General features: G+C 34.5%; 9 protein-coding genes and 1 long non-coding RNA gene across 23 annotated transcripts; 6 read left to right on the top strand and 4 right to left on the bottom strand.

Annotated features, from left to right (window-relative positions):
* Positions 1-16,096: 16,096 nt before the first annotated feature.
* Positions 16,097-25,986, top strand: LOC132623016 (PH, RCC1 and FYVE domains-containing protein 1). 4 transcript variants are annotated; one of them, XM_060337714.1, is made up of 9 exons: positions 16,119-16,587; positions 17,845-17,931; positions 19,134-19,223; positions 19,331-19,405; positions 19,535-19,729; positions 20,490-22,571; positions 24,304-24,450; positions 24,630-25,012; positions 25,677-25,986. In XM_060337714.1, exons 1-9 carry the CDS (start codon positions 16,537-16,539, stop codon positions 25,795-25,797), a joined length of 3,231 nt encoding a protein of 1,076 aa, XP_060193697.1. In that variant the 5' UTR covers positions 16,119-16,536; the 3' UTR covers positions 25,798-25,986. The 4 variants fall into 4 exon arrangements, with proteins under 4 accessions (XP_060193700.1, XP_060193697.1, XP_060193698.1 ...); XM_060337717.1 differs by lacking the exon at positions 25,677-25,986 and having other exon boundaries at positions 16,097-16,587; positions 24,304-24,461; positions 24,630-24,980; XM_060337715.1 differs by lacking the exons at positions 16,119-16,587; positions 17,845-17,931 and having other exon boundaries at positions 19,134-19,230.
* A 1,989-nt stretch (positions 25,987-27,975) lies between these two features.
* LOC132621374 (pentatricopeptide repeat-containing protein At1g06710, mitochondrial) lies at positions 27,976-34,185 on the top strand. 8 transcript variants are annotated; one of them, XM_060335621.1, is made up of 7 exons: positions 27,976-31,368; positions 31,885-32,119; positions 32,219-32,400; positions 32,485-32,584; positions 32,695-32,793; positions 33,592-33,837; positions 33,986-34,185. In XM_060335621.1, the coding sequence occupies exon 1, from the start codon at positions 28,085-28,087 to the stop codon at positions 31,061-31,063; it is 2,979 nt and encodes a 992-aa protein (XP_060191604.1). In that variant the 5' UTR covers positions 27,976-28,084; the 3' UTR covers positions 31,064-31,368; positions 31,885-32,119; positions 32,219-32,400; positions 32,485-32,584; positions 32,695-32,793; positions 33,592-33,837; positions 33,986-34,185. The 8 variants fall into 8 exon arrangements, with proteins under 8 accessions (XP_060191604.1, XP_060191602.1, XP_060191601.1 ...); XM_060335619.1 differs by having other exon boundaries at positions 33,523-33,837; XM_060335618.1 differs by having other exon boundaries at positions 32,695-33,837.
* A 5,015-nt stretch (positions 34,186-39,200) lies between these two features.
* LOC132621377 (NAC domain-containing protein 54-like) lies at positions 39,201-45,428 on the top strand. Its single transcript, XM_060335625.1, has 6 exons — positions 39,201-39,635; positions 40,831-41,108; positions 41,755-42,105; positions 43,457-43,864; positions 44,018-44,093; positions 44,496-45,428. The coding sequence occupies exons 1-6, from the start codon at positions 39,479-39,481 to the stop codon at positions 45,191-45,193; spliced, it is 1,968 nt and encodes a 655-aa protein (XP_060191608.1). The 5' UTR covers positions 39,201-39,478; the 3' UTR covers positions 45,194-45,428.
* A 6,611-nt stretch (positions 45,429-52,039) lies between these two features.
* LOC132623974 (uncharacterized) lies at positions 52,040-56,612 on the top strand. 2 transcript variants are annotated; one of them, XM_060338785.1, is made up of 11 exons: positions 52,040-52,699; positions 54,228-54,333; positions 54,475-54,488; positions 54,574-54,792; positions 55,025-55,096; positions 55,191-55,277; positions 55,375-55,413; positions 55,499-55,603; positions 55,701-55,866; positions 56,041-56,150; positions 56,386-56,612. In XM_060338785.1, the coding sequence occupies exons 1-11, from the start codon at positions 52,478-52,480 to the stop codon at positions 56,470-56,472; spliced, it is 1,227 nt and encodes a 408-aa protein (XP_060194768.1). In that variant the 5' UTR covers positions 52,040-52,477; the 3' UTR covers positions 56,473-56,612. The 2 variants fall into 2 exon arrangements, with proteins under 2 accessions (XP_060194768.1, XP_060194769.1); XM_060338786.1 differs by lacking the exon at positions 52,040-52,699 and adding an exon at positions 53,219-53,667.
* A 7,566-nt stretch (positions 56,613-64,178) lies between these two features.
* Positions 64,179-66,811, top strand: LOC132623552 (DEAD-box ATP-dependent RNA helicase 21). Its single transcript, XM_060338331.1, has one exon. It carries the CDS (start codon positions 64,194-64,196, stop codon positions 66,405-66,407), a length of 2,214 nt encoding a protein of 737 aa, XP_060194314.1. The 5' UTR covers positions 64,179-64,193; the 3' UTR covers positions 66,408-66,811.
* A 649-nt stretch (positions 66,812-67,460) lies between these two features.
* On the bottom strand, positions 67,461-71,969 carry LOC132623550 (sucrose synthase 7-like). The gene is made up of 15 exons (XM_060338329.1): positions 71,638-71,969; positions 71,376-71,530; positions 71,076-71,268; positions 70,850-70,968; positions 70,554-70,770; positions 70,182-70,277; positions 69,927-70,100; positions 69,735-69,851; positions 69,483-69,649; positions 69,119-69,343; positions 68,464-69,030; positions 68,236-68,374; positions 68,053-68,135; positions 67,751-67,774; positions 67,461-67,646 (listed from the first exon to the last, which is right to left on the bottom strand). The coding sequence occupies exons 1-15, from the start codon at positions 71,869-71,871 to the stop codon at positions 67,631-67,633; spliced, it is 2,526 nt and encodes an 841-aa protein (XP_060194312.1). The 5' UTR covers positions 71,872-71,969; the 3' UTR covers positions 67,461-67,630.
* A 3,517-nt stretch (positions 71,970-75,486) lies between these two features.
* LOC132621811 (uncharacterized) lies at positions 75,487-79,070 on the bottom strand. Of its 3 annotated transcripts, XM_060336254.1 has the most exons (5): positions 78,062-79,070; positions 77,138-77,372; positions 76,748-76,987; positions 76,253-76,595; positions 75,487-75,760 (listed from the first exon to the last, which is right to left on the bottom strand). In XM_060336254.1, the coding sequence occupies exons 2-4, from the start codon at positions 77,333-77,335 to the stop codon at positions 76,353-76,355; spliced, it is 681 nt and encodes a 226-aa protein (XP_060192237.1). In that variant the 5' UTR covers positions 77,336-77,372; positions 78,062-79,070; the 3' UTR covers positions 75,487-75,760; positions 76,253-76,352. The 3 variants fall into 3 exon arrangements, with proteins under 3 accessions (XP_060192237.1, XP_060192238.1, XP_060192236.1); XM_060336255.1 differs by having other exon boundaries at positions 76,744-76,987; positions 77,138-79,070; XM_060336253.1 differs by having other exon boundaries at positions 77,138-79,070.
* Positions 79,071-79,220: 150 nt separating this feature from the next.
* On the bottom strand, positions 79,221-83,822 carry LOC132621810 (uncharacterized). The gene is made up of 4 exons (XM_060336252.1): positions 83,340-83,822; positions 80,809-80,892; positions 80,630-80,719; positions 79,221-79,640 (listed from the first exon to the last, which is right to left on the bottom strand). Exons 1-4 carry the CDS (start codon positions 83,724-83,726, stop codon positions 79,377-79,379), a joined length of 825 nt encoding a protein of 274 aa, XP_060192235.1. The 5' UTR covers positions 83,727-83,822; the 3' UTR covers positions 79,221-79,376.
* A 4,409-nt stretch (positions 83,823-88,231) lies between these two features.
* LOC132623546 (protein SET DOMAIN GROUP 40) lies at positions 88,232-91,431 on the bottom strand. Its single transcript, XM_060338326.1, has 6 exons — positions 91,209-91,431; positions 90,961-91,111; positions 90,028-90,159; positions 89,735-89,875; positions 89,235-89,501; positions 88,232-88,954 (listed from the first exon to the last, which is right to left on the bottom strand). The coding sequence occupies exons 1-6, from the start codon at positions 91,346-91,348 to the stop codon at positions 88,307-88,309; spliced, it is 1,479 nt and encodes a 492-aa protein (XP_060194309.1). The 5' UTR covers positions 91,349-91,431; the 3' UTR covers positions 88,232-88,306.
* Positions 91,432-95,194: 3,763 nt separating this feature from the next.
* LOC132625056 (uncharacterized) lies at positions 95,195-96,222 on the top strand. Its single transcript, XR_009576628.1, has 2 exons — positions 95,195-95,898; positions 95,986-96,222. It is a non-coding gene; the product is annotated as an uncharacterized LOC132625056 (long non-coding RNA).
* The last annotated feature ends 16,709 nt before the right edge of the window (positions 96,223-112,931 follow it).

The following is a 112,931-nucleotide window of genomic DNA, read 5'->3' as shown; positions in this document are numbered from 1 at the left end:
GATCTTGACAAAAACTTCATGTGGATTTGTCCCAAGTGGTCAGCATGTTAGGTAGTTTTGAGATATAAATCTTGACCTTTGTTCTCTCTATTCACAGCCATGCACATGCTCTTGTGTCTTTTCTTGCCGCCTTCTAATTAGACCTTTACACCATCTTATGTTGTATCATATTGACATATTCATCAGTTTTGACATTGATTCTAAGTGTGCTAGGTTTCCTGGCTATCCACTCAAACTATGTATCTAAAATTAAAAATATTAGAAATATGTATTTATATTAAATCAATATCATTATCGCAATGGGATAATAAATGATACTTTTCACCTTTTATATATATATATATATATATATATATATATATTTACACTATATAGAAGAGCGGGTTGGGCTCCCCTTTCGTCGTCCGTTTGTGGGCCCAACCGGACTCATATATATTAAATAAATGGTGGGCCCATATATTATTTATTATTAAAAAAAACAACAACTCATATTAAAAAAAAATTGTGACCATATATATTGAACAACAACTCATATTAAAAAAAAATTGTGGGCCTCATATTAAACACCAACCAATAATAAAAAAAAGAGAAGAAAAAAAGTAGAATCCACCACATTCAAACTCATGGGGAAAAAAAGTAGATCTCATATTAACAAAATCAAGCAATATTAAAAAAAAAAGTGAATCGCATATTAAAAAAACAAACAATGTTAAAAAAAGTGCTTAGAAAATCAAACAATTAAATCAATAATGATGAATTTATTGCCATATGCGTATCAACCTATTAGATAGAGCAAATGAAATTATTGTACAACAACATACAAAAAAAAAAACTCATATTAAAAAAAAAAAAAAAAAAAGGAGAACCCGACACATGCAAACTCATGGGAAAAAAGTAGAACCCACCACATTCAAACTCATGAGGGAAAAAAAAGTGGATCTCATATTAACAAAATCAAGCAATATTAAAAAAAAAAAAGTGAATCCCATATTAAAAAAAAAGTTTTTAGAAAATCAAACAATTAAATCAATAATGATGAATTTATTGTCATATGCGTATCAACTTATTAGCGGGAGCAGATGAAATTATTGTACAATAACATACAAAAAACAAATAACTCATATTTTAAAATAAAAAAAAAAAAAAAAGTAGAACCCGGCACATGCAAACTCATGTGCAAAAAAAGTGGATCCCATATTAACAAAATCAAGCAATATTAAAAAAAAAAGTGAATCCCATATTAAAAAAACAAATAATGTTAAAAAAAAAAAGTGCTTAGAAAATCAAATAATTAAATCAACAATGATGGATTCATTACCACATGCGTATCAACTCATTAGAGGGAGCAAATGAAATTATTGTACAGCAACATACTTAAAGTATAAAAGTGCTTAGAAAATCAAACAATTAAATCAATAATGATGGATTTATTGCCACATGCGTATCAACCCATTAGTGAGAGCAAATGAAATTATTGTACAACAACATACTTAAAATACTTATATATTAAAATAAGATAAAATTTAATTACTTTTTCATTTTTTCCTTACTCTAATAAATGTGAAAAGAGATTAATGTCATAAAAGGAAAAATAATATTAAATGGAGATCAAATAATTAATAAGGTAAATTAGTGAAATTCTAATTCTAATTGACGTTTCCTTAAAAAATTATGTAAAAAATAACGTGACAAGTAAAATATTCCCATGCTTCGTCATCCGTTAAGCATTTAAAAAAAAAGTGTGGTCCCCATATTAAACATCAACCAATATTTTAAAAAAAAAAAAACAACAACCAATTAAGCATTAAAAAAAAGTGTAGTCCTCATATTAAAGACCAACCAATATTAAAAAATAAAAGGAAAAAAACGCCAACCAATATTTTTTAAAAAAAAAGGAAGTAAATTAAGTGGAACCCACCATCTCCAAACTCACGGGGGGGAGGTGGACTCCATATTTACAAAATCAAGCAATATAAAAAAAAGTGAACCCCTTATTAAAAAAAATATAATGTTAAAAAAAAAAGTGCAGGCTTTGTATTTGGAGCAAACACTAATATAATAAAATTTTAGATATGGAGCACAAACTATAATATTATATTAATCGTGTTTTGAACATAGTATATGTATATATATTATATGCATAAAAATAGTACAAACTAATAATGTTAAAAAAAAAGTGCACCCCTTAAAGGGTGGACCCCGTACTAAACGACATCAACCAATATAAAAAAAAAAAAGTAAACTCCATATTAATAAAATCAAGCAATATTAAAAAAAAAAAATGAACCCCATATTAAAAAAAAAAATAATGTCAAAAAAAAGTGCAGACTTTGTATTCGTAGTAAACACTAATATAATAAATTTTTAGATACGGAGTACAAGCTACAATGTTATATTAATCCTGTTTTGAACATAGTGTGTGTGTATATATATATATACACACATATATATGCAAAAGAATAGTGCAAATTAATGTCAAAAAAAAAGTGCACTCCATATTAAAAAATCAAACAATATTCATGTAATTTCCAAAGTATCGCATTAAGTCAAATGAGCTAAACCGAGAATATTTACATTCTTTTAAATAGAAAATCAATTTCTACTTTGTTTCGTTTTAAACATGTAAAATTAATTTAATAATTTGAATTAGAATTATCCAAATCAAAATTTGATAAAAAATAATAAGTATTTTACACTTTTAAATTAATCAAATTAAAATTGAAAGTATCAACTAATGCTTAAATATTGATATTGTTTTATCTCAAAAAGAGAAAAATGATTTCCTTTTAAACAACTCTTCTCTTTTAAAAAATATTAATAAATTTGCCGATTTTGTATTCATCGCAAACATTAATATAATAAAATTTTAGATACGGAGCACAAACTATAATGTTATATTAATCGTGTTTTGAACATAATATATATATATATATATATATATATATAATCACTATTCAAAGATAACTACATACACATAGATACACTATAATCCGAAGTGTTGGGCCCGTGGGCAGCACGGGCATAGGTCATCTAGTATATATATATATATATTTCCCGTCAATCATAATCATAATAACAAATGTTAAGTAATGTTATTCGAAATTACATATTATTTATTATTTCCACGAATGATTCACATAAAAAAGAACACGAAATCATACCAATTTCAAATATTTCAGCATTAATTATTGATCAAAAAAGATTTTCGGAAGAAGAAACATAATTGAAACAAAATCAGTTGTCAAAACAAGAAAATTCGTAATTTTTTAAGCTAGCCGTGAGTCCCCATCCACAGTTGCGAACAAATAGTCTTAGAGTTAGTATATAACAACATAAAGAAAACAACAATATAAACATCTTAAAAACTTGAGGTTTAGGAAAAGTTTACAGTTTAGATTCAAGACTTTTAGGCAGGTGCACTTATTCTCTATTGCTGCGTAATGAATCAATAATTCATTCACTGCTAAATTTGTCATATTAACTTATAGGTTCAGACATTTAAAGAGGACAAATATTAGATTAAAAAAAATTAATTAGAAAAGAAGATCTAGTATCATTGCATATCAATAGTAGATAAATATTTGAAGAAACATAATTGGAAAGTCTTATAAGCTAGTCAAAACTTTTGAATAAACCCAACCCATCTCTAGTGATTCAATTTCAAAGGAGTCTGTATATTTACTAATGGACATCTCGAATACACTTGGCCAGACCATACACATGCTGCGATGCAGTTGTAAAGACCAATACAACTTCTACAAACTTAACCTAAATAGGATTGAACTATTTAAACTTTGTGTGTGTATTGGTAACTGGCTACGTTATGCCCTCATTTAATGACAGTTCTGTCCTTTTCTAATAGAAGTTAAAGTTAATAGTTTAAGGGTATAAAAGTCATTTAATATTTGAAGGATATTTTGATCAACCAACATTTATATTCATGCTTTCAAAATAACTAATTTCTATATACGTGCTTGCACGTATATCCCCTGTCAAATCTTATAAAATTTATATAAAATGATAAATTTTCTACTTGCATGTAGACCTAGTATTTAAATTTAAAATAATTGAACACAGGTTAAATATCCTTTATTATATAACTATTTGGTATTCGTCCCAACTAATCTGTATTCTTGCCACGTAAGGCCCCTTAAAAGGAGAAGCGCTCCTATCGAAATATTGTTCATTCGCAAAAACGAATCCTATGTAGCGTGCAACCCATCATATAAATACTTAACTTAAATTAATTAGATATTTTTTATTTTCACATCATATTCTAAACAATGTTGAAATTATGAGATCTTATGCGACAAAACATTTTTTCTTTTCTTTGGTGATACTTAAGTTTGGAAGCAATTTGAAAAAAATGAGGTCTTTTGATTCAAATCGATGGTTGGCTTATGCTAACTTTCACCTCTTGGGTTTTTATATTTTTTTATAACTCCTCTTCGAGTTAATGTATTTGTCACACATTCAACATCATACTTTTCTAGTTTATTTATAGGCACATATTTTTTCTTCAAATTTTATTTTATTTTCATTCTAAAGTGCATGTAATTAGCTAGGAAAATGCGGTAAACTAATATCTAGCCGCAATATAAATAACTTTCATTAACTAATATCGTTTTTCTTTTGGGTTTCCCACTTGGTGTCCGGTACCCGTATCGGAGTCCAACTATATCCGAATTCGGGCCGCGTAGGGCCCCATTTTGGGGGGAAGCGTTCCCTACCAAGAATTTTTCCATACGCAGGACTCGAACCCGAGACCTCTAGTTGAGGGAGGAGCAGCTTCATCCGCTGCACCACATCCTTTGATGGTAAACTAATATCGTTGATGCACTTAATTGGAAGAAATTTTTTATAACTTTTTAAATCAAAGAATGGGCAACTTGTGCTGCTGATTGCTATTAATAGTACTTTCTCCGTCCTATTTTAACTGTTATATTAACTCAAAAAGATTATTTATCCACAACAACTTTGGCACTAATAATTTTTTTAAAGCAGTCGAGTATAGTCAGACAGAAAACTCATGTAGTCTTCAATTTGAAACCCATGGTATATAGGAGGCAATGGGTGGTTCAATGTGTTCGTATCTATCCAGAAGAGAAATTACTCTTGAACTTCAAAAATAGGTAGGATATAATACGTCATTAGAGGCCTATACGAATTCATGTTAATTAGGCCTAATTTTACAATTTTATGCTATATGAGATTATCTTTTTAAGAAATAATAACTTCACCAAAACAAACTCTTACTCATCTATAACTCTACTTTCTTCCACAATTAAATCCTTATTCCATTACAACTCTTCATCTTAACGTAGAATATTTCCACGTATGCCCTTTTCTTATGACTTCTAGTGAAAATTAATACAAAATAATTAAGGACATAAAAGTCAATCAATATTTAGAGGATATTTTCGTCGTTCAACATTTAGCGAAAATTATTCGTATTTTTAATATATGTAGAAGATATATATATATATATATATATATATATATATATATATATATATATATATATTTTAAATTATTTTTATTACATTGGGGTAGGAGAAGGAGATTATAATGTGAGGATTCGAACCCTCACCAACAAGGTGAAAGTTCAAGTAGCCAACCAACTGAGCTACTAAGTCCATATATATATATATATATATATATATATATATATATATACCCACTTTTTGTTTCACCAAAATACCCTTAATACTATTTTATGTCCACATGAATGAGAAGGGCAGTTTGGTCCTTCTTTATGGGTTTCCAACTGTCCATGAATTAGGAGGATTGTGTATTGGCTGCCTAAAGAGAACATAAATTTGTTGAGTTACTTTAAATAGAACCCACTTTTAAGTTTAGGTTAAACATAATATAAATCAACTAACATCTTGTTAATTTAGCTTTTGATTGTTGTGTTTAAATTTTCAGACTATAACAAATGACATAGGTTAAATTTGTTTAGCTTTTGATTGCTGGGTTTTCATATTTCCCAATTGTGACAATGAAATTGGTCAGATTTGATTTAGCTTTTAATTGTTGGGTTCACATTTTTCTGTATACCAATGAAATTGGCTAAATTTGGTTTAGTTTTTAATTGCTGGGTTATGGGTTTATATTTCAAATTATAACAATGAAATTGATGAGATTTGGTTAAGCTTTTGATTTTTGAATTTATAGGCATAAAGAAATTGAAACTTCATTATGAGACAAAAGTTACCAGAGAGATAGACATAGATGGAGGTGAAGAAAAAAAGTGCAGGGATCTTTAAGCAGAGTGTTCTATCTGGAATGAGAAGAAAGGAGGGAATTTTGGTGGAAGACAAAAATGTCTCTCTATTTAATGTGTTGGCACTAAATAGCAAGGACATTTTAATGAATTAAAATATGAGTACAAAGGTACTATGTTAGCAAAATTCTATATATATAATTCATTGTTGATCAGAGGTCTCAAGTTTAAGTTTGAACATGGAAAATTTTTGGTATAGAGGGCTTCTCCTTTTAATGGGTATTCATGGGGTGAATTCACATTTTTTTTTACGCAGATTGTTCTTCTTTTGGGGTGGTCTTTAATTTTCGTACCTCAAATTGGTGGTCTTTAATATTTGTTCTTTGCTTAACCCCAAAAAGTCTTGGGTTCGAGCCGGGCTCAATAAAATAAAAAAAAAAACGGAAGGCATAGTCCAACTTATGCCTTAAGGCAGAGTTTGAAACTCAACTTATGCTCTGTGAATCCCAATTTATGCTTTTGCGACATTTTTTTTAAAAAAAATTTGACTGAGCAGGGGTTCGAACCCGTAACCAAAGGGCTTTTGGCGAAGGGCAAATTTTTTAAAAAACTACTGATTTGAGGGGCAAAAATTAAAGACCACCCCAGCGAAGGGTAATCCTGCAAATTGTCCAGATTAGCTGAGGCCTCAAAACAAGTATGGGACACGGGTAGACCAACAACAAATTATTTCCTTAGGGTTTATTATTGTTTCAAACTAAAGGGAGCTCTATAATAGCCGATAACAAAATTGTCAAACTGTTATTAAACGGGAAAAAGAGAAGGAAATCAATCGTTTTTTTTTTTTTCCCTTTTCTTTCTATTATGTCGTTGTCTGTTAGGATAATGTCAAAATCGTGTACTCATTGGTACGTAACATGTCGAAATTGCAATATAATCCATTAAAAAGAAATAATGTAGCACAGTATTAATTCTCAGTTAAATTCAAAGTTGCAACTCCCATATTTGTCTCTCTTATTTCTTTATTCCTTTTTATATGTAATGCCAGCAAGAAAATACTTCATTTCTTCAGATTAAAGTCGGTGCATGCGGAAAAAAAGAAAAAAAAAAAACTTATCCGTAGAAAATAGGTGTACATGGGTTCATCATGATTTCAGTTTGGTTTGTTTCATACTGAGATGACTATGAAACAGCTTGGTGGCTGTGTGTCATTTTGATTGATGAAGGTATGAATAAATATGTAGATTAACTCATATCATGGCTATTGTCAGATACCCCATACTAGACTATACTTTTGTTTGATATTCATGAACTATTTTCTACCATATATTTTACCCCCCCCCCCCCCCCCCACATCCTTCATAAAATGTGATTCTCCAACCCCGGGAGAACGTAGAGTTGCGGTGATGGGTTCACCCGGTATTTTCTAATTCGGAGCATAAATTTATATATAAAATAAGTTTAAAATTTTAATGCTAAAAATGAACTCATAGAGTTTAGAACAAATTTTTGTTAGAAATACTTGGAAGAAGTTTAAACTAATTAGGGTATCATGAGCATTGCTTCGGCGTGACAAGTGATTTTTTATTATTTAGAAAAGGGAATCTTAGAACACCCGAATCAAATATTTTCCATGAAAAGGAAAAGGTAAATGTTCACATGTTCAAAACACAACATTAATTTAAACTTTCCATAATTAACTACGTTAACGAGTCGAGTAAAGTTTACTTATTTATTTTAGTTATTAAAAATATCTTTTTTCTTTTCGGGTAAATCTGCTCAGCCAACTGTTGAGAAAGTAACCAATCAACAAGGATCTCAAACATGACATACAAAAATAGAAAATGTTTGAAGGAAGAATATAATTTCAGCAATCTCCCTCTATGTTTACCTTTATAACATTAATCTCCCCCTTTTTGAGCTATTATATATTATTAATCCCTTGTAAGAAAAATTAAAATAAGTAAAGATTAATGAAAGAGAGAAAAATTAAAACCGGAGGGTTGGGAAAAAACAAAATAGGAACTTTCTCTTCTTTTTTCTATAAAGTAGATTAATGGTCCACAGGGGAACAATAAATTCTTTGCTTCCATTTCTTAGAACAAGAAAGTTCAATTAAGCCAAACAAAAAGATCCAACTTTACTCTATTCCTTCAACCAAACACATAATTACTCATCCAGCAGGTATGTCATATTCTATCATCTCTAGAAGGGTGACCAAATCACTCATATTTCTTTCTTTCTATTTTCTATCTTGTGTGATTGAACCCACTTGATGTTGTTTGTTGGCTACTTTAATAAATTATGGGTCATCACTTTCTTACTTTTGGACCAAAATGTACTGAGGTCGTTGTCTTTTTATTGATAAAAAATATTTGGACCAATGTCTTAGTTATTTTCTAACCCCCACCCTCGCAATCCCACTGGAAAGATAGTTTTGTCTTTACTTTTCAAGTCCTAATCACATATTAGTAACAGTGTTACATTCCTTAAAAGGGAAGATCATGTGATTAATGTCTTAATAGGTCCCTTCAAAGACTCATCCTTCAAAAATAACAGTGTTGTGTCCTCAAATGGACCACCATATGTTAATTCAATTTGTCCTATAAGAAATAAAATAATTACTCAATTAATGAGTACTATCATCTAAGTTTTCCACTGTCCCACAAGAAATTAACACTTATCGTATGTCTCTCGCAATAAAATGCATTTTACTCCCTACTATTTTTTTTTTCCAATGATCGATCTTGTTCTTAGTAAATTGTAGATCGCTTCAAATCTTTGTGTTCAGAATATTCAACTCTACACCTCCTTGTCTTAGTTTTAATTCTTAACTGTTGGTACATTTGTCAAAGAAGAAGGACAATTATTGAACCAAAGGAGTTAATTAACAAGAAAGTTTTTCTTTTAATTTTATGGAGGGCAAATCATATTTTTCATTTTTATATGCCTACATAAATAACCGAGATAAAGTATAGTTCCTTTTTATGATATTGGTGTGCACATGCATGCACAACATCTAGCTGCACAAATTCCACTAGGAATATCCAAATAATCATACTCTACTATACCTAAGTTCCAACATGGATGATATCATGATAGACCCCTATTAAGTTATTTGCGTGACCTTCTACTCTATATTTAGGTAGAGCAAAAGCTTATATTATAGCCCACAAAGTCATTAATTTTTAATGCGAGTTCCAAAGGGTTCATCTAGTTCTGCGCCATTGTTAACTTAAAAGATTATTAGAAGTACGATTAGTTTAGAGATTCCATGGATAAAGTATAAGAGTAACATCATTTAGTTAGTAGTATTAATTAAATTAATAAATATAATGGCCGTAAATATTGACAACAAGTACCGAACACAACACACATGGTGTTTGGAATCGATATAAGCTATTTTCAAAGTTTTTACATATTTTTATATTTAGGGATAATTACACTCTCAGTCCTTAAGTTATTTATGAATTCTGGTTGTGATCTTTCAAAATTTGAATAAACACATTTAAGTTTGAATCAATAAGAACGTGTGTTTTTGGTCCATTTATATAAAAAATATGTGATATTTAGATTATTTCTTAGAACTATATTACCCTCAAGTATGGACTATCGATACAAATTTAACGTAATACATCGATAATTGGATGAGTTTAACTCTTAATAATTCGTTAAATTTGTGGAGATTTATGGTTAGATGGATCAAAAGTGCCTATATGAATTAACTGATTGTTAAATGTGCTTAACCAAAAATTAAATCACAAAGACCAAAATCAAAATTTGTCGATATTTGTGAGGACTATAGTGTTAATTTCCCTTATATTTAATTATTCTTGATTATAAAAGTATCTCAATAAAATATCGTTAACGTCTCAATTAACACACCACTAATTGTAGCAGTAAGGTCAGATTTTAAAGAAAAAACAAATGATCGCTTCCTTTTCTTTTATTAAAAGTCGAATAATTTGAAACACATACTCCAATAAGTTATTAAAGCGACTAATATAATATTTGAGAATGGAAGAAGTAATATTCATGTTAGAAGCTAGCAAGAATCATGCAAAAGAAAAGAACCAAATTCGTGTTTGTGATTTCGATGTTAATAACCAACAAATTAGTATGTTGGTTCGAGGTGCAATGCACTTGTATATTAGTTTTTTTTGGCACGGTTAAGCATAGCTAATGAGATATTAGCACATTGAGTAATGTTAATTTTAAATAACTCTACTACACTAGAGTAGAGGTGTCAATAGAATGGTTCGGTCGGTTATTTTAAAAAAATTATACCATCTCAATTTTTTGGTTATTTTATTTTATATAACTAAAATTAGACTTTTCGAGACCGTCTCATCATCTCTGTTTATCTTTGGTATCGGTACGATTCGGTTAATTTTGCGGTTATTGTAGTTTTAAAGTGTCACCTAAAAATACACCACCATTAAAATGTAACGACACAGACCGACACAAACCTATTTGTAATACACTATCAAATAAAGCTTCTATTTGTTTCTTATGAAATATTTAATGTAAAAGCTATTAAAAAAACTACACAATGTAATTAAACTGAAATGTGTTATATCAAGTAGCAAGACAACAACGATGGTATCATCGCAACGTGAATCCTCACTGATTGACCAGGGAGAAGAATAACTTGCCAAAGACAACAATGTTGAATTGAACCAAAACAAACATTAGCTTGTAGGCCACAGAAACCACAACTTGAATTTGATACATATACATCAAGCAACATAGTAGAGGAGACCAAGATAGAGATTAACTTCTGTTAGTGCTAACTATAACCAAAAATGCCTACTTAAATCATTTAAATCTATGACCGTATGACTATGTATATGAGGTATCCTTTTGAAACTAAATCCAATCAACTAAAGACCCAAAATTTAGTGGCCAATTTTTTTTTTATATTTGAAACAGAACTTATAAAATATATTTTATATATTCAATTTAACATATTTGTAATATATAAAATATATTTCATACATGTAAGGCTATTTGGTTCGGTTCGGTCGGGAATTTTTTGATTTTTTGTATAAATTAAAAAGACCACCCTAATTATTCGGAACGGTTATAAGCTTAAATAAAAATCCACGGTTTTATTGAAAAAACACTATAAATCGATTCGGTATGGTTAGGTTCGGTCGGTTTTTCATATTATTTTGACACCCCTACACTAGAGGGAATTGGGAGTCTTATAGAGCCGCTGTTGAGCATGCTAGCTAATGTATTTCGGGAAAAGGTGCAAATATACCCCCTCAACTTTGCGAGTCAGAGCAGATATATTCCTCATTAAAAAAAGTGGTGTATATATACCGCTGCCGTTACAAAATGGTATAAATATACCCTTTTTGCTGACGGAAGTTTTTGTAAAAATCATTTAGCTTATTTTTTAATTAAAAAAAATGTCACGTGGATTTTAGAAAAACTCTACCCATTTTTTTGAGCAGAATTTTTTTTTTTAAAGTCACAGAGATGTTTTTTTAAACGAACCAGAGCCGATACACCAGAAAAAAATTATCATGTGACTTCAGAAAAATATGTCTACTCAAAAAAGGGGTAGATTTTTTTTTTAAAGTCACGTGACATTTTTAATAAAAAAATAAGCTAAATGATTTTTTAAAAAAAAAAAAATCCGTCAGCGAAAAAGGTATATTTACACCACTTTGTAACGGTAGGGGTATATATACACTACTTTTTTAATAAGGGATACATTTGCTCTAAATCGCAAAGTTGAGGAATATATTTATACTTTTGCCCATGTATTTTTAATGAGAGAACAATAACATATTATTAAGGGGGCTAGAGCAGCAAAAATTCGTTATGGTATAAAGTTTGAATTATAAGATCTTGAACTTAAGATCGAATCAACTTAGGAGTATCACTATAAAGTAGGAAGCAAAGAGATCAAATTATGAAAAGAAACTATTGAGAAACAGAGAATTAATCAAGTTGAATAAAGGGTCCCACCCAGAGTGGCAATTAAAATCTGCTACATACTTGAAATCTTCTACTTTTTTTCGTTTTTATTTTATTTTATTTTATTTTAATGAAACTGATTTTGTAAGCATTTGATACATAAAATATGGTAGAAGGATTTGGTTGTTAACTCTGTTCTTCCAGCTGACAAGTATCCGACAATCCAGCAACAAATTCTAGTGCCATTCCGTATGTTTGTTTCAATAGAGATCGAATAAAGGAGAGAGTTGCAATAGATTGACAGTCGATATAAAATATTACTATCATTTTAAAATGGATCCTCATAATCAAGATTTCATTGAATTTTATTCACGCGTTGGATCAATTTTGCAATAGACAATGTCATGAAATTTTGTGTTTTTATTGCCTGAAAGATCAAACATGATGCTAGAAAGTGAGTCATTTCAGCTTTGCTCTTCTTATCTATCAGATATCAAACATAATCAACATCAACATATCCTATTAATTAATTCAAAGGAACCTCCAATTGGATATCAAAGAATCAGGTCATGTGTACCTTTGAGATACCTTAATAGCCTCTTCACAATTTTCATGTGAGGCTCTTTCGGGAAAGATTGAAATCTAGCACAAAAGCCTGCTTGCATCAAGTCTAACAAGGAGCCAATCATTGTTGACTTGTTGTAATTGTTGGTTTTTAAGGCAGTTTTTATTATTTCAACACTTTCATTAGGAGCCCGTTTGGATTGGCTTATATGATGGTCAAACCAGCTTATAAGTCATTTTAAACTTATTTAGGTACAACAACATACCCAGTGAAATCCCACAATGTGGGGTCTGGGGAGGGTAAAGTGTACGCAAACCTTCCCCCTATCTCGGAAGATAGGGAGGCTGTTTCCGAAAGACCCTCGGCTCAAGAGAAAACACAACGAGAAAGGTTAGATAGGCACAAGCAGTTCAAAGCAAAATGCAAATGAAACTAAAGAAAGCGAATAAGTCAAAATAGAGCATTCTGAAAAAAGGGAGCAGTAGGTACCACAGATAAATAAGATAATCGAAGTACAAAAAATAACATATAGTAGCAATAAACAAAGGACAACAGGCTATAGCTCGAAACAACGACTACCTACTAGCCTTCTACCCTAATCTGAGTCCTCCAAAACCTCCTATCTAAGGTCATGTCCTCAGTAAGCTGAACCTGCGCCATGTCCTGTCTTAGCACCTCTCCCCAATACTTTTTCGGCCTACCCTTACCTCTTCTGAAACCATCCATAGCTAACCTCTCACACCTTCGCACTGGGACATATGTGCCTCTCCTTCTCACATACCCAAACCATCTCAGCCTCGCTTCCCTCATCTTGTCCTCCACTGATGTTACTCCAACCTTATCCCGGCTATCTTCATTCCTAATCCTATCTCGCCTGGTGTGCCCACACATCCATCGCAACATTCTCATTTCTCCTATCTTCATTGCCCGTACTCTTCCAAAACTCCCCAGGGATCTCGTCAGGACTAATAGCTCTTCCCCTGTGCATCCTGCGAACAACACCCTTAACCTCCTCCACCTTTATACTCCTACGATACCCAAAATCGCGACGCCTCTCAGAGTACTCTAAATCTCCCAACACAATGTCTCTATCACCTTCCTCGTTCAAGAGTTTATGGAAGTATGACTGCCATCTCCGTCTAATGAGAGCTTCCTCCACTAATATTTTGCCATCCTTGTCCTTGACGCACTTTACTCGATCCAGGTCCCGTGCCTTTCTCTCCCTCACCTTGGCTAGCCTGAACAACTTCTTATCCCCGCTTTTGTCCTCTAATTCTGCAGATAGACGTTCGAAAGCTGTCGTTTTTGCCGTCGAAACTGCCAACTTCGCTTCCTTTATTTTAAACTTATTTAGGTGTTTAGCAAAAATAGAAAATAGCTTAAATCAAGTCAAAAAGTGCTTAAAATAAGCCAAAATAAAGAAGTTGTTCAATCCCAATTTTTTTTTTTTTTGCTTAAAAGCCATTTTGGTTTGACCAATAACTTTATCCTTTTATCCCTTATATTTTCTATTAATTCCAATATTACCCTTACTTCTAAAAATCCTTTAAGCACTTTTATCTAAACACGTAACAGCTTATTTATAAATAACTTTCAGCACTTCAAAAGTACTTTAAACTCTCATGCTTAAAAACCACTTTTTTCCAGCTAATCCAAACGGGCTCTAGGTACATGTATTCTCCTATCAATATAGATATCAAGTATAGCTCATCAATGCATAATTAAGAAGATGAAACAAATATTAAAATTTATTTTCCTTTTACTTTATTATTAACGGTAGAATATTTACTTCTTTTTTTTAGTTTAGGAATATTCTAGAATATTAGTTTCCTTTTAAGTCTTGTATCTACATTAATTATAAAAATAGAGCCCGTTTGGATGTTTTTTGAGTGTTTGACTGGCCAGCTTAAAGCCATTTTGTGCTTAAAATAAGCCCAAAAAATTAATTAGGCCCGTTTGGCTTAGTTTATCTAAAATAGCTTATAAGCTGAAAACAGCTTATAAGCCAAAAAAAAAAAAAGTTGGGCTACCCTAACTTATTTTTTTAGCCGTTTGCAGCTTATAAGTTGCTTTTTTTAAGTCCATCCAAATAGGCAGATAATTAGTTTCCTTTTAATTTAGTATCTACAAAGAAAATAGTTTTTTTTTTTTTTAAATTTTATTCATTCTCTCTTGTTTCTTTGATTCCATAACAACAAACACCTTTTAAAAGATTTAAACCTCCACTATTCCGTGCTCTTCGTTTCTTTGTTTTTTTAAGCTAAAAGTCTATTAGCTTTCATACTTATGCAGAAAAAGATACCCATCCTCTCTGCTATTTTCTTTTTCATCAAAACAGAAGAAAGAAAACATTGTACGTATGAACATCGGAATCTTTCTTTCTCCCCTTTGTAACTTCACTTGCTAGGTTTTCATCAAAACGAATTGCCAACGTGTTAGTCAAATTAAAAATAAGAAAATTGATTTTTTTTTCCTTTCCAAGAAAAGGAGAAAAAAGAAAACTTGAAAGCAATAAAAAAGCTTATGTGAAGAGATATCAACCCCTATTTACAAGCAATAACTAAAATTAGGCCATACTTTACGGTTTTCCAGAAGGAAAAAAACAAATCAACTGAACCTTATTTAGAAATATCCAATCATGGACATATAAATTGCTTTAAGTATTGTCAAAAGTCTAATTTCTTCAACATTCATTAAAGGCATACGTGCTTTCATATTGTTGAAGGAAACCAAATATAGGAACAAAATATTTCCTACGAAACCAAAGAGTTAATTAGGTTCTTTTATTATGTCTTAAAAAAAGGAGGGGAAAAAAAGCAAAATAATGAGAGTGCAGTTTTTGGAGTAATTATAATAAAATTAAAATTTTTGCATGATATGAAAGGTAGACAAATCTTTGATTCATACAAGATACGTATATGTTTTTCTATGTAATTATTATATAGCTATGACCAAATTATCTGTATCTTTAAATTTTTGACGCTATGTATTAAATTATTTAATTTCGTGTAAACATCATCAAGGGTTGATAAATATTTTTGAACTCTATATGCACTTGTTTTTATCAAAAAAAATTATTGTTAATGTCCATTTTTTATTACTGTAGTAAGTATATATCAACTGCTGACATTTGTACCTTCTAAAAAACTTGTTTGGGTCTCTAATCGCAAAATGTCACAGGAAAAGAAGAAAAAGAACTTAATCATGGACTAAAAGTGCATGTATTTATGGAATTTATAAGGTCCGTACTTTACACACGTGCAACTTGTTTAGTTCAGAAACCATTTCTTATTTTTATTTCCCTCTGTGTGTATGCGCGAAGCCCCAAGAGAAGGAAGAGTCATCATGGAAGAATAGAATCACTTAACAGTAAATATAAATAAAAATAAACATAAAGAAACCCCAAAAACAATAAAAAAAGAAGAAGTTGGTTGATGACTTTGAGCCTTCATTGTAGTATCACATCAATGAGTCTAAAGGAAAGTCATTTTCATTCCCCTCTCTCTCTTCTTTAACAACTAGTACTAGTCCTGTTCATTTCATATCAATTTGGCACACACTTGTTTCAAGTACTACTAAAGCCTTTTAACTTCTTTCCACTAGAAATTTACTTAGGATTGTTTGGGTCTTCCCAGAATTCTTAGTCCTAAATACATTTATGTTCTTTAAGGTTTTGTACTGAGGAAACTAAACTAAAGTCCACTTCCGCTGCTTCATCTGTCAGTTGTTTCACATTCTTGTTTTCTTAGTCATTCTTGTGTTTTTTTTTTTTTTTTGCTTTGACCCTTTTACTTACATGTGATTCTTGGGGATAATGGGTGAAGAACACTTGACCATTGTTCCTTTTGATCGAGCTATTGAACAGGTTATTTCAGTTTTGAACCTTTTTCCTTCTGTTCTTGCTTTGATTTCTTCAGTTTTAATTCTTCTGTCAAGTAGTAACTTTTTTTTTTTTTTTGGGGGGCTGGTTCTTGATATTTGCTGTATTCCCTTCTTTTATTCTTTTTGTTGGCCTTAGCAAATGATCATCTGGGCAATTTAGTTTTAGTAATGTTAACTAACAAGGGAAAAAGGTCATATTTTTTATAAGCTCACTTGTGTGATCAAGGTACTCAGAGCTGTTATATTGTTCCATGAGGAAGCAATAATGTGTCTGTGTCATTCTTTTATTTGTATTATCTACTATTTGTTTTATAGTATCTGTTCCTCCTAGAATCTTTTCTGGTCTTTAGTACATCAGGCCTTAAGTTGATTGCCTTAAGACTTCTTTTCACGATTTTATAGCATAATATACCTCACCAAAGGATGTGATCCAGCGGATGGGGCTGCTTAAGCAGAGGGCTTGGGTCCGAATCATGGGTATGGAAAAATCCTTGGTAGGGAGCGTTCTCCTTAAATGGGCCCTACGCAGCGTGAATCCGGATTAAATCAAGTCTCCAATGTGGGTACTAGACACCTGGTGGGAAATTAAAAAAAAAAAAAAAAAAAAAAAGAGAAAGCATAATATAGGTCTAGAGGGCTGATACATACCATAGTATAACAGAACTTGCAGAGAGTTATGGTGAAAACTTTGATGGAAGTATCAAGTATGCATATGTTCTTGTTGGCTTGAGACAAATAGAAAGCTTAATGATCTGATCAAAAGAAAATTCTATGACATTTTGGAAAAGCAGTAGCCATGTCCAAACTCCGGGATTTTGAAGCACAACATGTGCCCTCACTTTACTGTTGGTCAAAAATTTTAATTTTAGTTTCTTGAAAAAAATTTATATCCTCTAATTTGGTCATTCACCTACACCCTTAATCTTCTTCTAGCTTAAGTTAGCTCACCAATATTATCTTCCTTGATGATTGTCTCATATAACTGACCCCAATTTTTTTGGGACTTAGGCATAGTTGTTCTTGTTGTTGTTATTGTCTCATGAGTCTTCTATCAGCATATGATTAAATTGCAGGTTTAACATTTGTTTTTGTTAATCTCTTGGTAATTGTATAGCAAGAAACTATGTTTTTTCTGATGTCACCCCTTCATTTGTTGTCTCTCTAGGGTCACGTTGCTATTGGTACGATTTTTCAAGTAGTAGAAATTTTTATTCTACTAACATCTTTTACCCTTTTTCAGGCAATAGTTTCATTGAAGAAGGGGGCACATCTTTTGAAGTATGGTAGAAGAGGAAAGCCGAAATTCTACCCTCTGAGGTTATCTGCGGTAAATTTTTAACCAAACATATCTCATTGCCTTTTAACCAAGTAAAATTGTCATAACAAATATGGAGTAATATAATGATTGGAATTTTATATTGGCTGACATTACTGAATAAGCTATTATTCTCATTGTCAAAAAAGGAGAAACAATTGATTACTCTAGTTTTCGCTGTAACATATGGCTTTGCATTTACTTGTGCACAGCCCAATTGAGAGTCCTATTCTTGTGATAAGTTTAAGTAAGAGCTGAACCAAATTATACCTTCTGCTGAATCTCCTATTATTTTGATCCTGATTGTGAAGAATTGATGATCTTCCCCAACTAGAGAACTACAAAGACCGTAAACCCTTGCATATTTGAATTCTATATAGACCTCTATTAATTCTTCTTTTTGGCATAAACTATTAATACTCAAATTGTTTTGACATTGAATTAAAAATGAGACTGGCAAAGGTCCTCTTTACTGGAAGTGTTATTATCTGCATGTGAAACTGCCTTTTGGATAGAAATTGTGCACTAAACTATGATTCAAGCTCCTAATTATTAATCAGACATGCAAGATGATATATTCTCTCTCTTGTATCCCAAACTTTCAATCTCTGTCCTTCGCGTGTAGTCGAACAAATTTTACCTCTTTTATTACATATCGTCTTTCTCTTGTCTATGTCTGATCTTCGGATAAAAAAGCAAAGAGTTATTTGGGACATGTGGAGAAACGTGGAACTATTTTGTAGTCAAAAGCCAAAACATATCACTGTGGATGTTTTAGCATAAATAGTGTTGAAATTAATGTTATGGGTTGCATTCTTAGCTTGATATAGGGTTGATGATTGTTGCTTTCCATCAAACAAGTAAGGATTTTATAATTAACAAATGGAGTCAATACCAAGTTCCTCTCTCTTAAACCTCTTCTGATTTGTAGTCTAGGCATCTGCATTTCATGGAGAGGTTGAAAAGCATGAAAATGTAAACCCTTGGTGCTTGATCTTAAATAAAGGTTAATATGTTCTTCCAAAGACTAAGCTGTGTCTCTATGTCCAATTTGAGATGGACCGCCGAGGAAATCAAGTGTGTGTTTGTCCTTCTGAACTCTTATTTTCATCTAAAGCAGGTTAGACCTGTATCACCACACCTCAGGCCGAACCATTTCCATTTGATGTTTCAATTATTGTTGGTATAAGTATATGGTTTTTTCTTTGTTCCAGGATGAAAACTATTTGATTTGGTACTCCGGTGAGAAGGAAAACCAACTGAAGTTAAGTTCAATCACAAATATCATCCGCGGCCAAAGTACTGTAAGCAGTGAGGCTACCTTACATATGAATATACATGACATTGTCTCAAATTTCTTAAATTGTGAAATTTCCTTTTATTTGACATGAATTTTTTGTTTTCTATTAAGGTAATTCTTCAACCTGAAATGGAAAGTCAGTGTATATCACTTATATATGGAAATGGCGAGCGTAGTCTTGATCTGGTAAATTGTCCATTACTGCTAGTTTAATTGAGGGATGTTGTACAACAGTACAAGCATGCGTGATTTGTAGTGCTGTTTATCCTTTTGATAAAATTTGTTGCTTCTTTTCTTTTTATATTTCATTTTCAGATTTGCAAGGACAAAATGCAGGCTGAGACTTGGTTTGTAGGCTTGAGAGCTGTAATATCCAGGACTCACCATCATAGAATGGTGGATCCCCTGAAAAGCAAAAGAGGCGCACACAGTTGCATCAGTAGTCCAGCTGGTTATATGCGGAGGAAACAGAATCTTGGACTTTCATCAAAGACAATCAGACCTTCTCAGGTTCTTGAATCTGTCTTTGTTTTATTAAGTTCTCAATGCTTAACCTGGTGATTAACTGATTAAGTAACCGTTATTTTTTCCTGTGTGCAATTTTCATCAACCTTCAGAATGTCCTACGATTTTGATCTTGTCTGGAAACTAGGATTGATATTGCTTTAGTAGCTTTATCGCTTGGCTTACGTGAATGGATTTCGATTCCATTAGTTCCAGTACACAATCTAGAACATGTTCCTTGAGTGAAATGGTGGACTTTGCGCTGAATTTGTAACAACTAACAAGTCTGTTCGAAAACCTGTGAAGGACAAACAGAAAAATATACATTGCTGGGGATATTAAATGGCTGAAATCATAAGAGAGAGAGAGAATTTTTTATAGACAATGGTCAATCTCGAGAATTGTAGTATGTAATTGATTAAGTAAAATCTTTCATAATCCGTATGAAATCTTTAATCACTACTCATTTGTGCTTCTCCGTAATGTGGTTCGGTGTCATATTCTACATTGTGTTTAAATGTTGCTGTTGTTCCTGTACTTTGATATCAGTTACTTTTCTTTTGCGAGTTCGGCGATCTAAAAAAGAAACTTGCATTTCGATCTTTCATTTCTCTAGAACTGTCTTTCTTATATTTTCTGTCCTTCGGTGACTATGTATTGTAAGAAATGTAATAAATACATTCTTTCCTATCTGGGAGAAAATTATAAAAAAATACATCCTTAATTTTCCATTAATCTAAAAATGTTATATACTTATTTCATCAAGGTTCGCAGCTCAGCGGGGAGTCCCACTCAGTCATTTTCAGAAAGGTGTTTCACTGATGGCTTATCATGTTCTTCTGAAAGCTTCTTCTCAGAATCTAGTCTATCAAGTGTGCACCATGTAATCGATAATGTTACATCATGTTCGTCATATTTTGAACCAGATGACTTAAGCCAGAAGAGAGCATCTTGTGCTGGGACTGAAATCCAAACTGTTCCACTTTTGCCATCCAGTTATGAGTCAAGACCATTTGGAAAAAATGTACTGAGGGATGTTTTTATCTGGGGAGAAGGAGCAGAAGGGGGGTCCTTAGGGGATGGGGAAGTAAAGTTGGATGCTTTGTCACCCAAACTTCTCGAGTCCACTGTGATGCTTGATGTACAAGCAATATCCATTGGTAGGAGTCATGCTTCCTTAGTCACCAAACAGGGCGAAGTTTTTTGCTGGGGTGAAGGAAAGAATGGACGGCTAGGGCATAAACTCGATATGGACACTGCACGACCGAAACTGGTTGACTCCCTTAACGGGGTTCGCGTAAAATCTGTCACTTGTGGGGAATATCAAACATGTGCCCTAACCTTATCTGGTGAATTGTACACATGGGGGGACAACTCTTTTGGTGCTGAGTCAGCAGGCGAAGAAAAGAAGAGAAGCCATTGGCTACCAAACAGAATATGTGGTTCTTTGGATGGTGTAAAAATATCTTATGTTGCTTGTGCAGAATGGCACACAGCGATTGTATCAACATCTGGAAAATTATTTACTTATGGAGATGGAACTTTTGGGGTTCTTGGTCATGGAAATCTCCAAAGTGTTGCTAAGCCCAAAGAAGTTGAGTCGCTTAGAGGTTTGTGGGTCAAATGTGTTGCATGTGGGCCATGGCATACAGCTGCTGTAGTGGAAATCAGTGTTGATCGTCTTAAATTTAACAATCCAGGTGGGAAGCTGTTTACATGGGGTGACGGAGATAAAGGAATGCTTGGTCATCCTGGTGAGGAGAGAACGCTTTTGCCAACCTGTGTGGCAAAACTTGTTGATCATGATTTCGTTCAAGTTTCCTGTGCAAGCACCCTAACCATTGCGCTGTCTAGCACCGGAAAAGTTTATACGATGGGAAGTGCAATGCATGGACAATTAGGCAGTCCAGAAGCCAAAGACAAATCATTAGTGCTTGTGCAAGGCAAACTCAGAGAGGAGTTTATTACAGAGATATCCTCGGGATCGTATCATGTGGCTGTGCTAACATCAAGGGGAACTGTTTACACATGGGGGAAAGGTGCAAATGGACAGTTAGGATTAGGTGATACAAAAGATAGAAATTGGCCAACTTTAGTTGAGGCACTGAGAGACAGGCAGGTGGAACATATTGCTTGCGGGTCAAGTAATACAGCAGCAATATGTTTGCACAAATCTGCATCTAGTACTGATCAATCAGCTTGCAAAGGATGTAGCATGTCTTTTGGAATTACAAAGAAGAAGCAAAACTGTTACAATTGTGGCCTTCTCTTCTGCCGCACATGCTGCAGCAAGAAAATCACCAACGCCTCTCTGGCCCCTGACAAGACTAAAGCTTTTCGGGTATGTGATCCATGTTTTTACCTACTTCAGAGGATTGCTCGGTCAAGCAGGCCATCCAAGATTGAAAATCATAGTCCAAGACCCTTACTGATTACCCAAAAGGCATTTACTCGCGAGAAAGTAGAGCGTGAAGAGGCAAATACTACATCAAGTCGAATGATGTCAACAAAAAAGTATCTAAGTGAGAACAATCAATGCTTTGACAGGAGGGCTGTCAACAGTTTAGGTGGAAGTAGACAGTTCTCTGATCCCGTTACGTCCTTGCTGGATGGTTTTCCAAGATGGGGCCAAGTTCCTTGTCCTGAAATCTTTAGAAGAGACTATGGAGGACATATGAAAACCCAAAATCCTCATGCGAGGAATTCGCTGGCTTCAGCTTCTCCAATTTATTTGCAGCAGATTCCCGTAGAATCAAAAATTGTCCCCACTACGGGTCTAACTAAGGAGGAAGACTCGTTAGAATCAGGCAAGATCCTGCTTGATGAAGTTTGCAAGCTAAGAACTCAGGTAATTTCTAATATCCAGTTTTTTTACATCATGATTCAATTGCTTATAATTACTGTTAAGTGTTGATGCACGTCTCTCTCTCCGTTCATAAATGTTTCTTTGCCAATATGTTTATTTCACATAGTTTGCGAGATTCACGTTTAACAGAGGTTCTTACCCTGCCAATTTTCTCAATTTGCTGGGATATTTTACTTCGTGATTATCTCTTACATTATGCTGTGTGAGAAATCCTGATTTGCAAATGGCTTTTATCAAACATTGTCAGAAAAAAATCAGGTAGTTTTTGCTTAATCATTGATCCCTAAAGTAAGGCCATAAAGACCATACGTGAGCAAAATCTTGGCCAAAAAGTTATATATCCAAATAACCTTGGTGTGTCAGTGTTGGCTAAGTTCGATGCAATAAGCTTTTACTTAACGTGTTAGTTTGTAACACTTGGCTGATAATATTTTGTCTGTGTTTTTCCCCAAAAAAATTTGTTTCTCCACACAATTACAATCTCATAGATACTAGAAAAATAGCTGTTTGTTGGTCAATTAGCTTCCACAGTGTATCATTCTTTATTAGGTATAGATCTTTGAATAGACTAGCTTTTGCCAATTTGTCTACGTTCTTGATTTCCATATACCAGAACACGTCAACAGGAGAGTAAAAAGTGTTCCTTTTTTAATGTTGTTATTCCACTTGAGCACTCGTAAGAAACTCATATAGTGCAATTCTTGTGTTTAGTCAACTGATGCTCCCGCTTGTGTAATAGATGAATACATTGAGTCAATATGTAGCAACGGATATAGGAAGGATGATCTTAGGCTATAGTTTATCAAGAAAATCATTGGTCTCTAAAAGAACCTCATTCTTGATTAATTAGCAAATTGCAGAGCCACACTTTGTAGTCAGCAGTTTGCTAAACTGTATATTCGAGCGGTGCTACAGGTGTTTCAGCTCTATTTTTAGCAAAGAACTATGTTATCTTGTACTAGCATTCATTCCTCGAAGCAAAGTTCTATCTGAGGAAGTATTAATACATTTCGTGTGTGGAGTAGAGTTTTTCTTCTCAAGACCATAACTTCCAAGAAGAAATAGTGCACTAAATTATGGTGCATATGTGCTGCCACAGCATGTTTCTAGTTTTTACATAATTTAAGTCGATGATAAGCTGAAGGGAAATTATGAGAGGGGAAGAAAATTGATGAAAAGGCAAATTCTTTTGTATCTTTTCTCAATATGTATGCTTTTCACATGTACGTTTCTTTTTCCACGGACACTGCATTTATTGTGTCATTAAGTGTGTTAGCATTCTACTATAAGGGGTCGTTTGGTTAAAAAATAAATTACGCTGGTATAAGTTATGCTGGGATTAGTTATTCTGGAGTTATTTTTTATTGACTGTTTGGTATGTTGGACTAAAAGTATTATACATTGGATAATTTCTAAAAAGAAGAGGGTTCTTCCTTATCCCGGGATAACTTATCCTGGGATAACTTATTCCACCTTGTGGCAGGTATAAGTTATCCCAGCACTATTTTTACTCCTGGGATAACTTATCCCATGATTACTAACCAAATAAGGGATAAGGAATTGTTAAATTCTTATCCCAGGAGTATTTATGTTTATCCTTCGTACCAAACGACCCCTAAGAACTTTAGATAAGCAGAAGATTGCTTCTCCTGTCAAGCTAATTAGATGGAAATATGATGTTTCTCTTTTCATATAATGTTTGATTATACTGTAGGTTGAAAGTCTTAAAAGATTATGTGAAACAAGAAAAGAGAAAATTCAAGAGAGTGAACAAAAAGTTGAAGAAGCCTGGGCAGTGGCTAAAGAGGAAGCTTCCAAGAGTAAAGCAGCAAAAGACGTTATAAAAGCTTTGACATCAAGGGTAACTATTCTGTGAGTTAATTCGTTTGGCTGTCTCCTTCTCTTAAACAATCTATTCCATAATATGCATCAGTCTATTATCCAGTGACACAAAATTTTAAAAAGAAGAAGTGATTCTGACAGCAATTCATCGGTGGGATGCCTCATCTTTTTTCTGAAACTTGTTAATGCTAATTGCAGCTTCAGGCAATGTCAGAAAGCTTTTTTGCTGGAACAGAAACTAATGTTCAGGCTTTTGCAAATGTACTGCACTCTACATCAACATATTCAGATAGCCAAAACCACCAAATTGTTGTGCCTACGTGTGCGCCTATTGCAAACGCAGAAGAGAGAAACATGTATAGCCTATGTGGTTCTCCGATTGTATTCTCCAGTACTTTAAGATCCTTCTATAACAAAGAAAACAATGTGCAGTCCAGATCAGCAGAAGAATCTGCTGATCATGGGGAAACTGGGCTCAGAACATCAAAAGTTGAGTGGGTGGAAGTCTATCAGCAAGGTGTCTTCATTACATTGACAGTGCTGCCAAGTGGAAAGAAGGGACTCAAGCGAGTCAGGTTCAGGTATATTTCCTTTCTTAAGTTTTATGATGAAAATTTTCCACCTTTACTGCATTTCTGGTTTGAACAAAGATATTGGCTAACAAATTGGAAGGAAGGGTTCCCTCATGATTTTAAATGTTAGACATGAAAGTTAAGCTAATCATAATGCTGTAAGAATATTACCAGTTATGATCTCCTTTTCCTTCTCATTGTAAATAATACCATAATAATTGAAATTGAGCTCAAAACTCCGAGCATTCGTTTCTCTGGTTTAATTGTGTTTTGCTAGTTGAGGGAACTAACACTTGTGCAAGGGCAAATACAGTATTTTAGCAGCGAGTGCGGATACACCTACTGTCCTAAGCTTGAACTCTATACACACACACACACACACACACAGTGTTACTCTGCATCCACGTTAACTCTTTTCTGCCATTGATCACAAAAGCGCATTCAATCCAATAAAGATGTTTTTGCATTATCCCGACTTTCTTTTCACCCATGCTAGCTCTTACTAAGTCTTCTGGTTAAAACCTCTATCACTTTAAAGTCACCTCTTGACCAAAGGAGATCTATTGACTTAATTCTTGATCCACCTTCCTTGTGTCATAATTATGTCAATGATCAGCATCCTTTGTTAATATGTTAAACTGCTTACCAAATGCATTTTGGTTGAATTTTGCAGTAGGAAAAAGTTCACTGAGAAGGAAGCGAAGAAGTGGTGGGAAGAAAACCAGCTTTCTGTCTACAAGAAGTATGATGTTGAAGGATATGAAAATCTGATCCAAGGTTCGCTGAAGAAGTAGCAGTTTCCTTTTTCTTCCCAATGTAAATTGAACATGATTACAATAGTGGTTCAATGTTAGAGAAGGTGTTTAATCACTTAATGTGCTTAACATGTGAGGGGAAAGTGCAATTTTGTATTGCCAATGGAATATGGAAGGACTATCATAGATAATTACTACATTCATTCCATATAAGGTTGCTATTTATTATGAGATAATTACACCCTATGTCAATTAGGATGGCAATGCTACCAAAATTGACTCATTTTGCTAAATCTTTCAAAAAATGACCCACGACCTCACTGCTCCCAGCGTCACCTCTCTCTCTCTCTCTCTCTCTCTCTCTCTCGATCCTCTCTGTCCGAGCTTGCCGCCGACGCTCGCTGGAGCTCTGGCGACGCTCCAAACCAGCAGCCCCCTCTCTGTTTTTCGTTGTTTGCCACCGCCAGAGTTGATCACGGGACGAAAGCCGCCACCACAAACTACACCTCCAATCAACAACCACACCGCCGCCCTCCGTTCTCACCTCCTTTGCGCTGAAACAACACCACCCCCTTTTGTCCTTTTCGCTGCTCCGGCGAGGAGCTTCTAGCCCCCGTGAATCGGAGCAGCAGCACAAAACCCACGATGAACCACAACCCCCAACACCATAACAACACCACAACGCCACCAGCGACGGTGAAATCACAACCATCAGTGACGCCACACGACCACAACGCCGCTGCTCAGTCCCTCCCCCTTCCTCACCAACGTTTGCTATGTTCTTGTCTTTACCAATTTTTCTTCGACGAACAACAAACTCCGACGACCATCGTTATAGTATTCTTGTTGTATAATAGTGTATAATATTGTATATGGGTGTATATGAGTGTATCTATAATATTGTATGAAATTGTACATGGGTATATGGGTGTATATGGGTTATAATATTGTATATGAGTGTATATGGATATATGAGTTATAATATTATATATGTGTATATATGGGTTAAAGCTTTGCAATGTAAGTGAGCAAATTGTATATTTATGAAATTTTCCCATTTATTATTTGAGAAGTCAAACGGTTCTTTTTATTAAATGATGATTTTTATGCAAACATTTTCTAAAATGTTTTAATTTAAATGCTTGTGACTTAGACTATTTTGTATAATTTCTAAATATGTAAATTTTATTCCAACAATTAAGAAATTGATGGTCAATATAAGAAAATTAAAAGTTTTGATGCTTGTGTTCCGAACTTGATCATTTTATTTTTGGGATTCATGGAGTGATAAGTGTTCCAATAAGTGTTCTAATATTTTTTTTTAGGTCATATTTTCATATGCTAATAAGAAATAATTGATAAATTGACAGATGTTATCATAATGTTATAATGACTTAGGCTATTTTTACTCGTAGGCTTGTAGTTCTGGGTGAAATGCTCAAATTCTTTCATGTGATATCAGAGTCAAATTCTTCTATTTTTTTTTAAAAAAATATTTTACGTTTTTGTTTCTCAATTCACTCTATTGAGACGCAACATCATTGAGCCACTAAACAATTCGCTCCATGCCAGCTTCTTAGGATGCTGAGCATACTCTCTCTATTTAATTACTCAAGACACATTCTTTAGCTTGTTGAGCATATTCTCTATCAATCACTCTCTCTCACATGTACTTGCTCAGGCGTGGAACTATATATAAATGGATTTCATTGAATCCACTTCACCAAAAAATTATACGGTTCATAGGGTAAAAATGCTTTTTGATTATATAAAAATTGTTGGATTAGGGAAGCAGGGGAGCCTCAAGAGGAGGCTAATACAAACCATGCTTAGGTCCCCAAATCAAGACATTTTAAGAGTGATTTTATGATTTATTTTTCCTTAGACAATATTGGAGATCATAGAATGAAAAAAGAAACTACAAAATTATTGTACTGCTTTATATTCCACGCGATTTATTTTACTTATCATGTTTTTCTTTTGCACCCTCCTTAAAAAGACATTAATTAAATAGGTGTGGCAAAATTATTCTTATTTATTCTTTAATGTAAATTTGATACTACTCTCTTTCTCACTATATAAATCGCTCTCCACATTTATTCAGTATGGAAAAAATAAAAACTAAGTAATTAATTATAACAATTATTTTAAACCAATTACTTAGTAAGCATGACAATTAAAATGGACCGGAATAGGAGTATTATATTTGACTTGGGGTATTTTTAGTATTCCCGGGCCTAGTAAAGAAATATGCAATGCCCTTTCACTTGTCATTTGAACCACGGCTGTCGTCCGGCGCCTCCTTAAACCCCTTGGCTGCCGTAGAATGACCATAAAGCTCTTCTTCAAGTATGCTCTTCCTCACTCACTTTCCACTTGTTTTCTTTTTCATCCATTGAAAATATCTTCAAGATTCATATGCAACAAGAATACCCTTGATAAATTGGTAGACCCACAGTTGAAATTCCAAGAAAATGACCAATATTTTCCACAAGAAGAAGAAAAGAAGTTAAAAGAATCATCTTTTTCAGTTCAAGAATTGGGTTTCTTGCAAGATTCAATCTTGGGTTCAGTTAACTCCAAAACTAAGACTGGTAAGTTTCCGGATAATGATGCTTTATTGGTTATAAATGCTGTTAGGAACTGTAATGATGGGTTTGGAGATAGAACTGAGAAAGCACTTAGGCAGTTTAGAGAGAAACTCAACCCTGGTTTAGTAGTTGATGTTTTGAGAAATATACATAACCCTGAATTAGGTGTGAAGTTTTTTAAGTGGGCTGGTAGACAAATTGGTTATGTGCATAATGTATCTGTTTATGATGCTTTATTGGATGCAATAGGATGTGATGCAAACAATGGTCTACCAGAACATTTTGTTCATGATATAGGAAAAGATGATAGGGAAGTGCTTGAAAAGTTGCTTAATGTGTTGATAAGGAAGTGTTGCAAGAATGGGTTGTGGAATTTAGCACTACAGGAGCTAGAGAGTCTCAAGGGTTCCGGTTACAAGCCCTCGGGGGCGACTTATAATGCATTGCTTCAGGTGTTTCTACAAGTAAATAACTTGGAGACTGCATCTTTAATATACAAGGAGATGTCGGCATTGAATTTTAAGATGGATAAGCAAACGATTAATAGCTTTACACGATCGTTGTGCAAAGTGGGTAAATGGAGAGAAGCCCTTGATTTAATTGACAAGGAAGAGTTTGTCCCTGATACAGTTATTTATACTAATATGATTTCAGGATTATGTGAAGGTTCCTTCTTTGAAGAAGCAATGAATTTTCTCAACTTAATGCGGACTAATTCGTGTATTCCTAATCGTGTAACATATCAAGTTTTGCTTTGTGCATTATTAAACGGGAGAAAACTTGGTTGGGTCAAGAGGGTTCTGAATCTTATGATTTCAGAAGGTTGTTATCCAGGTCAGAAAATATTTAATTCTCTTGTACATGCATATTGCATATCAGGAGATTACTGGTATGCCTACAAATTGCTCAAAAAAATGGAAGGCTGTGGCTGTCAGCCAGGATACGTAGTTTACAACATATTGATTGGTGGTATTTGTGGCAATGAGGAGTTACCAACCAAGGATGTACTAGAATTGGCTGAAAATGTGTATAGTGAAATGCTGACTGCAGGACTAGTATTGAATAAAGTCAATGTGGCCAATTTTGCTCGATGCCTCTGTGCGTGTGGAAAATATGAGGACGCTTTTAGTGTTATTAAGGAAATGATGCATAAAGGTTTTGTACCTGATGCCAGTACATACTCGAAAGTGATTGGTTTTCTTTGTAATGCCTCCAAAGTGGACAAGGCATTCCTGTTGTTCCAAGAAATGAAGCAAAATGGAATTGTTCCAGATGTTTACACTTACACAATTTTGATTGATAGCTTTTGTAAATCTGGCCTTATTCAACAGGCTCGTAATTGGTTCAATGAAATGATTGAAAAGGGTTGTACTCCTAATGTAGTGACTTATACAGCTATTATCCATGCTTACCTCAAGCAAAGGAAAATTTCAGATGCAAATGAGCTCTTTGAATCAATGTTAATGCAAGGATGCATCCCAAATATTGTCACTTTCACTGCTTTGATTGATGGATACTGTAAAGCTGGACACATAGAGAAGGCTTGCCAGATCTATGCAAGAATGAAGGGGAGTTTAGATACCCCTGAAGTAGATTTGTACTTCAAGGTTGATCTTGATGATGGTAATAAGGAGCCAAGTGTTGTTACATATGGAGCTATGGTTGATGGTTTGTGCAAAGCACACAAGGTGAAAGAAGCTCGCAATCTTTTGGATGTCATGTTAGCAGAAGGATGCGAGCCAAATCATATTGTTTATGATGCATTAATCGATGGGCTCTGCAAGGTTGGTAAGCTAGATGATGCACAGGAGATATTTGCTAAAATGTCAGAGTGTGGATATAGTCCGAGCGTTTACACCTACAGCTCTCTCATTGATAGGCTATTTAAGGATAAACGTTTGGATCTTGCTGTAAAAGTCTTGTCTAAAATGCTCGAGAGTTCTTGCCCCCCAAATGTTGTTATATACACAGAGATGGTAGATGGCCTTTGTAAAGTTGGTAAAATAGATGAAGCTTATAAACTAATGTTGATGATGGAAGAAAAGGGTTGTCATCCAAATGTTGTGACCTATACTGCAATGATGGATGGATTTGGCAAAGCTGGAAAAGTGGATAAATGTCTTGAACTCATCAAGAGGATGGGTAATAAGGGTTGTGCGCCAAATTACATAACCTATTCAGTTGCAATAAAGCATTGTTGTGCTGCAGGACTTTTGGATGATGCTCTCCAACTCCTAGAGGAAATGAAACAAATAAGTTGGCCGAAACACATGGCCAGCCATCTTAAGGTTATTGAAGGCTTCAGACGAGACTACTTAATCAGTCTGGGTCTATTAGAGGACATGAGCAGTAACAATTTCGTTCCAATTGTTTCAGTTTATAGGCTTCTAATTGATAGCTATCAAAAAGCTGGAAGACTTGAATTTGCCGTTGAGCTACTTAAAGAGATATCATCATCTTCACCATTTCCACATCTTGATAAGAAAATGTACTCTTCTTTGATTGAGTGCCTTTCTGCTTCAAACAAACTTGATCTGGCATTTGAATTATACGTGGACATGATAAAGAAAGGTGCAGTTCCGGAGCTGACGGACTTTGTTAACCTCATTAAGGGTTTAATAAGTGTGAATAAATGGGAGAATGCACTTGAACTCTCTGAGAGTTTGTATTACATGTTACATGCATCGAAATCAACCACCATTCAGCTCCTTTAGAAGTCAAGAAATGATACCTTGAGACTATCTCATTAGCTGATGCTCTCGCAAACTATGGCACATTACCAAAAAAAGGGGGCAAATTGCGAAGGTTCTTTTGAGGAATGTACTGGTAACCTCCGCAAATTGCACGACGTTGCGGGAATCACAGTTGGCTCGGTCATTTCAGGCCACAGCACAACCGACTCATTCATTTCAGGCCACAACATAACCGACTTCTTCCGTTCAGGTTACTTCAAAGGCGGCACCATCCCATAAGCTCCATAGACATGAGTCTATGCATCATTGGAGTGTAGATGCAATAGGTAATGTGTCTTCCTCTCATTTACATTTTCTGCCTTTGTTGTTTTGAATTAGGTAATCTGGCACCATCTCGTGTCGGAGTATAGATCAGAGAATCAATAAGAAATCAGAGCACTATGTCCTTTTTTTTTTTTTTTGGTAGTTGATGGTGTTTGTTTTTGTATCCATACATACAGTAAAAAATCCTTTTCATAGTTGTGTTTTAAAGCTGGTTCGGTATGTGACACTCCTTTTCTTGGAAGATCACTTGCCTTTTCTTGTAGTAGTTCTTGTTGTTGTTGTTGTGGTAATTGAAGTTGTGGCATATGAAATAGCTCTGTTGATTCTGTTCAAGGGCCTGCTGGTCTGAAAATTATTTTCTACTGATAGGGAACTTTTTTTCCTTTCTGATTAAATGATAAGCAAAGTAAAGATACGAGACAAAGAGAGAGGCCAGCTGCTATTTTTCTGCTTATTGAACAATAGATATTATTTCTGCTTCTTTCAACAATTGTTCTAATTCGTTTTTTAAATGGAAGATTCACAAGCACAAAAGGCTCAAACTGAGGACTAGAAGTGTTAAGTTTATCTTGGGGAGAATCTATGGACACTCTATTGGATTACCTAGAGCAACCGATTGGTGAAGCACAAGGCCTTCTCACAGGCTTATGTGGTCTTTAAGCAGCTGATTGTTCCATATATCCAATTAGCTTTGATAAATGGCCTGATCTACCTAAGTCCTACTTCAACCACTGCTTTGATAATATCATAAAGGTATAAGCTTTATGTTTTTAAAATTGTATCTTTATTTTAATGCGTTTGGATTTTTTGTTTGCATGTAAAAGATAAACTAACCAATTTTTAATTTTGAAGCCCCGTTTTTGTTTTATGACAAACTCTATTGGAAAGAAGTAGGCTGCAAGTAGGAAGAAGTTGTGGAACAAGTTCAACGATCCACTTAAAAGCAAAGATAAGATTATGGATAATGTTCCAATAGGTATTGCTCGGGATCAATGGACTTCTTTGTGAACTACTGTGCCAAAGAAGAAACTCAGGTATTTATCTAGACACTTAAATCCAGATGTGTATTTATATGTGTGCTCACTTTTATATCTGACTTTGAGGTATCTTGTTGTTAGAATATGTGTAAAAGAAATGCTGAAAAATCGGAACAAGCAAACAGTTCCACACACCGGTGGCTCCAAAGTCCAAACCTAACTCTTGAGAAGGGCTGAATTGGTGAAAGATGTTACCTTATTTATTTTACTTTACTGATTAAACTTGCTAATCATGTAACTATTTCCTTCTACTTTAGCTAAGTTATTCCTACTTAACTTTTTCATAAATAGATGGCTGACTCGGGGATAAAGCCCTGATAAGCACAACTTTATCTTGCCACGCATAAGAAACAATGGATCATATGTGAGTGAGGAGGCAAGAGAATATGTGTAAGTTGCGCTCTTTGCTCTTTATCCCTTCTAGCAATAGAATCATTATTTGCATCTTGGTATGAGTTCGTAATGTTGGTAACAACATGGATCATAAGTCCATTACTTGAGGAGCTCTTGCTACACTTTGTAGAACTAAATTCTAGTTTGTTCTGTGCCTCTGAACAAACTTTTGTAGTCTGTGATGCTCCACTATATGCTCCAGAAATGCAGGACTTTGTGTTTGAGCCAAAATCAAAGCAAGGAAAAAGAAAAGAAAGAGGCGACTGATGTAGCTGCTTGTTTGATAGTGTCTTGCAACTGTTATGGTTATGTAGATCATAAATAGAAACAATTAAAAGGACTAAATTTCTGTTGTATGGTGTAAGTTTCATTTGGTACTTAAATTTCCAGTCCTATCACTTTTCTCCCAAAACTGAGTCTGGTGGCTAAGTCAAATGTGCTTCTTACAAGCCAAAGTATAGGTATCACTGTCAATGTTTTGACTCACCTCCAATTTTACTTGCAAAACTTGTTTCTTTGATGTTAATATCTTTTTCTTATTTCCTAGTATTCACAACATGGAAAGCTGGCAACCTTCTAAATCTATGTAGTAAATGCTAAATTTGTCTTTCTTCCATTGAAAACTCTTCTCTCTTTTAAGTATATGCTGCCTATTAGTTAATTATTCTCATGTGGGTAAAATGTTGATTCATGATAAAGGCTTTCTGGATTGTTGTATGTGTTTAGGAAAAACTTCAGCACATTGAGTCAAACTACTATCGATGAGTCTGAAATTTCTCCATGTGATGTCATCAGTTAAGTGCTAGGGAAAGAGCATCCTGGAAGAGAAAGATGTTTGGGATTAAGAGCTGCTCCTAGTAATACTTTTAAACAGACAAATCTCCGTGTTGGTGGTACTAGAATCTCTTCAAGTAGTGGTGTTGTATTTTCTTCACAATGCCAAGAGAAGTACAACCAATTGTTGAATACTCTCAAAGCATAAATGATAATGAAGGGACAATACCTGAACAATATGCTGGGATCTTTACTTCTCCTACAAAGGTAAACACTAAAGATTTTTAATTTTTTAGACTATGATGCTTGTTTAGTTTTGTTCTTCACTTGTAAAAGAACTATATCAACAATCTTACAATTTTGTATGCCAACATTTGAAATATGTTTACACCTTTTGTTCGTTCTCTTTTTGCAGCCCAGTGATGCAGCTAGCGGACTGTTTCACCCATGGATGCATGATCATCTAGTGGTAGTAAATTAGTAATCCCAGTGACCACCGTTGAGATGCCTTGTAATTGGAGTTGATGTATTAGGATAAATTCTTGCTTGGATTCTGTACTATTGGAGTTCTAAGTTATTGAATAAAAGGTCTGTCTACATGTTCGGGTACACAAAGCATTTCGAGTTCACATAAAGTTTAAGAAATTGTTCTGGAATGTGCTAATAAGTATCGTGAAGTGAGCACCATTAGGTGCCAAAAACGACAATTCATGTTTGATTTCAATTGCAAACGTTTTTCTAAGATAAATGAATTACTTGACAAGTAATCGATTGTGTTGCATGATTTCTTGTGTGTTGGTAAAGTTTAAGGATAATGCCACTTTTATTATTAACAAATGTTACTTTTCAAACAAATTTCCTCATAAGTAATAGGACGTCCGGTATGAACCCAACAAAACGGTAACTTCCAGCTCTTTGCTCCGCTTTCATTTGTTAAGAAATAACTTTAGAAGACAATACAGATTTGAATTTTCTTCTTTTCAAGGGTCTAAGACAGTTTATTTTCTTTTTCTTCTTTTATGTGTTCAAAGCAAAGTCTGGATATTTATAATTAGTTTTTCCAAATTATGAAGACCAGAAAAAAGAAGAAGAATAAAGCAGAATGCTGAGAACCTGTATTATGATCCGGTTCTAAGGATCAAAATTGATCAAACTGCAATAATACGAGAGTTATCTGGTAACTCCTAATTAGAGAAAAGAAAAAGGCAGATTTGGGAGCATTTCAACTCCGACACAATTGCAGTTCTTGATTTGGAAAACGGCAAAATTAGTTTATTCAACGGTGATACTTTTTATGTAAAATTAATCCTATAAAGGATGTAACTCAAAATTTTCTTTTCCTCTTTTTCATGTTCCAATGCAAATCTAGTCAAACTTCGACGTTTTTTTTTTCTTTTTGAAAAACCTTATCCAATATTGTTATCAAAATTTTGGGGCTTTCACTTTATCAGCATGATTATTATCAGTCAATAAAATTCTGTTGCTAATGATGGAAGATCTTAGAATGAGTTGGATACAGTAATATACAAGCTTTAATGCATGGGAAGATTTGGAAATAAAGCTTCTTAATTCTTAACACGTCTTTGTTATGGAGATTAAATTAGTTAATTAACAATAATACGGCCTATAAAAAGAGCACGAAATACTTTGATAATTAGAAGGAAACAACTGAATGCTTTTGTGCCTTTTGATAATAATAATAATCCCAACATATATTTAATTTATTTTTTCTTTTCCTTCTTTTGGGCTGTCGATTCATGTGACGTCCGTTTTGTGCATTAGGAGACATCCTTTCGGCAAGTGTTTTCTTCTTTGATGTAATTTTATGTAGTTTAATATCGTTGATTAATTTTTTGATTACGTCACTTTGAATACATGTTCAAACTACTTTCCTCATTCCAAGTTAGAACCCTTTTATGTCCCTCTTTTTCTATGGAGTTTCCAATATGACAAAGTTCAATTGCTTCGACATTCCATCCAATGATTATGATTGGATTACATAATTTGGGCAGACAGTATAAAAGTATTAGTGTGAACAGTGAGACGTACGTAAAATAAAATAAAAAAGAAAACTATATGTTTTTTCTCTTTTTTGACATAATAGAATGAGGTTTGAGTGCATGAGCGGGAAAGTTTTAAACAATGTTATATTGCATTCAGACTAATTTACATAAAATATTAATAATATGCTCTATTTCGTTGAATTGATTACTCCATTTTTTGTCGTATGTATGTACAACAAATTGTACTTACATTAATTACTTTTAAAAGTATAGCCAACTTGTTTGATATAAAGAGCTAAACATGCATTTTACCGGGATGGTAAACCGATTAGTGGACATATTTACTGCTCTTATCTCCCGACTATATTATTTGTGATTTAAGGTTATTTCTGCGCACTCCGTGAGAGTTAAGAATGACATGTAATAGATTATAGGTGTAATCACAATGATATTAATCCGTCTAAACTATTTATTTATATCTCTATGAAATTAAACGTCTTTACTTGAAATAAAGAATTGTAATGCAATTTCACTTCACTTAAATGTAGCTTCTATCTCACTAAAAACTCCTTCCTCTTTGCTAATTTGTTCTTCTCCACTATTCATAAGTTAAACCATCCCAAAAATATGAACAAAAGAAAAGAAAATTATTTGATGTATGATATAGTGAATCTGATTATACCATATTGAAGCCTAGGGATCCATGCAAGAACGATATATTCTCGCATTGCTACTGTCAATAACAAGAAAACTAAAGGGAAGAACAGTAGAGAAGGCAGAATTAAATATTTATATATATATAATAATAATGAAGATGAAGAAAGAACATAAAACCTCAAAAAAGGGGAAAAGCACCAAAAGATAGATTGATGAAAAGGAAAAGCAAAGAGATTTATTAATATTATATATGGAAGAGGGAATTTTGGTGACAATGACAATAGACTGCAACAAGTGATCCTTGCCCCCACCCTACCCCTTGCCACGTTGGAACTTTTCATTCACGTGGCAAAAGTAGGCCCCATCACGTCACCCTATGCTACCTTTATTTTTCCTCGCCGATTTAATTTCTAGCACAATCGGCCGTATTCCCCCCATTGTCAAAAGTTAATAAACTACTCTGTTCATTTTTATCCTACAGTTTGGATTTTGCAAATCCTCTAAGAAATAATAGTTGGTATGCCTATTTTACCATTTTAGTCATATTAATTGACGCTTGGTCTTAGATCTTGAGAAATAATTTGGGGAATAAGTAATTAACGTAAAGGATAAAACATGAAAATAATATGTTTTTCTTTTGATATACTAAAATTGACAAGTAAAAATAAAAATGTATTTTTAGTATATAATAGACACGTAAAAGTAAACAGAGGGAGTAAGTGTTTGACTGGACACTTAATTTAAGAAATAAATAAACATTTTTGAAACTTGTGGTATAAAACAATTGATAAAAATTTGTGTGACTAGAAATCATTTCGTAAAAAAGATAAATTTCAATTTGAATTATTACTAAACATAAATGTAGAAAGAAGTCATTCTTTTTGGGATTCACTAAAAAGAAAAAAATCTCATATAAGTTTGGACATGGAAAATATAGTATGGTGACATCTGAAAACTTTAGAAAACTTTCGACATTTTATTCGATTTGGAACATTGAAAATAGAGTAATATATGTTTTAGCCAAATATATAGAGAAGTTATAGGAGTATATATGTTAAGGTGCAACACTAATTAGGAGTGTTTTTAGGCGATGAATTGTCGGTAGATCGGCGAGGAGGGAGTGGGAATACGCATGTGAAAGGAACATTCCTAGCAGATTGACAGTTACGAAAGCCGCCAATACATACAGACAGTTTAGTTTCTCTTTGACAGTCCTTTTTCTTCTTCTAGCAAACAAAAGAAGAATTGTCTTTCTTGCTATTACACAAATACCCCCTAGGCTACTACCCCTAATCCCTATATGTTGGTAAAAAATACTTTTACTTGAAGCATAGAATATCGCTAATTAAGATGTACAAAAATACGCTACTTTGTGGCATACGATGGATTTAGACGACAAGCCAACAACGTCACACCTACACTTAGCAGGTGCTCGACGATGGTTTGGTCGAAACTCAACTAAAAATTTGCAGTTCAAGCGAAAAAAAAGTTTGTATTGTTTTAATTTATACATAGTTTAACGTAGACTATGAGCCTGTTTGGATGGACTTATGCCTATAAATTGCAAATAGTTTATAAGCTAAAACAAATAAGTTGGGGGTGGTCTAACTTATTTTTTTTGGCTTATAAGCTGTTTTCAGTTTATAAGCTGCTTTAGATAAGCTAAGTCAAATGAGCCCAATTATTTTTTTGAGCTTATTTTAAGCACAAAATGACTTTAAGCTAGGCAGTCAAACACTCAAAAAAGCTGAAAACAACTTATAAACAACTTATAAGCCAATCCAAACGGGCTCTATATGTAGATAATATGCATGCATATACCTACAGATTAAATTATATATTCTGAGATTACTGACTCTACATCTTAATTTCGTCTAAGAATATATGTATTCATCTAATGATTTTATGTGCGTTGCCTGTGAGAAAGATTTAGATAGTCTGTGAGAAAGAGTGTTGAGTTTGTTTCACATTAGTTATGGAATGAGGTTTTGTCTCCTTACGTGGTCTTTGATAATCTTCACATCATGAACTAGTTTTTCTAGTTGAATTAGGTCTAATCATTTCTTATCATAACATTAGAGTCAGACTCATTCCAATTCTTAGTGCCGGTTTGGCCATGGATATTTTCACTTTATTCCATAATATTATTCTAGCAAATTGTTTGAACATATAATTGTTACAATTGAAGTTTAATCTTAAGTTTTCCGGAATTTCAAAATCTCCAAAAAGTTATTTTCACAATTTTCGCCCCAAATCACTCACAAAAATTAACATAACGGATGTGTCGGAGGGACAACAAGTGGTTGATATTATCCCTCCCGGACCATAATTTCTTTTTTCCGAGGGAGAATCAAAACAACTCGGGAGAATCAAAACAACTCCAGTTTGTATTCATGTCCAAGCACAACTCAAATTTCCAAATAACATTTTCAACTTGAAAACAAATACATATTATTACTTTTTTTTTCTTTCAAATTTCACAATTTTTATGTCCAAATGCTCACTTAATTTAACCGATATTAGCCCCCTATATTATGTTTTTAACACTCCATTTGGCGGGTATGGATGAGTAGAGGGTGTTTTGAGTTTGCTACATGGTGGGATGAGAATTTAATCTTCTTATAAGGTCTCACGGCTCGTTTGGCTCGTTTGGTTGGGAAACAACTTATCCCGGGATAACTAATCCCGGGATTAATTATTCCACCCTCAAGGTGGGATAACATAAGGCTACAATCCCGGGATAACTAATTCCGGGATTAGTTATTCCGGATTTTTATTCCAATCAAACATGGGATAAGAAGACACTAAAATTTTATCCCGGGACTATTTTTGCTTATCCTTCACACCAAATGACCCCTTAGTGACTTAAACATTATTTAATTTTCAGAGAGAGAAAGGAGAGTTATTGTTGTTTGAGCTTGAGAAGAAAGATTAGTAAAGCTATCATTTGATGTGAAAAAACAAATTTAAAGGGAAAAGTAGCTATAGGTGGGGGTGGCAGCCACCCCTATTTGCTTTTTGGACTTCTTCGACCTCTTTTTGTCTTCTCTTATCATAAAACCCCCCCATCCAATATCCTTCTACTTCCTCAGCATTCTTCTCTAACTGTTGAGTTCCCAATTAGAACCTCCTCTTCTTCTTCTTCTTAATTTGGATCTTCTTCTTCAATATCTTGTTCTATATTGCTAAATTAGGAAAAACGAGAAATTGAAGATAGAATTTCCAAATTAGGAGTACGTACTTTATATATGGCACCTGTTTCATTGCCCCCAGGTTTTAGGTTTCATCCCACTGATGAAGAACTTGTGGTTTATTATTTGAAAAGAAAAATCAATGCCAAGAAAATTGAACTTGAGATCATTCCTGAAGTTGATCTTTACAAATGTGAGCCATGGGATTTACCAGGTACATATATATAATTCTTTTAATTATTTTTCCCACGAAGAAATAAGATGTTGAATAATCTAGTTCACATAATTAATGTATAAATCAAGTACGTACTATATGAAAGGAAGAAACTACGATGTGCAACATGCACGTTCTAGCTTAATTCTAACTTTCTAAGTGTAATATTAGAGTTCTACTATTTGTCAATTATAATGAAGAGGAAACGGCTGTTCAAACTTGAAAGATAAATAAATTAAACTACCATTCATTTTGAAGGTTTTAGAGAAACGAAATGACTCCTTTAATTAGCCAAAAAGATTTATCTCAAAGTGATGTTTAAGAAAGGTATAACAGAGATATTTACCAGCCACTATTTCCTTAACCATGTGTTCATTAATTAATGATTTGCAGTCAGACCATTACTTTAATTTTATAAATTATGTAAATCTAAATAGAAAATGATCGCGTAAAGTGAAGAAAATAAGTTGGAATTCAAGGGATTTTTTTTCTATCAAAACCCTAGTACGTGAAAATAAAACTTAAAATACCCGCAAGATAATTAAATCAGATTTAGTTTAAATCCATATAGTGTTTTCATACGCGTGCTGACTAATATATTCTGATTATGGACACTTTGCATCACACTTTAACAGTCAAAAATCATAATATGCTTTTGTACAAAAATATATACCATCTTATATATTACTCCTATCTCATATTCCTATATATAAAGCTATAAAGGAAGTAATTGGTCCCTACATCTTTTGATCTTCTATTGAATCTTAAAGACTGCACTTGCTACTTCGATGATGATTTATTGAAGTCAAAAAGTAAGTGTGGAAAAAGAAAATGACATGATTGCAATTCCTATTCCATGAGTTGCAACCCCTCCCCCCCCCCCCCCCCCCCTTAATTTTTTTTCCTTTATCAAAAAATTTATTTTAATCCACTTTCTTTTTAGAGCAAGGGTGATCCTTTTGATGATTACCATGTTTCAAGAATCTCTTTCACGTCCTTTTCAGTTTTCATTTGTGTCAAAATTCTTCACATACTCGATAATTCTTCAATTCCCATGAAGATCTCACTTTCATGGCCGCGCTAGGAGCGTAATAGGTTCATTTGAATCTCTTTCTTCCAAAAATTATATCGTATATACAAAGTTAATTTTTTTTTTTCCTTTCATTGATATTTTTTTTCCTTTCATTGAATATAGGGAAGTCCCTATTGCCTAGCAAAGATCTTGAATGGTATTTCTTCAGTCCCCGTGACCGTAAATATCCTAACGGATCGAGGACCAATCGGGCAACAAAAACTGGATATTGGAAGGCCACCGGAAAGGACAGGAAAGTAAATTCACAGATGAGGCCTGTGGGGATGAAGAAAACATTGGTGTATTATGGAGGGAGAGCACCTCATGGAGCTCGAACTGATTGGGTTATGCATGAATATCGATTAGACGAACGAGAATGTGAAGTTGCAAATGGCTTGCAGGTACATATATAGATGGAAAATATTTTATTTTCCAAATTATAATAAGTTATTTTCTGGTCATTAGGGAAAATATATTTCATCAAAAGGGAAAAATGATTTTGCTAACTTTTGGGCTGACTGGCTGAGGTTATTTTCCTTCACAATCATCTGAATGTTTAACTTCACAACGCCGCGCGCTGTGATCAACAGTTAGATATTATTATCGATCTTAATACAAAAAAAAATAAAAAAATTCATACTGTTATGAATAAAAAAGAATTTAAGAAAATATTTTCCACCATCGATCGATCCAACCAGGGCGGATGTAGAGCACACTCGGGTTCAAGTTATGTATGTGTTAAAAAAGTTCACTAAACAAGTATAAATAATAGATTCTAAACTCTGTAAATCAAATGAATTGTGGTAGAATTTAGATTTCGAACCCCTAAAGTTCAAATCCTGAATTCGCCTCTACACCCAACGTAACACTGAAAAATTTCTTCCAAAAAATAAGTCATATTCTGAAAAAACATTTTCTAAAAATGACTTCCGTAATATAAAATGCACTCGTACATTATATGCAAAGGTTACATTATTGGAGTTTAACTTAAACCTTTAATCATCTTTTATTTAATTTATTTTAAATTTTGCATGGCATAATTTGCAGGATGCTTATGCACTTTGCCGTATAATCAAGAAGAGTTTGAACGGTCCGAAAATTGGGGGCCATTATGGTAGCGCAACAAGTGATAGATCCTCTAGCATTGATCATGTTTATTCTGAGGGAAGATATGATCATCATGATATGGAGGGCTCTCATCATGAGTATGGATTAATGCCATCATCATCGCCAGCTACATCCATGGCTGTACATGGCTCTCCTATGAATATGAATACTATTGGTTCTGCTTCAAGTGATGGTAAATGGATGCAATATTTGTCGAATGAAGCTTTTAGTTACAACAACAGTAGTCAGCCCATTCCAAGTTACGGAACTTTGCCATTTCCCCCACCCAAGGTAATGCCAACATGTTGATTCTATTGTACTAGTTTATAATAGTATTATCATGACATATTTTCCCAATACTGTGGTATTACAATAATCTATTGTAGCTGGTAACTTGACATGTTTTCCATATTAATCAGCTATTTGTGGACAGCTATTTGAGTAATCTAATAGTGTAAAATTTCTTTTTAAAAGGTTAGTGTGTAGCAGGTAACATGCCTTATCATTTTATATGTTATTGGCAAAAGTCATAGATAGCCCCCTAAACTTTGTCACATTTTCCTCTGGGGTACCTAAACCGAGGGTTGTACCTAAACCCCTCTAAATTTGTACCCATTGGATACCTTTTTCACAATAATCCGCAAAATTAAGATAGTGTATTACACTCTCCATGACGTGACAACTTTGTCCAATGAAAACGTGACACGTGAGACTTTAGTTGAATAAATCAAAAATTTATTTAAAAACTTTTTTTTAATTAACCCAAACCCCCCCCCCCCCCCCCCAAATGCACTTCTTCTTCCCCACCGAACCCCATTCCCCCCTCCACCCCCCATTTCACCTTCTTCCCAACTAGTAACCATTACGAGGAACAAGAACGGACTTTCACCCCAAAAAAATAATTAATTTGTGTCAATCTTGCCGGAAAAAATGGAGCTTCGCCAGAAATTTTTGAGACCTAAATCTGATACATATTCCTAATGAACAAAATACAAAGAAACTAAAAAAACAAAAAAAAAACAAAAAAGATAGAAGAAGTTGAATCAAGAGAGATGACGGGAATGGAAGGGTGGGAAAATAGTTGGATGGAAGAATTGAGGAGGAAGACCGGTCCAGTTGTCTTCCTCCTTTTTTTTAAGTTAATTTTTATGAACAAAATATAAAGAAACTAAAAAAAAAAAAAAAAAAAAAGAAGAAGAAGAAGAACTGAAGAAGGCAGAAGTGGAGAAGACGAAGAGGGAAGGAGGGGAGGTGACTGAAGAGTGGCTAATGTTTTTTTTTTCTTCTTAAATTTAATTAAAGTCAAAAGGTGAGTTTTTAATAAAAAAGGAAAAGAAAATTAACATTTAAGAGTGAGCCACGCGCCCAAGGAAAGTGTGCTTCACTTTTTTTGGCACATCAGCAAAAAGTATCTAATGGGTACAAATTCAAAAGAGTTTAGGTACCCAATAGGTACAACTCTCGGTTTAGGTGCCCCAGAGGAAAATGTGGCAATGTTTAGGGGGCTATCTATGACTTTTGCCTATGTTATATGTCTCACTATTTAGTTTATGGATCATTACTTAGATGATTTGATAGTGTAAAATTTCTTTTAAACAGTTAGTGTGTAAACATTAAAACTCATTTATATATACTTGTTCAGGTTGATATAGCATTAGAGTGTGCAAGGTTGCAGCATAGGTTCACATTACCTCCATTGGAGATTCAAGACTTCCCTCAAGTTGGCTATGTTGATGCTAAGATTCCTCAATCAAATTTTATCCATCAAACCTCAAACCAAACCCAATTAGCTTCACAAAATCTAATCAATCAAGACTCATGGGGTGGAAATTCAAGTGGTCCCGTTGATGACTTCTCTTTTCTAATTCCTCCTAATAATAACCAAATCCCTCATGACTTGGATTCACTCAATTTCATGGAACAATTGAAGGAAGATCAGAATGTAATTAGGTCCATTGATATTGGAGATTTTGATCACGAGGACTTCAAATCTGATCGAATGGTGGAAAATTTGAGATGGATAGGAATGTCAGACAGGGATCTTGAGAAGGTAATTTATTAATCTAACAAGTAATAATAATACTTTGTTTCCCATTTTTAGACCTTATTCTAGGACTCATAATTAATCCCCAAAATCTAAAACGTTTATATATTTAATATTTTATTTTATTTTATGAATTTACTTTTCTTTGTACTTGGACAGACATTTCTGGAGGGTTATAAAACTGTTCCAATAGAAAATGTTTCAGCCGTCCAGAAAGAAGAATATGAGCTTCAAGGTATTTGAAAACTATTTAATTTTGAACTTCTTATTTTATTTTTAATGGCACGTTATGATAGCCATAAAAATATCATTAGAGACAGAGCTAGAATTTAAAATTTGAAGAGTATGCCCTTAAGGTTTTAGTACTTAATTCAATGCATCTTTAATATTATAGGTCTTTCATCCAAAAATATAAAACTATTGAGTTTGAACGAACATGTATTGCCTCTGAATATCATGGTATGTTTAAAACCAACATAAGTCCTATGAGTAAATCTAGTATGTAAAATAGTCTTTGTTTATTTTTCAAATTTCATGACCAGCCAAATAACGCCATATAAAACGGTCCAAAACATACCTTTTTCTCCTTTTCGCCTTTTTATTGTTAAGTTTCTTTGTTAATCCATTTAAATGGCAGGTGAAAACAGTGGTCACAACAACAGCTTCAATGGATTCAATGAAACTGGAACAAACAACTTCTCTATAGGATTTGACAACAGTGCAAATGACAACTCGTTATATGACGGATACACTGATGGTTTTTCGAATTCCCCAAGCTTTGAAGTGTATGAAAAAATTGAAGTGAATCATGGGTTTTTTATAGCTACCAGGCAAGCAACCAAGACATTCTATCATCACGTGGCACCTTCTAGGACACTTAGGATTCATAGAAACGTAGTAACAGTCCATGACTTTCCTATATATAATATAGAAAAATCAGATTCAAAAAGTACTATTACTAAAGATAAAACATTTCTTGATAATTTTGTCACAAGACCATGGACAACAACTATGAGAACTTTGGTGGGTATGGTTGCAATTTTACAAACTTTTTGGGTCTACATTGGTGAATGCTTGGAATCGGAGGAAAAAGGTATCAAATTAGAAGACAAGAAGGGTGTCTATGAAGAATATTGCTTAGTAGAAAAGGAGGAGAAGAAGAAAGTTCAAGATTTTAAATGGGATTTTCATAAGCAAAATGAATTCCCAATTGGTGACAAAGAAGAAGGGAAATATTGCAATGTGGGTGTGGAAAAGAAATGGCCTAATTATCTCACACTTATAGTAGCTCTTTCTAGCATTTGGTTGCACCATATAATTGTCCCTTCATTTTGACCTTTTTCTTTTCTTTTCCTTCACATTTGAATATTTTGTTGTGTTGTTTCTAACCATTACTGTTGCCAGGGAAGGCCTAATTTAAGAGCCCCCCCCCCCCCCCCCCCCCCTGAATTAGATACCAAACATCTAAACGTATCTTCTTTTTAATTTTCCATATCAAGTATCAAGTTATACGAATGAGTTCTTATTTTGTGATTGAGTCCTGCTTTAGTGTTTTTTAGGTGAAAAATGTTCATCTACTTGTTACATTCCCTGTATTTATCATCAAATAAATGTAAAAGGTTTTGGACATTTGAAACTATACATTGTCTTCCTTCACTTGTCCCAAATAATATTTCACGAGTTTAAATACTACATGCTGACAGTATAAAGTATGTTTTATATCATTATCTTACATAAAAAGTAACTATAGATAATTTGCCCATAACATTTGGAATATAATTAGTAATTTAAAAAATAAAATAGGCAACCAACTAAAATAGAGGTTAAATTGCAATAATAATGAAAAATGTTTTTACACAACATTTCACCAATATTAATGAAGTTAAATTTGACTAATGAAAACACCAAATTATATACAGTACTATTGGTATGGAAGAAAGGAGGAGTGTAGAGAATAAATAAATAGAAGGGTAGTTTAGTCGTTACACTAGTAGAGTTTGCTATGTTTGTTAAAGTCACAAATATAAATAGTAATGCCCTTACTCATTTTAAAGTCAAGCATTGTATTTCTCTCTCTTTAATGTGACCGTTAATACCGACAACTTCCTTTCTATTGTTCATCATCTTCTTCCTCTATTTTCTTATAGTTCTTGCTCATTATTCAATATTCAACATGGTATCAGAGCGGGTTGACCTGGCAAATTAGGGTTAATCAGTATCAATTTCAATCGGACATTGCTGAGTGATCGAAACTCTGAAATTCGAACAAATTCGAGTGAAATTTCAAAATTAGGGCACAAATTCAATGGCAATTGAAGAAATTAACAATGCTAATGATACAACTTCAAGCACGACTACACAGGTATTGGATTACAATCATCCATTATTTTTACAATCCACGGATATATCCAGTTGAGAGGTAATGAAAATTACATAATATGGAATAAATCAATGAAATTAGCGTTATTAGGAAGGAACAAGTTAGGGTTCTTAAATGGAAAATGCAAGAAAGAGAATTATTCTGAAAATTTATGGGATCAGTGAGAGCGTGTCAATGCAATCTTGGATAATGAATGATGTAGATTTAAATTTGATTGGAGGAATTGTATATGCCAATGATGCTCAAGCACTATGGGATGATTTGAAAGAAAGGTTTGAGAAAGTAGATGATTCCAGGTCGTTTAACATACATAAAAAAATCTCTTCGTTTGTGCAAGGAACTCAATCTGTTTCCACATATTATTTAAAACTAAAAGAACTGTGGAATGAGTTTGAGTCTGTGGTTCCTGTACTAGGATGCAACTGTGAAAAATCAAAGGATTTTGTAATGTATGTATAGAGACAAAAACTGTATCAATTCCTAATGGGGCTTAATGAGTCTTACAATTAAGTAAGAAGTCATATCTTACTCTTAAGTCCTTTACCTAGTGTGAACCAAGCTTATTCCATGATTGTAAGTGATGAAAATCAGAGAGCCATTTCAAGTAATACAAGTTCTACTGGCTTACTTGGTTCTGTGTCAGGGAAAGTGTATGGCACAAGTGAAGCTGAGGCTATTGCTATGTATTCTAAAGCTGGTGGTGGAAATCATAGGTTTGATAAGAAAAGGAAATACTATAATCCTAACTACAACCCAAATGCCTTCTGTGATCACTGTAAGTTCAATGGGCACTACAAAGCCGATTGTTATTGACTAGTGGGCTATCCTCCAGATCATCCCAAAGCCAATCAAAACTTTCAAAACTAACACGACAATATATATTACTAGCAGGAAAGGTTTAAGAAAGCTGAAAGAGGTAATACTATCGATAATGCACATAGTGCTGCAGTATGTGATCTACCAAAGCTGGATCAAACAAGCATGCTGATTAGGCCTCAAATGCAGAGTGGTATGCACCAAGGATATGGATCACATGGTTCTAATCAGGGGTACAATCAGGCATCTCATCCCACTTATTCGAATCAGGAACAAATAGCTCAGTTTCAAAGAACAGAGAATGTACAGTTTACACCTTCTCAGTATCGTGAAATATGCAAGTTGATGGAACAAAATTAAGGAACTAGTATTACAAGCTCATATGTTAATCAACAAACAAATGTGCATGCTGCAAATATGTCGGGTATATTTACTGCTCTTAATGTAACTACTAATATACCAGAATGGATCATAGACTCTGGAGCAAGCAATCATATGACCTCAAATCTTGACTTATTGAATAAGAGCTCTATAGTTAAACCTGAAATGGAAAATAAAGTAGTTTTACCTGATGGAGGAGTTACTTATGTATAACATACTGGCACAATATATCTCATAACAGTAAGATGTATTTCATATACCTGTATTTAAATTCAATTTGTTGTCAGTTTCTAAATTGACTAGGCAACTTAATGCTCAGTCAAATTCTTTCCTGAATTTGTGGTGTTTCAGGATCTCTTCATTGGCAAGGTGAAGGAGATTGGTAAAGAAGTTGGTGGTCTATACTATCTGCTAAGGTCTCAAATTGTCCTCACCAAAGAACAAATTACTAGTTTATACACTTCTAATGATGTTATGTCTGATGTTGATCTCAATCTATGGCACAAAAGAATAGGTCATAGTCCTGCTAGCATTTTACTTAGACTATGTCCTACTAAGTCTAGTTCTGTGAATTGCTTAATCAATAATTGCACACTATGTCCATGTGCAAGGCAAACTAGATTACATTTTCCTAGAAGTACTACTATCACTACTAGACCTTTTGAGCTTGTACATATAGATGTTTGGGACCTTATAAAGTTGCTATTGTTGATGGTTTTAAGTCCTTCTTGACTATTGTGGATGATTTTTCCAGATTCACTTGGATATTCATGTTAAGAATGAAATATTATGTATTTGAGCATGTTAAAAATATCTCAACTCTTGTCAAGAATTAGTTTAACTTCAACATAAGAATTGTAAGAACTGACAATGGCACAAAATTTGTGAATTCTTTATTTACTGAACTATTTACTAGTTTTGGTATTGTACATCAAAAATCCTATCCTTATACACCTCAACAGAATAGTGTAGTTGAAAGAAAACATAGACATATACTTGGGATAACTAGAGCTATAAGGTTTTAAGCTCAAATTCTTATTAAATTTTGGGGTCATTGTGTCCAAGCTGCTACATATATTATCAACAGGTTACCTTTGGGAGTACTTCAAAGTTTATCTCCCTATGAAAAGTTAAATGGTAGGAAACCATCTCTGATTCATCTCAGAGTTATAGGATGTTTGTGCTTTGCTAAGATTATTCCTCAGCCTGACAAATTGAAATCCAGAACTAGAGAAGCAATTCTCATGGGATATTCAGAAACTCAGAAATGCTACATATTATATGATCTCATTAGTAGGTGTTTCTTTGTGCATAGAGATGTGATATTTAAGGAGAATGTAGTTCCTTTTATCACTCTTCAAAATGAAACTTCAATTTTGTTTCCCTCTCCAAATAGTATGAATGATAGTTGCATCTCAGATATATATGTATCTACTAACTACTCTGATAGTGCAGGGCAAAGAGTACACACTAATGTAAATATGCAGGAGATTGTCCCTCATTCTATAGCTAGTCATGACAATGTAGAGATTTCATTGAATCCAACAACACAAGGAAACAATGCTGGGGAACAACACCAACAACAACATTCAGTGGAGTCTCAATCACAACAACAGCTTCAGCAATAACAACAACAAGTGGTACATCCATGAAGTCAAGCAAGCAGACAATCTACTAGACAAAAACATCCACCATGTTGGATGAAGGAGTTTGAATCTCTTAATGCTTAAAATAACACTCCTTATACTCTATCTAATTATCTGAGTTATGAGCAACTATCTTGTAAATATCAAGAATTCATATCTGCTATGTCTGCTGTCTTTGAACCTACTACATATGCAGCAGTAATTAAGGATCCTAAGTGGATTGAGGCAATAAAGGCAGAAGTGGATTCACTTGAACAAAATAAGACTTGGCAAGTAGTGGACTTACCAGAAGGAAAAACACCCATTGGATGCAAATGGATATTCAAGATAAAGTACAAAGCAAATAGGGAGATAGAAAGATACAAAGCAAGGTTGATTGCAAAGGGATATAGTCAAGAAGGGATAGATTACCAAGAGACTTTCAGTCCAGTGGTCACTATGATCACTCTCTATACACTAAGAAGGTAGACAAAGGATTCATAACTGTTTTGATCTATGTTGATGATATGCTACTCACAAGTGAAGGTTTGGAATTGATAGCACAAACTAAGACTTCCTTACAAGAAGCATTCAAGATGAAGGATTTGGGAGAACTCAAATATTTCCTTAGGATAGAGTTTGCTAGATCAAAAAAGGGGATTCTAATGCATCAAAGAAAGTATGCATTAGAATTGGTGTCTGAATCAGGCTTAAGTGCTTCTAAACCTGCAATTACTCCTATGGAAGTAAACTGCAAGCTCACTACAATAGAATATGATGAAGTTGTGAAGAAACTAAACAAGGAAAAAGTGATCAAGCATGAGGGAACACAAGACAGGTTACTAGAGGATCGAAGTATCTAGCAAAGACTGATCGGGAAGCTTTTATATCTCACAGTAACACGACCAGACATAGCTTATACAGTTCAAAACTTAAGTCAGTTTTTACAACATCCCAAACAATCACATATGGATGCAGCATTGAGGGTGGTAAGGTATATTAAGAACCAACCAGGATTAGGTGTTCTACTGTCCAACAACAACAAGAATGAAGTGGTAACTTATTGTGATACTGACTGGGCATCCTGTTCATTTTCAAAAAAGTCTATAACAGGCTTCTTAATTAAGCTAGGAGATTTACTAGTTTCTTGGAAATCAAAGAAGCAATCTACTGTGTCTAAGAGTTCAGCAAAAGCTGAATATGGAAGCATTTCCACAACAATGTCTGAGTTAACCTGGTTAACAGGATTGATCAAGGATCTAGGTGTTCAACTTCAATTGCCAGTACTTCTTTACAGTGACAGTAAAACAACATTACAAATTACTGCTAACCCAGTATGCATGAGAGGACCAAGCATATAGAGATTGATTGCCATTTCATAAGGGAACAAATTCAACAAGGTTTGATCAAGACAAAATACACGAGAACAGATGAACAGCCTGCAGATGTCCTAACAAAAGGATTAACCAGAATTCAACATGAATACTTATTGTCCAAGCTTGGGTTGCTGAATATATTCATGGCATCCAGCTTGAGGAGGAGTATGGAAGAAAGGAAGAGTATAGAGAATAAATAAATAGAAGGATAGTTTAGTCATTACACTAGAGTTAGCTATGTTAGTTAAAGTCACGACTATAAAAAGGAATGCCCTTACTCATTTTAAAGTCAAGCATTGTATTTCTCTCTCTTTAATGTGACCGTTACTACCAACTACTTCCTCTCTATTGTTCATCATCTTCTTCCTCTATTTTCTTATAGTTCTTGTTCATTATTCAATATTCAACAGTTAGGTAAATTGACGGCCTTCTTAGAAAATCTAGAGAAATTAGAAAATACTTAATAATTAGAACAACAATGATAATGATAATTGGTCACGGATTGGTTTGATTCTCTCCATCCTGAATGAGAGATCTTTGGTTTAAACTTTAGGAATAGACAACCTTTCAATAATTAAGGAGCCAAGTTTTTTATTTCCTTTAGTGAAGGCGTAAATTCAAATTAGTCAGGTTAAATATTGAATTCCCAAATCTTCTAAATGATTGCACTTAAAAGAAATGAGATGTGCTATTCATTGAAGACCATGGAATTTTGCAAGTAAAAAGTTAAATGGTCACGCTTAGAACTGTTGAGCCTGTGAAAATGCAGCAAAGATAAGATTTTAAAGGTAGAATTTCATCAAACTCCAACTAACATGCTCATCTGTTTTGGTTTCTTTTTGTCCTCATTTATCTCTTGTTTACCTAAAAGTGCCTGTCCAATATTGTACTTGTTCATTCAATTCTTTATGCCTTTGTCTGTCTCTTTAAATTTTTCTTGTTTATATTCTTTTTTCACTATCATGCACAATATGCTTCCATTGATTGTTGTTTGTTCTCCCAATAAAGTCTAAATGATTACATGAAATAGCCGGAGAACCTACAACTTCAAATGTTGAATTTGCCTTTACCAAATAGTTAATTAGTATGATCTTTGATTCCTTAGATAAGATGAAAGAAATATAAATGAACATCTTTTGTTTGAAATATCATTACTCATATCTCAAAAGAGTAAAGAGTATCTCCTTCCCCATTTTCCCTTCCCCTATCCCTATGTAATTTAAAAAAAAAAAAAAAAAAAAATATATATATATATATATCAAAAGAGAATCCTTCTCAAAATTTCTGATCTCATATATATATATATATATATATATGGAGAATGCAAAATATATGTAACACACAAAGATGGGTAGACTAAGATTGAGTGATAAAGTCAGAAACGATAGGAAAGTGAAGGTACATAAATCACCTCCACCCACGACCGGTAGGTCCTGGGTTCGAGTCACACTGGAGGAGAAGTGTGGAAACGCTATAAATACTCCTAAAATGGGAGGGGAAAAAAAAAAAAAAAAAGGTACATAAATGTTTAAAAGATTAAAAGAGGAAGAAGGTGTCAAGATGGTAATGGACAGCACATGGTGGATGCTAAAACAGTAGAAAAAAATTGAGCACTTAGAACAAACAGAAAACAGATGGAAACAAGATGACAAAAACAAGCCTACTTCACGGGTCAGAAATTGGAAATAACCAGTAAAAAGAACTAAAAAGGAATAGTCCTTTTTTCACATGCCAACACTACTGAACTCAAATAATTCATACCCCAAATTCAACTGTTCCTGTGAAGTATGTCCCCACATCCACTAGCCACTTTAATATTTGAATTTTTCAGCACTATCATTTATAACAAGCTTGATATGATAACCTGCTACGACCGATTAAATTGCACTGATAATCTGACAAAAATATTCTAAAGTGTGTATATATATATATACCTTAGATTCCTAGCATTTCTTTCACCCCTTCACAATCCCTTCGCTTATAGTTTTATGCAGCTGAAGGGTGTTGAAATTGAATTAATTTTGTCATTATATGTACCATAATGTATTTACTCTCACATTTTTCTTTTAGTTTGTGTGTGCAAATTTTGTTGGTTTTGTTGTGGTGCATTCACCGTTTAGAGTATGCAAGCGCAGCAACTCCAAAAGTGAAAGTTGGGAATATATCAAAAGTGGAAGATGCTTCATATTTTCGGATATACTACGGACAAACCTTCAAGGTTATTAAGAACACCCTTGATGGCAAGAGTTATCTTCTTATCCAGGTACGTACTCTTAGTTCATTTGTGACTAGCTTGCTTAAGCCATGAAAAATGGCACATCATCTCTGCTATTCTTATCAGAGTCACTGTTGATCCTTTCCTTAATAAAGGAGATTATGTAACTGTATTTGTTTAGTCCATTGCTAGAACAGGCTCTAGTTCTGATTAAGAAATGGAAAGAAAAAGGATTTAAGTTATATACACGGACGGTTAGAAGATTTGTTATATTAATATATCTTAACTTATTATTGGAGGTTTGTTACCCATTTTATCAGGTTACCAATTAATGTTTTTCATCGAGATCATCAATAATTACCTAATAAGTAACCTGATGGTCAGTGCATAGAACTTAAACTTAGAAAAAAGTCAGTCTTATTTAACAGCTAATTAAACTAGAAAAGGAGTTGCCTGCTCAAGTGGAAGATGTTAAGTGTATAAAAATGTGAAGTGATTTTAAGGCTAGGATTACTTGAGAAAAAAAGAAGATGATAAGGGTTGCTGGACCACAAAACTTGGACCGTGGAGGTAGTAGGGTCAAGAATATTTAAAAAAAAAAAAAAAAAGAGTTGTCAAGAATATTTAAAAAAGAAAAAGAGTTATACTTTTTTCATTTGATCCTCTGTAATGGGCAATTCAAGAACTCACAAGTTCTTTTTGGTTGCTGAATTCCATGGCACAAGTCCTTTGTGAGCTTTGTTTTGAGCTCTGAAGAGCTTTTTTCTTTGGTGTCATTTTCTTGACTAAGTCCTCATGGGGTTAGGTTACAATATGGGAAAAAGTAGAAGTGTCACTACCTGCTAAATTATCCCATTGATCAATACAAACCAAGATGTTAATTGATGAAGTGCCAATGCCATTGCTTCTCTAAGAGAATTGCTGAGACCATTTTCCAGCCTGACAATAACAATAATTTCGCCTTCATCATGCAGTGGGCGGAGGCAGAGGGGTGCAACTTGAAAAAACTGTACTATGTAAATAGGGCAAAAATGAACGCTCTTTAATATGTATTAGTTGTTGAATCCGATTTTTGTTTTTACTCCCCTTATTTGAATTCCTGGCTCCACCACTGCCATCGTGAATTTGTTCTTGTTTTCTTTCCTTTCATTTTTGTAAAGAGAAACAAGAGAATTTTACAGCATGAATAAAAGGATACATTTGGCAGAACACAATATTGTAGAGTCAGGATGCTACATGATCCACTATTCTTTTTGTGATAATGTTCCAGGCTTACATAAAAAATTTATTTTAAAATTATTTCAATATATATATATATATATATATATATATATATAACTTACCCACTTTCAGGGGTTGAAGGGGGTTCATTGCCGGAATATGTGCATATAATAAATGTTGAACCCCCTAGGTGAAAATCTTGTCTTCGTCACTGCCCACGTTATTATAGGAAACTAGAGCTGGTTTCTGGTGAATTCCAGCTAGTTGCAAGTTCTCAGTTCTTTTTTTCATTTAAGAACATGATTCCATCAAGACAATTCTCTTTTTTGATTTACTAGTATGTAAATGTGTGCAGAACAACACGAGAATGGCCAGTAGAACAAAATATTGCACCTCAAGAATAAAGTCTTTCGTTATCCCACTAGCAAATTACTCTATCGAGACTGACTACTTTTTTCCAGGTACACCATTTTAACCATCCTCGTTGTCCTTTCCCCTTTATAACATCATATTATAAGCTTTCCATGTCTTTTTTGGTACTTGTTAATAACTCGTGCACTGACTGTTTTTCTTTTCTCTTTTCTTTTTCCTTCAATTCACAGTTTCCTTTTTCGAGGTAAGAATGCAAAGCTTTAGTAACTATTCTAATAGCTGTATTACTAGATTGACAAATTTGATAAATTTTGCATGAAATATTGTAGCTACTAGGCCTATTGGGAAATTTGAAAGGCATAACATCAACATATGTGGCCTCTCAATGCGTCCTAAAACTATACCAGGATGGACAAGTAGAGAGCATTAACAAGAACGACCCTCAACAACTTGCACAGTATGCAGCTCACTTCATTGCCAACACCGATGAAGCTCAGTCCTGCAACTTCGCCACATTTGTCCCTATTGGTGAGGATGCACCTCTCCAGGTACATAATGACGTAAAGATTTAACTTACATATACTGACAATGCACATAAATTTTACATTATTAGTGTAGTTTAAGTAGTTGTAGCAGGTAGACAGTCGTATTTTCCAGATTATTTACACAGTCTGTATATAGAAGTTAAACTCATGAGCCAAAGCTTCTTTCTGTTCTGTTGAGCTGTGCTTTGACCCTCCGGTTGGATATGGCTACACGTAATTTGTATTACTTTAACAGCGCGCAGAGTGGATAAAATACTTAGGAGCTTTCGCAAATATGGAGAACAGGGCAAACCAAGTCTATGATGCAGTAAGTGAAGAACTGAGACATCTTAACTTTCATTATAATGATAATATTGAGAAGAATTTCTTGTTTATTAAGGATTTTTTTCTTTCGTGGACAGATTAAGGAGAACTATTTGTGCTTGAGCAAAGCTGCAACTAGTAGGAATTCATTTAAACCCACAGTCTCTTGGATGGAGTATAAAGATGTGTGTACACTGACTCTTGAACCCAACCCTTTTTTTTTTTTTTTTAAATAATTTGGCTTACATTTGATCCTTAACATACACCTATTTTCTTGTATAGGGAGTGTGGTCATTTACAAGGGAGCCATACAAATTAAAGGTCAGATCTTTCTCACTTTTAGGCATTCAACACTTTTATGGTTATTTTCTTGAGTATAGCTATATTAATTTGATAAATGGTGCAGTTTGTAGAGGATGCTAGTGGAGTCAATGTTGATGATTCCATCAACAAGGTCACATACAATATGTCTCTTCCTGATGATTTGGAAGAGTTTCATGCCATTCTGTGTGTATGTTAATTTTCTCATCATGATTTTTGATTCTGATCATTAAATTATCAATTTGTCATATCGATCCTTTTGCTGATTTGTATTATCTGTTATTTAGACTGTGGATGTAGTGATTGATGAAACATATACCTCAGATCCAGAGGCTTATAATGTCTCCACATTTCTTGGAAACATCAATTTGGAAGATCAATCTTGCTTTGCTTTTCTCTCAAATCAAAGCATGTGGAGATATGATAAAAGAGTGCAAAATTCTACAGTGCTTGGTAGGTTTCTCTTCTTGTTTGTGCATATTTTTACCTAAAAGAGTGCAACATCAAAGCTTTTTTATCAAGATTTTTCTGAGTTGAATGCATAATTAATTTAATTAGGAAATTATTAGAGAACCTTGTTTTCTATTATTTCTGGGACTGATAGTGTTTGTCTTTTGCTTGTTGAAGACTGGTATGATGGAGCTGTCTCTCAACCGCAACTGGTCTTAGCAGATATTATTGAAGCTTTATATCCTACAGGAAATTATAACACTACATATTTCAGAAATATCGCGAAGGTATGTACAACACTGGTGTATTACATACAGTTACAGCTTTACTTAACTTCTATATAGTAATAATATAAAAGAATTTTCGCACGATCATGTCACCTAAACCTAAATAAAAACTATGTGTGATCGTCCATCAAAAATGGGGTTAATAACCTGAAAAAAGAAGAGACATTATGCGTTACAACATGTCAAAGAAGGGACTCAAATCCACTCTAAAATTAGGACATGTTAACTATTGCAGGGAGAAGGGATCATAAGCATTGGTCCTGAAATGTGTGAAAGAGATAGCTCCATCCCAATGGAACCAACAGTTGTAGCTTGCCAGTAGCTATATATTCTTTGTCATGATTTTTCGGTTCTTTTTTTCGCATTTTGGTCTTTTAATTCTTCAAATTTATGGTACGTTTCAGTACTAGATATTCTTCATCAGCTACAGAAAGGAAATATTGAAGCCATTGCCCATTATCATTGTGGTTATTCAGAATATGATATACTGCCGTCATTTACAAACCAAAATATGATACTAGATTACCAGCATAGTTCTGCTCAGTCCTCCTCTGATCAATTATAGAAACAGTTCAACGCAAGTATATACTACATTGCTATCCGTGTGTGTAGTTTATTAAGATTGCCACTTCACAAAGAGATGCATCTAAAAACATGACAACAAGAGAATGAAGCAACAACAAGAAGCATGTATGTCACTTGACAATCGACAACATTTTCTTGGTTATGGACCGTATAATAACAATTCCAACTCGAAACCAAGATATACAAAATGCAATCACCACAGAGAAGAACGTAAATTGGGTGCATCCAATATGATCATTGATGAAATTCATCTACGTTCCTACGAGGAAACACTTATAATAGTAAAACTCATGCCTCGGAGCATATTATCCGATATTGAAATTGGTCTGCTCTGCAGCAGCAAATTTATTTACAAGATAGATTCGAACAAAGACAATTTAGTAGTTAGTAAAGTCAAAGTCAAAGGGGTACTCCTGTGAAGAGTCATGCACAGTCACAAGCAAATATTCTGCATGATTAATACATTGTTAAACCAAAGGTACTAGCTCATTTCTTACCGCAAAGGCACATAACAAAAATGTAAGGAAGAGGGAAACACAAAGACGAATATACTTTAGGCAGAATACTAAAGACCTTCTAAACTTGGCACGTTTTATTCAAATCCTTTAAACTATACTTGGTCTTAGTAACTACTGTACTTGCTCTCTCTTTTTTTTTTTTTTTTTTAAATAATAGTTACCTCTCAAATAATAACTAGTCCTAGTTACCCCTATACTTGACTTTTCTATAATCGTTACCTCCTCAAAAGAAAAATGGTAAAAGAAGAAAAAATTGGTAGTTATATTTTGACGGAGGAATAGAAAATATATGAAAAGAGGTAAGGAAATAGCCGTTGGAATTGCTAAACATAAAAGTAAATGGTATCTTAGATTTTTTTACACATCAAATTAATATGACTTGTCAGTTATTTTACACTCACACGCGCCAAACATGATTTGAAATCACTTTGATTATAGAAAAGGCAAACACATGGGGTGATTAGGACCGGTTATTGTTTGGTGATAGCGATTATAAAAAAAGTCAAGTACAAGGAGTAATTAGGATCAGACATACTTTAAGGGAGATTTTAATTAAACACGTTATGTTTAGCAGTTTTTAAGTATTTTGCCTATAATTTATTAAATCATGTAGCTATCAGCTTCAGTTATTGATTTGCCGGAGCTTTACGTGCAAATACCCTGTCTAAAATTCTAACCCTTGCTTCAAGCTAGATAATCGAAGACACCCCACTTAATGTGATCGACTTCACATCTTGACATGTTTGTGCTGCGTAGCGCACATCTACTTTGAGGATATAAAAATCATTTCTTAAAGTGAATTTGTCCAGACAGCCGAGAAGAAATTAAAGGTTTAGTGAAGTGAAATCGTATAATTAAATTGAGAATTGAGTTTTCATGGGTTATGAGTAGGGGTGTACAAAGAATCGATAAATCGAGTCAAACCGAGAAAAACAAAACCCACTAGTTGTTTGGTTTGGTGATCATAATTACTTTGGTCTGGTTTTAGCTAAAAAAAAGTCAAACCAAACCAAACCAACCCGACATTACATGTATTCAATTATTAAAATATTTTATACATAAAAATATTTAATTTCTTAAATTTTTTCGTAGTTTTTGTTTTATCATATTATTTCAAGCTTGAACTTAGAATTTTGAATGTCAATAAGGTTTATATCCCATGGATGTTAGTAACTCAAATAAAGTCTAAACCAAAACCAACTCAACACTAATGCTAACAAAAGAAATTCAATTACACCACTAGGAATGACAATAATGTTGGATATCTATTCTTTAGTTTTACATAATTGGTTTAGAGAGTGAAAATACTTAACTTATTTTTTTTCCTATGTCTTGTAATTAATACTTATTAGTCATACTTATTTAAGCATGACTTAGTATTTTTAGATTATGGTCATTTTCTTTATGGCTTATTAATTAGCAATATTTACTTTAACTGACTTTATTTTTTTCGTTGTTGAATACTTTAATACAATTCACTCATCTTACATTTTGTATTATTTTCTTAAGAAACACCTTAATTATATACTTGTATCTTACTAAGACTAAAGAAATATTTGAAGTAAAAGTTATATGTTTTGTGTGAAGACTTTTCCGGATAAAAACTGTCACATCCCAAACAGACGTGAGTGGCACCCACACTAATCCTATAGTGGACGAACTAATCCCTTAACCCATTATCAAGCCAATTCCAATTACTTAAACCAATTAATAAACATTGCTCACGAATAATGGAATAAAATTGTCAGACAATAAAATAATTAAATAGCAAGTGCGGAAACCAAGCTATTACATCCCCAAAATCTGAAAGTCACTGTACAAGGACTCTAACCAATAATGTCTAAAAGAAGAGATACTGTGTAAAAATAATCATAATGTCTGGGATGAAAATAGAAATTTGAAATAAAGAAAGATCTTTAGGCGGCATGGCACGGATAGGAGCTCACCCTCTGATCTTGGTAGCGAATAACCTCAACTAGATGCGAGCTCTGGAAGACGTCTCTGGCTCAAAGTTTGCACTCACAAAAAAAGTGCAGCAAGCGTAGGTCAGTACAAACAACATGTACTGGTAGGTATCATAGGCCGACTAAGATTAGTATCATGCATACATACATAAATAAAATGAAATAGGCAGACAGGCACAACAAACATGTATCACAAATAATATCCTCAAATAATCCACTTTCAGAATAAGTCACCAATTATCAACAATGAAACATCAATGCTCAAACCAAAAGAAGTAAAATAAACAATAAAGTTCCAACTCTGTCACATATATGTACACACATGCTAAATGGTAATGTTTTCCCCAAATAGTCATGACCTGCAGGGGACCTATGGTGTCCATGTACCACTCGTTCCGGAACGAACCTTGGACCACAAGCTCACACTAGGCTACATCGTCACCCCTGTCAAATGTGCCTTACAAAATGTATATGTTCCATCTCAATCATCATCAACAACATCTCATAATCAAATCACAAAGAATGACTCAAGAACACGTATCAAGTCAACATCAATGAAGTATGACCAAATAACACAAGTCACAATAGGACTCAGAAATAATCTGCTCAACATAATAGAATTTGTCACTAACATCAACTCATCTCTGAAGGGTATATATGAACACCTTCCTTTCAACAATCTCAAGAATACAATTCAAGTTTATTGATGGGTGTAAATTATTCATGTAATTTTATACATAAAAAAATAAGTTTTAAAATAAAACATGAATAATTATATCTTATTCTCTCATATTTTCTGATAGAATTTTACAGGAAGAAGAGTACTGCAGAAGAATAGAGAGGAAACGAATTGTCAAAGAAGTAAGCAAAGAACTCAATAGGTGCAACCACGAATTCATAAGTCATAACCGTGGAGTTTTACATGTGAGAATTACAAAAGTCAACATTGAGAGAAGTTGTGAAATCCACGGGTGTAACCGCTTCATACTCACACCCGTCAAGTGTTGAAATCCACGGGTGTCACCTCTTCATACTCACACCCGTCAAGTGTTGAAATCCATGGGTGTCATCGCTTCATACTCACAGCCGTCCAGTGTTGAAATCCACGGGTGTCACCGCTTCAAACTCACAGCGGTCAAGTGTTGAAATTCAAGAGTGTTGCCGCTTCATACTCACACCCGTCAACTGTGGGCATCAAGAAAAGAGTTGAAAAATTCACGGGTGCGACTACCGTTGTCATACTCTCACCCATCAAGTAAGGTCACGGACGTGAGCATTCCTTCAAAGAATGCATTCGTAGGGGGAGACACTACATTCTCCTATAAATAGAAGCATCACTTTGCTTACAAAGGGATATAATCCAATCTTGAGAAAGATATAAGAAATAGTCTTTGCTTTATTTCTCTTCTTTTTATTTTTGTAGGAGTAGTATTTTATTTTTAATTTCTTTCTTACATACTCCTTAATGGAGTAGTTTCTTTTTGTTGGGATAGTTGAAGAAGTTTGGTATGATGTTATAATATTATCTTTACTTTAATTTTTTCATGTCTTGATATTTAAATCTTTGATCTTGCTTCTTTTAGTCCTAATTCTCACGGAGGGATTAATTCAAGCTAGTTTATAGATTCAAAAATCTCAAGATTATTTCTTTTAGTCCTAATTCTCACGGAGGGATTAATTCAAATAATTTTGTTGGTTTAAAATTGTTATCTTATTTCTTTCGGTCCTAATTCTCACGGAGGGATTGACTCAAATAAGTTTAATGATTTGAGGGGTCTCTATCTTATTTCTTTCTGTTCTAATTCTCGCGGAGGGATTGTTTCAAATAAGTTTAGTGATTTTAAGGGCTAATCGCAAGAGGTCTTTATTTCTCATAACACAAATCAAGTCAAATAACTTTTTCTATTCTTTTGTGGAATTTGATAGAATGAGATTTTATTATAATTGTACCAAGTGGATTCAACGACTCCTAACTCTTTTCTTTTTAAATTTTCTAATAAGTTGTTTATTTTATTTTAAGTAATTTATAATTTCAAAACCTTTCCTTTCATCAATTTGATTCTCTCAAATAGTACCCAAGACAATACACATATGTAGCCTAGGTGGTTCCAATCTCTGTGGGACGATATCTTACACTATACTATAATTTGACAGAGTACGAGCGAACTTTACTATGCACTTTGGCCTCGTCATTTATCAGCCTCAACAATGGAGAATTACTTCACACAATTAAATCGTACAACTAACAACAATCACCAAACTCATGTCCGAAGTCCTAGACATGTTTTCTCCCATAGATTCTACAACATATACAATCAACTAATCAAAGTCTAACTTAAGTAAACCGTAACCTACCTCGAAGCCGAACTGGAACAATGCAATCACTCCGCAATAACTTTTCCTTTCCTCAACGCTTCGGAACGTTCAAAGTCTAGAATTACAATTCTAAATAAGTAAAAGATTATCAACTTAACAATAACAAATTGGGGATGACAACCCCACCAATTCTACCCTTAATCAGATGGGTTAATTATCCTTAGGGTCATAATCATCCTAATGCAAGTCTCAAGCATCATATTAATTCAATTAATGGGTTCTCTAATCATTTCAACCCTACAATTCTGTTTTTAGCCAAAGTTTCTATTTTTATTGGAACCATAGGTCTCAACAACCAAATTTTATCATTGAATATCAAGTTCTCATGCTATGAAGCGATAATCTCTACTCCTAGATAATTAAACAACATTAAACAACAATAAACAATACCCATGGATATTCTAGGGTTTCCTTGGTATTTGTGTTCTACCCTTCAATTCCCATTAAAGGTGCTTTGATTACATGACGAAAGTGATTAAGGCTTACCTTTGATGGAGAACAGTGCCCTAGGCTTAAAAAGTCGCCTCTATGCTCTTGGGAACTATGTTTTGGAATTATGTGAGGAGTGGGGTCAAAATAAGATATTTAAATTGGGTTTCTGACTTACTGAGGTCCGCTGCCCGTCCCCGCTTCGCTACAGCGGCCTCGCTGCAGCGAGCAACACTTTCGCTGCAGCAGGCATTTGGAAAACCAACCCTTCGCTGCAGCAGTACCGTGGCAGCGGAAATCCTTCCGCTAAAGCGGTGGATTTTGGGCAGTGAGCACGAAATTTTTTCACTTTTTATACTTAGTCTCTAAAAATCATTCTAAGGCCCTATGAACACAAGCCAACAAACAACCAAGTTAAAAACACATCACAGAGTCACTTATAAGTCACAAAACACAACGTAAACACACCCCAATTTATTTAGGCCCGCTTATTCCTAACCTCAGGAAAGTACTAGCAAGGGTAGAATGGTGAAGGCACGCATAACGACCAAGCAGGTCGTTATAAAAACTCGAGAAAACTCGAGGTTGAAAAACCTGAATTTTATTGGTGTGGTTTGATTTATAAATTTAAAAACCCGACGCAATTGGTTTGGTTTGATATTTAAAAAATTCGAACCAACCCGGTCCATGTACACCCCCAATTATGAGTTTATGGGTTAATAAAGTGAAATCGAGTAAATTAAATGAGAATTGGGTTAAATGGGTTAATGAAGTAAAATCGAGTAATTTTAATTGAGAAGTGGGGAATCTGTTAGGTTTGAGGATAATTTTGAAAACTTTGATAACGGCGGGATGAATGTGGCTGCATAATATAAAAGAGGATGAATATGATTAGTAATCCAAAATAGAGGGGTAAATTTGACCCATTTTTCAAAAATAAATAAAGGGCATAGTTGCTCTATTTTTACTAGTTCAAAAACAATTTTGGCCCTTTCACTTATTAAAAGTGTGATGCATGTATAAGAGACTTTATGGACTAAAGCTAGAGCTGTCAAAACGGGTTGGCCTAGCCCATCCGAGCTAGCCCATGCCGGCTTTGAAATTTGACCGGCCAGGCCGGGCTGGCCCACCATTTTGATGGGCCTTAAAACAGCAAGCCCAACCCCTTACTATGTGGGCTGCGGGCCTGGCTAAAAAAATTATTATTCATAATTCTTTAATTTAAATTCTAATTTAAAATGCTAACATAAATATTTACAAGACAATATTATATGGTGTTACTACTTGCTAACCAAGTCTCAAATCCATAAATAAAATTATTCTAATAATGCTAATTAAGTTTGGTTTCAAGTAAAGATTTGATTGTATGGCTTCAGTATGAAATCTCTACCATTCTATGCGAATATTTTGGATACAACTAAACAAGAATATGATCTTACAGGCCAAACCTTCAGTGAAACTGAATAACTTTTGACATTGTTAACACTTAACATATTACTAATAATTGATATCACTCGAATCAAATAGTAAAATTAATAGCAAACTAAATGGTTAATGAGTAGCAATACAACTAGCTAAAAAGGAATATTAACCTAGTGTTGTTCCAATTGATCTCAATAAAGCGCAAAATGAAAATGACAATATTCCATCCATTTGAAGTAAAAATAAACTTCTCAAAGAAACTTTCATAACACTTACGATGTATCCAACACTAGCACATCATTTCATCCCACGTATGAATCTACTTGTGACAAAGTTGTCTTAACATATTCACTTTCTTTATATTTTTTATTAGGCCCACGGGCCAGCCCAACCCACGTGCGCTCAAGCTCACGTGCCAACGGGCTTACTTGGGCCGGACTAAAAAGCCTCGTTCTCAAATGGACTCCAAAAATTCAAGCCAAGCCCTATCAAATCATGAACTGAGTTGGGTTGGCCCATGTGCCTTAGCCCATATTGACGGCTCTACCTTCAGCCTTGCATAACTCAAGTGAATTATTATAATAAATAAATGCGTTTGTAATTATAATTTTAAAATAGTCGATTTGATGCGATCCTTTTGGTTATTTTTTTTAATTCAAACCAAAATCAAAACCTAAATAATTGATTTTTCTTTCTATTGATTTGATTTGGATTAGATTGGATTTTTCAGTTTTCCTTAAAACACCCTGATGCATATAAGTGACTCTCTGGATTGGACTCAAAAAGTATATATTATCGTTCCCTACAGGAAAAACAGAGTCGTCGAATCAGAAAAAAAAAAGCAATCAATCTCACAACTAAACCCTATCTGCATCAGCCTGACAAAGATGAGCCGATCGGTAGACGACCGCGGAACCACCGTGAAACCCGATCCATCAAAGAAACCCGTCTTCCTCACTAAAGCCCAACGTGAAGAACTCGCCCTTAAACGCCGCCACGACGAAATCGCCGAACAAAAACGCCGCTCCGAACAGCAACAACAACACCGCCCTTCCTCTTCCGACAACAACCACCGCGACAGAGATCGTGGGGACCACCACCGCCGCGACCGAGACCGCGAAAGAGAGAGAGAACGAGACTCCGAGCGTCGCAAACGAGAAAGAGAGCGCGACGAAGAGTTAAAAGAACGAGAACGAGCTCGATTAGAGAAACTAGCCGAACGAGAACGCGAAAAAGAACTGGACGCTATTAAAGAGCAGTATCTCGGGTCTAAAAAACCTAAGAAACGGGTCATTAAACCTAGTGAGAAGTTCCGGTTTTCGTTCGACTGGGAGAACACTGAGGACACGTCGCGGGACATGAACGCGTTGTATCAAAACCCTCACGAAGCGCGATTACTCTTTGGTCGGGGTTTTCGTGCTGGAATGGATAGAAGGGAGCAGAAGAAACTCGCTGCGAAAAACGAGAGGGAGTTAAGGGAGGAGATAAGGAAGAAAGACGGTGTTGAGGAGAGTGCGGTCGAAGCAGCTGCGTTGAAGAAGAAGGAAAAGGATGCTGATTTGTACGATACGTTTGATATGAGAGTTGATAGACATTGGTCTGATAAGAAGTTAGAGGAAATGACGGAGAGAGATTGGAGAATATTCAGGGAGGATCATAATATATCGTATAAGGGTTCGAGGATACCACGTCCTATGAGGAATTGGGTGGAGAGTAAGTTGACGAATGAGTTGCTTAAGGCTGTTGAGAGGGCTGGATATACGAAGCCTTCTCCGATACAGATGGCTGCTATTCCGCTTGGACTTCAGCAGCGCGATGTGATTGGTGTTGCGGAGACTGGTTCGGGTAAAACTGCTGCTTTTGTGCTTCCTATGTTGACGTATATCACTAGGCTTCCGCCGTTGAGTGAGGAGAATGAGGCTGAGGGGCCGTATGCGGTTGTGATGGCGCCCACGCGAGAATTGGCTCAACAGATTGAGGATGAGACTGTTAAGTTTGCGCACTATTTGGGTATTAAAGTTGTTTCTATTGTTGGTGGGCAGTCCATAGAGGAGCAAGGTTTTAGGATTAGGCAAGGTTGTGAAGTTGTGATTGCGACCCCTGGGCGACTTCTTGATTGCTTGGAGAGACGTTATTGTGTTCTGAACCAGTGTAATTACATTGTTCTTGATGAGGCTGACCGAATGATTGACATGGGTTTTGAACCTCAAGTTGTTGGTGTACTGGATGCTATGCCTTCGAGTAATATGAAACCGGAGAATGAGGATGAAGAGCTTGATGAGAAGAGGATTTATCGAACCACTTATATGTTTAGTGCTACCATGCCACCTGCCGTAGAGCGGCTGGCTAGAAAATACTTGAGAAATCCTGTTGTTGTGACTATTGGCACTGCTGGAAAGACTACTGACCTCATCACTCAGCACGTGTTCATGGTGAAGGAAGGGGAGAAAATGTATAAGCTGCAGAAGTTGCTTGATGAGCTTGGTGATAAGACGGCTATTGTGTTCATCAACACTAAGAAGCAGGCTGATAGTGTTTCCAAGAATCTAGATAAAAATGGCTACAGGGTAACCACACTGCACGGTGGAAAGTCACAGGAGGCGAGAGAAATCAGCCTTGAAGGATTTAGGACCAAGAGGTATAATGTGTTAGTTGCTACTGATGTTGCTGGTCGTGGTATTGATATACCTGATGTGGCCCATGTGATAAACTATGACATGCCAAACAACATTGAAGCATACACCCATCGTATCGGACGTACAGGTCGTGCAGGAAAGACAGGTATAGCCACAACATTCTTGACCATGCACGATACCGAAGTCTTTTATGATCTTAAGCAAATGCTCACACAAAGCAACAGTCCTGTTCCCCCCGAACTTGCCAGGCACGAGGCTTCGAAATTCAAGCCTGGAAGTATTCCTGACAGACCACCTAGGCGGAATGATACTGTATTTGTTCATTAAAGTTGGAATTGCTACATATGCTATCACACTGACCAAGTATTGAGAGTTTGGATCTGCTGAAACATGGAGCTAGGTGGAGGAATGATGGAGTTGGTAGATATAGTGGAGGATTCCAACATAATGGAAGTGAAGTGGTAAACACGCTGATAAATGAGTTTCATTCTGTTACTAACAAGTAATGTGTTGTTAATTTTGCTGAAGGGATTTGCTTTCTTATCTGATTTGGTTTTGTCCTGTAAACTCTTGTCTCGTTTCTTGTATTTCTGTTATACATTACTTTATCTTAAGACAGTCTCAGGAACTTAAGTACCTTGGTTTGATGACATGCCGAAGTATGAAATTCATGGGCAGTAGTTAGCAAATTCCACGGACAACACGTCCCTATGAATTACTCCTTAAACCAATCCATATTCTAGTAGAAATGACCCAACTTCCTTTTGCCCGAAAAACAATTTATGTTGTAATTGTTTTATGTTATTACTGTTATTTTCTCATTTGCTTCAACTCCATCCAGCCTGGCACATAACTTTCTTAAATTGTGTAGTTACCTTTACCTCAAAGAAAAAAAAACTTTCTTAATATCCAGCAGCTCTCACCCAAATACGAAGATCTCTTGCTTACTCAACTACTTAACCATGTGAAAATCCATAAAATGAATTAGAGATAAATATGAAAGTGAGGGAAAATAAAAAGTAGTGTTGTTTACTGGCAAAGGGGAAAGAATGAAATCTTAGTAATCTATCATCAAGTTATTCACCACCATATAAACCTCCTTTCGTAAAAAATTTGGGGTAGACATTACACCCAAGTTTGTAATGTGGCGTTATTTCTGTTTAAGATTTTGATTCTCATATCGTTTTTCCAACTTACAATTTGAGAAGAAGTCATCGTGATCTGAGCATCTTCTATAATTTGTCTGTGTTTCATAGTGCTTGAAGTTGTAATTTATACTTTGTGATAAGAGGGATTTACTTGCTGTGGATATCCATCTTTGTGCAAGTAAATGCTAAACTTTCAATATTCAAAAGAAAGATTTGAGCAATCAAACTGGAATTTGGAAGCAAACAAGAACACCAGCACTGCTGGTTTCATTTATTTTCTGTCTTGAAATTGAGTTACAAATCACACTTGAAAAAAATTACACTTTCTCTTTATTCGTGTGTTTCTGTTGACAATAGTGGAACAAGTATCATGTTTGGCTGTTCCTTCTTATCTTGGACCCTTCAAGCTCCAAACAATCTGCAGGTTAACACTTCAAATTGTTAGTTACCTCCTCAAAAGGGGAGGGGAAAAAGAAATAGATCATCCGTGATTCATGCAGTAGCAATTGTATCCAATCTTACTTCTGCAACCTTGATTGTGAGCGCCTGGTACCATAGAGAAAATGGATACATCAGTACAGTTGTAGGGAAAGAAGTACAGGGAAAAAAATGAAGGAAGACTACCCCATAAACAATGTAGGAGTATTAACAATCAAGCATAGGAAAGAAAAAACACAGTTTGTTGACTTTGTCTACTTTACTGACATTACTGGCTTTTTAGAAAGGTGAATAGAAGAATTAAGCTGCTTGCTGTGTAATTCTAATTTAGTACTAGAATATATTAGGTCCCTTGAAAAACTGTGGGCAAAAGTTTTAGAGCATGCCTTTGTGATGGCTGTTGCTTAACTTTCACCCTCTCCTTTGGTCCTCGTGGTGTTTCATCCGTTCTGATAGGCACATCTTTTACCTGCAGTAAGTGTCATTTAGGAAGCAAAGTAAGAAAAAAAAAATCCCATAAGGATGTTTGGGGTATAATGTCAATGTGATGCAGGCATGCAGCAATATACCAAGTTCCTAAACTCGAGATTGTAGAAAGTGTCTATGTATCTTTGCGTTGCCTGTTTCTGATCTTTGTACAATGTCCTCCAGAAAGTATAGATGGACCCCATATTCAATACCTTGTTTGCATAGATATTCCATGTGTAACTGCAAGACATCAGGATAAAAGGATTATGAAAATTTCAACAAGGTATATGCCTCTCTGCAATTTGAACAATGGCTTATTTGTGTGTTACCATTCATATATACGCTTGAGACCCTGGGCTGAAATCCTGTTCCAATGCTCAGGATCCTCCCTGCATTTCTGGAAAAAGTTGGCAATTTTGTTGCTTGATTCATCTCCATTATTTGGATCAATATGGAAGCCTGAGACCCCATCAACAATAATCTCTGCAGGGCCACCTTGGTTGGTAGCAAAAGTTGGTAATCCGCAGTTCATTGCTTCAATGACTGTTAGACCAAAAGCTTCATACAAAGCAGGCTGCACAAAAGCTCCTTTTGAATCTGCTATTGTGCGGTAGAGTTCGCTATTTCTGTATCTGTCAGTCTGAGCTGCTATCCATCTAATCTGACCCTTAAGCTGGTATTTCTCTATCAGCACGTGCATCTTTTTTATTTCAGCTTCTTCTTCTCTATCCTTGGATTTTGTCGGATCAAAGAAACCGCCAACCACAACAAGGTTAACTAAGCTTCTGAGCCTTTTGTTCTTGCCATACCATTCAACTAGTCCAGTTGTGTTCTTCACTGTGTCCAGCCTTGCCATGGTGAAGAGGATAGGTTTCTTTCCGTCTTCTAAATATCCACTGTGCTTGAAACAAGTAAAGCATTAATACATAGAACTGTGGGATGTCCCTATTGGCACTAAGCTGAAGTTTGAGCACTAAGACTTACATGTGCTCGTCATTATCCACTTTACTAAAAAGAAGTTCCTCAATGGCAGGACGGAAATCAGTCAAACGCTTCTGCTTTTCTGTGCAAGGGAAATACACTGACTGGTCTGCCCCAGGAGCAGCAATGTTAAATTTAGGATCAAAGACACTGATGCCTGAAACAACTCTATAAAGCCCTGGAAGGGTAAATGCGCTATGGCTTTCATACTGCCCTGACCTGTCTTTGCTGCAAATGTTAGCACATAAGAATGAGATCCATGAAGTTTCAAAAATTCGAGCGTATACATTACTGGATTTGTGATGTGTTTTGAAAAAGCAATGCTAAATTTATATGAATGTATTGCTTCCCTAGGTCTAGTTCTTACCTTCCAGCTATTTCTTGATATGTGCTTGTGATAATGAAATCTGCTGAATTCATTGCAATCAAATCAGCTGTGAATTGGCAAGAGAAGTGGTACTTTGGATCAAGTTCCTTTAATTTGATATCGGAATCTTCATATTTGGTCTTCTCCAGAGCATGAGCAATTGTTCCCTTTTACAGAGATGGTCTAGCTTAGTGGACATTAAGACACCAACTTGGGGAAGAAACATTATCAAATATGATTAGGAAAAGTTACCAGAGTTATCCCGAGTTTTCTAGCCATTAGTGATGCCACTAAATTCCCATCAGTGTAGTTACCAATTATCAGATCAGGCTTGCCTTCCATTAGCTCGATGATTTTGTCAGCAGCATCCTTTAGTCAAGGCAAAAAATGTAATTTAGGGAAAACTCCTCTTTGGATGAGCAAGGTTGATATAAGAATACACACCTGAGTATATCTCTCCAGATACGGATAGACATCGAATCGAGAAACCCATTGATTAAGCACTCCTTTTTCTGTCCTAAACGGTACTCTGAGGATGTGGGAATGCTTTGTATTCTGGATTGGTTCTAGTTCCTGGTTGCACTTTGTTCCTTTTGCATCCGGGATCAGTCGGGTTAACTGTGCAATCAAGATATGATATTAAATTTTCTAAACAACCTTACTTAATTGCATAGCCATGTCGATTTTCTAGGAACTCACCACAAGAATTTGAGGCTTAATATTGAGCCCCTGCTGTTTAATTCTTTGTAGCATTTCTTCTTCAAAAGCTACAACTTGATCCAAAACATAAACCACCTGTTGATGAGGAGCAGAAATGGTTAAAGTTGCTGAGAAGCGTCGTCGTATTTGACACAAAAAGCAATGATTTAACTTATATGCTATGATAGTGTGAAGACTAGTATAGTATTTAAACCTATTGTAGCAACTAGCAAGTAACCTGCTTTTATTTTGCAGGTATTTACTCCGGATTTCTATGAGGTTAGTTATGATTATCTTTTAGGTGATGTGAATCATGTGATTGTTTAAAATTTCGTCAATATATAGAAGTTAAACTAGCTATTAGATGCTTACCTGACCACCGGTGTCTGGCAAGCCAAGAACATCAGCTTGGCCAAAGTATCCATGGACAGAGAACAATACAATATTAAAAACAGTTGGAACCCTTCCAAAGAACTTCTCAATGTTCAATGGATCTGGTGCCTGAAGCACTTCTGAAAGTGTTCTCATGGTGTCTCGGACTCTTTCTGCTGTATCACCCCATCCTTTCTCGAAACCCCACTGTTTGAATCTGTACAATAATTGAAGCCACTTATTACTCTGTACCATGCCAAATTTGGGAGGAAATCGAAGTTCAAAAACAAATTTACCTTAGCTCAAAGCTCTGGTATGGTGTATCAGTTGGTAAGGAAGAAATAGATGCTTCTGCTACAACCAATGCAGCCTGAAGATTTGAGACAGTGCTGAGTGTCTCATTGATCATCAATTTCTGCAGTTGAAAAAGAAAATTTGTTACTTCAATGTTCTTTTCATATTTTTTTGTTCCTCTTAAGAGTTAACAAGTTCATTTATGGATTTTGATTTTGGTTGACATACATCTCCTTGGTGATTCAAAGTTAGCAAGTAGTCCACTAGACACTGTGCACTCGCGGAGCTAGCATTTAGCTTTGAAGTTAGAAACTTGGAAACATAACTGAGACCATTTCCGATTGAAGAAGATAGGGTCAGTCGAGGTGTTGAGAAGTCTACAGCTCCAAAATCAATTTCCAGTGCATATTCATCTTTTGCCCTGCATTTTGATGTTCACACAAAGGTAACATTTGGTGAGTCTTTCTTTGATTGAAGGTGTTAAAACCATAGAAGGCATGATAAATAAACTGCAAAGCAATCTTATACCAGTTTTCATCAACTATCATCTCCTTGAATGTCAAGTACTCTGAAGGTGTAATACCCTCAACAGAAAGATCATTAGCATTCACTTTCACATATTCCCAGAATCCAGGGTTCTGTCTCGTGGCAAAGGCAAGGTAGGGAGGGACAACTGCAGCCTCCTGCAAAATTTGATCACAGAAAGTTATAAGAGCTAATGTACATCCTGCAAAATCTGGAAACAATATAATAACACTATTATTATAAGTGCATATGGTTCTTGCTATACCATTGTAGTACATAATATGTAGCCAAGTAAGCCTTCCAAAACATGTTTCCTTTCAGCAGGATCATCAATTACTTTCTCTAATTCATCCATCAAGTTATGGAGTTTCATCATCCTCTTGCCTTGCTCTATATATTTAGCAAAACATTTCTTCATGTGGTACATGCTTTGCCTTAAGGCTTCTGGCATGCTATCAGCTATGGACTCTGATCTCTTCAAGGCTGGTGCAGTAGCCATTTTGGCAAGTTCTAAAAGCTTAAGGTATTGATATTTACACGAAGGATTGGTTTTATTGACTTGGGATTCTTGTTGAGATATTTTGGAATTTATAGGTTATAGAAAGAGCCAAAGATGAAATGGTACAAGGAGAAAAGGAATGAAAGGAGGAGAAAGAACAAAACTTTCTACTAAAGAATAAGAAAAGAAAGGAATTCTTGTCAGTTGGGTGAATGGTCGAGGTATAGGTATCATTCTTTTCTTTCTGTCTGATTGATGATCAAGCCATAAGAATATTCACTATTTCACGACAAAAAAAGAAACTTTACCAAATGAGAAAGACTATGAGGAAACCAAAAAGAACAGAGAAATAGCTTTGATCATCAGGACTGGCAAGAACCTTTATATCCCCGTTTAAAGTTTTCGCTTAACTTGTTATAGCAGGCAACTTACTTTTTTCGAAGTAACCACTCAATATAATTATAAAGGGTTACCTATAACTGTTTATTATGTAACCTGATTGTAAAAATATTTTGCATCGTCAGCCTAAAAACTACTAGTCCAACTAGACATCAATAACCATGAAGTTACTAGAATTAGGACGTCTTGTTCATTCTGAATTGACCCTCAGGGATACAGTGAGTGCTTTAAAGGGCCTAAATTTTTATGAGTATTTTGAGATTGACCATGACACCTTCTACATTAGAGTCTACGTGCTTTTTAAAAGATTTTTCTCCTGGCTAGGAGATTTTGGATCTCAGAAATGTCACTTGTCAAATATTAGACAATCCTCGTACAATTCGTTTGAAGTACGAAGCAAAGCTTCTTGTATTGTTTATTATTAACTTATACTTAAGGGGAAAGGGGTTAAATTTGCCCGATATTACCTGAAATTGAGTAATTTTGCACTTTGTTAGCTTTTGGTATAATCTTGCCCCTTCACTAGGAAAAAGTGTCGTTTGTACCTTTGATCCCTGAGGGATCTCTAATTTGAGCGGTAATCTAAATTATAGTCAAAACTTGAGGGATAAATTTATTTATTTTTTATCGAAATCCTTTTGACACGTGGAGTTTACCCATTTTACAGGGGCTCCGTTGACGACAACTTATATGAGATGATTTATTAACGGTGATTACTGATTATATATGATGAACCAAATACTATATGGGAAATTGTGGACCTTTTCCTTAAACTTAATGGTGCCAGCAAGAATCAATTCGTTATTTTTCGGCTTGAACTCGTAGTGTGCTAGTGTTCTTATATTCACAGTTACTTTTATGCTTAACGAGATTTTAATACGTAGTTGGAAATAATGAAGAGATGGCTACTAAAAGTTTTTGAAGAGGGCAAAATTCAATATGAAGCCTAAACAATGATTTATCTCAGTTAGTTTTACGAATTTTTGATAAAACAATATTTCATATCTAACAAATATATATATATGAGCTTAATAAATATCCCTAGCTTGAGAAAATAAAATAACCTAATTGTTTACACAACACTTAATATGACCTTACATGTTAAAATTCAACATTTAAATAAACAAACAAAGATCCCCTATGGTGGTTGTGGTTGAATTGTAATTATCATATATCTCTAGCATAATAGGTCTATTTTCTAGGGGTGGGCATAGATACCGAAAACTAAAAAACCGGACCTAACCGAGTTAATTCGGTACTTCGGTTTCGATTTTTCGTTTCGGTTACGGTTTTATTTTCTTCAAAAATTCGGTGTTCCGGTTCTGTTTCCGGTTATGGAATCCCGATTCTTCGGTTTCTTCGGTTAACCGAAGAATCGAACTTGTATACATGAGTTAAAAAAAAATAATAAAAAAATATATATATATATATATATATAATACTCAGACAGCCACTGCCACTCAATGAGTGTTTCTAATGACACGCCTGCACATTGTTGTTGGCTACTGCTGGTTCTCATGACTGTATGGTGTAATGTGTATTATGAATTGTGAATCCTTCAAGTGATTGAATTCCAATGAAAATTATGGATCTGTTGTCTCCAGAGGCCAATCTAGCAGGTCAGGCCAAGTGCCTCTTTTTAGTAGGGACGTAAGGTAAAAGGGGTATGTCAAAGGAATGAACTACTTTTGGCTTTTCCTCCGCGAGAATGTAAACCTTAAAGCCTAAGTTGAGAATGTAAACCTTAAAGCTCACTCTCTCTCACATATGTCCGTGGACATGCGTGGGGCTAAGGGTTGCACCGTTGGTAAATTGGCTCAATTGAATCAACTTCATCAAATAACTATAAGGTGCAAATTTTGGCTATAAAAGAATATTCTAGAATCCTCTTGACTTTCATTCGTTGACCCATCCCCACTAGACTTGTCTCGATTTTTTGCACGTAGTGCTATAACGGGCTGAACTCTAGGAATCTGAAACATAGGTTCATCCTGCTGCACCGGACAAAGTTTGTGCCATAGTGGGCTGAACTCCAGGAGTCTGCTCCTAAGTGAGATTTGGGCGGCTCTCACTTTCTGCATAAATGGATACCCTGAGGTTTATATCAAGTGAAATTTGAGCTCCCCAAGTTTGTAATGTAGAAGATACCCTTAAGTTCTATAAATTGATAATTATACCCCTCTTTGACAAACGTCAAAGACTCGAGAGGAATAGGTGGAGAAATTTTGTGTTATATCTGATAATCCTTTATAATATTCAAATTGAACATGAGGGTTATGTAATAAATATGTACAATTAGGGAGCTTCAAGTTAGCACAAACGTGTGATGCCAGGGTGAGGGTTGTTCACGGATAATTGAAGAATCGAATTGAATCATGAAATCAAATTTTAAAAAATTAATATGTAGTTGGTTTAGCTTAATTTAATATTGAACGAGAAAAATAGAACCAAACTTACATAAACGTATTTTCATTTTTATAACACATTTTTTATATAAAAAATAGTTTAAATATACATGATTCTTGCTTGGGATGTTACATTCTACTACATGAAATAAACAATATAATTCAAATGTGAATTAGGATTGACTAGGACAAAAATAAAGGGTCGAACTCTTCTTGATTCAAGATAATAGCTATAAATAGTCACTGTTTTTCAGAGATAGAGCAGTAAAATAGGTCCTATTAGAAGATACACAATATAGAGTAGAAAATAGTAGCGGTGGGTATTTGATTCTTGGGTTCGGTTTTTTAAATTTCGGTTCTTCGATTTTCAGTGAAGGGAAAGTGTGTCGGTTCGGTTCGTTTTTTTTCAAGTTCGATTTGATTCGTTTTTTCTAATGCATTTTATTTATGGGCCTAATTAATAGGCTATTTTTCTGCTTATAAAATGAGCTACTTTTTAATTAAAAATGAGCTATTTTATGGTTTTTTAATTCAAATGGGCTATTTTAAGGTTCAGAGCTCTAAGTTTGGTGTTCCAAACTAAACTGTTCTTGAAGTTTTGAGAAGGATTCACGATAACAATGGACTAATCTCGCGGAGGAAAAGCCAAAAGTAGTTCATTTCATGGCACAACTTGAATATTCACCTTTATACAACAATATACAACTTTATACACCTACTGTAGACAATATATACACCTGGTATAAAAGTGTATTATAATGTATAAGACTAGTAAAAAACTGAAGAGGGAAAAAATGGCTATGGCGGGTAATTAAAAAAGATGGGCTAAAACGGGTAAATATTTTGCCATAATTGGCATAGAGTGTAAAATTCCCATAAAATAATGCACTTTCGCAACATTGGGTGATTAAATACCTTCTCTAACATGAACCACTAGTGTAATCATGTTCAAGTTACATTGGAAAGACAAAGGAAACTGCTACTTCTTCAGATTGTCATTTTCTTCAATATCGTAAACCATGTAGACAAAAGGCCGGTTTTCTTCCTACCACTTCTCTGCTTCCTTCTCAGTAAACATTTTGGTACTACGAAATTCAACCAAAAGGCATTTGGTAAGCAGTTTACGTATTAACAAATGATGCTGATCAAAGGCATAATTATAGCATAAGCAGAGGTGGATCAAGAATTGACTCAATAGATTTCCATTGCACAAGCAAAGGTGTATAACCACATATATATTATATGCATATAGTTCAAGCTTAGGACACTAGGAGCAGCTGCACAAGCTTAGGACACTAGGAGCAGCTGCACTCACTACCAAAATACTATTGGATCAAGCTTGCGTAAGTATTAGTTGTCTCAACTTGCAAAACCCAATTAAATCAGATTAACGAATGCTCGAAGTTTGGAGTTCAATTTCAATTACTATAATATGAACAATAGGGAAAAGGATATCATAACTGGTAAATTTCTTACTGCATTATCTTGAGGGAGACCTTCCTTTTGTTAGCTATGATCTTATTAGTTCAAACCAAAAAAAAAAAAATCTGTCATACAACTTAAGAAAGGAAATATACCTGAACGAGACTCGCTTGAGTTCATTCTTTCCACTTGGCAGCACTGTCAATGTAACGTAGACACCGAGCTGATACTGTTCCACCCATTCAACTTTTGATGTTATTTGCCCAGCTTGGCCATGATCAGCTCCTTTATAAGATTCCGCAGCTGTATGCCATGGCGTACATGCAACACATTTGACCGACAAACCTCTGTCTTCTGCGTTTGCAAGAGGCCACACCTAGGCACAAAAATTCGGTGATTTTGGCTGTCTGAATATGTTGAAGTAGGGTGCACTACCTTTGCAGCAGCTTCAACATTAGTTTCTCTTCCAGCGAAAAAGCTTTCTGACATTGTCTGAAGCTGCAATTAACATAACATGTTCCATCTATGAATTACGGACAGATTCACAAAATAGTTTCTTTTTAAAGTTTGTGCCACAGGGTAATAAATTTGATGCAGATTACGGACCAAAATTGTTTACGAGAAGGAGACAGCCAAAAGAACTAACTCACAAAATAGTTCCATCTAGCATAATTTTTTTCTTCTCCTTTACAGGATTCTTCTGATGATCTGGGCTCCACGTTGTTTTCTTTGTTATAGAAGGATGTTTTATTATAGGAGAATACAATCGGAGAACCACATAGGTTATCTATGTTTCTGTCTTCTAGTTGTGCATTTGCAAGAGGCGCACACGTAGGAACAACTATTCGGAGTCCAGTCACATGATTTTGGCTGTCTGAATATGTCTGAAGCTGCAATTAACATAACGTGTTACATCTATGAATTACGGACAGGTTCACAAATAATTTTTTTTAAACATTTGTGCCACGAGGTAATAAATTTGATGCAGATTACGGACTAAATTGTTTAAGAGAAGGAGACAGCCAAAAGAATTAACTTACAGAATAGTTTCTTCTAGCATCATTTTTTTCTTCTCCTTTTGCAACAAGTTCATTGATTTGCTGATTGGATGTACTCTCCGTACGCAACACCCAACTGAAAACATCTTTGAGAGAAGTGATCTCAGAACTGGAGAGTATCTGTGATTTAGCAGTCTCAAACTCAGAGGGGAGTTCCGCGAAGAAACTTATTATTGCCATTTGTTCCCTCTGAGCTTGTTGCACCTTGATATCAGTACTGAACGGAAAAAGCATGTTCAACTCCTCATAAATTTTCTTGAACTCAGTGAAGTATGTGGTGAGTGTCTTATCTTCCTTCCCGGGACGGTAGAAAGCCTTACAAACTTTATAAACTCGAGACAAATAACCATTGCAGAATATAGATACTCTAGCTAATCCATTAACTCTTTAACAAATTCACAGTGATTAACCAAACCACCTACTTCATTGTCAATAGAGTTTATAATTTGCAAGAACAGTCTAGAATCACCAAGACTTTTTAGTTTCATCAGTTGGAGGGCCCTCACTAAGATGGTCATCCTTTTCAACACTACGCAAGTAGACCCTGATTTTCCTACTCCAGTCTAAATAATTAGACATATTTAATTTATGAACTGTAATTTTGGGTAATGCCGGAACTATTTCGGTCACGGAAACTTCATGAAGTAACATTTTCAACTACTTTTTAGTGAAGAAACTGACAATGGGAGCAAATAACTACTATCTGTTTCTCAAGAAATTAGCAGCTTCTTCACACAAAAACTGAACCTTAACTAATGTTTAGTGAAGAAACTGACAATGGGAGCAAATAACTACTATCTGTTTCTCAAGAAATTAGCAGCTTCTTCACACAAAAACTGAACCTTACGCAAAACAGTACGAAGACAATAACAGGAAATTACAATGGAGACAAAGTGAATAGTACACCTTCAAATACAGATCCAACTCGAGAAGAATACCGGAATGTGTCTTGAATGACGAGACATGCTGGAGCAGCAAGCCAAAATCAGATCTGCAGGACCTTAATGACTCTATTCATGAATATGAAGGATTTTATACAGTTACAAGAATCCTATATAAGGAAAGAAATCAAAACCAATTAAGAGAAATATTACAGGATCTTTTAGATATGTATAGAAAAATATTTACAGTATATCTGCAAAGCAGTCAGAATATTGAGGCACCTCTATTAGAACTTATCACCAATCAAACATTATATGAAAAGAGAAACAGCATATTTCTATCTAATTAGCTTGAGAAGAGAAGCAATGTTCTGCTTATCTTATCTTATAGTAGAATGCTGAATGCTAACGCACTTAATGGTCATGTTATACCTCAAAAAATGCAGAGCCTATGGAAACAGAAAGATACATGTGAAAGTCATAAATACAGAAAAAAGATATGTATAAAAGAAAATTGCCTTTTCATCAATGTCCCTCGGGCCATCTGTCTATACAAAGTAGCATATCTCAGCATTCCATTTTGCAGCAGATCAATAGTGATCTCCTATATTGGAGCACTTATATATTCTTTCTTCCCCTCTCACAATTTCCCTGCAGCAGATCATCCACTTAAATCATGTTAAAACATTCACAATCATTTTTTTTTTTTGGCTTTTGACTACAAAATAGTTTCACATTTCTCGACATATTCCATATAACTCTTTGATTGTAGAACATATGCAATAGAAAGATGATATGTAGTAAAAGAGGTAATTTGTCTGACTGCACACCAAGAACAGAGATTGGAAATTTGGGATAAAGGAGAGAACATATGTCATCTTGCATGTCTGATTAATAATTAGGAGCTTGAATCATAGTTTAGGGTACAATTCCTATCCAGGAGTCAGTTTCACATACATTGTCAATCTTCAGAACATCAAAGTCATATCTCATCAATAGAAAAGGTACACTTTGGAATGTTAAGAAGAGGGTTACTATCTCTAGAAAAAAAATTCATCTTCATATGCCTGCGTTTTGAATGAAATATTAAGATACTCAGTTTCAATCTGAGGAAGCAAAAGTTATAGTCCAGATATACCCATGAAAATACACCCTTGAGTGAAAACTTGAGGTCACTCAAAAACTTAAACAAGTGAAAATATTTTATTTCTGAATATCTGTGGCAATTGGGGAACACTCAAAACCAAGCATAAAGGCTGTAAGGCAAGCTATATGAAGCCAAAAACGGCTCCGTTGCAATGGAACCTAGATCTATAAAACATGAGGAAAACTAGTCAGCATCAAGCCGGAGCAGCGAACATGGCCTCAGCATCTTCAGTTGCAAAAGGAAGTGGCTTGGTTGGGGCAGGTAACCGCCCGATGCTATCCACTTTATCCTTCAGTTTTGGTGGAGGCCTGGCTGCTCTTGGGAGCAACCTTCCCTTTTTCTCGAACCACTCGGGCTTCAGTAGGGCCCGCAGCCCAAGTTTGTTGTAATGCACTCTCCTTACAGTCCCACCCGCTGCTTCCACAGCTGCTTTAGCTCTAGCGGTCACCCTTGAGACCTGTCATCAGCAGTTGATGTTGGATGAGTACATTGAGACGCCAGACATCAATGTTCATTTTAGCGGCCAATGTGATTGCATATTCTCAATATATTGATACTATAAACAACGAGAAAAAATAGGATCATGCCAAACATATCCATGCCCAGATGTAAATTATGGAAAACAAAAATACTTTAACATCTGAGGAACAGGTAAATATCAACCTCCCATCAATATTTTGATGGTACACAGCAAATTTCTGGAAGTGCTAAACTGACGTGAGCTTTTACAATTACTTATACCTTGCAATGCATTTACTATAAATAGCAGTACAAGTCGAGATCCACTTAGCAATTCAAATTCAAACTAGAATTGATGTTATTTCTACCAAATGTAACTTTATATTAAGTGTAAAACCAAATTTAATATCTTAGAGAAAAACAAAAGTAAACTGAGAAAAACTAAAGCAAACCAAGAGCAAAAGAAAATATAAGCAAACTAAGAATAAAAAAGGCTATATTCTATAAGTTGCTCCGACTCGGGTGCGGGTGTCCGATACGGATGCGGATCTAGAGGTCGGATTCTTCATGATCTAAATTTTAAGATTCGGGGGGTACGGATCGAATTACGGATACTGGGTACGGGGATTCGGCAAAAAAATAATTCAAATATCTAAAAATAGAGTTATAAAAATATGTTTAAATTATGAGACATCATGCGAAAAGCTTACAAGGTATTCCATGGAGAAAATATTGATCTAAGAGGAGACATAAAAATTTCTATATACAAGGTATTCCATTTTCTTCAATTTCACTTTTGTTTTGATTACAAAAATCATTGTATCTGTCCCAAATTTCTCCGTTGGTTTTGGTCAAAGTATCGAAAATCAATTGACCAGATGCGGTACAGATCCTACACCCACGTCGTGTCGACACGGGTGCGGCACCGAAAGTGAAGAGTCCGAGCAACTTAGTTTATTTATTCTAATAGTCTTAACTGAATATTACCTCTAGATGGATAGGCCATTGAATATGTTCAGCTCCGCGCCCCATCAATCTGGCTCCATCTCCTATTTGCTTCCCTATTGCACCACAATCCTATTGGCACAAGAAGATGATTTGTAAAGCAAAGTGCTATATATGCTTGAGCAATATCATGTTATTGTTACACCATAAGCTACAATTACCTTTAGAGTTTTCATTGTTATCAATTCTGATGAATCAATCTTCCCGGCATTTATCAGCTTTGCAATCTTTCCCAACCCAACTGGCTGCATGGAGCACATAAACAAGGAACAATTAAACAGAAGATAACCACTAACATTAATCCAAAGGTTTACAACCATCAGTGGTTTCAATATCCAAATAAATCTTCACATATCTTTACTCAATCACAAAATAATATTAGTAACGTATTTACCATATCATCCAAAAAAGGGACTTTTAGTAACAAAAAGCTGTGCCTGACATGATAATTGGATAGCACTTGTATGGTGTAAACAACATATTTAGGTAGAAGTTGTACTAATATCTATACAACCTTTACTGACAGCAAGCTTCTACTCGCGAAGTGTTCTAATGAAAAGAATGTTGGAAAGATCCCAAAAGGCACAGAGTGAAGGAAGCCAGCTAGCAAGTGAAGCAGTGACCAATCAAAAGACTATCACTGCCTCCTTGTACATTTTTTAGGCACATATCTGTCAGGCGGCTTACTAACAAATGCGGATTTAACTTATAGAAGTGTTTGGTAATAGAAACCACATCTCTTTTTTCTGCTTTTTAATTCAACCCCTCCTTTTGTGCCGTTTCATGTTAGAAGTCTAGTCCTTGCTTTTCATGTGCAATTTTGAGTGATTGATGTGGTTAAAACGGGCTGAAACACTGGAAACTTTTCAATGGATAGTATTACATTCATAATGCAATAATCGTTATAGATCTGTTTCTTACTTTAGTTTTTAGTCTCATATCTACTTAATCTTTAGCTCAGTTATCAACTTTTCTTTTGGATCTTCTTTAAGTTGGAAACAACTTGGATTTTATATAAGATGTGGCATCAGTTTCGCAACACGGAATTAGCCATGGAGATAGGCCTTATTTCAATTGACCTTAGCTGTCTTTTAACCTTGCCATGACAGAAAGATAAAGACGCATAGGCCGCCCTTCTGATGTCGCTCTGAAGGATTGTCTTTCAATTGGATCTACTCTATTAGGTCATTTTCTTTAAGGAGATTGATAACTCTCTTCTCAAAAGCATCTTTCTAATTCTCTTGCAAAACTTAGGCAAACCTTTCCCAAGGAGAGAAACTGACTACATTAAAATGCGTGTAAAGGGTAGGCGGACTATACTTCTGCTGGACGAGCCAACCAGCACGCTTGCTAGTGTTACCGAGAACTTGGTAAAAGAAGCATTGGAGAAGATGATGATCAGTAGAACAAGTGTAGGTGTACTCATAGCCTATCAATGATACAGAAGGCAGACACCAAAGCTGTGATTAAAAATGGAAAGGTTGTGAAACAAGGATCACATTCTCAGCTGTTTGCCCTTGGAAACAATGGCTCCTAATATGGACTGATGAAGTTGCAATTTGGTCATTCTCCTTGTAGGTGAAATATTTTGATGTTGCTAGCATCCATCAAGTAACCACCTTTATTTTGAGCAATTTTGAAATGCCAGCTGCCCAATGGCCCTATGTCATTTTCGTTCAACTTTATTGGCACTTGCTTTCAACTTTTCTTGATTTGAGTACATAGGTATTTGCTCATCAAAGGTACTACTTCGAGAGTCCTTATGTTAATATTTATCTTTTATTACTTATAATTTGACTTACATAATTCAATCATATTGAACTTTTAGATTTCAGTTATCAAGTTTCCCCTGAAACTACATAGTGATGAAGTATTTGAACCAAACAACCCCCAAGTGCTAACACATTTCGCCTTTCTATTTTTAAGGAATAAAATTATAAGGGCGGCACCTTTGATTGTTCTATATTGTTCTCTTTCATAAGGAACATCGATTCTAGTTATGAACCTAACTTCCTAAAGCAACATACAGTAAAATTAGAACATCAGCTACACTCATCCTGTAACTAATTCCAAGCATCCATATCAAAGTCTCTCAAAACAGGCGTAATACCATTCCACCAAATAGCTAATTTATACTACCTTCACATAAAACACTCACAAACTGGTTATAAAAAAACACTCACAACTATCAAAATTTCCAAACTACCACTTCCCATTGTACATGTCCTACTTTCTTTTGATTAGATTTTACATTAACAAAAGTTGTGTAGAACAACCAGAAACTAACATGCGACATGTCATATTCACTCAATGAATACTCCCCTCTATCAAAATTCTTTTAAAGTTATTTTATATACTCACTCTGTCCCAATTTAGGTGTCTTAATTTCCTCTTCGGTATGTCCCAAAAAGAGTGCCTCTCTCTATATTAACTAAGTTGACAATAAACATTCTATACGACAAGTTTACAACCACAAGACTCAAAGGACATATTTGTACATTATACACATCCTTAATTAACATCCACAAGATTCAAAACACTTCTTTACTTTCTTAAATCCCGTGCCAAGTCAAAACCAGACAAAGAAATCGAAACGGACGGAGTATAACCTTTTCAAGAACATTCAAACTTTGACATGATCCAAGCTACTACAACCACAAAATCAACTACTGAGCTCGAAATCCTAAAATACCTGAAATTCAAGACTAAACGGGTTCTTAAACCCGCGTTTAGGGACACGACGACGAAGAGGAGTCTGTCCACCTTCAAACCCGAACTTATATGTTCCTCTAGCTTTCTGACCCTTATGTCCACGACCCGCAGTTTTTCCTTTACCCGACCCGATACCTCTTCCTTTTCGGGTTTTCTGCTTTCTTGAACCCTTGTTATCTTGCAAATCATTTAGGCTTAAAAGACTGTAAGCTCTTTGAAACTGCAAACCCAAGGATCCAATGGGGTGTTGAGAAAACTGTAAAGATTGTGGCTTTTGGAAAGATGTGAAAATGGGTTGTGAAATCTTGTTGATTGGAGCATTTTGGAGTGAAGATGATAGTAGTGAAGTGATTCTTTTTCTCCACATTTCTTCTACTGCTAGGGTTTATGGGTTGAGCAGTCCCAGTGAAAGTCATGAACTGGAAAAGAAAGAGAGAAAGATGAAGATTGTCTACTAAGGGCAATATTGTAAATTAATTTGATGACAGTAAGATTTTTTTTTTTTTTTTTTGATTCTGTTGTCTCATTATTTTATGGGATAAATTTTTCATTTGCCTGAAATTCCACATTTCTCCTGTATTATCGACTTAGCTGCAGAACTGGTCCACTAGTTTATCTTTATTACACTTATGCACATAGAAAGGCCATTTGGCTTGGCTGTTCTGGTTTGGTTTTAGTATAAAAAGGGTCCCCAGCTTTAAAAAAAGAACCAATTTGTTATTCTTTTAATTAATAAAATCATTGTTGCATGCTCTTAGTCTTATATGTAAGTCTAGGTTGTTTTGAGTAAACATAATTAGCAAACTGAAGGAGGAATTTGGCTATGCATGCAACTTTTCCTGGAACAACTTTACTTGGGTCTTTGTACTTTATGCAAAAGTTTTCAAAAGATTTTTGGGTTTATGATAAGGCTCTATTTATTTTTATCAAGATTAACATGTGAATCTGAACGTACCTCAGGATATTAAATAATTGTATTAAGATGTAAATATTAGGTAATTAATATTGTTTGATTTCTAAACTTTTGAAATTTAAAAAAAATTGTAAGTAAAGCCCAGTGAAAGTCTTGAACTGGAAAAGAAAAACGAAAGATGAAGATTGTCTACTAAGGGCAATATTGTAATTTTCATCGAAACATTAATGGCATTTTAGATATTTTAATGTAAGTTTATGTTAGAGTCCGGAACCAAAATGATCCAATAAAAAACTAATTGAACCAAAATACTCTAAGAAAAAAAAAGGGACACCAAAATACCTTTAACGCACCTTTTTTATGCATTTTGTAAAAAGGTGTTAACGTCCCCTGTTAACATTCGTTACCCAAGCTTTTTAAAAAAAAAAACTTGCATAGCGCAGTAAATAGATGCGATGTGTGAATCCAATTAACAAGATTGTTATATTATAATTTTGTTGCCAACCTTCTGACAAATGGCATCATTGTAAGTATTACTCCCTCCGTTTCAATTTATGTGAACCAATTTGACTGGGCAAGATATTTAAAAAAGAGTGAAAACTTTGGAAATTTGTGGTTCAAAATAAGTCTTGAATATTTGTGTGACTGTAAATTATTTCATAAAGTGAATTTGTTTCCAAATTAGGAAAGAGATCATTCATTTTGACACGGACTAAAAAGAAAATAGATTCACATAAATTGAAACAGGGGAGTATAATTTTGTTGTCTTAGAAAATGATTATAATTATTTTCTAAATATTATATTTTCGGTTGCCTAAGACACTTAAATTAATAAAGAGGGGAAGTTATTTTTCATAAGCATAAGCTAAGTATTATTTTTGGTTGTCTTAGAAAATGATTATAATTATTTTCTAAAAATAAATATAAGCCACTTAAATTGATACGGAGATAATTATAATTATTTTCTTATAAAAAATGTAACACGCTTAAATTGGCACGGAGGGATATTATTTTTTCAAAGCATAAGTTAAGTGTTATATTTTTTTTGTTGTCATAGAAAATGATAATAATTATTTTCTAAATCTTGTATCACCTGTTGATTTAAAAAATGATTAAATTATATTTTTAAAAAGAAAAGCAAGACACTTCAATTGATACGAATTTGGATATTTTTTTCGTAGGCATAAGCTAATTTTATATGTTTGGTTATCTTAAAAATTAATTATAATTATTTTTATAAAAATGTAAGACACTTAAATTGACATGAAGGGGATATTGTTTCGAAGCATAAGCTAAGTGTTATATTTCTTGTTGTCATAGAAAATGATTATGATTATTTTCTAAATCTTATATCTTCGGTTGTTTTAAAAAATGATTAAATTATTTTCTAGCCTAATTTTATATGTTTGGTTGTCTTAAAAATTAATTATAATTATTTTTATAAAAATGTAAGACACTTAAATTGATATGAAGGGGATATTATTTTGGATCATAAGCTAAGTGTTATATTTCTTGTTGTCATAGAAAATGATTATGATTATTTTCTAAATCTTATATCTTTGGTTGTTTTAAAAAATGATTAAATTATTTTCTAAAAAGAAAAGCAAAACAATTAAATTGATACGAATGGAATGTTTTTTTTCGCAAGCATAAGTGAAATCTTATATTTTTGGTTGTCTTAAAAAATTTTAAAAAAAATCTACAATTATTTTCTATAAAAGAAAGTAAGGCACTTAAATTGATACAGAAAGGATATTGATTTTCCTAAGCATATGCTAGGTATTATAATTTTATTATCTTAGAAATGATTATAATTATTTCTAAATATTACATTTTTTGTTGCCTTAAAAAATAATTATAATTATTTCTAAAAAAACAAAGTAAGACACTTAATTAATACGGAGGGGATATTATTTTTCATAAGCTAAGTCTCTTTTTTGGTTGTCTTAGAAAATAATTATAATTATATTCTAAAAAGAAGTATAAAACACTTAAAATGATATAGAGATGTTATTATTTTCTTAAGCATAAGTAAGTATAACTTATATGTTTGGTTATCTTATAAATAAGTATAACTATTTTTTTATAAAAAAAAGTAAGACATTTAAATTAATACGAGGGATATTATATTTTTCTAAGCATAAGCTAAGTGTTATATTTTTTGTTGTCTTAGAAATGATTATAATTATTTTTTAGAAAGAAAAGTAAGACATGTAAATTAATACGAGGGGATAAGCCTATATTTTTTTAGAAAATATATATGATCTTTTTTAAGACAATCAATAAATATAAAACTTAGCTCATTAATGATGCAACGCAAATAGACACGACAAACCTTCATTAATACTCCCTCCGTTTCAATTTATGTGAACCTATTTCATTTTTAATCCGTGCCAAAAAGAATGACCCCTTTCCATATTTGAAAATAATTTACTTTTATGCAATGATTTATAGCCATGCAAAATATGTGTGTCTCATTTTACGCCACAAGTTCAAAAGTCTTTTTTTTTCCTTAAATTATGTACCCATTCAAATAGATTCACATAAATTAAAACGGAGGGAGTATATAAGGTGATGCCTTAGCCTATTCTTAGATCGTGGATTAGTTTGGAAAATTTTGCCTTTGCATAGCGCATCTATTTGCTGCGTTATGCAAGGTTCTTTTTTTTTTTTTTTTGAAGCTCAGGTAACGAATGTTAACGGGGGACGTTAACACCTTTTTGCATAACGCATAAAAAAAAGTGCGTTAAAGGTATTTTGGTATCCTTTTTTTTCTTGGGGTATTTTGGCTCAATTGGTTTTTATTGAGTCATTTTGGTTCCGGACTCTTTATGTTTTACACTTTCACCGTAATGGCACTTTAGAAGTTTAGATATCTGGTTCCCCAAAACATTTATCACAAACATGGGGTTAAAGTAGCATTTTAAAAGTAGCTTACGAGCTAAATATTAAGTTGAAAATATCCAACTTTTAGCTTTTGGTTTATTTTGTACTTTTTTGGCCTAAACATAAGTGCTTAAAAGCATTTTGTATCTCTCTCAAACATCTTTTTAAACTCACAAGGTCTCAACAAGTCATTGCAAGTTTCAAGTTTATCTACTGCATCCTTGTAATTGTTAAAAGCAATTAATTGGTGAGTTGGGTTCTAAGATTAGGATCTTTGATGGGTTGTTGCAGAAGGGACTGAACTAAGTTTGTGAGTGGAGGCGGCATTGTCTTGTGCAATAAAAAGAGTCCAATTAGTAACTATTAACAAGATTGTAAATGTTTTCCTTGTAAAACATAAAAGGGCCATTTATAGAACTTGGAACAACGTTCAGGTTTAAGGTCTTTGGACACAACTCGTCGTGTAAACGTTCCATGAAGAAGAGGGACAACCATGGTGTATGCCATATGTGGATTTACTAGATTACCTTCTTACAGGACTTAATAATTTTATGAAGGTGTCTATTTCTTGTTAAAGGGGTGATTTGCACAAATAGGATTTTTCGGGTGCCAACGTTTGCATTTTGGGCCCCTTAAAAAAATGGTGCGAATATAACATTTCCACCAGAATTGGGAGCAAAATCCTGATGAGTCACCAGAATTTCTTACTTGATACTGGGCAATACTTGTCTGAACAACAAGTTACAGTAATCGTGAAGAATAACCTTTTCGTCATAATCGTGAGGAATGACACTCAATGAGTTTGTGATTTGGTGGTTGAAAAATATTGCAACCTGAATGATTTTCCATTTTGACAGTTTAGACCTATGTTTTAGTTTTATAGAAGTTTCATCTAACCTCTTGATTTCCTTACAAGATTGTGAAAGGAAGTTCTAAAAGCAATCAGTGACGTGTGCAAGTTTGACAGGGGTAAAGAATCTCCTGCAAGGTTTTCCTGGACTTGTCACCATTCAAATTTCCCACCATACCTACTCAAAAAGCTATTCATCCCTGCAGTTTCATCAGGATAAGGTGGTACTGTCTGAGCCACAATAGAGTTTTCTCATCAATTTATCAAGGGAATCCAACACGAATGCAAATACAAAAGCTCAATGAAGATTTCCCTGTATTGAATCTCTTTGAGATATAATATCATTAATTATCTCAGTACAATGTACAATGCAATTGCAAAGTATCTTTTTGTAGTGATACCTGCACAGTATAGCTAGTTTCCATCTCTCTATAGACCTCCTAGCTATACTTGACATAGCACAAATTCCTTCACTGACCACATTCTTGCTTTTAATAAAAGCACAAAGCTCACTAGCAAGTGCTGGTGGCATCTCTTTAATCTCCACAATTTGATGTATATCTTGAAATTCATCAAGGATGGCGAGCAACTTACAGTCTTCTTCAGCAGTTGTTGGAAGAATGTCCAATATTGTTCTGCATTTCCTCGCTAGCCATCTCATTGCAACAACTTCATTCTCTGTTGAAAGTAGGTTTCCCGAATAAACCTGGTGTACAACAGACCTGCGACTGGTTTTAGGGACTGCCCAGAATCGCACTGTTGATAGCAGTGCAAAGGATGATTTCCCATCTGGCTGAATATACAGTAACTCATTCTCCCATGAGCAGAGAGAATACATATCTGGTTCTAAAGGTATAAACGCCTTATCATTTGGGTTGTCAGTCAGAAGAAATCCATAGTGTTGAAGAAGCTCCAAATTTGTGTAGGTTCCATAGCTTAGAAGAACCTGCAGTAATCAATCAAGCTAAAGGCATCAGTGCAACTCTTTCAAACTAGAAACATAATGCAAAATGAGATGGCAAACTGTTTTGACAATGACACTGCATATTCAATGCTGACACAAGCATTGTTCATTTTGTAGTTCTTAATTTCTTGAATATCAAGTAGTAGACCACCCTCCATACACAACTTATTAATGGAAAAGAACCATTTCTTTTAAATTTACTGAATGCCGCACAAACAGAAAATAAAAAGTATTCTAAGGAAGGAAGTTTTTTAGGAACCACCTGTTCTCCTTTCCGGTAAATTCTTCTAGCATAGAAACGGTATGAAGAAACGTCTTCCTCATATCCAGCATCTATTAGCCTATGGTCAGCGGCCAATTCAGTTTCCAATTTAAGTGGACCGTCTTCCTGCAAAGAAAAGGCCTTTCCAGCAACCCGATCTTCAGAATTAGAAGTCTCCTCTCCAGGTGCTGTGTAGTTGAAGAAATCTCCCACAGGGCATAAACATCCAGCTTCATCCCAAGGTATATGCATGGTGCGTGAGGATATCTTCAGGAAGAAACTTTTTTCACGTTAAACCGTGAACATAACAAGCAAATTCACAGACAATGAGTGCTCAAGTACATCGTGAATGAAGGCAGACAAAGAGTGCTTGATGCATCACGAATCAAGCACAGCATAGGTATCTTCCAATGAATAAGTCTTTCTAATCAGAAACACTTAACTAAAAAATGATAAAGATTTATTCCAAATTAGCACTTGTGAGTTTACTTGATACTTACAGAACCAGAGGCCCAGAGCCATGCCTTAAGAGCCAGGAGTTGTGGCTTGAGCTTGAGTTCATGCATAAGCACATTCGCTTCGTTCCACTCCTCTTCAGCCTTCCGAGAAGCCTTTTGTCCAGCCCAGATGGCATCATCAATCTAAAAGCATTAGAAAATTTTCAGATGAAGGCTTTTAATGGTGAGTTTCAGTCAACTATGATGCTTTTATGATATAAATTAGCAATCCAGTGAACAGAAGAAGTGCTTTCCAACTATGAAATACATTTTAACTTGTAGGGATTGCTACAAACTTGCAACGCTTGTATCTCGAATTTCCCAAAATCCGCAAGTGTGTCATAGCTACGGGGGAACTGCTTTAGATAGGGCCACCACCGAGAACTTTTCCCCTTGTTCACTTCATTTAAAAGTGCAACAGCCAATATCTGCAGTAAAAATAAGCTCAAAAAGCATAAATATCAAACTGAAGGAAACCATCATTACTCGCCAAACATATCACAAAGAGCAGGGCAAGTGGAAGCACTTTGACTGTGGAGATTTGATTCACTTTGCACAACCAACGCTGCAAAGCGCTTACTACAAACATTTGAAGAAACTGCAGATTCAACATAAAGGTCCAGCCTTTCAATACATCAACAACTTGTAAATTGAGTTGTTTCAAAATTGTATCACTTTCTTAGGGCTGGCAAAATGGTTAAAAAGAACAAGTAACCATCTAAACCGACCCATTAAATATGGGTGGGTCGGATATTTTACCCGTTTTTGTTTAACCCATTTTCGACCCGCCCGTTTTCCACTCCTACACTTACCAAAGCTTTTTCAACACTTAGTTATCAAAATTTCACTGAGCACCACTTTTGTACTTAAAAGTGTTCATTTCAGAACATAATCCACTCTCCTATAAATGTAACAACAATTTAACTCTTACCATAACATCTTATACAAACTAAATAGAACATTTAAATTGGAGCAAAGAGTAGTAGCTTAGTGAACAAGAATGGAGAAACTTTAACCCCCAGAACTTCAAATTTGCTTCAAGAACAACTGTAGATATATAGCTCCATAATCTCTTACATTCAGTTCATATGTACCACATTTTCAGCAACACATTGAGTTAACATTACATTACTAGTTGATCATACAAAACTCCAAACACATAAAGTTCCTACCTTTAGTCCAAGAAAAAAAAAACCCAAGTTGTAATTCATAGAATAAAGAGGAATCACCTGAGTAGATGAGAGAGTAGGGTGCTTCTTCATAGCAATGGACAGCACCTCATCATTCATCATAAGACTTTGACTAGTCATTAATGCTCCCTTTGGAACACTAAGTATCAATTCCCCTTTTCTAATATCACGAGCTGCTTCTAAACCTCTCCTACAACAATAGGAAAGAAAAAAAAATCATTCATTCATCAAATCACTCTGCATATAAAAAAATCAAGAAAAGAGTTGTGATTAATGTATATAAATACCCTCCAGCTTCAGGGAAATTAGAGACAAAAAGGGAATGTCCCAAACATGAATCTGATGAAGTTGAAGGAGTGTCTGAGATTCCTAGTTCTGTTGCCCATTTCAAGAAGCTCTTCAGGTTCAATGCTTCAGCTTCATCCATGGCGGCCTTGTTGTGAGCTGGGCTTTTTCATTTCTTTTGTTGGAGAAAATAATGATGGAGGGCAACTTGGATTACTGTTTCACTAATTGGGCCTACTAAGCTTAATTGGGCCCAATTCCAAAATGTAATGGTCTTCTAAAAGTTGTGATTTGCACAAATATGATCTTGGATTAATGCATATGCGGCCTTCAAAATTTGCTCCTTTTCTTCATTTTAACACTTCAACTAAGTGTTATTCCTATTGAACCCCCGAACTCGTCCTTAAGTGTGTCTATCAAACCCCCTAAATCTGATTTTTATTAGAAGTAAAAATTAAATTGGGGGTGGAGTAATATTCTAGACATGTGGTAAGCTATTCTTTAGGTCATGGATCTGTCGGTTTCTGCTATTTCTTCTCTTCCACTGCCAGCTTAATTAAGGGCTACTTTTTTTTTCCCTCTCAATTGTTGCTAATATTAGCTCAAAAAATGACATAATTAAATTAGAATATATTACCAGGTTGCTACATTGAAGATGGAATACTATGTAAGTCGGATTATGTTTGATAGAAACACTTGAGGACAAGTTCAGAAGTTCAATAGGAACAACACTTAATTGAAGTTTTACAGTTAGAACTTAGCAGCAAATCTTGTGAATAGTCAGGATTTTGATTAATGGACGAAACTTACCTTTATCACAAATCCTGACAATCAATACTAACAAATTGTCGGAATTTGATCATAAATTTTAATAGATCGTCATAACTTATTGTTATAAATTTCGCCATGCGATTTTGCCTCAAAATCGATCTCGATTAGTCCAAATCAATTCTTAATATCCCAACATTTTCTAAATGATTAGATTCATTCAAAAATAAATAGATCTACTTTGTTTTCTTCGACAAAGTTTTTTCAAGCCCAATAAAATCTAACAATGATGTTCTTCATTTTTGTTCAACCAAGCAAATCCAAATCATCAAGGGCGGACAATATAAGCTCAACGAAACATTAGCCACTCAATCTCGATTACAAATAAAGTAATGAATCTTTAATTTTCTACAATATATATCTCATTCTTTTTCAATTTTAGTTGAGTCATGTATTATTCTTGCAAGAAGAAGACGATGGATAAGGAGTTCTTCAAAGTACTACTTCAAAAAACATGTAAATTAGTTGAATCGCTTGGCGGGACAATACTACTTAATTACCTACTTCAACTTCAAACAATGGCCAACTTACTTATTTGTCCAAATGGCATCTAGTTGCTAAGGACTGCAAATGAATACAGTCAACCAATCATGTGTCCATTACAGTGTATACAGTATATTCAGAACAATATTGAATTTGATTTAAACTCTGAATATAAGCTTAGTTTGACACGAAATATAGCCCAAACTGAAAATATAAAATTAATGCATAAGTTTTATTAAATAAGTATAATTGTCTCACTTTTTTTAGTACATAATTAATTTAATGTAATTGCAGGTTAATCATATTTTGTTTATAGATTTTCATAATTATTAACGTTTGTTTGTCAAAATATTTATGAGGAAATAAATTTGGTAGGAAAAGTAGCAAATACCAGAAGGGCACAAGTGATTTGATATTCTATAAACTAACATGACAAAGTATGATAATTAACTCGTCGAAGATCATAAATTGAAAATTATCTGTTATATTTTTATGAATTTGTGAGCACGCGATTTTTAATTATAAGATGGAAATAGATTTGCTTTGGTGTTTATTCATTTTTTTTTTGGTTGGCAATTAAAGATTATATAACTACCAAGTGTTGCAAGCAGACGGTGAAGTCATACCAGGCTTGTCCTTCTTAGTGTAACAAACCTTTCACACTAGCATCCAATAACCAACCAAGATCATAAAATACATATAAAATAAAACAGCCTTTGATTTCTCCTAACTCGAATGCAAAGTTCAGTCTTAATTTGATGAAGCAGCATATCCTCGGGTCTGGACTTATTTTGAAATACTCCTGCACTCCTCTCAATCCAAATATTGTATATCACAGCAGCAAAACCAGCTTTTAAGATAGTTCCTTATGGATTCTTGCTCTTTGCCTGTTGTATCACCCATCTACGACACTACAAGAAAATGCTCACTTTGTGACGGTTTATTTACGGGGGTCATAAAAAACCCCCACTATACATTTAATTTGTGGCGTTTGTGCCAACCCCCACAAAATAGTTCGTTTTGTGGCGGTTAAGTGTGGGGGTTGTAAAAGACCCCCATTATACATTCAATTTGTGGCGTTTGTTGCAACCTCCCCAAAATTGTTCTTGTTGTGGTGTTTTTTTTTGGGGAGGTTTTTGATAACCTCCACCAATACACCAAATTTCAGCTATTTGAGAAATTGTCTAATTCGATTAATTGACGCGTACTTACTATTGAATCTAATTACCTACTGTAGTTAGCTAATTAATGCAATTTACCTTAAATTCTATCACTTACAGTTTGTCTTTCTTTTTTCCTCACATTCCTCTGCTGCAAAAAGAAGATCCAAAGATAGAGGTCTTCCATAGCAATAGGCAGCTCAATTCTACAAATGTTCATTAAAATTTCGAATCAGTTGAGTCCAAGAGCATGGGATATGAGAAAAACAGTTGAGAAAGAGAGACAACATTATATTGGTTGAAGCGATTTCAAAATGGATTTGTCATATAGCTTCGAGGAAATGATTTTACACTTTTACACTTACCCATAGTGTTTGTTCCCATTTTTATTTTAGATTTAGACTTCTAAATCATGGAATTGAATGTAGAAACCAGGAATTATGGGTCTAAGCCCTGAAAACACTAGATTAATGATTTAAGCATTGTAACAGAGTCGAATTAAATCTAATTATAGATTTGAATTCATAGCGTTATAGTAACCGAGATGTAATTTATTTTTAGTTTGGTCATGTGACTAGGGTTGACTTTGATTTTGACCGAGACTTTAATTATGAAATTGAGTTCAATAGCTTTGTATAATATCTGTAAACCCTCGTCATTGCCTTTTTTGGGACCGTTGATAATACTTAATGACTAGTGAATACTTGTTGGTGTACTTATACTGAACTTTTGCACCCAGGGTTCAGCTATGGATACGAGATGTTGTGGAGTTCGAGAGAGAGCTATAAGGATCTACCAACGTTTCGATGTTGAGTTGTCAGTAGGCGGGATAACGAGCCGAGCCAACTCACATGTATTTAGCTAGGCTCGACTAAGCTAACGGTCTAAGTTTGACTCGGCCGATTTTATTGAAGCCTGGTTCGGTTAAGCTTGGTTAGCTCGCTTTAGTCATGTAATGACTACTTTATAAATAAAACTCATCCATTAAACTTCATTAAGTTAGCAATATTCAGTTTAAGATTTTCTATTTTTTTAAAAACTAATTCCATGTAGTTAAATTTGTTACAATCCTTATTTTAGATTATTTTATGGGTGATAAGGGTGATACAAAATGTAATTAAAATTTTAAATTTAGGATTAAAAATTTAATTAAATTTAATATTATAATTTTTTTACATTTTCTGTTGCTCTATTTTTTATTTCGTTTGCCTGAAAATTACTATTTTATGTTCAATATTAATTGAACCTCATTTGAATTTGAGTTTCAATTTAAACTATTAATGTATATAATTCATTCATACTTGAACGCAATTACTGATAATAGGTTTTTGTTCATGTATTTTATAAAAAAGCGTCTTATTTTTCGTTCGGAGGCAAATCCAAAATCTTTTTACACCAAAAAAATAGAAATCCAAATATCAAATCTTCCCTCCAAAGTTTTAAAATCCCCAAATAACAATCCACCATCCCACGACCTAAAGAAGGTATTCATGGGTAGTTTGCCCGCTGGCCTCCCCTCTCCCTTTGTGGTTCTGATTTGATTTTTATCCTCTTTCACTTGAATGTGAAATTGACTTGTTTCCTTCTTTCTCTTTCTAAGTTTTAGTAGTAAGAATTTCTACTCATTTTCTTTCAACAATTAGGACTCCTTTTTTTCTGGATTCTTGAATGTGACAAGGTTAGCACTACTATCTTGAATTAATGATCATATGAGTTATAAAAAAAAAAAATTGCCTTTAGGTGTACCCTCTCCATGCATGGCTTCTCTAAACTGTAATTTGTAAGTTACTTAATGGAACCCTTTTTGTCCCCCTTGTGTTTCAGTTGTTTATGTTACAGTAGGATGGTTTGATGCTACTCATTAGATGCGTGACTGTGTGGATCCTGTTGCTGATTTTCTAGAGTATACTCGTGCCTTCTTCCGCAAACTGGTTATTGACTTGGTGTTGAGACATTGCTCCCGTCTGGTAAAGGAATTGTTTACCATTGAATTATTTTTTGACTGCCTGATCTTTTTATGACGTTGCTCTAGTGTTGCTCGAGTACAGGTTGGTTCTGTATTCTCTCCAATGCTCTGGTTCCTTATCTTACTCTCACATTTCATTTGGAATATCAGGAGTGTCAGATGGCTATACTGATTTTTCTGGTTGACGTTTTCTTTTGTAGGCTTTAAGTGGATTTGGAATTCCAAGACAGATGCTATTGATTTAGATGCTTCTTGGTCGGTAAATTGAATTTGGTATTTTTTATCAATAAACATATCAGTATGTATTTATTTGACTAATCACATTTTTTCCCATTATTTCAGACTAGTTGTGCGGAAAGTGAGCTTAAGTGCTTCACCTTGAATTAAAGAAGATCATTGTGTGGCATCAACTCGAAACACCATGCAAATGCTTAGCATTAGTACTTTTTTTTATTTGATGTGGGACTGTTTTAGATTCTTACGAATTTAAGGTTGTAATGTACAACTCATTATACATGAATTTGTACTCTACTATTTTAGTTTGACATGAGTTTAAATTTGCAATATTGTTATTGTGAATATGTTTATTGAATTTCTTTCACATCAAATGTCTTTTTTAGTAAAATTATTATATGTGTGATTATACGGGCCCAATGTAATTTGAATCCTAATTTTTTTTTAAAGAAAAATTAACAATTTGTGGGGGTTCTAAGCCACCAAAATTTAATTCTCTATAAATATTGGCATAATGCTGTGACATTTATGAATCTCCACTAATTTAATATTTTAAAACATTGAGATTATATTGTGGAGGTTACAAACCATTGATATTTGCCATTAAAAACCACCACAAATTAAAATTTTATTTTGTGGCGGTCGTCGTGGAGGTTTGAAAAAATCGCCACAAATAAGCTTGTGGCGAAGGTAACTGTGGCGTTTTTTGAAACCGCCACAATTCAATTTGTGGCGGTCGAAAAAGGCCACAAATTGACAAAATAACCCCCACAAATTAAGCCTTTTCTTGTAGTGTACATTCGTCGTTCCAGCTTCCAGTGTATCTGTGTCAGCGCAACCGGTCCTTAGTCAAGGCTTTATGCTAGTCAAATGTGTTTTTTAACCTTAGTTTTAGACAAAATTCAATAAATAACCCAAATTCATAAAAGGAACCTCAAGAATCAATTTAGTTATTCATATATGCTTCATGCTTGAAAAGATTGATTGTTGGTTAATCAAACAAGAGATTTAAAGATAATCTAATCTTAACTGATAACGCTACCTTCATTTTCACCATTAAACAATGTCATTCAATATTTTTTATTTTCTGTAATTGTAAGCACATATGATATCACTAAGGGGTCGTTTGTTGTGAAGGATTAGCAAAAATAGTCTCGGGATAAAATTTTAGTTCCTCCTTATCCCATGTTTGGTTGGAATAAAAATCCGGGATAACTAATCCTGGGATTGTAGCCTTATTTTACCCCCGCTTGAGGGTGAAATAACTAATCCCGGGATTAGTTATCCCGAGATAAGTTGTTTCCCAAACAAACTAGCCCTCAAGAAGTAAAATGTTGGATGTTTAATTCAGAGAAGCCTATGTAGAGGGACATATGACGTAGGGCATGTTTAAATGTAAAGTAAGATCTATAAATACTTCAGCTGGAAAAGAAAATTTGGCTCTAATAAATTACGCATACCTAGACATTAAAAAGCTTTTTCACTAAGTTATCTTTAATTTAATATTATCAATTTTATATGGATTCTGATAGTGTATAAAAACTAACTTATCGAAATGAGGATAAATTTAACTATATATAGGGAGTATATAAATAAGAAAATGACAATTCTAATTTCTTATTTTCCTTCGTCTAGGACTACTATACCTTTACATGAAATTTGCACTTTAGTAACTTTTCAAACCCAATGGAGCCAAATTAATTAATTTATATAATTTATAACTTGGATTTAAAAAGTTGTGTAAAAATGATACTTTAGAAAATACTGGTAAAAAACATGATAACTTTGTCCAATTATTAACATTTAAAAAAATTGATTAGATTAAAATTGCGAAATGATATGACGTGTGTTGAACAATATATAGTAGCCTAAAGAAATGCAAAATAAATACATTTTGCGTTATTTTTTAAAATAGTTTAGGTCATAGAGATAGATTTAATTTTTCAATGGGGGTGCAAATATATGGGAGAGGTATACCAAAAGTCATTACATATTGCCAATTTGACAAGTATACAATGAAAAGGCTTGAGTCCTTTTTTAGAGCATTACTGCAATTTTTAAAAATAAAAATTACTTAGTCAAACAAACAGGTCTGTGTAACTACACCCAATTTCAATTATCCGAATGGCTTTCCAAACAGGACCTTAGAGAATCCAAAATATATACGTCAAAGATGGCGTGCAATCAACCTCTCAAGGACTAATTATAAAATGTTATATCAGTGAAGCACTATTGGGTCCTATTACATAGTACTCCTATATTTCACGTCACTGACGCCCAAATTACACCTTTAAAATAGGAGTAAGCGGTCGTTGTCAAATAGAATCCAACAAAGTTGGGGTCAAATTTCATAGAGAATACAATGAAGAAATAAATTTGATAAGTGTAACGCTTGGCTAATAGTCTATATTTCTAGAGACGGGAATGTATAAAAAGTTTGGTTTTAATGTTTGTCATGATCATTTGTAAGAGAATGCTTGTGATTAACAATTTCTAAAGGCACTAAGGTTGTAGTTCCAATGGAAAGTAATGCAACTGGGTATTAATCCAACTCCTTCATATGTGTATGTGCGATTAAATATGGGATACACAAGTTTATCAAGAGTTTCTCAACCAAGGTGATAAATGTCATCACTGAGCTTTCTCAAGCCTTGGGATGTGGAATATGAACGAACACCCATTTTATTTCAAGTAACTTTCCTATCTCTAGCTCAAGTCATTAGATGAGGTTTAAAAGCCTCAAATTCTTGCTATTTACTCTTTTCCTAACTTCCCCTTTCCTATCTCTATTCAATAATGTGCATAGAGCACTAGGTACAAGTATTTATAGAGAGAGGACAAAAGGTCAAATTTCGAACAAATATACGACTTGCGATCCAAGTTTGCAGTCGCAACTTCAGTTTGCGACCGCAAAACACTCAGCAATTCTTCTCAGTCCTTCTGAAGATGCGGCCACAACTTGAGTTTGCAGTGCCGCATCTGCTTCCTTACTTTAGGCAAGTAGCTTGGCTCACTGGGTGTTCGAACCTCCAATATGCGACCGCAACTCTGAAGTTGCGGAGCCGCATTCTCGTCACAAGTTGATGATCTTTTCTCAGCTTACTGTCATTTCCCTGGGCAAAAGATGCGACCACAAGTCCACTTTGCAGTGCTGCATATTGACGACAACTTTATGGTCTTTTCTCTTTTTGTTCCATTTTGTCCCTCTTTTGTCCTCGACTCACAAAACCTGAAAACTCATAAAAACAAACGAAAACACGAACAAACACTTGAAAAACCTACTCAAAAAGTATAAGTAGTGGATGTAAAAAGCCCAAGGATCCACGACTTATCAGTCACTGCCATTTTATGAAGGGAAAAAAAAAAGTCACTGCCACTTTATAATGATCCTTGCATTTTGAAATTTACTTTTTGAGATCCTTATGGGATATCTGGCTAGTTAGGTGGTTAAGAAATGACAATCTTAATTGCACATTTATGTGTCCCTCTAACAGCGTGCTTACCTTATATACGATTAATTCTACACCAAAATATGTTATCGCTTTTTAATTAGCGCTTACCATATGCACTTTCACTGCGTTATTATATTTTAATCATATGTGCCACTCTGTACAAGTAATCAATGTGACATTGAATAGATTTAATGAGAACTAATATGTGACAGAAACAAAAAGAATGCTTCTGTAGAACGACGATGAAAACAACATCCATACAGATACACAACCATCTACAATTAAACATTCTTGAAAATAAAGTTGACGTTTTCCCGAATTGATGCTTGTTTTATTAAAAAAAAAAAAAACTATTTCATTTGCAAATGCGATTTTTAATTATAAGATGGAAATAGATTTGCTTTGGTGTTTAGTCAAATGTATTTTTTTGTTTTGGCAATGAAAGATTATCTAACTACCAAGTGTTGCAATATAAAGCAGACGGCGAAGCCACACCAGGCTTGTCCCTTCTTAGTGTCATCCGAACAAACCTTTCACAACTAAGCATCTAAAAACCAACCAAGATCACAAAATACATATAGAATCAAACAACATTTGATTTCTCCTAACTCGAATGCATAGTCCAGTCTTGATTTGATGAAGCGGCATATCCATGGGTCTGGACTAGTTTTGAAATACTCGTGCACTCCTCTCAATCCAAATATGTCACGACCTTTTTCGGCTAAGATGTGGGGCACTTACCTCTCCCACCTCGGTAAGTGAACCCTCAATCCAGCGATAAATAAAGACATGAATAATTAAATCGAGCAAGCGGAAAAGAATAAATACATAAGTCTCACAATAATATTAACATAATGCTAAAAAGGAAAAAATACCCCCAGGGTCTAGTCTAAGTTATACAAGAGCATCTAATGAAAAATATACAAGTCTGGAATAATATTACATAAATCTGTCTATGTCTCAGAATAGCAAAAGTAACACATAAAATGGGAAGAGTCTTCAAGGCAGCGAATGTCCGTGCTCACCCTGGAAACTCGCAACAAAGCTAAAGACGACGATCAGCCACGAGAGATGGAAGCAGACTTAACCAGATACTCTGCATTCATAAAAGAATGCAGCAAGTGCATGTAAGTACAAACAACGGTACTGGTAGGTATCATCAGCAGACTAAGCATAGCTAACACAATTCAGACAATAAAGTAAGATAGGCAGATAAACCAACAACTATAAGTCAAACATAATCAAAGCCAAGTACACGTCATCGCTTAGGTGGAGCATCTAATCCCAAGTGTGCCAAGTCTCAATATCTCAAATCCAAATCCAACATCACAAGTACAACACCAAATTATCTCAAAGTAAATCGTGAATGCAATGCAATGCAATAATGTATGAATGCAATGCAATGCCATGCAAATGTTGTGTACACATGTAATCCGGACGGAAATATCGACATCTCAGTAGCACAACCCAAGGTGAATCGCGAAGTCTAAGTGTTACTTGTCCCGAATTTTTGCCCAACAAACATACGAGACCCCGGATATTTGCCCACGGGGGGTTCTCACCGGCACCACCCTAGGAGACCCGCGGAGTCCATGCACTCACTCAATCCACGATTCGGGAACTAACATCGGATATCGGACTCTCACATCACTCTCATTTAAAAATCGAGTCAAGTTCATCATAATGTTTCATCAAGTATCATCAGTGTCTCAACAGTATATCATGAAGAATGAGAGTGTGTGCAGTGTACTTCTCAACATCAATAATCATACTCAATATCACTAGTACCATCAGTGGGTACGCCAACAATATATCAGAGTCACAAGTACCAATAGTGGTACACCAACAATATTATAATCAAGATGGAGCAACAGATTCCAATATCTACTAACAACAAGTGACATCAAGCCAACACAATAGAACAATCAAATCGCAACACAACGGGGTGGCTAACCCCAAACACACAACAAGGCCTAACCTAAAACAATATACATCCCAACTTCATATCCGAAGGTTTACATGTTGTCTCCGCCAATATCATCTAAATATATGATTCGCTACATGAAGTATCACCAAGGGTAAGCCATAACCTACCTGGATGGCCGAACCGCAAACACCAACAACTCACTCATTTGTCTTACCTTTCCGCTGAGCCTCAAAACCAAAGTAATCTAAGCATAATCGAAATCTAGCTTATAAATCATGAAGAATGATACTAATACTGCTATCATTCAATTTAGGTCAAATCTACCCTAGAAATTAGGGGAACGGGGCCACAAGATCAAAACGAGAAATTCAGGAGCAAAATATCAAATAAGCACTAGGTCACCATAACCCAACAACTAATTGCTGATTTAACTCATGGATTCACCTAATTTTGGATTTCAAGTAAAACCCTCAAATTTGGGTATAAGTCCTAACTCCTTGATTCAAGAATTCAACTCTAATAATGGAAGATATATGATTAATAACCTTAGATTCATCAAAATCTAGCATAAACCCATCAATTTCATCATTAATAAGCCTAGATAGAACATTCATAAAAACCCACTTTCATCATCCATTACTAAGTACTTTCTAAGAAAGAAGGAACCTATGGTGAATAGGAACAAGGAATTACTAAAGGGATTAGCAAAACTTATCACAAAATCCACACGTAATGAAATAACATGCCCGCACCAGCGACGCCGCAACAGCGCCCAACAGGCCGCTGGGACGGTTTGGGCCAAATCATACTTGGCCACCCCAGCGGTCACTCTGCAGTAACAGCGGTACCACTGGGACGGCATTGGTGCCGCCAATACGGGCACCAGGTTCAAGAATCTCACAAGATTTTCTAAGTCTCAAACAAGATCTCGAACCACTCTCGAAGCCATCTGCTTTTAAATCACATACATAGACCCACATAAAAATACGCTACGAATGCGCTCGTGACCTCGAAATTCCCAACGGAGGTCTCGTTGACCGAGTCAACTGTAGATACCTCATTTCCAATTCCCCAATTCAAGTCCCAAAATATATCTGAGTGCATTGGGAACTGAACTAGATATACTCACAAGTTTTAAATGACCATTCAGACCTCTTGAAATCGACGAATTTTTTAAAAAGGTCCTTTTTTCTAAAAGTCAACTTAGGGTCAATTTTTTTTGTTTAAAGCTCATATTTCATAAAAAGTCACCTGAATCAAGTCTAGATACCTCGGGAAGCGTGTCAACGGTCCCCTTGGGTCAATAGTGAGCTAATCAATGCTCGGGAAGGGGGAAAAAATGTCAAAAATACTATAACGACCAAACAGGTCGTTACAAAATATTATATATCACAGCAGCAAAATCAGTTTTTAAGATAATTCCTTTTGGATTCTTGCCCTTTTCTGTTGTATCACCCATTTCCATTCGTCGTTGTAGCTTCAATGTATCTGTGTGAGCGCAATCAATCCTTAGTCAAGGCTTTATGCTAGTTAAATGTGTTTTTTAACCTTAGTTTTAGACAAAATTCAATAAATAACCTAAATTCATAAAAGGAACCTCAAGAATCAATTTACTTATTCATATATGCTTCATGCTTGAAAAGATTAATTTTTGGTTAATCAAACAAGAGATTTAAAGATAATCTAATCTTAACTGATAACGCTACCTTCATTTTCAACATTAAATAATGTCATTCAATAATTTTTATTTTTTGTATTTGTAAGCACATATGATATCACTAAAAAAGTAAAATGTTGGATGCTTAATTCAGAGAAGCATATGTAGAGGGACATATGACGTAGGGCATGTTTAAAAGTAAAGTAAGACCTATAAATTTTTAGTTGGAAAAGAAAATTTGGCTCTAATAAATCACGCATACCTAGTCTTTTTTTTTTTTTTTTAAAAGTCTTTTCACTAAATTATCCTTAATTTAATATTATCCATTTTATATGGTTTCTGATAGTATATAAAAACTAACTTATCTAAATGAGGATAAATTTAAATATATATAGGGAGTATATAAATAAGAAAATAACAATTCTAATTTCTTATTTTCCTTCGTTTAGGACTACTACACCTTTAAATGAAATTTGCATTTTAGTAACTTTTCAAACCCAAATGGAGCCAAATTAATGAATTTATATACTTTATAACTTGGATTAAGAAAGTTGTAAAAAAAAATGATACTTTGGAAAATACTGATAAAAAACATGATAACTTCATCAAATTATTAACATTTAAAAAAAAACTGATTAGATTAAAATTGCGCAATGATATGACATGCGTGTTGAACAATATATAGTAGCCTAAAAAAATGCAAAATAAATACATTTTGAGTTATTTCTTAAAATAGTATAGGTCATAGAGATAGATTTAGTCTTTCAATGGGGGTTCAAATATATAGGAGAGGTACACAAAAGTCATTGCATATTGCCAATTTGACAAGTATACAATGGAAAAGGCTTGAATCCCTTTTTAGAGCATTGCTGCAATTTTTAAAAATAAAAATTACTTGATTAAACAAACAGACCAAATTATGTAATTACACCAAATTTTAATTACTTGGGTGGCTTTCCAAACAAGCCCTTAGAGAATCAAAAATATATACATAAAAGATGGCGTGCAATCAACCTCTCAAGGACTAATTATAAACTGTCATATCAGTGATGCACTATTGGATCCTATACATAGTACTCCTACATTTCACGTCACTGCCGTTTTATGAAGGAAAAAAAGAAGTCACAACCACTTTATAATGATCCTTGCATTTTGAAATTTACTTTGTGAGATCCTGAAGGAATATCTAGCTAATTAGGTGGTTAAGAAATTACAATCTTAACTGCATATTTATGTGTCCCTCTAGCGGCGTGCTTACCTTATATACAATTAATTCTACACCAAAATATGTTATCGCTTACCATATGCACTTTCACTGCATTATTATATTTTAATCATGTGTGCCACTTTGTAAAAGTAATCAACGTGACATTGAATAGATGCAATGAGAACTAATATGTGACGGAAACAAAAAGAATGCTTCTGCAGAACGACGATGAAAACAATATCCATACAAATACACAACCATCTACGATTGAACATTCTTGAAAATAAAGTTGACCTTTTTCCCAAATTGATGCTTGTTTTTTTTTTTAAAATAATGTTCATTTGCACATGCTATTTTTAATTATAAGTTGGAAATAGATTAGTTTTGGTGTTTAGTTAAGGTTGGTTTTATTTTTTTTTTATTTTTTTTGGCAATTAAAGATTATATAACTACCAAGTGTTGCAGTATAAAGCAGACGGTGAAGCCATACCAGGCTTGTCCCTTCTTAGTGTCATCCAAACAAACCTTTCACAAGTAAGCATTTAAGAACTAACCAAGATCATAAAATACATATAGAATCAAACAACCTTTGATTTCTCCTATCTCGAATGCAAAGTCCAGTATTGATTTGATGAAGCAGCATATCCATGGGTCTGGACTTGTTTTGAAATACTCGTGCACTCCCCTCAATCTAAATATTGTATATCACAACAACAAAACCAGCTTTTAAGATAATTCCTTTTGGATTCTTGCCTTTTGCCTGTTGTAGCACTGTCACGACCCTAGTTACCGATCGTGCGGGCACCTTAATTTATTATCACTAGTAGGCGAGCCCTTACTCGTTAACCCTTTAATCACTAGCCAATTTTAACTTCTATAATCATTTATACCAAAACAATCAATGAACATGTGAATGAATACATAGTCTACCAAGTCATATTAATAAATGATACAGGTGCGGAAGTCTAACTATTACATCCCCAAAATCTGAAAGTCAACGTACAACGACTATAACCAACGATGTCTAAAGAATGAAGTATATCTCAACTATAATAACAAATAATGTCTGGAGTAAAAATAGACATCTGGAAAGAGAGATCTTCAGATGACATGGCATGGATAGAAGCTCACCTTGAATCTAATCGAGTAAACTAGCTTCAAGTTAGAGATGTAATGTGGATGAAATCTCTAGAACACAATCTGCACTAAAAAAGGATGCAGCAAGGTAGTATTAGTACCAACTTAATGTACCGGTAAGCATCATAGGCCGACTAAGATTAGTTCACGCATATAAGTATAAAATCAACAAGATAAACAGATAGGCACTTAATACTCAAATCCAAGTCACAGAATATCCCATAACAGAGTCACAACCTAAGATGAAACTTCTAAACCACAAGTCTGTCTAGTCTCAACAATCTCACCTGATAAGCACAAGCCCAAGTTCCTTCCCTAGGTAGAGTCGCTAATCCATAATGTAACTCAGTCAATAATCATATCAATACCACAATAGCTGTTTCAGCATACACACTAAAATCAGAACTAAACAAGCCATATAATAATGCAAAATAAAATGTAATGATGTGCGATGAAAAATATGATGATATGCAATGCAATGCAATGCCCTGGCCAAATACGCACTGTGCACACATGCTACTGATGTCATAGCTCAGTAGTCATAACCTGCAGGAAACCCATGGTGCATGTACTCGTTACGGCGTGTAATTCGCTCTACTCGTTCCGGAATCACTCCTCGGACCTGAGCCATAAATCTTCCGCTCCGAAAAGAACCTCGAACGCGGGTCATATCAATATATCCCTCGTTTCCAGAACGAACCTCGGACCACAAGCTCACAACTATGTCACATCCTCACCCTCGGTCAAATGTGCGTTTTCATATGTATAGTAACATTGTCACATCACTCTCAATGATCAATTCATCAAGTACCATGTATCAAATAGTATCACAAGTGCAACAAGAAGATTATATTAACTTCTTCACTAATTTCACATCACAATGTATGTCTCAACGTATTCCAGCTCACTAGTACATATGGATTATGAATAATTAGCAATATCAATGTCAAACAGAAGGCATCATGCCACAAGTCTTACATGAATCGTTTCCGAACCATGTATGAGTGTATGAATGCATAATTGAGTGTAAACGTGCTAAATCAATGCAAACCAATAAAGCAACCATGAAGGTACAAGTCACAAAGCCACAAGTCATATCAAGACTTGGATCAACTCAACCATGAAATGAATTATACAAACCGTCTCAACCAACATAAGAGTCTATGTCCCTCTTTACTTCCTCATATAGCAAGTCCGCCTACAACTAAGTCTTGTATCACTAAGAAGCTTCACTTTTCTATATATTATCATCAACAGTAAAACATACATCGAGTTTTCATCTACGTACTGTCATAAGTTTATATCCCAATTCACGCCTAAACTCATTATCCTTCCTTTCTCCGATAATATGTCACAATAAGAGAGAACTGAGTACAATGCGATAATTTAAGTAATAAGTCTAATCACAATAATAGAGCAACAAGCCACCATCAACAACAATCAATATAATAGAAATACATCCTGAATCACCACAGTATGAATACAACTACACCTCATATTTCTGTACATAATGTAATGGTGACGAGCCCACAAAATAAGAAGTCATACCAACCTAGCTAATATCCAACCAAAACATCATGTCCGAAGACCTAATCATTCTTTCTCCTGTCAATTCTACACAATGCATACGTTTCACTAATTAAAGTCTAACTAAAGTAAGCCATAAACTACTTGAAATTCCGAGAAACAATCTCGAATCGCCAAAACCCAAAAATGGACCCAAAATAGCCAAGGATACCCATATTGCCATACTTTTACCCCAAACCCAAAAATGAACCCAAAATAGCTAAACCCGAGCCACAAGGACAAAACTATAATTTTATTAAAAATTCAGATACAATATAGTTAAAATATTACTCTATGGGTCTAGACGAGTCCAACGATACCCATATTGCTATACTTTTAGAAAAATATCTAAAATACCCCTATAATGTGAAACCGGGTTCATGGGGGTAAAACGGAAAATTTAGTGCATAATTATGCTATCCATCATCTATTTAACCTTCAATCTTAATTTCATGGAATTCGATTCATCACAAGATATCCAAATTCATCTTTTTTATTTTTAGCCCTGGGGTTCTTAACCCATTAGTTCTTCACAATTAGTGTGTAGGATGACTATCAGATGATGATAATAGACAAATAAATAATGAATACTAGGTTAGAATCTTATCCCAAAATGCTTGTGAATGCTTTTCCATTGTTATCTCCCAACCCTTCAACTATAGAAGGTTTCATCAATTCTTGGGTTCCAATCTTGCACCCACCATTAATGGAGCTTGTGTCATGAGATTTGAGGAAGAAAAGATAATGAATCACATAGGGTTTTGCACTTACCTTCAAGGAGGAACTTCACCCTAGCCCTAGGAAAATAGCCTCTAACATTCTAAGGAAGTGTTTTTGGGTTTAGGATGGGAAAACTTGGAAAAAAAAAAAAGACATTAAAAACCAACCTACTACCCAGTGCACCCGCTACAGCGGTGCTCCCTTCGCTATAGCGGGTGCCCAATTTTCTGATTTTTCAAAACTTCGTTTTAGCCCCCAGAACCCATCCGGAACCTACCGAACACAAGCCATATACGCGTTTTGATTATAAACCATGCTACGGACACAACTGTGACCTCAAAATTCCCAAAATAGATCATTTTAACTTGGTGTTGACCAAGTCAACCCCATCATTATGAAATTAAGCCTTTACTTGAGACTCAAAACATCCCCGAATGCCTTGGGACCTAAACTAATGACTTCACTAAGTCATAGGTCATTCTAACGGGACTCGGTGAAAGGGTCAACAATGTTAAATGGGTCAATACGCTATAACGACCAATCGGGTCGTTACAATCACCCATCTCCATTCGTCGTTGTAGCTTCCAATGTATTTGTGTTAGCGCAACCAGTCCTTAGTTAAGGCTTTATGCTAGTCAAATGTGTTTTCTAATGTGTTTTCTAACCTTAGTTTTAGACAAAATTCAATAAATAACCTAAATTCATTAAAGGAACCTCAAGAATCAATTTAGTTATTCATATATGCTTCATGCTTGAAAGGATTGATTTTTGGTTAATCAAACAAGAGATGTAAAGATAATATAATCTTAACTGATAACGCTACCTTCCTTTTCAACATTAAACAATATCATTCAATAATTTTTATTTTCTGTATTTTTAAGCACATATGATATCACAAAAGAAGTAAAATATTGGATGTTTAACTTAGAGAAGTATATGTAGAGGGACATATGACATAGGTGTTATGGTTCACTTTTACGTGGTTAAGGCATAAAAGTTACTATGAGGTTGTTGGTGCTCTAATTGAATTTTAATATTTTTTAGAGTCGCCACCTAATTTATTATGGAAAACAAGAAAAATCGGGTTTAAAGATTTTTCCAAAACTAGTAAAAACCTTTTGGACTATAGTTCAAGGTAAGGATTCTAGTGATCCCGTAGGAAGGTTTTACGTCCTCTAGTATTAAATATCCGTAAAATATGATTGACCTACGAGCTTCAATGTGTGATTAATGTACTTATTTGTTTAAAAATGTTTAATTTCCCACAAAATTTCATTTCAATTCATTCATATCATTATTTAAATGAAAAATTTGGCAAAAAAAATCCCCTTACAAAAAAGGGTTTTTGTTTTCAAAAATCCACATAAGTGTTTAACTCACTTTATTGCCGGACTAGGACACACTCGGAATTTTTCCGGAGTAGAGTCTCTACTGTTCTAGTTGTAATAAAATGAGTTTAGTTCTTATGGGTTTTATTATATATATATATATATATATATATATATATATATATATATATGTATCCGTTTTGTATTTTATATGTATATATATGTATAAGTTTTATGAAAAAAAATCGGTTTTGTTCATTTATTTTTATTCATTGAAGCCATAGGTTAATAATATTCTAAGTCCAAATACATTTTATCCTCATACTTAGTCCAAAATGTATTTCAGTCCAATAAATCTTTGGGCCGACAATGAAAAATGTTTGAGTTAAAAAACGGTCCATTTAATCCAATTTTGCCAAGCCTCAAATTTCCAGTTTTCAAGTCATTTTTAGGTTATGCTCAGTATAAAAAAGCCTTAAGGCTCGTTTTGCTATCAAAGATAAGCCACATTTTTCCATTTTTTATCCCAATTCATTTCTTAGCTGATATAAACCCCCAAATAATTCAAGCTAATGGGTTGAAGGCCCGAAATTATTTTACCAAAAATGAATTGTTCCCAGATTTTCATTGCCAAAAGCCCAAAACTCGCCAATCAGGCATTTGAGAAAAGCACAATTTACTTTATCCAAAAATATGTGTTGATTATTAAACTTAGCAAAAATCAGGTTTAAATGCCAATTTTTAGTTGCGCAAAAATCAAAATTAACCGAGTTTAAAAAGGTTTTGAGTGACTTCCTAAAATACTAAGCATTTGATTTCCTAAGTTCTACACATGCATAGGAGTTTCATTATTCACATGTTTGATATACAACATATACATATCAAGTAAAGTAAAGAGGGGAAGGAAAATATTTCGCTTCAAACTGATGGGCCTACCCATGCCCGTCAGTGCCATTTTCACTCATTGGCTGGGCCTTCAAACATATTCGCTTCCTTTTCCCATTTGTTCTTAGACTGACTCGGTCAAGAGAAGATATTGGGCCTTTGGCCCAATGAGTTTACGCAATAGGAATGCCCCAGATAATGCAAACAAAGAGATGGGACACATGGATTAGAAAGTATCTAAACGAAACTGTTCAATGAAGAACATTTAGTATAGCACACAAAGTCACACAATCCTAAAAAATATATACTACACTTAAATAGAAAAACTTGACTGGAAATGTGCACGCTCGCATGGACTAAGACAGCAAAAGAGACGGACTAAGACAACAAAAGCTGTAGGCTTAATATACTAAGGCCCATATAAATTGTAATAACACAGAAGTAGGCCCAAAATATAAAAAATAGAATGAAGCAGATCATAAAATCATTTGCCTAACACAGACGACTACCACATAAATATAATATACACATTTACTAGCCCATATTCCACGAATATACACACCCATGGAGATGCTAAAATAACGCAAAAGAGGAAAATTTTCACCCTCTCTTTCCTGATGCCACACAAGATTCAAGGGGTTTCTAGGAACCCCAGGCATGAAAGACACAAGGGAAGGCTTAAGCTTAATCCCCAAGTGCTAATTTGCCTCTCCATTTATGTGCTAAACTCATGGTATATAAGAAAAGGAGTGTTTGTATACAGTGTTTGTATACAGAGCTTATAAATAAAAACTAGTTATAATTAAGGAAATTTTACTTGTCATAGCTACTTCTAAGACCTATTTATGAATAGTAACTACCTTTTATTTTATTTATTGTTCATAACTAAAATATTTTCTTAAATTACACATCATAACTAGTGTCCTGTATTTCACAAGTTTCTCCTTTAAATTAGTTTTCTCTCACCTCTAAAATCTATTTCTCCCTTACCCCTCTCTTTCTCTCTCCGTTCCCTCTCCTGCCCCCAGATCTAGATTTGTGGGATCTACTTCCCTTGCCTGGACTTCTATTTTTATTTTTTAATGCAGACTTCTAAATGTTTGCATATCTGAATTCTGTAAAGCATCAAATTACATCTTTATTTTGTAGTTGAAGCAACCAAGAAGTCACTTTTCCCCAAACAAAACAAGATTGTGAATGCAAATAAGAAAACAAAATGGTAGAGGGAGGAATAAGCAAAGCAGATAAAACAGAGTTCACAAATTGATGGAGTGCAATATGGGAAACTCCATATATTATGAGGTTGGCTTTATTAGCTGGCATTGGAGGATTTCTTTTTTGGTTTTGACACCGGTGTCATTTCTGGGGCGCTTCTTTACATAAAGGAAGATTTTAAAGAAGTCGATGAGAAAACGTGGCTTCAAGAAACTATTGTTAGTATGGCTGTTGCTGGTGCAATTTTTGGTGCTGCCTTTGGTGGTTGGCTTAATGACAAGTTTGGAAGGAAATTTTCCAATCTCATAGCCGATGTTCTCTTCTTTATTGGTTCAGTCGTTATGGCTTTTGCTCCGGTTCCTTGGGTGATTATCCTTGGAAGGATATTCGTCGGTTTAGGAGTTGGTTCAGTCGTGATTTCACAAGTTTCTCATTACTGTAGGACAATTCCTTGTGTATCTAATCAATCTGGCCTTCACTAATGTAATTACTCCACCTCCGATGAGAGTTGTGGAGCTTCATGCTCACCAAGTGTTTGATAAAACGTTTCAATATATTTCGTTGTATTTTAATGTATTTCTAATTTATGAAACAGTTTCTGATATATTTCATTGTATTCCATTGCATATACACATACTATAATTTTATATTTCTTAAACAATCAACCATACTTCATTGTATTCCAGTGTATATTTTTCTGTATTTGGAAGTATTTCTAAAAGTTTGGAATGAAGTAATTTGGAGAGAGAAACGTGGGTTGTTATGGAACTTCAACAGTTATGCGTGATACATGGTTAATTTAATTTGACTTACCATTTAAAATGAAAGAAGAGAATTTGTTCCATAAATACAGCCTATTTTGACTCTGCCAGATTTTGTATTTCAGTGTATTTCAAAAATGCGAACTCTGCCGGATTTTTGTATTTCCGTGTATTTCCCTGTGTTTCAAAAACGTGAAATACAATGGAATACAACAAAAACTAGCTACGATTTGTAAATATAGAAAAAGTAGCTATAAATTATTCGAAGCTATTAAAAGGTAGCTGTTTATGTAAGTTTACCTATAATTAACTATCCCCACAGTACACAATCAGATAACTAATTTGGTTAAATAGGCATATAGGTCCGGCCCATGACCCAACCGAACCAACTTTAAAAGAGATGAAGAAAATGAAAGCCCAAATTCCAATCATGAAGAGGAGCAAGCAGAAGTGAGCAAATGAAAACCCAGTACATTAAGATTAGAAAAAAAAACTAAATATTAATTGAAGCAAAGGCAAAAACTCTTAATTCATATAGGTAATATTCCTCATCTATACCAGATATACAGGTCCTAGTATACCAAAGGCATACCAAGGTGTATATACCTGGTATATTGGTTATATCCCTTAGCCCAAAGTCACAAGTACAAGGGACACATCGCAGATAGTAGTAAAACTTCAAAGGTGGTTACTTAACGATAAAACAGCATACACCCAATATCCCACATGAGAAAAAAAGAAATTTTACATTTTTTTAGCTTATAGCTACTATTTTAAAGCAGACAAGGCCTTCAATATATATTTTTGGAATTTCCATTAGGGCAAAAGTAAACAAAGTCCCAGAAAAAAGTGGGAGGGGGGGGGGGGGGAGGGGGTGTTAACACATAGAGATAAACCAAAACAATATGCACAGTGTGCCTAAGTTCAAGGTTAACAGATTAAAAGTATATAATCTAAAAATGCTACATACCAATTTAAGCCTTCAAAAGGGGAATTCAGATTACAATAACACATATTTCTATTTTTTTTTTTAACTTTGGAAGTACCTATAGAATATGACTTCCTATGAGGGAACCCCAGCAACCCAGAAAAGAGGGGTGAGGTCCTAGGTAAGTCACACTCATAGTCATTCATACACTAAGTGCAAGCCTCCCTTTAGCTTAGCCTTTCAATACTTATATTTATCGATTAACCTCAGA

This window comes from Lycium barbarum, chromosome 12, assembly GCF_019175385.1.
Source record: "Lycium barbarum isolate Lr01 chromosome 12, ASM1917538v2, whole genome shotgun sequence".
NCBI classification, from domain to species: Eukaryota; Viridiplantae; Streptophyta; class Magnoliopsida; order Solanales; family Solanaceae; genus Lycium; species Lycium barbarum.
The sequence above is the reverse complement of the archived record's forward strand: the minus strand, read 5'-3'. Positions and strand labels throughout refer to the sequence as shown.

Coding starts and splice junctions, on each gene's coding strand:
- LOC132623016 (XM_060337714.1), top strand. CDS start 16,537: ATGGGTGAAGAACACTTGACCATTGTTCCTTTTGATCGAGCTATTGAA. Junction 16,588..17,844: donor TTGATCGAGCTATTGAACAG/GTTATTTCAGTT, acceptor ACCCTTTTTCAG/GCAATAGTTTCATTGAAGAA. Junction 22,572..24,303: donor TTTGCAAGCTAAGAACTCAG/GTAATTTCTAAT, acceptor ATTATACTGTAG/GTTGAAAGTCTTAAAAGATT.
- LOC132621374 (XM_060335623.1), top strand. CDS start 28,085: ATGACCATAAAGCTCTTCTTCAAGTATGCTCTTCCTCACTCACTTTCC.
- LOC132621377 (XM_060335625.1), top strand. CDS start 39,479: ATGGCACCTGTTTCATTGCCCCCAGGTTTTAGGTTTCATCCCACTGAT. Junction 42,106..43,456: donor TGCCATTTCCCCCACCCAAG/GTAATGCCAACA, acceptor ATACTTGTTCAG/GTTGATATAGCATTAGAGTG. Junction 44,094..44,495: donor AGAAGAATATGAGCTTCAAG/GTATTTGAAAAC, acceptor TTTAAATGGCAG/GTGAAAACAGTGGTCACAAC.
- LOC132623974 (XM_060338785.1), top strand. CDS start 52,478: ATGTATTTACTCTCACATTTTTCTTTTAGTTTGTGTGTGCAAATTTTG. Junction 55,097..55,190: donor CAAACCAAGTCTATGATGCA/GTAAGTGAAGAA, acceptor TTTCGTGGACAG/ATTAAGGAGAACTATTTGTG. Junction 55,278..55,374: donor CTTGGATGGAGTATAAAGAT/GTGTGTACACTG, acceptor TTTCTTGTATAG/GGAGTGTGGTCATTTACAAG.
- LOC132623552 (XM_060338331.1), top strand. CDS start 64,194: ATGCATATAAGTGACTCTCTGGATTGGACTCAAAAAGTATATATTATC.
- LOC132623550 (XM_060338329.1), bottom strand. CDS start 71,871: ATGGCTACTGCACCAGCCTTGAAGAGATCAGAGTCCATAGCTGATAGC. Junction 71,269..71,375: donor ATGATAGTTGATGAAAACTG/GTATAAGATTGC, acceptor ATCAAAATGCAG/GGCAAAAGATGAATATGCAC. Junction 67,775..68,052: donor AAGCAACAGCCATCACAAAG/GCATGCTCTAAA, acceptor CTATGGTACCAG/GCGCTCACAATCAAGGTTGC.
- LOC132621811 (XM_060336253.1), bottom strand. CDS start 77,389: ATGCTTTTTCCGTTCAGTACTGATATCAAGGTGCAACAAGCTCAGAGG. Junction 76,988..77,137: donor ATGCTAGAAGAAACTATTCT/GTAAGTTAATTC, acceptor TGTTAATTGCAG/CTTCAGACATATTCAGACAG. Junction 76,596..76,747: donor ATGCTAGATGGAACTATTTT/GTGAGTTAGTTC, acceptor TGTTAATTGCAG/CTTCAGACAATGTCAGAAAG.
- LOC132621810 (XM_060336252.1), bottom strand. CDS start 83,726: ATGTGGAGAAAAAGAATCACTTCACTACTATCATCTTCACTCCAAAAT. Junction 80,893..83,339: donor CGTTTAGTCTTGAATTTCAG/GTATTTTAGGAT, acceptor TGCTCCATGCAG/CCAGTTGGGTTGGGAAAGAT. Junction 79,641..80,629: donor AATGGCCTATCCATCTAGAG/GTAATATTCAGT, acceptor TGCTGATGACAG/GTCTCAAGGGTGACCGCTAG.
- LOC132623546 (XM_060338326.1), bottom strand. CDS start 91,348: ATGGATGAAGCTGAAGCATTGAACCTGAAGAGCTTCTTGAAATGGGCA. Junction 90,160..90,960: donor CTACTCTCTCATCTACTCAG/GTGATTCCTCTT, acceptor TTTTTACTGCAG/ATATTGGCTGTTGCACTTTT. Junction 89,502..89,734: donor GGCTCTGGGCCTCTGGTTCT/GTAAGTATCAAG, acceptor TTCTTCCTGAAG/ATATCCTCACGCACCATGCA.